The sequence below is a fragment of the Adiantum capillus-veneris genome, chromosome 30 (assembly GCF_014529385.1).
Source record: "Adiantum capillus-veneris isolate H3 chromosome 30, ASM1452938v2, whole genome shotgun sequence".
Lineage (NCBI taxonomy): Eukaryota > Viridiplantae > Streptophyta > Polypodiopsida > Polypodiales > Pteridaceae > Adiantum > Adiantum capillus-veneris.
In genome coordinates, this window is record NC_140960.1 from 99,841,529 (window position 1) to 99,985,707 (window position 144,179).

The 144,179-nt window shown below is 43.6% G+C and overlaps 2 protein-coding genes across 2 annotated transcripts; one reads left to right on the forward strand and one right to left on the reverse strand.

The window, feature by feature from the left end:
- The first annotated feature begins 28,974 nt into the window (after positions 1-28,974).
- On the forward strand, positions 28,975-32,288 carry LOC147418499 (uncharacterized). The gene is made up of 2 exons (XM_086506847.1): positions 28,975-31,446; positions 31,585-32,288. Exon 1 carries the CDS (start codon positions 29,186-29,188, stop codon positions 31,355-31,357), a length of 2,172 nt encoding a protein of 723 aa, XP_086362973.1. The 5' UTR covers positions 28,975-29,185; the 3' UTR covers positions 31,358-31,446; positions 31,585-32,288.
- A 4,303-nt stretch (positions 32,289-36,591) lies between these two features.
- Positions 36,592-96,052, reverse strand: LOC147418500 (glyoxylase I 4-like). Its single transcript, XM_086507306.1, has 5 exons — positions 95,896-96,052; positions 37,392-37,539; positions 37,229-37,312; positions 36,920-37,123; positions 36,592-36,832 (listed from the first exon to the last, which is right to left on the reverse strand). Exons 1-5 carry the CDS (start codon positions 96,010-96,012, stop codon positions 36,720-36,722), a joined length of 666 nt encoding a protein of 221 aa, XP_086363432.1. The 5' UTR covers positions 96,013-96,052; the 3' UTR covers positions 36,592-36,719.
- Between the last annotated feature and the right edge of the window lie 48,127 nt (positions 96,053-144,179).

The window sequence follows — 144,179 nt, forward strand, 5'->3', positions numbered from 1 at the left end:
CTACAGCAACAAAAAAATGTTGCGCCACAACGTGGTAGGGATCTCTCTTCATGATATGGGTGGTCCCTATCGCGTTGTGACGCGACAGCCAAATGTCGCGCAACAATGCAATAGGGAGGCGCATCCACAATATGGGTGGTCCTATCGCATTGTGATGCGACATCCAAATGTTGCACCACAACGCGATAGGAAGGTGCATCCATGATATGGGTGGTTCATATCGCGTTGTGGCGCGACATTTGGAGGCGTGTCCACGATATGGGTGGTCCCTATCGTGTTGTGGAGCAACATCCAAATATCACACCACAACACGATAGGGAGTATCTCCACGATATGGATGGTTCCTATAGCGTTGTTACGTGACATACAAATGTTGCGTCACAACACGATAGGAAGGCATCTCGACAACATGGTTGGTACCTATCGCGTTGTGGCACGCCATCAGAGTGTCACGCCACAACAAGATAAGGACGTCGGGTGGGCTATGGTACACTCCCCCTTCTCGTGTTGTGCTGCGACATTTTTCCTTGTTGCGAAACAACACGAGGAGGGGGTTTGGTTGATCAAGACCCATCCCATATCACGTTGTGCCGCGACAACCACATAGTCAACATGCAGTATGCCACGTGTCCTTCATGCAGTGATGCACTCTTTCCAATGATGATGAGCTACTCAATTAATTGTGGCTACCGCCACATGCATATCCCATGTTTAGTAATGATGATGATATCCTTGGTGCTTATATAACGTTTCTATTTCCATATATCCCACTACTGTTTGACCTCTATCCTCACCTCTTAAGAGTCAGCTTTTGCAACCTAACCTTCTCATTGCTCAATCTTCTTTTTATTATTCCCCACAACCCTTTCCAAGGCAAACACTTGTTTCCATGGCTTGCACGAAGCAGACCGCAAGGAAGGTTTACCTGCAAGACAATTAACCTTCATCCTCAAGAGTTGCAGGCAAAACCCTACCTACTCTTTGGGAAACAATGCGTAGTTAGAGGTACGAGCAGAACCGAAGCTTTCTGCTTGAGCTGCGCAAACTCTAGAGGGAGGCATATCTCTCTAGCTATTCCTAAGTTACCCTTCCAAAGAGTAGTTCGCCAGATTTGTAAGAGCACGAATTTGGATTTTTGGTGGGCCAGAAGTGCGATAGGTTTCCTCCACGAGGTAGCCGAGGACTTTCTGATCGAGCTGTTGGATATCAATTCTCTTAGGATGTTATGCTTCAGGTACGACAAGACACTTGCGCCGGTCCATCTATCTGATAAGAGAATGGACAACATTTTGACAATCCCTCCAGTCACCAAAGTGAACATGTATGATGTGAGCACCACACAACACACGTATGCCACACGTTTGAATGTGGAGCGGACCCAAGAGCTACTTGTGGAAGAGCCTTCAGCCGAGTCAAATGAATGAGAGATGTTAGCAGCAATGGACCAAGCTAACATTGAGACCCTAGGTTTTCTCGGCCCAACTTTTGACGTAGCACTTTTGCTATGGGGCCAAAATTTGTATTTTTGTTTTGGCCTTCACAAGATAGCTATTTTTTGAAATAATGAGAGGGAGCTTACGGATCAAATTATGAATTTTAGTCTCTGGTATGTTATTATTATTTTTGTAGAGGTATTTATTTGATTCTAGCTTATTGGAGATCATCATCAATTATCTTAAAACCAACGAGTACCAATAGGGTAACTACTCTTAATACGCGATTATGTAAACTCGATACGTAGATCTAGATCAAAATTTAGTGTAGCTGTTGACTACAAGACAAGCTAATAATGCCAACACTCTAGCTCATTAATTTATGTGGATCCCTAATTGATACTTGATGTATACTCTCTACGCGACAATGCAACTTTCATAACTTCATGCATTTCATGCTTACCATTGTTTGCTTGATTCTTACATTTCTATATCTTCACTGACTTGCCTTATATTGAACTAACATAGTCTTGTAGTGTTTAACCTCTTGATTGTGAGCACGTCCATGGACCACTACTCTCATCAAGATGTTTAAATGCTACAAGGTCCATGAAGAGTGTATTGATCGAGTTCTTGCTTCCTAGTTGGCACATTCATAAATTTCGAGGACGAAATTTACATCAAGAAGGAGAGCATGTTAACCCATGATGGTGGTTAACTCTTATTTTGAGTATTTTTTAGTCATGGTCTAGGCTTGTCGGTTTTAAATGTACAAGGTAGTTGATTGGGTGATCACCAATGAGAGGTGCACCATAACTTTACCAGATTAGGTTTATATGTTTTGATCGGCCAAGTGGAGATGTTGTGTCTGAAAGGGACAAACCCATAGATAAGCCATTGTAAACCTAAAACTCTCTCATTCTCATATGTGCAATACATAGAGTGCTCTTGCTCCATATCCTTCTCCATCGCATGCTTCTGGCTGTGAGAGAGTGTGTGTGTGTGTGTATGTTGTTGTTTTTAGACCTATACTTATACACAAAAGAACATAACAATTCAAAAGATAGATGGCTTTAGACAAAAGACAATGATTAGCACAAAAGCAACTCAGTCCTTGATTCATTTTGTACATCATAGTGAGAATGAGGTATCATTCTAGTGTTTTGTATAGAAGATAGTCAAGAACAACTTACTTTGAAGTGAAAGAGACCAGGTTCGACAATGATGGATATCAACATAGCCAAAAAGATCCTAGGTAAAGATAGAGTCCTCACTTGCATCCATATAAACAAGATAGCAGATTCGTTAGTCTTGAATACGTATTACAGGTGTTAACGAACCTATTAGTTGTTATCCATGTCCTACTTAAAACCTTTTTAACTTATACCTACCATCCATGTAGTGTTAAATATTAGCAAGTATCCATTCTCAAAACAATAAGCCACACATGAAAGTGACATGTGTGTGTGTGTCCACGCACGCCTGCCTAACCCAGGCACCATACTCAATGAGTCGGCAGTAGGCCCGTTTAGTATAGGCCTACTGTCTCATCAAGTTGATGAGAATAGAATAGTCAAGTCTGAAGCCAAAGAGCTGTATCATATTAGAAAATCCATGAGTCTCTGTTAACAGAGAGGATTATACTCCAGTCAAAGTTTTCAGGCTTTGTTAGCCAATAGAGAATAGTATGGATGCCGTTCATAGTCAATCGTAGAATTTTTCCATGATTTAACCAGTTTCTATAAATAGTCCTCAAACAAACCATCCATCCACCAAGAGTGGTTTTTTTATATGTAAAAGTTCTTGTAATCATAAGAATCAAATTAATCATATAAAGGTAAGAAATTTTGGATTAACCTGTAACTTAAAACTAGCAGAGTCAAAGACTACAATAGCTATGAGCAGGAATCCGATCTATAGACAAGGAAAGACCACCTAGCACCTGTCAACCTAACAAGAGAGTGGGTCCATCAAAGCGTATAGACAAAAATCTCCAAACCAACGTCCTTGTTTCCCAGCTTTCTAGGAGAACCTTGTGTTTAGGACGTGTGTGTTGCTATTTTTTAGACTTATACCTTATACACAAAAGAAGATAACAATTCAAAACATAGCTGGCTTTGGACAAAGGACAATGATTAGCACAAAAACAACTTAGACTTTGTTTCATTTTTGTACATCATAGTGAGAATGAGGTATCATTCTAGTGTTTTGTATATAAGATAGTCAAGAAAAACTTATTTATAAGTGAAAGAGACCAAATTCGACAGTGATGGACAATAACAAAGTCAAAAAGATCATAAGTAAAGATAGAGTCCTCACCTACATCCATATAAACAAGATAACATATTCGTTAGCTTTGAATACATATTATAGGTGTCAATGAACCTATCAGTTGCTATCCATGTACTACTTAAAACCTTTTTAACTTATACCTACCATCCATGTAGTGTTAAATATCAGCAAGTATCCATTCTCAGAACAATAAGCACACATGAAAGTGACATATATGTGTGTGTATGTGTGTGTGTGTGTGTGTGTGTGTGTGTGTGTGTGTGTGTGTGTGTGTGTGTGTGAGAGGGGGGGGGGGGGGGGGGGGGGGGGGAGCATTGCGTGTTGGCACTAGAGACAATGAGGTGGTTGAGCAGCAACAACAAGCTCCCTCTTCAATGCAACATGATACTCCCACTTGGACGGCGACCCAGCCGAGCTCGCCTGCAGCAAGGTTGTGTGTTTGAAGCCTTTCGTGGCTCGCACACGGTGCATAGTAAGGCCCCTGCACTTGACAAATATCATCTAGAGAGAACAAAAAAATTGCATGATGACAAGCTTGGCGTTGTTATTATAAAGATGTGTGTGTGTGTGTGTGTGTGTGTGTGTGTGTGTGTGTATAGTGTTTATCCCATTGCAACGGGTGTGTGTGTATACTGTTTATACCATCGCATAGGTCTGCGTTTATGCTCTTTGAAGGAGATGAAGGATTGTGCATCCATTTTTACCTCGAGTCTGTGATGATGGAGCTACATGAAGTTTAGACTTTGTAGATACTTGTTTTAATAGCTCGTAGACTTCAAGAGGAGCAATTTCTTGTATATAGATGTTGTTCCTATTTTTATTGGGTCCACGTGGACACACTCAAAAGCCAAGAAGCCTAAAATTCTCCTTAGACTTCCCGTCTAATAACCTCTAACTATACTCATTGCCTGAAATTAATATACACCCCATGTGAATAGCGTACATAGTAGAGTTAGAGGTTATTACTTTCTTGAGGATGAGCATAATTACATGTTATTATTATTATGTCATAAAATCTAATATCGAACCAACCCAAATGATTTTCTCATATTAAATTGATCACTTAATGTGGGAGAATAAACGGGAACAAGGGTTAAGATATAGACATGTGCTTTTAGATCTATCTCAACACAATGCCAATGGTATAGGGGCCCGAATGAGAGATGGTCTATCAAAGAGCAAGGCTAAGCAATGGAGCATAAGACCTTAGGGTTAGCTTCATTGAAGACCTCCAATAATGAGTGTAAAAGTCCTTTGACCATAGGTAAGCTAGGGTTGTGCGTGAGGTGGGAGCCCGACCCAAGCTTGAGGTGCTTGTCGTGCTTGATGACTAAGGTGCTTGAGGTGCTTGATGATTGAGATGCTTGAGGTGCTTGTCATGCTTGAGATGCTAGGGCTATACTTGAGGTGAGAAGCCGGCCCAAGCTTGAAGTGCTTAAGGGCCAAGGTTGAGTGGATTGAGGTGTGTAAAAGTCAAATCTAATCCCTACAAGGAGGGGGCGAGCCCTACATGAGGGGGGAGGAGAGAGAACACACACACTCACACAAGGCATGCCTAGTACAAAGAAAACAAAGGGGTCACTTGTCAAGTTCCTCCTCATGGTGTGCCTGAAGCCTATTGGTTGGCCATCCAAGGGGTCCAATGATAATTTAGGAGATTTAATTAATTGTCTTTGCATTTATCAAGTCCTCTCTCTCAAAGAGGAAAGAGGGACACTTGTCCCAAGGTTACCCTTGTTGCTTGTAATGCCTCCTGCTTGTGATTGGCTAGGCCTAGAGGGGTCCAATGAGCTTCAAGCATGAGCTATAAGGGGGGGTCGACCAAAGCAAGCTAGGGGGTTGCTTAGGGTGTAATGGAATTGGCCTATTTAACTTGAGAGTAGCGGAAATTAATGAGAGTACTTTTGAGAAATGACTTTTTGAGCATAACGGGTGAACATAATTGAAGATAGAAACATAATCATAGCAATTAGTTAACTTGGCATGAACAATACTTTTGCAAGAGAGAGAATTTAGAGAACATGACAACAATTGAGGACCGGATTTATGTGGAGCCGGTCCCCCCTCCAATAGGCATTTGTATTATGATTTCTCCCATTAAGAGAGACTTGTTACAATACAATCTTTGTGTTCCTTGTGACCTAAGTGATGCACTGAAGATGGAAAGCTTCATGCATCACAAACATGACATAAACTTTAAGAAAGCTTTAACTATCCCAAGCCTCAGTCCCAAGACCTCAAACACCTTCGAAGGTGGAGAGAGCTAGCAGGGAATGAGGGTAGGGAAGAGGAAGAAGAAACATTTCAGAGGAGAAAGAATTAGTTCCTCACTTATCATAACTCTTGTTGCTAGCATACATAATAGCATAGTAATGAAGAAAAAGGAGATGTCAAGCTTAAGCATTGAAGCATGGCTCTTGGTTGGATTTGCACTCCATAGCCAAGCGTGTTGGTGTAGGCTCTCAACCTCTACTTGCTTAGAGAAGGAGAGGGAGCTTTTGCACTTTGCATAGCACACCATGAGAGTGTTTGTGAGTGTGTGTGTGTGTGTGTAGGTGAGTATACCCCCTAAGCAACCCCCTAGCTTGCTTGGGTCGACCCCCCCTTATAGCTCATGCTTGACGCTCATTGGACCCCTCCAGGCCTAGCCAATCACAAGCAGGAGGCATTACAAGCAGCAAGGGGAGCCTTGAGGCAAGTGTCCCCCTTTCCCCTTTGAGAGAGAGGACTTGATAAATGAAAAATCGATTAATAAAATATCCTAAATTATCATTGGACCCCTTGGGTGGCAAACCAATAGGCTTCAGGCACACCATGATGGCAACATGAGGAGGAACTTGACAAGTGTCCCTTCTGCTTTCTTTGTACCATGCATGCGTTGTTTGAGTGTGTGGGTGTTCTCTCTCATCCCCCCTCATGTAGGGTTCGTCCCCTCCTTGTAGGGATTGAATATTTGACTTTTTGACACCTCAAGCCCCTCATGCATAGGCCCAGTTCCCACCACAAGCTTGGCCCTTAAGCACTTTAAGCTTGGGATGGGTTCTCACCTCAAGTGCAACCCTAGCATCTCAAGCATGTCAAGCACCTCAAGCATCTCAATCATCAAGCACCTCAAGCATCTCAAGCACCTCAATCATCAAGCACCTCAAGCACCTTAGTCATCAAATAGGACAAGCACCTCGAGCTGGGTCGGGTTTCCGCGCCTCAAGGTCAAAGGACTTTTACACACATTAATGGAGGTCTTCAATGAAGCTAACCCTAAGGTCTTATGCTCCATTGGTTAGCCTTGCTCTTTGATACACCATCTCTCATTTGGGCCCCTTTACCATTGGCGCCGTGTTGAGATAGATCTATAAGCACATGTCTATATCTTAACCCTTGTTCCCGTTTATTCTCCCACATTAAGTGATCAGTTTAATATGAGAAAATCATTTGGGTTGGTTAGATATTAGATATTAGATTTTATGACATACCTCTCTCTTGAAATCATAGTCGTCCTCGACTATGAGGTAGAAGAGATAAAGCCTTAGTCATTAGTCAATTTTACTTAGCGGGTAGAGGATCCCTTTTTACCCTATGACATCTTTCCAAGATGGATGACTAATCCATTTGGTGCTTGGGAGACATAGCTGCCCGCAAGCATGTCTTCTCTTTAGTCCATTTCATTCTCCCAAAGTAGAGTGACAAATTCTACTTGGTGTTTGAGAGACGTCGTCATCACAAACATGATTCTAAGCATGCATTTTAGTTAAATTTGTGCACAATTGAAAAGAGGGCTAGTCTTATAAGACAAAAACATCAGTCATTAAAAGAAATTTGTACATTTGCTTACTGTAATGTAGCATTGTAAGCATTTTCACTTCGAGTTGTGGGTGTAAATACTTAAGAGCCGATTTTCAAAGGCTAAGAGGAGTGGCAACTAAGGTTTTGAATTGCCAAAGCATACACTAAGTACATACATAAATTTTGTTAACATGGCTGACAATAATCAAGAGAGTAGAATGAACATTGATAACTTTGATTTTGCACATGAAGGTGCTAATGATGATGCTCCCATGTTTGTGAATTATCTCGTCACTAGGTTGCACCAAGCTATGGGCAACCCTGCTTTGCAAGCCGAAGTTACTCAAAAATTTCGTGCTTATGGAATTTACCTTCCTCTCCAAGAGGAGAAAGAGCTTAGGAGGCCTCTTGAAGAGACCCCCAAAAGAAGACTCTCTCATTTCATCTTTGGATTACCCAAGTCTATCCATGGGAATACGGGAATATGGACAATAGTAGACAGGTTTAGCAAACAAGCACATTTTATTCCTGTCAAAAAGACTATTAAGGCACATCAAATGGCAAATCTCTTCATATCTAAAATTTTCAAGCACCATGGATCACCCACATCCATCGTGTCAGATAGAGATCCTAGAATGACCATTAATTTTTGGAAAGGTCTCTTTGAAAATCTAGGAACAAGATTGAATTTCTCTTCGGCCTATCACCCACAAACGGGTGGCCAAAGTGAGATAGCCAATCTTACGATACTCGATCTACTCAAGACTTATGTCACCAAAGTAGATCAACGATCACAATGGGAAAAGTACTTACCTCTTGCAAAGTATGCCTACAATAATATTGTACATACTTCTACAGGAAAAGAACCTTTTGAGATCATTGAGGGAAGACCTAAAAGTCCCTTGCTACTCAAAGTACATGGGAAGATCTTCGACGTCGATGAGTATAGCCATGATCTACAAGAATCTTCTCAAAAGATTAAGGAGGCTATATCCATCTCTCAACAAACGCAAAAAGTTGTTGCTGATAAGCACAGAAGGGCTTTAATGTTCAAAGAAAATAATTGGGTCTTACTCAAGTTTCCTAAGGCTCGATTAAGGCAAACGACGGGAAAACGTCCTACGGGCCATCAAAAGTATTATGCTAAACTAGCAAAAAGATACTATGGTCCTTTCCAAATCTTGAAGCCCATCAATGAGACGGCTTATCAAATCAAGTTTCCCAACCATTGGCTCATACACAATGCCTTTCATGTAAGCCTACTTAAGCCCTACAAAGGCGAGCCACCAAGTGAACCAATTATTGAAGACCCTCCCGAAGTTGAAGACCAAGAAGAGGTGCTACTACCCGAAGCTGTCCTTCGGCATGAAGACAAGGTACTACGACATGGTAAGATTATCCGACGGTATCTTATTAAGTTCAAAAATTATCCTTTTGAAGATGCTACATGGATGCAAGGAATACAATTTAAGGATAGTATGAACCTTGTCAATGCTACATTACAGTAAGCAAATGTACAAATTTCTTAATGACTCGTGTTTTTGTCTTATAAGACTATCCCACTTTTCAATTGTGCACAAATTTAACTAATATGCATGCTTAGAATCATGTTTGTGATGACGACGTCTCTCAAACACCAATTAGAATTTGTCACTCTACTTTGGGAGAATGAAATGGACTAAGGAGCAGACATGCTTGGGGCAGCTATGTCTCCCAAGCACCGAATGGATTAGTCATCCATCTTGGAAAGATGTCATAGGGTAAGAAGGGATCCTCTACCCGCTAAGTAAAATTGACTAATGACTAAGGCTTTATCTCTTCTACCTCATGGTCGAGGACGACGATGATTTCAAGAGAGAGGTAATGTCATAAAATCTAATATCTAATATCTAACCAACCCAAATGATTTTCTCATATTAAACTGATCACTTAATGTGGGAGAATAAACGGGAACAAGGGTTAAGATATAGACATGTGCTTATAGATCTATCTCAACACGGGGCCAATGGTAAAGGGGCCCAAATAAGAGATGGTCTATCAAAGAGCAAGCCTAACCGATGGAGCATAAGAACTTAGGGTTAGCTTCATTGAAGACCTCCAATAATGTGTGTAAAAGTCCTTTGACCTTAGGTAAGCTAGGGCTGACCTTGAGGCGCGGGAACCCGAACGAGCTCCAGGTGCTTGTCCTGCTTGTCATGTTTGATGACCATGTTTGATGACTAAGGTGCTTGAGGTGCTTGAGATGCTTGAGGTGCTTGACATGCTTGAGATGCTAGGGTTGCACTTGAGGTGAGAACCCAGCCCAAGTTTAAAGTGCTTAAGGGCCAAGCTTGTGGTGGGAACTGGGCCTATACATAAGGGGTTTGAGGTGTCGAAAAGTCAAATATTCAATCCCTACAAGGAGGGGGTGATCCCTACATGAGGGGGGATGAGAAAGAACACCCACACACTCACACGAGGCATGCATGGTACAAAGAAAGCAGAAGGGACACTTGTCAAGTTCCTCCTCATGTTGCCCTCATGGTGTGCCTGAAGCCTATTGGTTTGCCACCCAAGGGGTCCAATGATAATTTAGGATATTTAATTAATTGATTTTGCATTTATCAAGTCCTCTCTCTCAAAGGGGAAAGGGGAACACTTGTCTCAAGGCTACCCTTGCTGCTTGTAATGCCTCCTGCTTGTGATTGGCTAGGCCTGGAGGGGTCCAATGAGATTCAAGCATGAGCTACAAGGGAGGGTCGACCCAAGCAAGCTATGGGGTTGCTTAGGGGGTATACTCACCCACACACACTCACAAACACTCTCATGGTGTGCTATGCAAAGTGCAAGAGCTCCCTCTCCTTCTCCAAGCAAGTAGAGGTTGAGAGCCTACACCAACACTCTTGGCTATGGAGTGCAAATCCAACCAAGAGCCATGCTTCAATGCTTAAGCTTGCCATCTCCTTCTTCTTCATTACTATGCTATTATGTATGCTAGAAACAAGAGTTATGATAAGTGAGGAACTAATCTTTCTCCTATGAAATGTTTCTTCTTCCTCTTCCCTACCCTCATTCCTTGCTAGCTCTCTCCACCTTCGAAGGTGTTTGAGGTCTTGGGACTGAGGCTTGAGATAGTTAAAGCTTTTTTCAAGTTTATGTTATGTTTGTGATGCATGAAGCTTTCCATCTTCATTGCATCACTTAGGCTACAAGGAACAGAAAGATTGTATTGTAACAAGTCTCTCTTAATGGGAGAAATCATAATACAAATGCCTATTGGAGGGGGGACTGGAGGGGGGACCGGCTCCACATAGATCCGGTCCTCAATTGTTGTCATGTCTCTAAATTCTCTCTCTTGCAAAAGTATTGTTCATGCCAAGTTAACTAATTGCTATGATTATGTTGCTATCTTCAATTATGTTCACCCGCTATGCTCACAAAGTCATTTCTCAAAAGTACTCTCATTAATTTCCGCTACTCTCAAGTTAAATAGGCCCATGGTGAATTTGGGATAGGCAATGGCTGGAGTAATCCAGGTTGCTTCCCTCTATCATACTTGGTCTTTTGGCATACTACACATTTTGAAACATACTCTTGTATGTCCACTTTCATGGTAGGGCAATAGAAGTATGTCTCTACTCCTCGAAAAGTAGGTTGATGTTAACCCTCACGGCTCACGGACACCCTATCACCTATGATGGACGTTGTAACCTACGGCGGACATTGTATTATTTATTTGGTAGAGTCAGATACCGGGCTTGTAGGTCCAATAGGAAAAGGGTAAGAGTGATCGCCAATGAGAGGCGCACTCTAACTGGAACATTCAAGGGATTAGTTGGCTAAGCATGGGTGCCCAAGTGTGAATGGGGTGAGCTCATATAAAAGTCAACTAAACCTAAAATTCACTCATTCTCTCATTTGTGCAATTGAAGAGTGCTCTTGCTCCATCTCCATCTTCTTCTTCTTCATCTCCTTGTGTGTGTGTGTGTGTGTGTGTGTGTGTGTGTGTGCATGAGAGAGAGAGAGTGTGCGATCGAGCATTGCTGCGGCACGACGGCGGCGAGGTGGTTGAGCGCGGCGTAGCGGCGTCTCCCTCTTCTTCGCGGCGAATCCTCCACGAAGCAAGCGTAGAGCGGTGAATGACACACCATCGTCATCTTTGAGCTTACTAGTTTAAACTTGTTGTGTGCTTGGAGCCATTTTTGGCTCGCATGCAGTGTATCGGCAAGTTCCTTGCATTGACACGTGCGACATACGCTCACATTTTTGGCGCCGTTGCCGGGGATTTCCATACACTAAGCTTGAATGGCACTCTGTGCTTCTTTTGTGGTGCAATTTCAATTGGAGGAAAGGTAAGGAAGGAGAGTGTGTGTGTGTGTTGAGAAGAGGGATTTGGTGTTATACTGTGTGTTTTTGTTGTTAATGGAGTTTTCAAAGGTACTGTGTTTATTCTCTGTGTATTAAGGTTGTTAGTTTTCTTTGTTAATGGAGTTTTCAAAGGTACTGTGTTTATTCTCTGTGTACTAAGGTTGTTAGTTTTCTGTGTACAGTAAGTAGGAAGTAGATCTGTGAGAGTTAATAGAGTGTGTTAGTGTGTAATAGTAGGTGTATTAGTTAGAAGTAGGTAGATAGAGTGTGTGTGTGTGTGTGCTCTTGCGCAGGCTGCGGCGACCTTATCCTTTATATAAATTTTTTATTTAAAAAAAATTAAAAAAATTTAAAGGTAGGACCGGGATCGGGAATATCTCCCAGACCCAAACCCAAACCCAAGCTCACGCTCAGGCCTAGGCCTCAATTGCCTTTTAAAAAAACTAATTTTAGCTTCACACGTAGCTAAAAATCGATTTTTTGAGGACCAACGGAACTTCAGATGCCCGAAAATTGTGATGTAAAGCACACAGCAACCCTCTAAGTGATACTCTCGTGTCGAGCTATCACACATTTAAAAAAAAAAAAAACAAACAAACATTAAAAACGTAAAAAACACGAGTGAAAACGGGACGCTTAAAAAAGTAAGTGGTTAACCTTCCAGGTTATTCGCCGACGCTTGTAGGGTGCCAAAGGCACATGCATCTGCGCTCTGGTCGTGTGCTAGAGACGGAGCAACTAGAGAGAATTTCGACTTATGCGAGTTCTCAATATCCACCTACTTTAGGTTCCGTGCCCTCGACGGGGACCCAAGGTAGTACAAACCAAGACCCGAACATAGCGGCTAGTGACTCTTCCTCTGACTACGACGTCATAGAGGGTTTCCCAATGCCTAATCCCGATAGCTCAAGCCAAGACATGCATGCCATGGGCCCGCGGTCCGGGCCGAGCGTGCTTAGCCGCCTGAAGGAAACCTTTAGTAGAGCCACTCGCTCCGAACATGGACCTAATGATCTAAATGAGGGGGGTGGGGAAGTAAATTCTCCATTCGTGACCAACGTAGACCCTATACCGTTAGAGAATGTGCACGTGAATACTTCATTCAATGCACCTCCTGACTCTTCAGAGTTTTTTCCCTCCGAGGTCATATTACCCGATGGTAGAAGCCTTGCCGAAGTGCAAGAGGTTGAGCGATATATCCTTGCAGCGAGGGAAAAGGAAATTGAGAGCTTACGCAAGGCAGAGCAACGAAGAGAGTTAAAATCGAAAGGGCCTATGTCAATATCCTTGCTAAGAGAGCAATCGCTAAGGGCCAACCCCTAGAAACTAACATTGCACCTAGCACCTCAATCCTAGATGGAGTGTTCTTAAATGAGAACTGGGAGTACGAACTACAAACGGAAACTCTGACCAACCTATACACAGGTCACACCTATCACGTGGGTTGGTTAGATGTCCTACAATCCACAATGGGTGCTACTAGTGTGGATGATCAACAACAAAGAGTTTGTGAGGTCATCCATAGGGTCATTGCGTTAGAGAGACAGAACAAGGGGATCAACATGCCTTCAACGGGTCTCATGAGATTCTTAGATACAGGAAAGGCTAAACAACCGACCTTATCACAAATGGAGACTCCTTCGGTAAGTCTGATGGATCCTCCATATGTTGTTTCTCCAGGTGTCTCAGTGCAATTTGAGCCCACAAGTGATAGCTTAACCTTTCCAAGTCTATCTCATCTTTCCCTTGATGACACCACGGCTACCATGCCTACCCCAATGATGGGCATGCCGAGAAACACGCCATGGACCTCATTTGTTAGTAAAGCACCACTACATGGTAGCTCAATGCCTGCAACAATACCTACAAGTATGTACCAATCGTATGCACCTATGGGTCATCACACTCATGTAGTCCCTACCCCTCCCATTGTTACAACTACCTATGCTCCACAACCACAATACACAAGTTCTTATTTCCAAGGGACTATATCGGCTAGCATTAGCATGTCACATCCGACGTCTGCTATGCCTAGGGCCACCCATATGAACTATGGACCACCACATGGCACAACATCGTACCCAACGTGGAACCCAAGGGCTTCCTATGCGCCAAGCCCAATGCCAATACCTACTCCACATGTAGTCTCTGGAGCGCCTTCACCCACGGTGCCTGCTCATTTAGGTGACTTGGCAACATTTGCTCAAGCTATCGGTCGATCTATTGCTGAGAATATGCGTTACGCGCCTGATAGAGAGCCTAGAAGTAAGGCAGCACAAATAGCCAAGCTCACACAAAAATTTAGTGGAGACGGGGATGTGAGAAAGCATATCAAAGTGTTTGAACAAATATGCGATTCTCTAGGAGAACACAATGACCTACATAAGAGCAATGCTTTAAGCCTAACCTTAAGTGGAAAGGCTAGGGATTGGTATAGAACCCTAAGGGTGGAAGAAAAAACGATTTACCCTACTCTTAGGAGACTGTTCTTAAAAGAATACATACCAGAGGGAGTGCTTTGGGGTGTAGCCTCTCAGCTCTAGAAGGCCCAATGAGAGGAAGGAGAGTCGGTGAGAGACTTTATAAGTCGCTTGAAGCATTTGAATAAATGTAATCAATGTAACCGAGCAGCCAAACGTTTCTTTGTGGCATAGCCGGTTAGGACATATGTCCAAGAAAGGAATGGAAATCTTGTCTCGTTCTGGTTATTTGCCTGGCTTGTCATTTAATGATTTTGAATTATGTGAACATTGTCTGTATGGTAAGCAAACACAGCAGCCACATAAGCATATAAGCAGTAGAAGAGATACATGGTTGGCACTTGTTCATAGTGATTTGTGTGGACCTATGCCTAACCTATCTCTAGGGGGAGCTTCTTACTTTATGACATTTATAGATGATTACTCGAGGAAAGTATGGGTTTACTTTCTCAAGCACAAGGATGAAGCGTTTAGTGTTTTCAAAACGTTTGTGACACTTGTGGAGAATCAGAGTGGCAAGAAGCTTAAATGCTTACGTACTGACAATGGTGGAGAGTATGTTTCAAAGGCCTTTCAGGACTTTTGTGAGTCAAAAGGTATAAAACGTGAACTTATTGCTCCTTACAATCCTCCTCAAAATGGTGTTGCTGAGAGGATGAATAGGACCATACAAGAGAAGGTCAGAAGTATGTTGTCTAATGCACAACTGCCAAATGGGTTTTGGGCTGAAGCTGTATCAACAACTGTTCATCTTATAAATAGATCTCCTAGCAAGGTTTTGCAGAAGGATTCAGTGCCAGAGATGGTATGGTCAGGCAAAATGCCCTCATACAAGCATCTCAGAGTCTTTGGCTGTGAGGCATATACTCACGTTCCAAAGGAATTTAGGAACAAACTTGAGCCAAAGAGTAGAAAGTGCATCTTTCTAGGCTATGGTAATTCTGGTGAGATGGGGTACAAACTTTGGGATCCCGAATCCAGAAAGGTTATCCGCAGCAATGATGTTCACTTTAATGAATCCAAATATCATTCTAAACCAGAGAGGGTTGAGGAGATTAGAAGAGTTGTCTTCGAAGAAGATGGACCTGCACGTGCAAGACAAAATGTCAGGGCTCAAGAGGAGCAAGGACAGGATAGATTGGAACCACAGGTTGTGGCTGAGCCTGAGCCACCTATTTTGCGTAGATCTGGATGTATCACGCGACCTCCTGATCGGTTTGTTCCATCTATGAACTATTTCATGTTGACTGATTGCAATGAGCCTTCATGTTACAAGGAAGCAGTGCAAATGAAGGACTCCGGGAATTGGCAATTGGCCATGTAGTCAGAGATGACAGCTCTGCATAAAAACCAGACATGGAAGCTAGTTAAATTACCACAGGGCAAAAAGGCTCTACCTTGTAAATGGGTTTACAGGTATAAGATCACCGCTCATGATAGTCAGCCAAAGTACAAAGCAAGGCTTGTTGCCAAGGGTTTTAAGCAAGAACAAGGCATTGACTTTGATGAAGTCTTCTCTCCGGTGGTCAAGATGACTACATTGAGATGCTTTTTTGCATTGGTTGCCATATTAGATTTGGTGTTGCACCAAATGGATGTCAAGACAGCGTTCTTGCATGGTGATTTAGATGTGGAAATTTACATGCAGCAGCCAGAAGGGTTTGTTGAGAAAGGCAAGGAAGATTTGGTATGCCAGTTGTTAAAGAGTCTTTATGGCTTAAAACAATCACTGAGGGCATGGTACCATAAATTCCACAAGTTTATGCTTTCTCAAGGCTACAAACGTAGTGAGTTTGATCACTGTCTATATACAAAGAAGGCTAAGGATGGTAGTTGGCTGATCCTTATTTTGTATGTGGATGACATGTTGATTGCTGGCAAGCACTTGGAAGAAATTTCAGCTTTGAAGTCAAAGATGGAAAAATCGTTTGACATGAAAGACATGGGTGAGGCAAGTCATATACTTGGTATGCGCATTGAGAGAGACAGATCAAAGAAGTTGATTTGGTTATCTCAAACAGAGTATATTGACAAGGTTTTGCAATGTTTCAATATGGAGAAGGGAAAGGCATTGAGTGTTCCATTGCCACCATATGTGAAACTTAGCAAACAAGATTGTCCTGTGTCTGAGGAAGAACAGGCTAAAATGGATAAGATACCATATGCGTCTGCAGTGGGTAGTTTAATGTATGCAATGATTGCTACTCGCCCAGACATTGCATTTGCAGTGGGAGTAGTAAGTCGATACATGTCAAACCCAGGCAAGAAACATCGGGAGGCAGTGAAAGGAATATTGAGATACCTGAAAGCTACAAAGAGTATGCGTATATGCTATGGGAGTCAGGAGCTAAGTCTAAAGGGTTTTACAGACTCAGATTATGCACGTGACTTAGACAACCGAAGGTCTACGTCAGGGTATGTCTTTACATTGGCTGGTGGAGTAGTATCATGGCGTTCTAGATTACAAGATTGTGTTACTCAGTCTACTACAGAGGCTGAATATGTTGCAGCATCAGAGGCATGCAAAGAATCAATTTGGCTTAATCGACTAGTAATAGATTTGGGAATCAAAGAAGAGATGCCTGTGTTATATTGTGATAGTCAAAGTGCTATACAATTAGCTCGCAATCCAGTTTATCACTCAAAGACAAAGCATGTGGATGTGAAGTATCATTTCATCAGGGAAATGCTCGAGGATAAGCAACGTCAGCTTGTCAAAGTTCACACCACAGAAAATCATGCCGATCTACTTACAAAAGGACTTCCCTCAGAGAGCTTTGCGCATTTTTGCAAGCAGTTAGGTGTAGGGTAGTACATCACTTCTCTACATCTCTTGTATATTAGCTTGTATAGTAGCTTCTCTCACACTTAAAGTACCACATTGGACTCTAAGTGGGAGGTTGTTGGGGTATAAAGCCCAATGTGGTCGCCCAAGTAAGTGGGCGGGCCGCCAGGTATGTACACATATTCTTTTGTAAAAACCTAATAAGAACTCACTATGCTCTACACGTTACAGTAGAGCGAGTTCACCATATCGTCATGCTCTTCTTCTCGCACTCTCTCTCGCGTCGCACTTCCGCTCGTACTCCTTCACAGAGGAGATTGAGCGAGTTAAGCAATCAAGGAGTTTGGTAGAAGATACCCAAAGGGATCTAGAACCAGCACCTAGGAAGATCCAGATTACAGACACCGTGTTCCCTACGCAACAACCTCAACCAAGTCCATAGACCCTTAGACATACCTAGTGTCATCCAAGAAGAAAGTGACTTAAGTCATGGGAAATTGGGCGTACTCATTTCTTGATGGAAAGAATGTTTACAGAGGGACTACTTGATCCTATCGAAGAAATGGAGATCCCATCTTCCCCATGTCAAGGGACTCAAGTCCAAAAGGTGCCGTTAAACATTGCCAAATTGATGGATTTCATGTCTTCAGAAGTTAGAACCACCATCATGTCCAAACTATATTGAAAGACCTTGAGCTAGTCTCAGCTCTTCGAGCCTTCCCCAATGGAGAACTAAAGTTTGGGCTACCACAATTTGCCCAGATGGATGGAGTTGGGGAGATGCCAATAGAGGAGGAACACTTAGATCCACAACCCAACCTAGATGAGAACCTTGTTATAGAGATACCTGTTAACAAGTTGGGACAATACTTTGAGGGTGATGAATCCAATGCGACCATACCAATCACTACTAAGGGATTAATTGTGAAGGGAATCCTTGATAGTGGCGCTGGGGTTAGCATTGTGACTAAAAATTGCTGGGAAGCTATGGGAAGACCCCACCTTGCGACCACAACCATACTAGTGAAGATGGCCAATGGGTCTATTGTTAAACCTATTGGGATGCTAGAAGATCTCAAGATCAAGGTCTTTGGACATAAAATAAGGATTACCTTCATTGTTATGGATTTCTCCAAGCACACTATGGCATCGGAGATGATCTTAGGACGTCCTTTCATGAGGGAAGCAAAAATGGTGCATGACTGGTCTAAAAACCATGTCTACTCGCAGTTCCAAGATTTTGTCATTCGAGTGGATCTTGTAACTGGTCGAGCACATTCTCTAGGAAACAGGTTTATAATTGATCATAGATCTGACACCACAGTTCACTCGTCCCCGTTGCAGTATTGTTACACGTGTGAAGCGGACACTGATGTTGGGGAAGATTCTCCTTATATGGATGTACTACCTGGGATGACTGAGTCGGACAATGTGGATTGGGTCCACCTAGCAACAACCATAGACACTTGGGGAAACAGGGGGACGACCTGGGTAACACCTGAGGGGGATAAAATGCCACCGCGCGTACCCTTAAATATTCTAGAAGCAATACATATAGCTTCTGACAAGACTCAGCCTAATATAACAAAGCAAACATACAAGTGGGTCCCTAAAGCTTCTTTAGCGACCATAGCTAGTGCTAAAAAACAGAAGCCTTGTAAGAAACGTCCCACTCGCTCCAAAAAATGTAAGGAAACGTGGCATTGGATTCCTAAAAAACTATTGGAAGCCCAAGGCTACTATCAAAGAAATGATCAAATCTGGGTGCCAAAACGTAGATTGTATTCTTACCTGTCACCTAACCCATGTAAGCCCAATCTTGTAGCTCCAAAACAAATTGACAATCACGGAAAGAAAAAAATTACAGAATGCTATACACCCGCTCCAGAGCTAGTTTGGGTACCGAAGAAAGAACAATTTGTTCCACCTAGCTCAGGAAGGGGGGAGTCCCATGAAGCTTCTAGCTCCTCATGTAATGCATCCATAGAGGTAAAAGCTTCTCCACATCCTCCACCTACAATAGTGGACTATGAAGCTACAAAGGAATCCACACCTCCCAGTGTTCAAGAATCACCTGATGAACCACTTCAAGTTCGATCCTGGGAGAGTACCTTACCACCCTTGCAACTCGATGAGACACCTAAGGTAATAGAAAACTATTGGCAAAAATCCTCACCTATTACCAACTGGAACAATTGGTTTCAAAGGGTGACGAGCACATTTCAAACGGTATGATCTACCCAAGGAAGGGGGGAGTGTTTGCTGACATCCATCATTCACTCACTCCCCTCTCAACCTTCCTCCCTGACCTCTCAATCTCCCAATCTTAGGGAATGTATATATAAAGCCTTATACTCACGAAAAAGAAAAAAAGTAAAGAGCAAGAGCACTTAGCAAACGAATATGCAACAATAAAAGTCATAACATTGATCCAGACCTACACATTCACATCCGGTACACTGAAACAGAAACCTATGTCATCAAACACATTTGATCCTCATCCCTCAAGTGATGGAGGGTAGGTAGGATCAGTACGATAGGAGTGTTTCTGTTTTAGAGTTTAGTGATTAGCAAAGTTCTTATTCCCACTGATGTGCCTCCTAGAGGTATTCTTTGTGTTTCCTTGTGTTTACAGGAGCGTGTTGCTGTGGTTAGGATTTGGACCTTCGTGGAATCTTTCTCTCATCCACTTTTCGAATCAAGCACGATCATCAACACAAACAGGTGTTTCTTGTCCATTAGCATTGTTGCTTATCTTTTTTGCATCCGTGTTTGTCTGCTTTGATTGTGATTGATAGCATAATATTCAGCACATTTACTTAGTACCAAACATTAAATTCAATGTAATTTTTTGTCATAATCACTTGTCTAGATTTAAAAATCAAGCAGTCCGACTAAGCTAGTTTGACCAAGTTAGGTGTTACAGATCTTCTCTTAATACCATGGGGAATGCCTTCCTAATAATCAATGGTTACTTAGGCTCTTAATCCGATTTAGGTAGCAGTGTGTGAAATGTACTAGGGCTTTCTAGTGGGCTTAGTCCCTATTGACCTTTAGCTTAAGTATTATAAAGGGAGTTTACTAGTGTGATGAGCCTGGGGAGGGTAACAGTGTTATATGACCCCCCAAAGTTACAAAATTAAAATGTTAAAAACAAACAAACAAAAAATCAAAGTGCCACAATGTAAAATCTTAAGCTGGAAGAGAAATCTCAGCTTGATTTGGTACTTCACTCACATGTATTGCCTATGGTACTAGAGCCCTAGAGGTTCTTAGTGTGGGCGCTTTTCCTTGAAAAGCAAAAAACCCAAGGCATACAAAATAAGCACACACATTAAAATTGAATCACTGTGAAAAGACTTTGGGGGGTCAAAGAAAAGAAAATAAATTAGGCGATGATTTCATGAGCAATTCCTTTTATCGTAGCTTAACTACAAGGTCTTCTAGGTATAGCCTCTAGTCAGCCCTCGAATATTAAATACTTGGCTCTCGCGATTAAACAACTTAATTGACCAGAGAAAATTAAGAAGCTTACCCATGGTATTAATAGTCGATCTCTAGTGCCTTTCGATCGTTAAATTAGCGACCCCAGACTTGTTTAATTTTTTCCTTTACATCTGTTTATGCATTTGATTATATTGCAATTTAATGTTTATTGCTGACAAATGGTTTAAAATTCTGTTACCAATCACATTGTCTGCCTACAACTGCATATGCTTTTTAATTCTATATGAGAATGCAATTACTGTGCCAATGTTGTTTGATTTTGCAGTGACTGAAGAAGGCTAAGGACATTCATCTCAAATGCTCTTCCACCTCGACGAACGAGCTTCAACTCAATAGCTTCCGAGGACAGAATCTACATCAGGAAGGGGGGCATGTGAACCCTCACGACTCACGAACACCCTATCACCTACGATGGACGTTGTAACCTACGGCGGACATTGTATTATTTATTTAGTAGAGTCAGATATCGAGCTTGTCGGTTCAATAGGAAAAGGGTAAGAGTGATCGCCGATGAGAGGCGCACTCTAACTGGAACATTCAAGGGATTAGTTGACTAAGCATGGGCGCCCAAGTGTGAATGGGGCGAGCTCATATAAAAGTCAACTAAACCTAAAATTCACTCATTCTCTCATTTGTGCAATTGAAGAGTGCTCTTGCTCCATCTCCATCTTCTTCTTCTTCATCTGTGTGTGTGTGTGTGTGTGTATGCGTGTGTGAGAGAGAGAGAGAGAGAAAGAGAGAGAGAGAGAGTGCGATCGAGCATTGCGGCGGCACGACGGCGGCGATGCGGTTGAGCGCGGCATAGTAGCGTCTCCCTCTTCTTTGTGGCGAGGAATCCTCCACGAAGCAAGCGTAGAGTGGTGAGTGACACACCATCGTCATCTTTGAGCTTACTAGTTTAGGCTTGTTGTGTGCTTGGAGCCATTTGTGGCTCGCACGCGGTGTATCGGCAAGTTCCTTGCATTGACACGTGCGACATACGTGCACAATTGAATACTTCTATGCCCCGCATATGGAGGAGCATGAGATTCATACATAAATTTATCATGAAGGGAATGTGTAACACATAGCATATTGTCGTGGAGAAGATAACCATCCTGCAAGGTGAATGGTTCCTCTTTCTTCCCCAAAGCAAGGGCTGACATTATGTCTCTATAGTCAGGGTCAGTAGTATACTCATCTATCATAGAAGATAGATCATTGTGGGTAGCTATAGATACCGCATTAACTTTTGGTCGTCGTGAAAGCGCATCAGCCACTTGATTGTGCTTACCAGCAATGTGAGAAATATGAAAATTAAATTGCGAAAGAAAATTTTCCCACCTCATTTGTTTGTCGGAAAGCTTGGTTTGCGTCATGAAATACTTGAGACTTTGGTGATCGGTTCGTAGAATGAATGGAGTCCCCAATAAGTAGTACTTCCATGTGTCTAGGGCGTGTAGAGCAACTAAAAGCTCTTTCTCATAAATGCCCAAGAGTCGTTCACTTCTTGAAGCAAAACTGCTCAAAGGCAATCACCACAAGCATCACATTGGACCTCAAATGGTTTTGAGAGATCCGGAAGTACGAGGTTGGTTGGGAAGTAAGCTTCTCTTTGAGCTTATCAAAAGCATTTTTCTCCTTAGCAGTCCATACACAGTTAACGTTCTTCTTAGTTAAGTCGTGTAGTGGTCCTGCTACTTGAGAGAATTTTGCTATGAAGCGTCTATAATATGCACAGATACCAATAAAGCTTCTTAGCTCATGTAGATTCCTTGGGTTAAGCCATGCTTTTATTACCTCTAACTTTGATGGATCCATACGGATACCATCTTGAGAGATAATATGACCTAAGTATTGAATCTCTTGAAAGAAAAACTCACTTTTCTTTTGGTTGAGAAAAAGCTTATTCTCCCTCAATGCTTGAAAAATCACTTGGAGATGTTGCTTATGTTCCTCCAAAGACTTGGAGTAGATGATGATATCATCAAAGAACACTCCAGTGAGTTTGTGGTATGGTCTAAAAATTTTCTCCATGAGACGATTAAATGTAGCTACTAAACCAAAAGGCATGACTAGATAGATATTCATAAAGACCAAATGTTGTGCGAAACACGGTCTTTAAATTATCTTCATCCACTATCTTTATTTGATGATAGCCACTTTTAAGGTCAATCCTACTGAAGTAGGTAGAGCCTTGTAGCTTATCAAACAGATCTTCTACCCGAGGCACGGGAAATCTGTTTTTGATAGTGATATGGTTTCAAGTGCTCGATAGTCCACACACATACAATATGTACCATCTTTCTTTCGCACTAAAAGGACTGGAGAACAAAAGGGAGAGGAACTAGGCCTCACCATTCCTTTGTCTACCAATTCCTGTACTTGCCTCATGATCTCCTCTTGTTGAGCTTGTGAGACTCGATAAGGAGGTTTGTTAGGCGGTGAGCTACCTGGAAGGAGCTCAATGAGATGGTCATCATCCCCTCGTGCTGGAGGTAAGTCCATAGGGATATCATCGATGAACACATCTTGAAATCCTTTTAGAAAATTAGACAAGTCTATTCTTGGTTCCTACCATTTACATTTGATGAAACATTAGTATCTTTTAGAGACTCTCTGACAAAAATCATGTACGCAGAAACTGAGCTCTTCATTGACTTATCAAAATCAAGAGGATTTACAAGTGGACTAGTGCGACCATGCTCACTAGCATCTATATACATGTTCTTTTCCCTGTAGGTAAAGTGGATTCTCCTTTCAGGGAACTTCATGTTGGCAGCCATGCGATCAAACCATGGCGCCCCTAGGATAGCATCCTCATGTTGGAGAGGAGATATGAACAAGTTTTCTTTGTCGACATAGCTTTGGACATGAAGCCTTAACTTCCCAATCAAGGGAGTAACAGAGGCTTGCTGTCCCTTGAAAGCTGTGTCAGCCATTACCATATCTCCCATCTCAAAAGCTTGAATGCCCAACTTGGTGGCCAACTCCATTGAGATGAAGTTGTGAGTAGAGCCAGGGTCAAACAAGATGAAGGCATCATGCTCTCTTACCTTTCCCCAAGCATAGGAAAGTGATTATCCTTTGCAATGAGCATCCTCTTTTGGAGCTTCGATGCTGGAAGCCCTAGGAGTCTCATTGCGAGTATTCTTCTTGGGGCAAGAACGATAGCCATGTCCTTGCTCCCCACACTTGAAACACTTATGGTCCTTGCGAAAAGCTTCAAGATCTTCAGGAGAGAGTTTGTTTTTACCTTTGTAAACTCCCTTCTCCTTGGACCGATTGTTGTTTTTGTTGGAAGTAACTTGGGAAGAATTTTGAACCTAGTGACTTTGCATCATTTTTGTCTTTGTTTTCCATGGGCTTGACATTACGTCTAGCCCTTACATCTAGCCCTTTGATGGAAATTGATGTGTGAAGCAACCATGATGTGATGGATTACTTCGCTAATAGTACCAGGCCGTTGAGAGTTGATGTATTCGGCCATCTCTTCAGGTAATCCCGCACAAAATTGCTGCCTTTGCTCAGCAAAGTCTATCTTTTGAAAGACTGTAGCCTTGAGATGTAAATCCCAAAACTTGTCTAAGTACTTGTGGATAGACTCATGAGAGAGAAGCTTCAAGCTGCGCCATTCGGTAAGCACTTTGTCCTTTGCATCGCTTGCAAGGAATTGCTTCATGATGGAAACTCGTAGAGTTTTTCATGTCTTTGGGGCTTCACCATTGCCACGAAGGCTAGCCCACCATTGATGAGATGATTTTTGGAAGTGCATAGCTACATGGTGTAGCTTGGAGGACTCTGTGAAGCCCTCGTCTCCAAAGGCCGCATCAAATTGCTGGACGAAGGCCAACACTTTGTCGGTAGCACCAAAGGTGCCATCATAGGTGAGAAAAGAGATCCTCTTTCCTCCCTCCTTGAACTTCTTTAGCTTTTGTGACCTTCGCCATGCAGGAAATGATTTGTGATGTCCTCCCCTCTTGTATTCTCTAGGAGAATAGCCATAGCTTTCGTCGGAAGAGGAGGAAGGTGAAGAAGAAGGAGAAGAGGGTGACCTCTTCCTAACCCTTTTCTTCCTTTGTTTCCTCTCTTTCCTTTTGGAGTGACGAGGAGAAGGACTATGTATTGATCTTTTTCTCTTGGGAGGAGTGGGCGATTGTCTAGACCGTCGTCTTTGTGGAGCCACATCTTCAGAGGAACTTAAACTTTCATTGTTTTCTTGCTCTTTGGATTCCTCCTCTCTAATGGGAGAGAGTCTTCTTTTGGGGGTCTCTTCAAGAGGCCTCCTAAGCTCTCTCTCCTCTTGGAGAGGAAGGTAAATTCCATAAGCACGAAGTTGTTGAGTAACTTCGGCTTGCAAAGCAGGGTTGCCCATAGCTTGGTGCAACCTAGTGACGAGATAATTCACAAACATGGGAGCATCATCATTAGCACCTTCATTTGCAAAATCAAAGTTATCAATGTTCATTCTACTCTCTTGATTATTGTCGGCCATGTTAACAAAATTTATGTATGTACTTAGTGTATGATTTGGCAATTCAAAACCTTTGTTGCCACTCCTCTTAGCCTTTGAAAATCGGCTCTTAAGTATCTACACCCACGGCTCGAAGTGGTTAATTATAGAGAGTAGTGGAGTAGGTCTAACATAGCAGAGTTGCCGAGGGCTAGCTCCTTTCGGACTTCTTATGGCTCAATAATGGTAAGGCCGTAGGCAAGTCTAAAAAGACTCCATTATTAAGTCCAAAGCTCTCGAGGTGTGCACCATCCCCCACATAGTGGGCTCAATAAAACCGATAATAGATCCCAGTTCCACTCACCCTAATATAATTAACAACATCAACCATTTATAGGCTACTTAAGGACCTCTCTTCTTAAGCAAGAAAAGAGAAACCAAATGCTCTAAAACCAAAGTAATGGAATTGGCCTATTTAACTTGAGAGTAGCGGAAATTAATGAGAGTACTTTTGAGAAATGACTTTGTGAGCATAGCGGGTGCACATAATTGAAGATAGAAACATAATCATAGCAATTAGTTAACTTGGCATGAACAATACTTTTGCAAGAGAGAGAATTTAGAGAACATGACAACACTTGAGGACCGGATTTATGTGGAGCCGGTCCCCCCATCCAATAGGCGTTTGTATTATGATTTCTCCCACTAAGAGAGACTTGTTACAATACAATCTTTGTGTTCCTTGTGACCTAGGTATGCAACAAAGATGGAAAGCTTCATCCATCACAAGCATAACATAAACTTTGAAGAAAGCTTCAACTATCCCAAGCCTCAGTCCCAAGACCTCAAACACCTTCGAAGGTGGAGAGAGCTAGCAGGGAATGAGGGTAGGGAAGAGGAAGAGAAACATTTCATAGAAGAAAGAATTAGTTCCTCACTTATCATAACTCTTGTTGCTAGCATACATAATAGCATAGTAATGAAGAAGAACGAGATGGCAAGCTTAAGCATTGAAGCATGGCTCTTGGTTGGATTTGCACTCCATAGCCAAAAGTGTTGGTGTAGGCTCTCAACCTCTACTTGCTTGGAGAAGGAGAGGGAGCTCTTGCACTTTGCATAGCACACCATGAGAGTGTTTGTGAGTGTCTGTGGGTGAGTATACCCCCTCAGCAACCCCCTAGCTTGCTTGGGTCGACCCCCCCTTGTAGCTCATGCTTGAAGCTCATTGGACCCCTCCAGGCCTAGCCAATCACAAGCAGGAGGCATTACAAGCAGCAAGGGTAGCCTTGAGACAAGTGTCCCCCTTTCCCCTTTGAGAGAGAGGACTTGATAAATGCAAAATCAATTAATTAAATATCCTAAATTATCATTGGACCCCTTTGGTGGCAAACCAATAGGCTTCAGGCACACCATGAGGGCAACATGTGGAGGAACTTGACAAGTGTCCTTTCTGCTTTCTTGTACCATGCATGCCTTGTGTGAGTGTGTGGGTGTTCTCTCTCATTTCCCCTCATGTAGGGCTCGCCCCCTCCTTGTAGGGATTGAATATTTGACTTTTTGACACCTCAAGCCCCTCATGCATAGGCCCAGTTCCCACCACAAGCTTGGCCCTTAAGCACTTTAAACTTGGGCTGGGTTCTCACCTCAAGTGCAATCCTAGCATTTCAAGCATGTCAAGCACCTCAAGCATCTCAATCATCAATCAACTCAAGCATCTCAAGCACCTCAAGCACCTTAGTCATCAAACACGACAAGCACGACAAGCACCTCGAGTTGGGTCGGGTTCCCGCGCCTCAAGGTCAGCCCTAGCTTACCTAAGGTCAAAGGACTTTTACACACATTAATGGAGGTCTTCAATGAAGCTAACTCTAAGGTCTTATGCTCCATTGGTTAGCCTTGCTCTTTGATAGACCATCTCTCATTTGGGCCCCTTTACCATTGGCCCCGTGTTGAGATAGATCTATAAGCACATGTCTATATCTTAACCCTTGTTCCCGTTTATTCTCCCACATTAAGTGATTAGTTTAATATGAGAAAATCATTTGGGTTGGTCAGATATTAGATGTTAGATTTTATGACATAGGAGATATACTCTCCCACACACACTCACACACGCTCTCATTATGCAATGTGCAAAGTGCAAGAGCTCCCTCTCCTTCTCCAAGCAAGTAGAGGTTGAGAGCCTACACCAACACTCTTGGCTATGGAGTGCAAATCCAACCAAGAGCCATGCTTCAACGCTTAAGCTTGCCATCTCCTCTATCTTCATTACTATGCTATTATGTATGCTAGCAAGAACAATTATGATAAGTGAGGAGCTAATTATTTCTCGTATGAAATGTTTCTTCTTCCTCTTCCCTACCCTCATTCCCTGCTAGCTCTCTCCACCTTCGAAGGTGTTTGAGGTCTTGGGACTGAGGCTTGGGATAGTTGAAGCTTTCTTCAAAGTTTATGTTATGCTTGTGATGGATGAAGCTTTCCATCTTTGTTGCATCACCTAGGTCACAAGGAACACAAAGATTGTATTGTAACAAGTCTCTCTTAGTGGGAGAAATCATAATACAAATGCCTATTGGAGGGGGGGACCGGCTCCACATAAATCCGGTCCTCAAGTGTTGTCATGTTCTCTAAATTCTCTCTCTTGCAAAAGTATTGTTCACACCAAGTTAACTAATTGCTATGCCTGTATTGTTATTTTCAATTATGTTCACCCTCTATGCTCACAAAGTAATTTCCAAAGTACTCTCATTAATTTTCGCTACTTTCAAGTTAATAGGCCAATTCGATTACAATTAGGCCTCCAAAACACACATAGAGTTGATAGGTAGAGCTAGAGGTTATTACTTTCTTGACGATGAGCAAAGTCGATGATTAGCGTTAGAGGTTCTTACTTTCTTGACAATGAGGAGAATTAAAGGTTATTATTTGTTAGGTCCCCAAAATACACACACTTTTTTTTGTAAATGCATTTGATTAATTTACAAGTGGGAAACCTCCGAAGGAGGAAAACCCACAGTAAGAAGTCGATACATAAGAGTGAACACCAATGTGTTCAAGTATGAAAAGGCTTTAAAAGAAAACATAAGAAAGCTGATAAAGGTCAGGCGATAAATCCCCAACAACTAGAGCAAAGCACAAGGATTGCCAAAGCGACATCTTGAAGTAGGGGAAATGGTCTATATCAATGCGGTCAAACATGCGGGTGTTGTGTTGACGCCAAATACTCCACAAGGTCCAACATCTGCTCCATGTGAAGAAAGCTGCAAAAGGCTTTAATGGGCAACAAAATATTGTAAACCTGGCAAGCAGAAATGAAGCTGAATTGTTGTAGTCGCCAATCCATGATACAACATCCATCAACTAGAGGTGGAATGGGGAGAAGGTCAACCAACATGAGGTGCAACTGTCGCCAGAGAGGTCGATAATGCATGCCTAAACCAAAAGTGCATGCCATCTCAAAACCCCAACACACACACACACACACCACATAAGCAAAGACATAAGTGTTGAACGAGTTAGAGGGCCTACACATGGTGGGTTTGAAAACTCACCTTCAAACTCATAAAACTATTCCTAAAAGGTACCCTTGATAATAGGCGTACCTTCACACTAAGTAGTTTTCAAAAGATGTGATCGTACAGCAAGTTTTGGGTGGGATGAGTAGGAGAAGGGAACTAAAGTTTTGGGTGGGATGAGTAGGAAAAGGGAACTAAAAATAAGGTGTTTACCTTTTATTACAAAGTACCGAGAGTGAAACTATTCCATGTCGTGCTAAACTTTTGCTATTTTGCAAAAGTTTGTTTAAAGAAACACCTTTCTCTTACATTCGTGGGATTCTTTCTCAGCAAGAAAAAACCTTCCACTTTCCTTTTCCAAACCCACCGTGTGAAAGCCTTCTTATTAGTAAAAACATCTTACAAGCTTTTCACATCCAAACAATTAGCAAAACGCCTGTAGACATAACACTCCTCTGCTCATTCTGTCTCATCTTGCTTGTGAGTTCAGGCTTGTCCAGCTCTCTCTTCAATGGCGAATGAGCTCCTGCCCCGGATCTCTGACACAGTAAGCAAACCCTAAAATCTTTGTTCTTGTATATTCGCACTTCATTAGTTTGTGGATCTTAGACATGTCGTACGTGGACAACGGGGAAGATGAAGTCGATTACGGTGAAGCAGAGGATCAAAATCCTGCCTTTCAAGCAGGTGGGCACGCTTCTACTTATGCAGAGGATGATGATGCGCTGCAAGAAGATGGCTACGAGGACCTCTACGACGATATGAATATAGGGTACTTTGAGCCGTCTGCTGCTGAGATCTCTTCGCAAAAGGACGCTGTTGATAGTGGGGAGAACCTTGGCTTAGGGATTCGAGAAGCTGAGGTCTCCATTGCTCATATGAAGGGACTTTCTGTAGGCTCTGCTCTTTTCTCAAACCAGAAGAATGCACTGCCCGAGATCCAACTTGGGAAAGTCCCAGGAATTCAAGTAAAGGGCTCTTCAGTGGCCCTTATCAAAGAAGAGGGCTCTGTAGCCTCTGGTGAGGAAGCGACCAAACAACTGGGTGTAGCTCGGAGTGGCCTGTCAGTGAGCATGCCTCAACCCCAAGTTACAGTTACACTTGATGCAAAGCCCAAAGTGACCACACCTGCCATTTCCATTTCAATCAACCAAGCCAGGTCAATGGAGGAAAAGGACCTGGGCATGCCTGGTATCCATTTGCAGGCAAGTGCAACTATGAAGGCCAAAGATGAGAGTGATGTTACACGTACCGCCATGGAGTTCAAAGTTGCTCCAGCTGCTACATACCCACCTGTTCCAAGCAAGGGAAATGGTATGATACCTGCAGAGCCTCTTCCAACCCCAAATGAGTATGAAAGAGCTGCTATTGCAGATAAGCCTGCTTCAGGAAAGCCGCCCGATAACCACATGGTAAGGGCCCGAGGGCTAGTCGATATAGTAGAGAGAGGGTATGCAGGAGACGGTAAAGCATCCCAAGCTGTATCAAACAGAGACTCAACGCCAGTTCCCACTATGAATGACTACACAATGAAGCACAATGTGCAGTCACATAATGGTGGTGGAGGCACTATGCTCTTTGTTGGGGAACTACACTGGTGGACTACCGATGTCGAGCTTGAGACTGCATTGTTGGAGTTTGGTGCTCTCAAAAACTTAAAGTTCTTTGAGGAGAGGGCAAGTGGAAAATCTAAAGGATATTGCCAGGTGGAGTTTTACGACCATGCTGCTGCTCTTGCATGTAAAGAGGGTATGAATGGGAGAAAGTTCCATGGACGTTCCTGCTTGGTTGCATTTGCAAATCCGAGAAGCATAATGCAAATGGGAACTGCTCAGGTTGAAAAAGCTCAAGCACAAGTGCGTGCACAGCAGGCACAAGTGCAAGCAAGGAAAGCCATGGCTGATCCTAGTGGCAATAATCGAGGGACTAGCACTTACCAAGGTGGTGACAATAACCGCAGTTATGGACGACCAACGACTGGGGCTGGCAGAGGTAGCCATGGGCAGACTGCAGGAGGAAGAGGACCTGCAAGAGGTAGAACGAACATGAGCAGTAAAGGGCTAAGTGGAAATGGGGGCAATGTGGGAAATGTTACTCCGTATGGACAAGGGCTTGTGGGTCCAATGGGAAGCCATCCCTCTGGAATGATGATGCCACAGGCCATGATGGGACAAGGATATGACCCAGGCTACGGACCTCCGAGAGGCAGTTCTGGTTATGGGGGGTATGTTTTACCGGGGCCACCTTTCACTGGTATGGTGCAACCCTTTCCTACGATGGGACCTGGAACTCTTCCTGGTGTGGCTCCACATGTAAATCCTGCATTTTTTGGCAGGAACTCCACTGCAAATGGAATGGGGATGATGGGAGGGAGTGGAATGGAGGGCTCTCAAAGTGCTATGTGGGGTGACGCAAATATGAGTGGATGGGGTGCAGATGAGCATGATAGAAGGGGAAGGGAAGCCAGTTATGATGATGATGCGGCAGATTCTGATTACACTTACAGCAATGAATTGGCGTATGAAAAGAGTAGAGGGGCTGAAGAGCTGAATAGGGCAGATGCTGAATGGCCAGAAAGGCGACGCCATAGGGACAGAGAGGGTTACAGGGACCAAAGGGAGAGGGAGAGAGAGGGGGAGAAGGATGATTGGGAGAGGGATAAACCATGGAGGGTAAGGAACAAAGGCCGTGCAGTGGCAGATGAAGATGAGAAGGAGGATCTACGCTTGCGCTCGAGAGAGGAAGAGTATGGAAAGAGACGTCGCCTTGGGAATGAAAGGTAGGTTGGTTCATCCAAGGAAGAATCAATGTCAAGAATCTGGAGGCTCTTGCGCTGTTTTGTGCTCTACATCGATCTCTGAGTTTTATTGTGGTAAGTCTTGAAGAAACATCGAACTTCCGTGTCACATGCAAAGATATCCTTTGCATGTTTATTGTTTGTGTGTTTTTAAAGTGGACTGTGGCACGTCTATTGCATTGACATGGGGTGTCAAAATGATGGTGATTTCAGAAAACTCAACTGTTGGAGGGACACGTTAACACAAGTAAAAGCCATGATGTGTAGTTTGTATACATTATGGCTTACTGTTTTCTATGGTGGGAAGTACTTAGCATTGTATATATCTGCCCAAACCTGAAACATCTGGTGATTTTGTGAGAAAGTTTGCTGTTCTTCTTATGGAAAAACAATCCCCTCGTTTGCGCTGCAATGTGCGCAATCTGCTCGTTTCCTTTTAGAGATGATCCCCTTGCACACACAGGGATTTGGGAAGTCTTCAATTTCGAGAGCTTCCCCCTTCCTGACTCGTTGATGCCATTTGTACTTGGCTGCATCTGGCTTTGTCACCAGTATTTGGGGCGCACCGCATGTCTTGCCCCTTAAGATGTGTGCTTAGAAGACCTTATCTTCCTTCTTAAATTTAGCTTCAGTTGTACCTGATGAAATGACCTAGGTTCTTTCCTTTAGAAAACTGAAGCTTTCGACAAGCAGGGAGACAATGCTCCCAATTGCAGCTCCTACTTTTGTACAACAGGTTTCACTGCGAAAGTTCAAAACACAGCTCCTCTGTTTGGGAGAAACACAGTTGGTCTACTTGTCATCCGTGTAGTTGCCCAGCTTGCGTTTGTAAGACTCGGTGGGCTTTGTAATTTTATATGCTGTAATGTGTCTGTAATCGTAGGAGTTTACTCAATTGCTGGATGAAAATTTTCTTCTGTCATTGTGCAAGGGCTATAGCCGCATTTTGAATAGTGTTTTATTGAGACTAGCAAAATTTTGGAAGTGTCAACAGTCACTAAATTTTTATGGAAGGATTGTTTGCTCACAAATTTTTTGTATCTACGTTTTTGTACTGTGTTACCTTGCCATTTCTCCAGGATTTTGCGTAGAAATGACACTTTGTTGATGAATGGCTAACCTTTATAAGTTATATGTAGGAGTACTTCTTGTTCTGGAACGTGAAATCGTATCCCTATCATGAGGGGGACGGCTGGGTGGTGTTTATTTCATGTGTGGAGGGGGGGGGGGGGGGAAGCCTTCTCTGTGGATGAGTCATTATCTCCCCTACATTCATCTTTATGTCTGTGTCTGAAAATGTGGTTTTGGAGAAAGTTGGTGTTAGTGAGGTATGGAAGGTGAAACGCAGTGTGTCAGCTGCTGCCCCTACGGGACTTTTGGAGTATGTTCACAGTATGAGGCACATGAGCTACGGTACTGTGTCATTAAGTAGTAACGACGGCGATTTAGATATGCCAAAGGCCTTATGCCCTCTCATTGTCTGCATTTGCACATCAGTCGAAGGAGGGAGAGGTGCTTGTTGGTTTGTGTGTGTGTGTGTGTGTGTGTGTGGGGGGGGGGGGGGGGGGGGGGGGGGGGTGTTTGATGATTTTAGAGTGGTCTGCTTTCAAGCCTACAAGTAGCCTCCTCTCCCTTATAAGTGGGTCAAGATAGATCTCTTTTGTTGTCCTCGAGTATAGGTACAGGATATATGTATTGCATTCATTCTGTGAACTTACTCCAAAAGCCTTGTAGGGGCAGCAGTTGACACACTGCCTGTCACTCACTTTTTTATCTCACCATGCATACAACTGCCTCCTTCCATCTTCCATACCTCACTAACACCAACTTTCTCTAAAACTACAGTTTTAGACACATGCGTACAGATGAATGTAGGGGAGATAATGACTCATGGACAGAGAAGGTGGACTATAAGCTACGGTACTGTGTCATTAAGCAGTAACTACGGCATTTAGATATGCCAGAGGTCTTCTGCCCTCTCATTGTCTGCATTTGCACATCAGTCGAAGGAGGGAGAGGTGCTTGTTGGTTTGTGTGTGTGTGTTTGAAGAGGGGGGGGGGGGGGGGGGGGGGGGGTCACTGCTTATTTTTCCTGTGATGATTTTAGATTGGTATAGCTGGAATCAGCCGTTGTTTTGTGTAGCGTCCTTGTCAATATTTGGACGTGTTCGCAATTATGTTCAGGTTCATGGAAGCCACATTTTGTATATGCTTCATTGCTGCAGAGAAATATATGATGATTCGTGAAGTGTCTAGTTATCTGAATACATCTCGCAGAAAAGCCTGGTCGAGTCACCGCCAATAATTTTCGAGCTGAAATTGGGGCTTGTGACTTCTTGAAGTTTTGAGTTGCTTTTAATTTGCTGAAATCTGGAACGGTGCATTTGTTTGTGTGTGTGTATGTGCGTGTGCGTGTGTGAAATATGCATCCTTTTCTATACAGAACCCGTCTCTCTTGTCATCATCGATCCTGAGGTCACTATGTAAGCAAATTCATGCTTGGATAATCAAGGTATCGGCTATGTAAAGTAGCTACATTAGAGAAGGCCTAACAAGCCAGAAGAAAGTATGCCTTTTAGTACCAACAGCCATTAACGTATTGAGGTTGGGCAAACCAATAACTGATGTCAATACCAATATAGCAAGGTGCTAAGGTCCCCAAAGTCGTTGAGATCCACCATTGACCTTATTGACTAAGTATTTGTGCTATCATTATTTTTTCCCTCTAACAACCTTGAGATTATGGATTTTTTTGATGGCGCTTATGATTAATATAGTCAACTTGACGCAAGTTACAGCCCAAATGCAAGTGTTGTCTTATGTGCTAGATCTAATACTAACAATGCTTGATTGCACATACAAATGTGTCCAAATGCTACCAAATTTGATCCATAAGATGTATTGATGCTGTGGATGAGGGGTAGTGTGATGAGATGTCTCACTGTGGTCACTGCCCAAAGTGCAATTTGTGCATGTGCCTAAGGTGTGATTTATGCAATGTCAGCAACTATGAGCCAAACCTTGGCATATAGCTTCCACTACACTTGTAGATGTTCTGCAATTTAATACACAACTTGCTTGAATCATCTTGTTTCTGTTATGGCATTATATACTTTTGAATTTTTGAGACAGTTTTGAGCTTCCCTAGTGTTTTACTAAACCCTACTCCTTAAAAGGAACTGCTTTCAAGGGCAAGAGCAAACGAAGCAACCAAAAATCAAGTTTTCGTGCCTTTGTAAATGTTAAAAAGTGTTCTTGGGAGAGCTACACTCACCTACCATTACTTACTAGTCCATGCATTTGCTTATTCAAATTCAAGCTGATTTGTGTTTGTTCAAACAAGATATTCAAGTACATGGAACAAGGAAAATTAATCCTCTTCAAAAGAAACATACTTCTTTGGAAGTTGGGAGTACTTGCAATGGTATTTTACCTTAAAGCAATACATTGGTACTAGTGTGACAGATCTACTCATGTAAGCCTCTAATAACTACTAAATCAAAGTGTGATGCAGCTCTAAGACCAAGGGTTTGAAGCTTTAGTGACGATACTTCTTTTCATGCCGCAAACATAAGGACAAAACTTTTTGAGAGAGCATATCATCAACCTCTTCTATAGAATATGAACAGCCTCCCAAATCTTCAAGTTTGCTCGCAGATCTCAAACCTCTGGAATCAAATCTTTGTGAACCCTTGAAATCTGGCCGGTCGTCCTCTGCTTATTGTCGGCCCCTAACTGCTCAAGGTTGCACACTGAGCTGTTCAGTTGTGTCTGCACACGCTGCCAGGTCTGCTGAGTTGTTGGAAAGTGACCCTGTCAACCAAGCTTAAGCAGGGCAGGGCAGGGTAGCGAGTGGGCTTGAGAGAGATAGGGGCTGAGGCTGAATGATTCTATTACCAAGAAATTTCAATGATGACATTAGGGCCAAGCTATCCAAAAATATATATATACATTGACATTGAATCCAAGATTCACTTTGAAAGGAAAGTTTAAGGTATAGACTCATTGCCGTCATCAATGACATTATAACTTTTAAAAATGCTACACTTAGATTCACCTTTAAAGGAAAGTGCAAGGTATAGACTCATGGTAGTCATCCACAAGACATTGTAACCATCAACACCATCATGCATAGTATTGACAACATTCGGTGTATCATCAGAGTTGATGACTCACAAACCAATCACATGGTTGTCGAACTAACAAATTTGTTTTCTGCGTATGGTAGCCCCCTCGGACATCCCCCATTAACGTTCTTCATTGAAAAGCATGATTATCTTGCTTGTGGTATAAACCTCTTATTTCAATTGTTGAATAGGCAGTTGTGAACGTAGGGACGCTCATCTTAGTTCTCAAGTAATTGAAGCTTACAATATCGAATAGAGTGGCTTGTTCATCGCTCTTACATGTTTTGCACAAAGCCGATAAGGGGTCTTCATCACTCATTCAATAACATGCAAGGACTTTCACGACAAGAATCTTCATGGATTTGATCAATAGGCTTTTAGGTGGGCCAAGGCGAGGCCCATCTATTCCAAAAGCGTTAAATACTTGAATAGAGGTGGTAGCATTTCACTACTTTTCTTTCTTCTTTGAGAAGATTCAGCTCCTTCAGCTTGTGACAAATAAACTCCAAAAATAGATGTATTTTCTCTCATGGAAAGCAAACCATGAAAACCTCCAGTTCAAAGGAGGAACGTGCTTTAAGGGTTGTCTCAAATAAAGGCAAGCCTCAAACCAACTTTTTCTATACAATGGATAAGATGAATTTATCCCCTACATGATCACATGAAGCCAAATAGTTCGACCTCTACAAATTCTTGACACCAGGGAATCAAAAAGAATGCTGTACATAAGCACCAGCACACAGTGCTGGGTGCTGGGAAAAGCATGCTACGGATGACAAGTATGGCACTGAATGGACCAAGCCAAAGCTAGTACGCCAAATACGATGACAGAAAGAGAGAGTCCAGAAAAGAGCTTGGAATGGCAAAGTCGAAAGGTCCAAATGGCACCTTTGCAGCACATCTTCTGGCTATAATCTTGCCACCAGAAAATCAGCTAAGCTAAACCATTCGGCAACAGACTCGTAAGCTTTAAAGCAGAAAGCAGGACCCTAGACTTTCAACCACAATTTCGATCAGATATTTGTTAACCATATAAACAATTTTCATTAGGACACCAAAATAATAACCAAGGAGCTCACCACACTCCAGAACCAAATTCAAAGGATGCTCTGCTATATACATATATTATACATTTAGCTTTACATGAATGTGAATTGCTGTAACATCAATCCAAAGCTTCAAATACACGAAGGAAATCCCAAGACTCCCGACAAGGTCCAATCAACTTCTGGGAGTTTCATGCATGTAAGACGGCTGGCATTCTAGGGCATTACCATCTGGATCCCGAGTGAAAATAACAGGCCTTCCAGATTTGCTCATAGTGTATGGTACTCCTGTTACACCAAAGACAAAGCAATGCCTCTTGACAACAAAGCCTCCTTATACTCTTTACTAGCAACCAAACCACGTGCTTGACATACCTGCATTTTCCAAAACTCCTTTCAGCCGCATTGGATTTTTAACAGAGACGCAAATATGTCGGTCTTCTCCACCATGGGCAGGGCGCCCTGTTATGGGGTCGGGGTTTGGGAGCTCCATGAGGTGAATCATTTGATTGCCAACCCACAGCCATGCCCCCCGATATCGTAGCCTATCATCTGGCCTCAAATTGCATGTTTCCAAACCTGAGCTCAGAAAACACAATTTGCAAGAGTTGTCAACTTGAATGTATTGAGGGTTGATGGCATCCAAATGTGCAATTTATGCAGCTGCAAGGCTCAAGCAGATACCAAGTAAGCCACAATAAAACTCCAGCGAGCGCTCTAGGTTCTCGCATAGTACACCCACATGATGGATTCCGATGAAACCAATGCCTGCAGCACTAACAACCGCAAAGTTTCAAAATCGGAGGTGACACAGAAGATGTCCATGAATAAGTTGTAATTATCTTACTGTCATCTTCAGAATCCGTAGAGGACTCTAGTATCTCCAAGGGACTCGTAGATGCATTAATGGAGCTTCGCCTTTCTTTTGCTCTCAAAGGGACCCAGTTTTTCATGACACTTGAACTCCTCCAAGCGGAAGAGGAATGAGAAGAGAGCTGTTTAAGACCAAATGATATTGAAACCTTACTTAGCCATCAGACAGAAAATAGCCATAATCAGCACATGAATTGGATACACATAATGAATTTCTGGCTTGTGATGAGCTTGCTTAACACTATTTTCCATTCACTTCTTGATTATCTTTTTTTTTTCTTTTGATGAAAAATCGGTTGCTGTAATGCCGACATGCATCCATACAAGTATGATCCACAATGCTGGCTCCTCCTAAGAGATCAGAAGACCCCTAAAAAGCCAAACCACGTTGGTTGAACAGCCCTACCATCATAATCAGCATCTGTGAAATGCATCTTGAAAACTCCATGTTTGAAATGTTTCAAATTTCAACACATGCCACTTTTCAAGATAAATGCCTTGACCTAGAACTTTGAAACTTGAAGAAACCTGAGCATATCGTTTTTTAGACGGTCTAGAAAATTCAGCAAAACACTGTTTGGTTGGACTCCCTTTAAAACACGAAAAGGTTTACGCCAAGTTTGTTGTAGTCTTGGATAAACTTCCAAAAGACTCCTGCAAAACCCAAAAATGCAATCACCTGAAAATGGTGGCTAAAATAGTCCAATCCACGCTACTTGCTATGAGGAGGGGTTTCGAGCAGTCTCTTTTTTGTATTGACTATCTCCCTAAGGGCATGCAAAGCCTTGGCTGCTCTTGCTCATGCTGTTCGATACCATTACTGTCCCCTGTTTCAAGGTGTGCTAATGCTCCTGGTGGCTTGCTACATCTTGCCTACAGATTCCACACCCTGCTATTTTTCTGGTGTTGTTTGGTTTCTCCTGTATTCTGTTTGCATGAGCGACTTCTGGAGTTTGGTTCTTTGTTTTCCATTCTTGTTTGCCCTGTTTCTGTTGTGTTTTGATCAGTGTGTGGTTTCCCCTGTTTGCTGAGAACTCTGGGGAAAGGTAGTGGAGGTTGCTGGGGTGGGGTGTCACAGTTATAGCGTTGACTACATCTTTTACCCTGAAAGATGCAGATCTTTGCCAGGTTGCACTTAACCACACATTGAACAAGCTGGGCTCCAAAGCCTGACTCATTCTTCAACAAAAGGCATGGAAAAAGCAAAGGCCAAGAAAGCCAGTCAAAACAAATAGACACTAACAACAAAAGCCCTCAAAGAGAGTATGTGACCCCAGAAATTTCTGCCCTAACGTTTTTTCATTCATCAGTCTCCCAGCAGCAGATCAGCCCTAGCGACAACATCTTCTGCCTCAAGCATCAGTTTTCAGCAGCGTTTTCAGAATTCAACCCTTTTCCATCGTCATCATCAGCACTCTCGACATCGACCTTAGCAGATGAGCCCATAGCCTCGTCGCAGTCGCAGATCCAAGGTAGATTCCCTAAAGTTTTGCATTTCCGGCCCTTACGCTCTCAGATTCAAGCATCAGTGGCAAAATCCCATCAGCATCTCACCATCTAGGACCATTGTATCAATATTTGTGCAATATAAAGCAAACATCTCTCTAGCAATAGAGAGGGGGGGCCCTTGGAGGAGGGTTTGGGACCCCATCCAATGTTAAGTCTTCTTTCTCTCTCTATCACTCACAAAACCTTCACTCACAGTGTCTCTCTTCTCTCTCTAGTCTATTGCACATCTCTCACAAAGTAAAAGGAACCTTGAGTACGCATTGAGCACTCATCCTGATTTAATCACCATAAATCACTACAGCCACACATTACATTGACTTCAAGCTCTTTGGCAGTGTTTCATTTCATGACGCAAGAAAAGAACCCCTCTCAACGCTCGCTGCTGCTGTCTTTTTCTCCTGCCCCTCTCCCGCTCCCTCCTCTCCCTCCCCCTCCCTGCTTGCCCACCGCGCCCTACTCTCCCGTTCTCTCCTCTGCCTGCCCCCTCCCTTGGCAGCGCGCAGCTCTCGCTTCTCTCCCTTCCACGCTGCCCCCTGCCCGCATCCTTCATTGCCCCCCCCCAAAGGAGACTATGCTGTGATTTTGCTCGACAGTGATGTTCCATTGACATTGCTCGCCGGTGCTCTCTCATAGGGTTTGTCTTCATTCGAATCCTTTCTTCACAGCAATAAACACAAATGGAGGCTCATGCTCCACCCTAGAGTGACTCTCACGAAGCCCCCTCACCCAACCTTGCAGAGCCCACCATCCGAGTTGCTCTCTCACCACCAGAGCAAGCGAGCCTTGGCTGCGCCTCCAAGCAACCTCCGTCATCTGCAAGATCATCAGCACTCGTCCTAGCAGAGGGGAGGTGTGTGATCTCCTCCAGGCCCGCCTTTTAGCAAAGGTGGGAAAGATCATCGACGTTCAGCTTCTCGAATGCGGCTACTGTCAGATTGAGTTTGAGACGTCCGAGATGGCGTTCAAGGTCATTGCGATGAGCCCCTTGGCCATCTGAGCAGTCAGAGCACATTTTCAACAATGGCCATTGCTTTGGCCCAACTACTGATGCTCTTCTCGAGAAGGCAGATCTACCCATCTCAGTTTGCTTCCCTCGCTTAAGAAGAGAGTATCTCCCTTTACTTTCCAGGATAGCTCCGGAGATTGGGACTATCTTGGAAACACCTCACACGGTAGCTTCTATTGCTGCCAAGGCAGCGGGCATACCTACAATACACATTCTGGTTCGAGACACCCACACCCTCCGGAAGGTTGTTTTACTACCTCGGGTGAGCGGTTGTTGGCTCCGTCAGAATGTGGAGTATTTCGGCCTCCCGAATCAATGCTTCATTTGTCGACAGATGGGCTATCTTGCGAAGGCCTGTCCACGGAGGAGGCCTCGACCAGCAGCACAAACGCAGATCCAGCCTCCTAAGGATGGCCAGGCCCAACAAGGAGAGACACAAGGAGCTCAGGCAAGTTCTCCTCCGAGACTGGTGCCCAAGCAGAGGTGGGTTGGCCGCAGGTCCGTGGTCGACGTCGCCGGGGACCACCAAGTCAGTTTGGCGCCCCTGGTGGTTGACCTACACCATGCCATCAGCAGTGGGTTCCCACAGGAAACCGTTTCGACCCCTTACAGCAAGACAAGCCCACGGATACCCCTTTCACCTCATCTTTGCCACCGACAACCCCTCCTCCCCCGCTCCGCCCACCGCCCCTACCCCCCCCCCCGAGCCTCCATCACCTCCACCTTCCCCATTACCGTCCCCTCCCATTCTAGCCACTAGCCCCCTTGCTCCGTCATCCACTCCCTCTCCTGCCTCACAGCCGGCTTAGGGGACAGGACCTTCATTGACAGCTATGTCACATATTGTAGAGTCCTTGCCGCAAGCACAGCAATGGTGTGTCGAGGGAGACTTTAACATGTTGGAGGATCCCTCAGATAGGATTGGAGGTAGCCATGCTACTGTGCACGGGGCTAAGTTGGCAGCTAGGGAGCGTTTATGTATGACCTTGAGGGTTTCAGATGTTTGGTAGCATGCAAGCCTTGTGCGGCCCCCAGACACCTTATCTTTCTTTCGCTCTGTCACAAAACGGGCACCACTTGTCAATAGAAAAGAACAGACCGAACAGACTTTTAGCACTTCAATAACAACTGAACTCAAAGAGAGACGACACGCGACAAGGAGTGGCGGAATTCCACCCCAGAGAATATTGGCTCCAAACCTTGGCGCCCCTTTCGGTATTCTTTATATTGCATCAACACAGTACAAGTTGGTACTCAAGACTCTGCACCTTCTCCAGGAAGCATGCTAGAGAATGAGCCCTAGCCTCATATTTAAAGGCCCTAGGCCCCAAGAGCAGTTTTTCATGAAAAGCCTTTTAACTCAAAAGCTCTTGGTCCAAAAGCAATGCCAAAAAGCTGCCAGTGTAATTTACGAAAATCCGTACAGCCTGCCACATCATCAGCCAGCGCAAAATGCGGAAATCCATACAATTCTGCCACGTCAGCAATCAACGGAATTTTTGAAAATCTGTAAAATCTGCCACGTCAACAATCCGGCGAAAATTTGCCGCTTTCTTCTTCTGTTGCTTCTGCTCCTTCTAGGGTTTACGCCCCTTGGCCGGCATCTACAAGTTGGCTCCATTCTACAGGGCTTTGACACGTCATCAGTGTTTTACATCTCCCCTTCTTGAAAGAGAGTAATCGTCTGTGATTACAACATATCTGCAAAACAACTTAAGTTAGCTCAAGAATTTCCGAGGGTCATTCCGAGGTACAATCAGTTTGCTCTTTTTGTTAAGGAGTTAGCTTCTCCTTTCGTCCATATCGGAACTCTTGATATTCCGGCGTAGTAAAATTAGCCATCACACGCAGACCATACTGATCTAGCCATCACACGCAGACCATACTGATCTTCCACGGGGGTCAATCTCATCCAATTAGGAATATTCAATAATTGGCACATCACAATGCAACAAAAATGCTTACATATGCATGTTACAAGACACAACAAACAGCGCCGCTGAGCACTCCCCCGAGACAAACGGTCTGCGGTATGAAGTTACTCAACGACTACCTCGTCACTCCCCCGGCAAATAACCTAAAAAGGTCCGGGCCATGAGCTCAGAGGACTGTACAACCAAACGCTCCCCGGACCACAGTTTGCGTTGCTTGGAGGTTCAAGCATACAACCAAATGCTCCCCAGGCATCGGCCTACATCGTTCGGAGGTTTTCTAGCATACAACGGAACGCTCCCGAGGCATTGGCCTGCGTCGTCCCGAGGTTCAAACAATACCAAAACAATATTTCTCACTTCTCCACCCGGGAGTCAAACAATTCAAATTGACACCAAGAATGGTTTAAAACAAATAGCATCCATTTCAAACAAATTCCAAACAAGATCACCAAACAAGTTCTCAAACAGATTCTCAGACAAAATTCAAACTTAAAAAGCAATCTCGACATTAACCGAGCTCGAAAAGTTGATTGACTTTCCATCCTGAAACCTACACCAAAAATTAGGGTTAGGTTCCTTCCATGAGGTCGTAGCCGAGCACAGCATGGTCCATCAGCTCTTGGACAGACTGTGTTTCTTTGGCGGCGATGGTAGTCCCAAGAGATAGCAATCACACCGAACCTCCAAGGTCATTTGCTCGTGAAGAGACATCTACTGAGAGATGTCGAGAAATTTCAAGTTATAATCTGCTAGGGTTTCCATGGCAAGCATTTCAAGATACCCCACTTTGCCAGAAGTTGCACTCCAAAGAAAGATGTCAGAAACCATATAACTTCGGGCAAAATTTTTCTTGAAAGCTTGCCAAGTACTTGGAGTATGCTGCTTGGTAGCTATCAACATCTGCATGGTACTGTCTCTGAGAAAAAACAGCAACTCGAAACAAATCTTGGATCCTTCTCTTGCAATGTGATCTTAATGGCTTATGCCCTGAAAGACATGAGCGGTGAAGACGGGAGCGTGCCCAATGCGCGATGTGGTAAGGGTGGGAGTGACTAGTAAGTCCGGGGTCAGAGCACGAAGCCAAACTTTCCAATGCACTTTGTAAGTGCGATCTTGCATTGTCTGCTCTTTGGTAGGACCGGTATGCTTTCAGAAAAGCACACACCTGATGCTCTGATACCACTGTCACAAGACGGGCACCACGTGCCAATAGAAAAGAGCAGACTAAACAGACTTTTAGCACTTCAATAATAACTGAACTCAAAGAGAGAGACGACACGCAACACGGAGTGGCGAAATTCCACCCCAGAGAATATTGGCCCCAAACCTTGACGCCCCTTTCGATATTTCTATATATTGCATCAACACAGTACAAGCCGATACTCCACACTCTGTACCTTCTCCAGGAAGCACGCTAGAGAATGAGCCCTAGCCTCATATTTAAAGGCCCAAAAGCAGTTTTTCATGAAAAGCCTTTTAACTCAAAAGCTCATGGTCCAAAAGCAATGCCAAAAAGCTGCCAACGTAATTTACGAAAATCCGTACAGCCTGCCACGTCATCAGCCAACGCAAAACGCAGAAATCCGTACAGTTCTGCCACGTCACTAATCAGTGGAATTTTTAAAAATCCGTACAATCTGCCACGTCAACAGTCTGGCAGAAATCTGCTGCTTTCTTCTTCTGTTGCTTCTGCTTCTTGTAGGGAAATCTGTACAGTTCTGCCACGTCACCAATCAACGGAATTTTCAAAAATCCGTACAATCTGCCACGTCAACAGTCTGGCAGAAATCTGCTGCTTTCTTCTTCTGTTGCTTCTGCTTCTTGTAGGGAAATCTGTACAGTTCTGCCACGTCACCAATCAACGGAATTTTCAAAAATCCGTATAATCTGCCACGTCAGCAGTTTGGCGAAAATCTGCTGCTTTCTTCTTCTGTTGCTTCTGCTTCTTCTAGGGTTTAGGCCCCTCGGCCAGCATCTGCAAGTTGGCTCCATTCTACAAGGCTTTGACACATCATCAGTTTGTTACACACTCTGACTGCAAAGTAGGAGTAGCGAATCTATTTCGGATAGATCGCTTCTACACCAGTGACCACATCTTTGACATGGAAGGATCTGTTTGCATTCTAGCAAGGACTACATTTTCAGATCATGCACTAGTGATTCTTAACGTGATAGACAAACAAAGGAGTGGGAGTACGATGCTACGTATCCCTGAGAGGCATAGTCACAAGGGACGCGTCTTGAGGATTGGGGACGGGGCTCAAATGGATTTTTAGTGTAAAAAAGAGGGCGGGATGATAAGTGGAGATGGAAAAGAGGGGACAAGAAGCCCAAAAAATGGACGTCCCTTGTGACTATGTTGAGAGGATCTTGCTGGATCTAGAGCTCAAAGAGTAGGTGATGGCACGTTGGACAGAGTGGTTGGGCACTCGGAGCACCCCTGCTAGTAGAGTGACCTCTGTCTGGACTTGCTGAGCTTAGCCACTTCTTCCTCCAAGAGTATGCAGCTCGCTTGGCTGCAACCAAGGAGGAGGAGAAGCGTCTTCGACCGGGCATTGCTTCCTTGTAGCAAACCACCCAGACAGTCTTTAGTTGGAGGAGCAGATGCAGTAGGCTCGACAGGAGCTGACTAGCATTGAGGAGGGGTGTCATGAGTTTGCCTTTCACCGTTAGGCATCTTAGTGGACCCAGGTAGTTATTGGCGAGTTCTTCGAGATTGTGGAGCCTCGCCATGCGCGCACCAATGTAAGCCAGTTGAGGAGACCTCACAGGTCAGTTGCTTCAGAGCCGGAGGATATGCATGCAGTTGCTACTGACTTTTACCATGATTTGCTGTCAGATGAGCCACAGTCAAAGCGCCAGGATGCATGCAGAGAGCAGGTTTGGGCATAGATACCTTGACTAGTTACTGAGGAGACGTCTCAAAGACTAGAGCAGCCTCTCCAACCACAAGAGCTCCATGAGGCCCTCAGGGCACTCCCTCGAGGTAGTTGTCCAGGGGAGGATGGTATGACTTTCAGCTTCTTGGAGTACTGGGACATGCCTGGTTCAAATCTTTGTAGCCCCTACCAGTACATTTTGCACACTAGAGAGATGCCTCACAGCATCAGTGAGGGCTTGATCTACCTTATGAGGGAGGCGCCTTGGATGAGATTCGGTAGTGGCGACCCATCACCGTTCTCACTCAGTCTACAAAATCTTAGCAAAAGGCTTTGAGTTCGAGGATTCAGTAGCTACTTGAGAGCATTATACATGGGACTCAGACAGGTTTTGTCAAGGAGCATAGTATCCTTGACAACATTTTCGCCTTTTGGGAGGCGTCTACCCTCGCGCGTCTTCAAGGAGAGGATCTTGTGATACTCCTTGATTTTGAGAAGGCCTACAATCGAGTTGACTGGGATTTTTTGGAGGGTACTCTACGCAGGATGGGGTTCTCAAATGCTTGGATCAGAGGTGTGTCAACCCTCTACACAGATTTGTCAAGATCCTTTGGATGATAGGTTTGCATGTAGTGACAACAGTTGGTGGGGACATCTAGTTCCTACTCCCGCAGTCAACAACATTTGGATGCTTCATCCATACATCCCTTTGAAGAGCTCCAACCTTGGGGACAGCCCTTCTTTAGGTGTGCAGATTTGGCCACGGTTGGCTAGTATAGCCCTTGCAGTCTTTTGCCCAACTTTCTGACATGTTACAAATCAGGCCAGCGTACTCACCGGAGCCGGTTCCTTTACACTTGAGTATTGGAGACATGTTGTGTATTGGATATTGATTGCATAGTTCAGTGGTGGGTATGTTCTCTTCAACACAAGAACAAAGGACAGTTTTTTGATGAAGATTTTCACGAAGCAAGCTACAATAGTGGGAGTATATGTGCTCTTTCAAGTTTGGCATATTGTATTGGATTGTACGTACAGGTTTGATCTTGGCAGATGCAGAGAAGTGGTGGACATTTGGTTAGATCTCAGAGAGTTTTGCTTGAGTAGCTGCGTCCTTGGACCCCGACGGCTTCTTTGGCAAACATGATCCTCACGTGATGACCTTTTAGGTCTTCCTATTGTTAGCAGTCTGAGTTTACCAATAGTGTGATTATCTTTATGTCTCAAGTTCCATGAGATTCAGGTTTGCTATTCATTTATAGAGGAAGCAATTTTACTCTAGGTTGTCTCAAATTTCTTTCTTGTGGTACTCATTCTCTTTTCCCAATATTGAGCGGGAGGGGGAGTTCCTTCGGGGGAGTTCTCAGCTTCAGCTCTGGAGCTTTCAGTGACAATGTTTGCTCTGTTCCGACGTGGGGTTGAGTCACTTGTTACCTCAGAGCGTACTTTTGAGGATACTTCTATTTCAAAGGGGGATTCCAGGTTATTACCTTCAATTGACTTCCGCTGCTCCATTCAGTGGAGTACCATGCACGGTGTCTTCTAGTCCTTGGTTACCCTTGCCCATTTCTTGTGGCTTTGGATGGTGTGCTTGAGACCACAATGCAATTAGTATCTTGACGGATGTTCTTCTTTAGCCATTTCAGAAGTTGCCTTATCTTTCGGATTTGTGGTGTGATGGTTGCTCTTCCCAGTGCATCCGAGCAGTAGTTCCTACTGCCTTGTCTTCCATATTGATCCCTAGAGACTGTACTATTCAAGACACACCTACTTCCCTTATCCTTAAACTGGCATGTTATCTTTTACAGGTAGATAGTAGTCCTTCCGAACTAGGAACTAGTTACAGTTAGCTAGCATTCTTCATAGTGGGGAGACAGTCTTCTTGGTTCTCCAAGATTTGGTTCCAAGTTTACAATCAATGGTTCTTCTCTTATAGAGCTTGGGAGCAGGACCTCTTGATCTTGCCGTGTAGGTGCAGTCTCAGTATTGATGTGTGTTTTCTTTCTTTTGGATGTTTGTTCCCAATTCACTTTGAGAGTGGGGTGATATTCTCTCGGGTGGTGTTCCAGACAATTGAAGATCAGTTACAGTTTCACTCTCCGTTCTGTTGCAGATACAGTTTCCAGTTCATCATTCTATATGGTGGTTGGTGTAGTTCTTTGGTTCTTCGTCATTGGACATATAGTTCCTAAGTAGCCTCGGTTGTCCCTTTCCTTGGACTTCCCATAGCAGCTTGGAGTTTTTTGGCATGTGGTATATGACCAGAGGTGCAGATTTCTCACTCTTCCCTCGAGGGTGGAGCACTCTAGAGTTGGGAAATGATCCGGATACCAGTCTTCTATGCCTTTACCCTCAGTTTTGATGCATACTCTTGGAGCGGTCAGCAACAGTATCTTCTGCACATGCCGGTTTTGCGACTTGTGAGTTGGTTGGCTTAAGGAGTTTCGTGATAGAGCTGGATTTACTTTCAGCAGACAGCATTATACTTCTCAGACGTCTTTCGGGGTCACAGTTGGATGGTACACTGGCAAGGTACTATTCAACCTCAGAGTCCTGTAGCAGATATCCTCATTCACAAAACCCTCTCTCTCAGTTGCAGATTGCTCACGCTAGCTCCCTGGTCCGACTTCCTTTCTAGGAGCTGACAGGGGGTGTTAGAGTTCATGCATCTCTGCGAATTCGTCCAATCAGTCCCAGTTTCTCCCAAGGATAGGTGCTAGGGAGTGAGGGTTGTTTTGTGGCTGTGCCCGACCAGTGTGAGGTTGTTTTCTCATGTCCGGTTGTCTTTAGCCATGTTTAGCTCGGGTTTTGGCTCAGTTTCATAGCCATATAGGCTCCTTATACCAAGGGGCATTTTTCCTCCTTATAGTTGAGTCACCTCCCAGGGCTCTAGTGGCCAGTAGCCTATTTTTTTCCTTAATTTCCCATTGATGGGATTTATACCAAGTCGTGGGGGGCTGAGAGTTGGGTCAGGCAGTCTTGTATCTCCCTATATAGGGAGTGGGAGGGGTCACCCTTTTGAGCATGCAGATTAGTCCCAGGTTGGGGTGCCCTCCCTTGGGCAGCCGAGGGCAAGAGGGAGGCAGCCCAGCGTTTTTGGGCGCCCCCTCACTTGCGTTTTTTGTGCAGCCAACAGCCCCTTGGGGCTGATAGCCTTGGCGTTTTTGCCTTGTGCAATGGGCAGTAGTCTAGCCGCGCGCTCTCCTCATGTCTGCGTGTCACGGGGATGGGCAACACGTGCCAACAGAAAAGAACAGATTGAACATCTTTAAGCACTCCAAATAACAATTGAATTGAAAGAGATGCACGACACACAAGACAAGTAGTGGCGGAGTTCCACCCCAAGAGAGCACTGACCCCAAACCTTGGCGCCCCTTTCGGTATTTCTTCATATTGCTTGAACTCAGTACAATGCCGGTACTCCAAGCTTTGTACCTCCACACTGAAGCATGCCAAAGAATGAGCCCTTGGTTCATATTTAAAGGCCCTTGGCCTATGAAAAGCAGTTTACATGAAAAGCATCAAACTCTAAAACATCTGGTCCAAAAACTGGCACAAAAAGCTGCCCATCAAAAATCACGAAAATCCGTATAGGTGCCACGTCAACACAGTCAACGTGAATCCGGAAATCCGTAAAGGCTGCCACGTCAGCATGTCAACACCAAATTTGTGTGTCTATACTGGCCTGCCACGTCATCAATTGCTACGTAATAGTGTGTGTGTGGGGTCCTGCTTTATTTAATCCCTTTAGGTCACTTGGGCCCCATCGGACGGGGTCTTGCAAGTTGGTAAAACTTCTTCTGTTCCTTCTAGGCTTTAGGCTCCTCGGCTAGGATCTGTAGGTTGTCACGGTTCTTCAGTGGCTTGACACGCCAGCAGTTTGTGACATCCCCCCTTCTTCACAGAAAGTAATCGTCCGCGATTACCGTATATCTACAAAACAACTCATGTTAGTTCAAAAAAATTTCCGAGGGTCATGCTGAGAGACAATCAATTTTCTCATTCTAAATCATAGCTCTTGATTTCTTGGGTTGTTGGCTTCCCAGAAGAGTCTCATCCAATAAGGAGTTTCATTCCAGATTGGAACTCTTGATATCCTGGGTCGTTAGTTTCCTAGAAAAATCTTATCCAATAAGGAATATTCAGTGGTCACACCTCTTCTAAGAGGCCCTTCACAACGCAGACTGTTGAGTTTGGCTTTCCCCTTATCTTGGATTACCCTACCTACTGACAGGACACCATTTGGTGGTGGTCCGTGCGGTCTCCCGGTGACTGCTGCAGCTTATGGTAGCTTATACAGTGCAAACTGTTTAGTCTGGCTTTCCTTGTTTCGGAGGACGTTTACGACATAGATTGCTACATCTGGCCTTCCTGGAGTTTTACACAGCTTAGCCACCTGGCAACACTGGGTTACAAGTTCATGCATTGACAAGCTTTCGATCATTCTCATGACGGTTCATGGGCTTCCCCATTTTCTCTAGATAGTTTGACTACAGACACCACAGGTCCTATTGGGCAGGACACTTGCAGGTCTATTGGCACTTCTTTTACGACAAGGAGTTGTTTTCGCACTTGGTTCGGAACCTTCACGCAATACCTTCACACTGCATTAGCGGAGTACAACAGTTTACTACACTGCTCATGACGGCACTTTAACATGGAGATCTCTCGGAGGTCGGGACACCCCAGACTGCTGCTACACTCATGGAGTATTGTCCTTTAGTGGACATCGTAATAGACATCTTCATCATTTGACTCACATCTTCGGCTTCATGCGTTTTGTTCAACATCAGGTGCTGAGAGGGGTGTTAGACTTACACCACTCTGCTGCTTCACAGGTCTAGGGCATACATGTACGGCTAGTATGTCTTCGGGTTGGCCACCCATAGTCTAGGTTGTACTTGGTCCGCCGGCCGCCCGAGTTTGGAGCCGGCCAACCACCTTGTCCGAGCGCCCTCATATATTTCCATATATCAATTTTTTGTTGGGTCGTGGGGATTTTTTATCAGGCCTTGCCCTACCTCCCTTGGGCACCTATTTATAGGGCCAGGGGGGTACCCACTTCCATCGTACTGATTATGCAGATGGTCTTTTGCTTATAGTAGTCATAGGGGACTGGTCGCCCCCTCTTCCTACATCTAGCGTTTGTGGTCTCCTTCTCTCTCTCTCTCTCTCTCTCTCTCTCTCTCTCTCTCTCTCTCTCTCAAGCGCACTCTCACAAGAACAACGCATATGTGCGCCGAATGCTCAGACAAACTTCGGCCATAGGTCAGGATGTCATCGAGAAATATAACAACGAAGTTGCTTAGAAAGGGTCTCAGCAAATCATTCATCGTCAGCTGAAATGTAGCTGGAGCGTTGGTCAAGCCAAAAGACATGACCAAAAATTCATAGCGACCATAACGTGTATGAAAACCTGTTTTAGGAACATCTTCCAGTTTGATTCGTATCTGGTGATAGCATGATCGCAAGTCTATCTTCGTAAAATACAACGCTCCATGAAGTTGATCTATCAGATCCTCCATACGCGGGAGCCGATACTTACTCTTGACAGTGAGCTTATTCAACCCCTTGTAATCCACGCAAAAGCGCACAGTGTTATCCTTCATACGAGAAAGTAACACAGATGCTCCCCACTGGGATTTACTTGGCCAAACAAAACCTCTGTCAAAAGTCATATTTTTAGCAAAAGATTAATCAAAATAAATAGACTTTGTAGTCAAAAGTTTCTAGGAAAATTATAGTAAGTGTAAACCAGTGATATAAAGTTGAGGACATGAAATCTTTTTTTTTTTCGACACACCATAGGGCCCACAGGGAGAGGTGCTTATCCCTTCCAAATATTAGCCATGTTACATGGTCGGGCAAGGGCCGCGTACCATCGGGCAAGAGCCACGCGTAGGCATCACCATGGCTACCTAATTGATGCACCACATGCTGGGAATGGCGGAGAGAACTCGTAGCAACCAGCTAGGAACCTCCTCCTCGGGTGACCCACCCCAGGAGGAGGATGCACTCGAGTGTCCAAGGGCAAGAGCCCTAGCAACGTGAACACCAGGTGAGCATAAGTGTCTCTCTAGAGTGTGACCCAACGGGGGATTTGAACCCACAACCCATAGGTTGAGAGGCCAAAGCCTTACCGTTAGACCAACTCTTTGGGGACAAGGACATGAAATCTTTAAGAGAAGATAAATAGAATAAATATTAAGCTCAAAATAAGCAGATTCCAAGCTTAAAATTCGATGGGCAAATTAGAAAAAGATATACAAAATTATAAGAAAATTAGGAGAGCTTAAAAAACCCTTAGGGAAGCTTTGTCGAGATAATCTTTCAGCTGTCGTTGAATCTCATCCTCCTTGGTCTTACTAAACCGATAGGGTTGCTTCGAAAAAGGTTGACTACCAGCCACGAGTTCAACGGTATGATCTACTCCTCTCGAAGGCGGCAAGCCAAGAGGTAGATCATCGAAAAAAACATCTTGAGATCAGTCATGATTTCTCGGATAAGGATGGATTCGTCAGAATCCCGAAGTTCAACAAAAGAACATGAAACATTTTTACAAAATTCAGCGACAGAAGTACTAAGCACTAATGAATCAAACCAAGCACATGGTACACATTGATAAAAGTCAACATCAGAAGACATTTCCAAAGGAGTAACAATTGATATTGCAAAACCATTATTTACAAAAATCTGATTACAATACGAAACAAATACATGAGGCATGTCTTGTTTAACAAAAACAAGAGAGTGATGTAAATAATCTATATGCAATGTATCTTGTTTATCATAAAACCATGGAATTTGTCACGATTGTGACGTATTCTTTGTCTTGGTATTACCTTCTTGCTTGTTTCCTTTGCAGATACGAAGATGCACCAGATCCGAGACCCTTGATTCTCCAAAGGATGCGTCCCTTCGTCCAAGAGTCACACCTGTTCGGCGAATAGCCATGCCTCTTCTTGCACCTTTACGCCGAAGGGTCACGACTCTACAGTAGAAGGACACGACTATTGGCCTAGAGTCATGTCTCTTGACCTATGGTCATGTCTTTCATCCTGTCTCTTCAGTTTCTATATAAGAACGCCCTTGTAACACATTTCAATTAAGCATTCAAGCAATCAAACACAGAGTCTTCCCAGTCTTATCTCTGAGTCAAGTCTAAGTTTCTTAAGTCTTAATCATGAATCTAAGTACTTAATTAAGGATTAGTAACTAGAATCCTTACAGTGGCATCAAAGTAAAAAAAATTCCCAGGACCCGATGGTTGTGAGCCTCTCACCCTCGTCGCTACCCTCTGCCCCCCCTTCTCGGAGTTGCATGGAAGCAGAAGAAAGGTGGTGTACACACGCATACGCGTATAAGGTAACATGAATCCTTCTGTTTCAATTACATAAGTAACAGACAAAGATGCAAATGTGTGTATGCGGCGTGCCAAGTACTCGGTGAATTATTGGAAACCCTCTGCTGGTGACCCTTCGTGTGCCTCTTCATTGGATCGTGCCCTTTTGTGCATGAGTTCACACCCCTTCATGTGAGAGATTACTGACCCAACTGGCAGCCACCCCTTCACGCGAATGGTCAGTAGTTCAACCATGCAAGTACCCTACACAGTGGCGGCACCCCTTCACCACGAGACACGTACATTGATGCCTTTTCCCAGCAATGGCATGAAGGCATCCCTTCACTTTGGTGGCACCCTTTCCCCATGAGTTGCAACATAGAGTGTACCCCTTCCCGCACCCTTTCCACACACCCCTTGGCACTACAATTCTCCACGTTGGCGCTGAATTTGCTTGCGCTGGCTGTTTTGCGCACCCCTTCCCCAAACGCTGCATGCTGGCTGAATCGCTGGACTATCTCTTCGTTGGTCTTTTGTTTTTACGTAAGCAAATAAGCAGCGCAACATTATTAAATTCAGCCAAAGGTTTTCGCCCCAAAGTTCATAAAGTGTGGACACAACACCCTCAAAAACACTGAAGCGCTGGCTGAAACGCTGGAGTGTTTTGACGTCAAAGGGCCAGCAACGCAAGTCACTTAACTTATTAACAAGAAAACCCCACTCTTAATGTTTTAAGTGGCCGGCCACACTTGACTGGCCTGCCCCAAAATAACATAAATAATCACCTTTGCACCTTATGGGTAAATAACCAGCAGCGTTGCAAAAAAAAAAAAAAAAAAACCAGCGATGTCAAAATCTCATGCTGCCCCTCCCCCCTTTTCCTTCAGCGTTGGCTCAACGGGCTCCTTTTGCACGCAAACAACGACAACCAGGTGCCCATTCCTTATTTTCCATACATAGAGGAGATTCCGGATAGTGTTCTCTCGGAAATTTCTACTACACATAAGTCATAATTATTCTGGACACTCCAAAACCCAAAGTTACTAAGATTGCCAATTTGCCAAAGCCGGAACCCGCTCTCAAAGCCATTCCTGCTCTTGTCGTACCCATTCCAAAACCTGTACGAGTTCCCTTTGAGGCGTAACCATGCCGACTTCTCAAGACGGAGGAGGTCAATATGATGATGCCCTTAATCTTATCAAGGAGCAGGTGGCCACACTTTCCGCAAGCCTCGCATCACTTCACACTAGATTGGATCAGATGCAAATGCAAAACATTTCGTCCTACTACTCGGACGACTAATGTTGCTTCTTCGTCACCTTCTGCCGAGGCTCAGTGGCCGACCAAGAAAAACCGCTTAAACCAGAGGTTTTCTAGCCCAAATTTTCTCACCCAAAGTAGGGTTTCTCAGAGACAACTAGACACAAAGTATCTTCGTGCGAGTAGCAAAAGTCTCAGCATTAATATTCTTGGAAATGTTACAGTTCTCAACAACCAACTTCTTATTCGAATCGTCAGCAACAGAAGTAGCAACATGAAGCTTCCAAAGGATCAACGATATCAAGATGGGCTTACTTAGTGGCACATATATCCGACCCTAGTCGAGTACTCGGTCGTGAACGCTACGATGCCGGACAAGTTGCCCCTCGCGAGCCATGCCCTACATTTAAATCTTTCTTGTCTGATGGTGGTACAGTTGAAGATTTATTGATCCTTTCCTTGTGCAAGAGGATTCTTCAAAGGTCTAAGAGGCGACAACTCCCTCAACCTCCTCCTTCTCAATTGGAAGCCTTAATACCCGCTGAAACAGCTGAAGATTCAGAAGATTCTCGTTCTTGTGTGACAACCAAGAGGCACAAAAGTCTTTCTTCGGCTGTGATCCAAGCAAAAAAATTTGCCTCGTCATCACCCTTGCAAAATAACTTTTTTGTCTCTAAACAGATACCGGATGCTATAGTGAATGATAATCCTTCAAACTTGAAGATACCAGTCCTTACCTTCAGCCCTTACCTTCAGCGATGCAAAGGATAAAACAGATGCAAACTCTTGCAGCATGACTTTAGTCGTTCCAATTGAATCTTTGGACACAACTTGTTTTATACATAAACCTTTACAGATGGATATACCTCCAAACACTACTCTGTTTCAATCTACGACATCCCTTCAGGAGGATTTTATTGTTCCAGACAAACCAACAGAATACCTTACAGATTTCCAACCAATGGTCTTCACTCAACAGAAAACTAAAGTCAGTTTACCAATAGTTTCACTCAAAGCAGATAAAGATTTTTGGACAAAGCTTGAAGTTACAAATGACTTTGACAAAGGCACTAATCAAGTCGCAGATATCATCAGTTTCAATTTGGCAACATCGTTATGGTCAATAATAGTGCCATGACATGGGACTTAACATTTAGAGCTTTGGATGCCGAAGCAAGTAGAAATACATTTTCCTTCTCGCGCAATTTCTACAACTACCTTGGGTTTTATTTTAAATGGGAGGGAATGTCACGATTGTGACATATTCTTTGTCTTGGTATTACCTTCGTTCTTCTTACTTGATTCTTTTGCAGATATGAAGACGCACCAGATCCAAGAACCCTGATTCTCCAAAGGATGCGTCCCTTCGTCCAAGAGTCACATCTGTTTGGCGAATAGCCATACCTCTTTAGCGAATGGCTCCACCTTTAAGCCAAAGGGTCACGACTCTACAGCAGAAGGACACGACTATTCGCCTGTGAGATCTACGAGGTTTGGGACTGTACTTGCAGAGTCTAAGTACTAGAAGCTGGAAACGCTGATGCAATAGCTGATCTGACGCCAAGAAACTGCAAAACGCTAGGGGCAATCTACAGTTGCAAAAATCCTAGGAGTACTGTACTAAAAACGCTAGGCCTGATGTGGTACTGTTGACTGAAAACCGTTGGTCACTTTGTAGCAAAACGCCAAGGCTGATCTGCAACAGAAAACGCTGGTTGTTCTTGATGGCTGAAAACGTTGGGAAGTTCCGTCGGTCTTGCTGAGAAGGTGCATTGCCAGATACGGGATATATGTTGCCTCTTCAGCCACAAAATGCTAGCGCTAGTTTTCTTATATATTAACTTAGCCAATTTGCCTTACCCAGTTTCCCAACAAAGTCACTTATTAATAATAAGTAAAAAATGGCTAAAATAGAGAAGATGGGTTTTGTGCACTGTAAAATGCTCATGATGGCTATTGACTGTCATGCTGATGATCATGTTGTGTGCAACCAGAGGATATGTAACTACTCTAAGTGTCAGGACGTGCATGGCCTGAGCACAGGCTCACAAAGGTACCAGAACACTTCCTAAGCTGACCTGAATCCTGGACCTGAACTAGCTTGTCCACATGCACATAGGGTTTGATGTGCACGTAACATCCTCTCCTTTTTAAAGTAAGGTACGGGTACTTATCTGCATCTTGTAGGAAGCCAACAATTCGGGATAATCTTTAAAAAACACTTCATCGACCCACACTGCCTCCTAAGTTCCTCGATCCTTGAACTTCAAAAAGTACTGTCTGACTTGCTTCTTTGAACCATGGCGAAACCGATGCAACAATACTTGCTCCGGCTCCATGACTTCAGCTTCATCGATGATCTCCCGTTCTTCTTTGAAAATGTTCTTCGCAGGTGTTCCCTTAAACACTTTCAACCAAGAAACATAGAAAACGTTGTGCATTGACCATGAGGTAGGCAATTGCAATTTCATTGAAACCTCATTTATCTTTTTAATGACACGAAATGGATCATACATTCTGAAAGACAACTTAAGACATTTCTTTTCAACTTGCTTAAGACGTTGCTTCATGATTCTTAAATAAACCCAATCCCCTTCCTTGATCGAAACATCCTGACGATGCTTGTTAGCCTGTCGTGAGTAAGACTCCAGAGCCTTGCTTAGCCGAAGCTTCACACTCTCAAAAATCTCATCCAACGACTGACTTTCAACATTGGCATCAGGCATTTGACTGATCGAGCGAGTCAAAAGTGACTAGAACGGACGGCCAAAAGCTACCTCAACGGAGTTCGACCAATGGCAGAGGAAAACGAGTCATTCAAAATAGCCTGAACCAATGGGAGATAGAGCTCCCAATGAGACTGCTAATCGTGCATATATGACTTTAAAACATCAAAAGCCAACTGATTGTAAATCTCTGTCTGACCATCCGACTATGGATGAAAAGCCAATGAAAACTTCAACTTAGTGCCAAAATTTTCAAAGAGTGCGCACCAAAAATTAGACGTGAACTTAACATCCCTATCAGAAACAATCGACTTTGGCAAATCACAAAGGGGATACCAATGCTTTATGAACAACCGTGCTACATCTTGTGCGGTGATTGTGGCCTTACAAGGAATCAACATGCAAAACTTGCTGAAACGATCAACAATTGTCAAACATTGAGTGTTCCTTGAATGCAAACTAGGTGGAAGGTTAGCCACAAAATCCATGGAAATATCTTGAAAGGTCCATCGGGAATAAGCAGGGGAAGCAAGAGGCCTTGCTGCTTACCCCGAGGAGCTTTTATCTTTTGACAAATAGTGCACTATGTGACATAACGAAACATATCCTTTCCCATTTTAGGCCAATAAAAGAATCTTTCTATTTTTTCCAGAGTGATGTTCATTCCCTTGTGCCCACCTGTGAGTCATATGCATCGTGTAATACGGTTGTCCTGAGAGAGTGCAACACACATAGACGATGACGAAAATACAACAAACCATCACGAATGAGATAGTTGCTAGGCCCTTGGGAAGCAAGAGCTTGCAACCATTGCTTACCAAACTCGGAATCTGCGTACTGGTTCTTCATGCTGTCGAAAGACACACCCTGAAGAGAAACTGTGGATCTTGACTCAAGAGCAAAGATCTATCCTTTGCGACTTAACGCATCTGCAACACGATTAGCTTTTCTAGGCACATACTCAATCAAACCTCCAAATTGCTCAAAAAATTGTGACCACCGTACTTGGCGATCACTCCAATGTGCACTAGGCATAGACTAGAGCCACTTGAGGGCTTGGTGATCTGTGCGAACTGTGAACTCTCTACCATACAGAAAATGCTTCCAATGCTTAACAGAGTGAATGACAGTGCAACTTGACGCATCTGCAACAGTGTTAGCTTTTCCAGGCACATACTCAATCAAACCTCCAAATTGCTCAAAAAATTGTGACCACCGTACTTGGCGATCACTCCAATGTGCACTAGGCATAGACTGGAGCCACTTGAGGCCTTGGTGATCTGCGCGAACTGTGAACTCTCTACCATATAGAAAATGCTTCCAATGCTTAACAGAGTGAATGACAAACAAAAGCTCTTTATTATAAACTGAATAGTTCTTTTTTGCACTATTGAGTTTCTGACTAAGAAATTCGACTAAAGAATGCAACTGGACGGCCATGCTTCTGAAGCACAGCGCCTATGGCGACATTGCTCGCATACATCCATACCTCAAAGGGGTCATCCCAAGAGGCAAGGATAAGACACGGCGCTTCTGTCACCGCAACCTTTAGAGCTGCGAAAGCCTCAATGACTGCCTTGGGCAAATCCACGCGCTGTCGGCGAGTCTTGACTCTTTACCTCTTTCAAAACATCTGTCATGGGTACGGCAATGCGTGCAAAATTCTCTATGTGCGAACTATATACTTGACATAAACCAAGAAAAGAACGCACATCATATACAATTTTAAGCAAATCCCAATTACATACCTCTTCCACCTTCGCGGGGTCTAGCTTGACGCCTTCTGCAGAAATGATATAACCCAGATAAGTAACTTCACTGAGAAAAAACTCAGATATCTTAGCTGTAATGTACAATTGACACTCATCCAAACGGGTTAGTACCCTTTCTACATCCTTTTCATGTTGTTCCCACGATGCAGAAAAAATGAGAATATCATCAAGAAAGATGAACACACATACACCAACCATCTCGCCCAAACGGCCTACCATGAGACGGTTAAATGTACCCACGGCACCTGTCGATCCAAAAGGCATAACCACATACTCCCATTGCTCTCGCTCTTTGCGAAAAGCAGTCCTGTAGATGTCGCTTTTGAATACCCTTACGTGATGGTATCCACTTTTGAGATCGACCTTACTCAAAACCTTTGCCCCATTGAGCCTATCGAGGATATACTCAATGCGAGGCATCGGAAACTTGTTCTTGACGGTCATCTTGTTCAATGCCCTGTAATTAACACACAAACGAGACGAACCATCCTTCTTGCGGACAAACAAAATAGGAGCAGCAAAAGGACTTACACTAGGACGTATGAATTCTTTGGCCACCAACTCCGTGAGTTGCCTCTCTAACCCTTTTCTTGAGTCTTGTTCAAACGATAGGGAGTCTTATTGACAGGCTGTGCCTCCTCCGTGAGTTCGATGTGATGGTCTTCCGGCCACTCGGGTGGGAGACGGGATGGAAGATCATCCTGCAAAAAGAGATGCTTAAACTTGGTAAACAAAGCTGAATATATACCTAGATGAATCCAGGATTAGCCCAAATTTACCCTTGAAGGAAAGTGCAAGGTATAGACCCATGATAGTCACCCACAAGACAATATAACCATCAGCTCCATCATGCATAGTATTGACTAAATACTACAACATCCCCACTAACGCCGTCAGTGCCCAATAGTGGGTGTAGAATTAGGTAGTAACATATGCTACCCAACACAACACACAACACACGCACACACATGAGCATACATCAACACAAAGTTCAGCGTACTTAGTTTCTGTCATGACTCCGGAGATCAAGGGCAGACTTAGCCATAATGAAGCCTAGCACTAAAAGAAGCATTAAATCGAAAAAATTAGCACAAAAATGAGACAGTTGATAGGGCATGCGCACCACAACAGATAGAAAGTATTAGCACAATATCAACTCGTCGTAACTCGGACGAAAACTTCACATGTGAAGTATGCATGTCCGCTATACGACTAAAAAATATACCTAGATGAATCCAGGATAAGCCCAAATTCACCCTTGAAGGAAAGTGCAAGGTATAGACCCATGGTAGTCACCCACAAGACAATATAACCATCAGCTCCATCATGCATAGTATTGACTAAATACCACGACATCCCCACTAACGTCATCAGTGCCCAATAGTGGGTGTAGAATTAGGTAGTAACATATGCTCCCCAACACAACACACGCACACACATGTGAGCATACATCAACACAAAGTTCAGCATACTGAGTTTCTGTCATGACTCCGAAGATCAAGGGCAGAAGCATTAAATCGGAAAAATTAGCACAAAAATGAGATAGTTGATAGGTCATGCGCACCACAACAGATAGAAAGTATTAGCTGAATACCTGTCTGGAGCCTGGAAACTCTGGGTAACTGGAGAGGCATAGATAAATGCCGCTTGTGCTCCTCTTCGTAATTCACGCTTCGCCTGCACATGAGGAATGAGAGGCAAAGAATGCATACCCTCCTCACCACGAATGGTCATGGGAGAGTCACTTTTGGCATTTAGTGTAACAAACTTGGACACTCCAAGTCAAGAATCAACCGCGACAGCACCAAATAACCACTTCAAAACAATTCACAGATCACAATAGATTTGCACTGGCCCGGCGGAGTTCCGTGCCTAGAGATATTGGCCCCAAAGACTGGCGCCCCTTTCGGTATTTCTTTTTGTATTAATCAATCATCAAAGTACAAGAGAGCGGTTAGGGTTTCACTCTCAGACTTTGCGTCCAGATGCTCTGAGAAGTGAGGCCCTCACCACTAATTTAAAGGTTACAAGGGATGCCCAAAAGCTTTTAAAATCAAAAGCATCAGTTCTCTCTCTCTCTTAGAGAGTCTTTTCTTTTTTTTTATTAAAAAAAAGCAAAAGCAAAATTCGCATCGCTCATCATTTTCCAAAAAAATAAAAAATAAAAAAAAATTTAAATAATCCGCCTCCGCGATTTCTGAAATTTAGGGTTTTTGGCAAAAATTAGGGTTTGCAGGAATTTTAGGGTTTCTGGCAGAAATTAGGGTTTTTGTTGTCCGCCACGTCATCACTTTGTGACATACCCCCCTCTTGAAAGCATTGTAATCGACCGCGATTACGCCTGCAAAACCGATAAAAGCCATAAACCGTCTTAGCAGACACTAACTGTTAGTACCTACGTACTAGGAACGCACATCTAGCACATGTACAAAATCGACAGTCACATCACCAGACATCACAGGACATCACATGACATTCAACATTCATTCGGATCTTAGACCATGATTTATCGGCAATGTAGCTAGCAATCACATCTAGGTCCAATCGGGACCTCATCGATGTCCGATTGACTAACCCCTATTGCAACCATGTCTATTCGAGATCAATCAGACCAAAATGCTGCAGTCATTTCGGCTATCAGTTCCTGCACTCACAAGAAGTCAAGAACAAATCAGTATCACAATCAGGAATTCCATTTCATAAAGTCATCCAGCAGAATACTGTCAGCTCTCAGTATCCCTGAAGCTCAAAGAGACATCAGTGACTTTAGTATCAAAATCGAGGCATCTGTTGACAAAGGAGTGGAGTGACTCCCCTCTTGTGCATCCCACTGCACCAGATCTTCGGCCAAGCTGAGTTCTGGGTTCCGTTTGGAGTAGACTATGCTAAACCAAAACATCGAGGTAAAGTTTCACAATCCGAGGAGTATTTGCTAGGTCCTCCTCCTCCATCCACTTCGCATCAAATGCAAGAAAGTTCTTGAACTTAACCAAGAACCGCCTTCGGACTTTACCCTTATTCTTCGTATCATTATGTGCCAAAATCTGTTCAGGAACAAGGATCTCCTCGTTTTCTTCCACTTTGGGTTGCTCATCAGGCTCCCCATCATCAGGCACATCACCCTTAACAGGGTTCAAGAGACTCACATACAATGCATTGTGAATCCTCCAAGTATCTGGCAGTTCCAATCGGAAGGAGACATCATTTATCTTGTCAGTGATCTGGAAAGGTCCGTAGTATCACATACTAAGCTTTGGAAAAAGCCTCTCCTTTCCCTTTTTCTTTCTTAGGCGTGCCTTCTCAAAAGTAAGAGCACCCAATCATCCTCCTTCAGTTTCCAGTCGCGACGATGGTGATCCGCTGCCTTTTTCTGTCGTTCTTGAGACTTCTGTAAAGTCTCGCGAACCTTGGCAAAAGCCGTATCCAAATCTCGCGAATATTCATCCGCTTCAAATTTCTAATCTTTCGTGCTCAGGAAGGATGGAACCTTCGTAGCAATTTCAACAATCTCTCATGGCGTCTTCCCCGTCGAAGAGTGTATCGTGTTATTGTAGGAAAATTCCACCAAAGGTAAGTTCTTTTCCCATTGAGTCTTCTGATGCGAGATACAAGACTTCAATAAATCTAAAATCACTGAATTGGCAATCTCAGATTGCCCGTCAGTCTGCAAGTGGAACGATGACGAGAACTGCAACCGCGTGCCAATGTTCTCCCAAATTGCCTTCCAAAACAAACTCATAAATCTGGGGTCTCTGTCGGAGACAATCGTCTCAAGCGTGCCATGTAATCGGAAAATCATCGTGATCATTCTGTATTCTCGGGAGATCAAAAAAAATGAAATCCATTTCAATACTTTCCCAGGGGCGGGTGGGTATGGGTAAAGGCTGTAACAATCCCTGTGCTTTATGCCTGTCAAACTTGACCTTCTGGCATACCAAGCAACTGCGCACAAACTCTTCCACATCCTTCTTCAGTCTCCGCCAAAAGAAATCTCTCTCTACCCCTTTCATGGTGGTAGCAATGCCGCGGTGACCCGTAAAAGGTGGACAGTGGCAATCAGTCATAACCTTTTCCCTCAACGGCTGTGTAACGCACAACATAGTCTTTTTCATCAAGTAGCCTTCCCGAAGGGTGTATCCAGCTACTGTCTCCCCATCCCGTATCCGTGTGAAAATATCTGCAAAACCTGTATCTGTGGCATACAGATCGACCATATCCTCGAAGCTCCTATGATGTATCGCGGAAATAGCCAGAACCAACGGTTTCCGAGACAAAGCATCTGCCACCACATTCTTCTGTCCCTGCACATGGACAATCTGGAAGTGGAACTGTGACAAGATGTTCACCCACCGCATCTGCTTTTCCGAAAGCTGCTTCTGTGACAAGAAGTAGCGCAAACTCTGATGGTTTGTAAAGACAGTAAAATCCGCTCCGAGTAGGTAATGCCGCCACTGAGTAAGAGCATGGATAACCGCCAAAAGCTCTTTCCCATAGATCTGTGCTGTCATCTCCGGCCTAGAGAACAAACGGCTCTCGTAAGCTATGACATGGCCTTCTTGCATCAAGACCGCACCCAGACTACGACCACAAGCATAACAATATACTTCAAATGACTTCTGCAAGTCCGACAAAGTCAAATCTGGTCCCGTAGTCAATTTCTCTTTCAATGTCCGAAAGGCAGTCACCTCTGTGGGTCCCCACGGAAAAGGTACTCCTTTCTGTGTCAAGGTATGCAAAGGGGAAGCAACCTCTGCAAACTTTCGTATGAACCGCCTGTAGTACGAACACAGTCCCAAGAAGCTTCTAACTTCATGGACATTCCTCAAATCGGGCCAATCACGGATAGTCTCTATCTTGGCCGGGTCCATTCGCACTCTTGCTGCTGACACAATGTGTCCCAAAAAGTGTATCTCTAGTAGGAAAAATTCACTTTTCTTAGCATTAATCACTAACGTGTGATCTCGTAATTGCCTGAAAGACTTGCAGCAGATGATCTCTGTGTTCTGCCTCATTCTTGGAGAAAACAATGATGTCGTCAAAGAAAGTGCCAACAAATAGTCTGTACTCTCGAAAAATCCTGTCCATCATCCGGTTAAATGTCGCAGGAGCATTGGTTAAGCCAAAAGGCATCACCAAAAACTCAAATAACCCAAAAGTCGTCCGAAAAGCTGTCTTGTAGACATCTCCTGGTGCTATCCTGATCTGATGATATCCACTCTTCAAGTCAATCCTGCTAAAGCACGAGGATCCCTGTAACCTGTCGAGTATATCATCGATCCTAGGAATCGGAAATCTGTTCTTGATGGTGATTTCGTTGAGAGTGCTATAATCGATACACATTCTCCAAGATCCGTCTTTCTTCAAGACCAACAACACTGGAGAGCAATACGGTGAAGTACTAGGCTGGACAAGACCCTTTTCCAAGAGGTCTTTCACTGAGTTCATAATCTTTTCATTCTGTACTCGGCTCACACGATAAGGTGGCCGATTCGGTGGCGTGCTTCCAGATATCAGATCAATGGTATGATCTTCAGGCCCTCTCAAAAGCAATCGGCATGAGCGTGGAGAAAAAAATCTTGGCGTTCTTTTCTTCAGGTCAAAACATATTCAACTTTTATCCATCGTTCAGTTCTCCCAAAAGAATGAGTAAGAAAACTGAAGTTCATCAAGTACAATCTCTAAGCCCTTCATTTATCAAAGTCACTTTCTCGGCCCGGTAGTCAACCACGGTGTAGTTCTTGTGGTACCAAGGGATCCCGAGTAGAACGTCACTCACGTGCCCTGAACACCCCTGTCATTGCAAACGAAGTTTGCCAATGCTCGGTGTAATGGCAACATCCCATCCGGGTGCCAGTCGAACTACCTTCGCCTGTGGCGTCAGTCTGTCGGGCGTAGTTCCAAATCGAGCCGCCAATTCCAAGTGAAAAGAAGTTGGCCTTGGCTCCTTCAAAAGAGCTTCCTGATCCTTCGCTTTGCCCCGAAAGCGGCAAAGTTTGTACTTTCATTCATTAGATTCGGTGCAGGTCCCACGCCATGTGGTACCAGTTCTGCTTTTCTATCTGTCTTTTCTGCCACATTCCTCAGCTGCTCCCGAACTCTCAGACCTGTCGTCGTCTTTATCATTCTGTTCTTTCTGTGCCTTATCAGGGCACTTTGCGGAAATATGTCCATGTTCCCCGCATCCAAAGCACTTCCCCTCTCTGATGAAGCGAGCTGTCTCCTCAGGAGTAAGCTTGGGTCGTGCATCCTTTTTTTTTCTCTGGGTTGCTCTTTTTCATTCTACTTTCATTCCCAGAAGTCTGTTCGGCTCGTTGTGTCATGGCCTCATCTGTGGGGTAGGTCAGACTGCCAGAGTGAATGGCAAAGCCCCGCTTCGCATGACTCATCAACTCCTGAATAGAAGCCTACTTCTGTTCCAAGCAGTGATCTCGGATCTCTGTAGGTAGACCCAAGGTAAACCGCTCAATCTGTTCTCTGAACGAGATCTTCTTGAATGAAGAGGCGGGTAGAAAAGAGCTCCAGAATCTTTCACAATAAGAATTCACTGTATCGCTCTTGGTCATCCGGAGATGGTTCCAAGCAGCTCGTATATCTCGCTCAAACTCTTGAGTCAACCAAGAAGAAATAAAAAGCCTCTTGAATTTCAGCCATGTAACTGGCACAGTCTTGCTTAATAGAAGCGTGGACCACCAAGTACGAGCATTCCCCTCAGAGTAAGAGGCAGCTCTCCGAATCTTGGAGTGCTCTGAATAGCGTCCTCCCGCGAAAGCGATGTCAAACTGCTGTATAAAAGACAAAGCCTTCGAAGCATCTGAGTATCCTGAAAAGTATCAAACTTGATCGAGTGGCCACCTTCCTTAAACTCTCGGACTTTCTTGCTGTTATCTTCGAAAAAGTCATACTGGTTGGCTTTGTAAAAATTCTTCTTGTTCGCATAAAACTTTCCGTCATCGGAATCTGAGCTGTCTGTAGACGAGTCCTCAGTAGAACTGTCAATCTCTGGGCGAGATGTAGCCTTCTTTGCCTTTTTCTTGCCCGTTCCGAAGCTTTGTGTCTTGCTTCGCTTTTTGCTTTTTTCTGTCTTCTTCGCTCTAATCCGAGGAGCTAGAAGAACTGTCAGAAGAAGAAGAAGAAGAACTGGGTACTCCTTCAAATCGAACACGCTTCTTCCGTTTCTTTGCTTTGTCGAATGTCGACTGACGACCCAAATATCCCGGGAAGTCAGTACCTTTGTTCTGCTTTTTGCCGTGCTTTTTGCCTTTCTTTTGCACGTCGAAAAGCTGAGCAATCCGTGCATCAACCACGTTCTCCAGTTCCTTCTCCGTATATTTCTTGGAGGCAGAAGGTTTCTTGAGAGCGGGTTTCGGGAGTGGTGTTGTGGTTCTCTGCCACTCCATCTGTACCTCTTTCAAAGAGGTCTGGTTCATATATTTTACCATCTTCGGGTCCTTGGCAAAATTGAGCATCATCTTTGTTGCATCGCCAATCAATTGACGACGCTCCATCTCTGTTTGCTCCGCCTGAGTAGGCCGAGGCGGGCCATACTCTCTGTCTGAATCTTCGTTGTGATCCCAGCCCGCATCTCCAGATGCAGAGGGAGTCGACTGATCATTGCCTGAAGCCATAGGTGCCACGGAAAAAAAATTCGGGGATCGGATTTCCCGTAGAAGAGAAATCGGCCGTGCTCTGATACCACTGTAGCAAACTTGGACACTCCAAGTCAAGAATCAACCGCGACAGCACCAAATAACCACTTCAAAACAATTCACAGATCACAATAGATTTGCACTGGCCCGGCGGAGTTCCGTGCCTAGAGATATTGGCCCCAAAGACTGGCGCCCCTTTCGGTATTTCTTTTTGTATTAATCAATCATCAAAGTACAAGAGAGCGGTTAGGGTTTCACTCTCAGACTCTGCGTCCAGATGCTCTGAGAAGTGAGGCCCTCACCACTAATTTAAAGGTTACAAGGGATGCCCAAAAGCAGAGCCCCAAAAGCTTTTAAAATCAAAAGCATCAGTTCTCTCTCTCTCTTAGAGAGTCTTTTCTTTTTTTTTATAAAAAAAAAGCAAAAGCAAAATTCGCGTCGCTCATCATTTTCCCAAAAAAAAAACAAAAAAAAAATTAATAATCCGCCTCCGCGATTTCCGGAATTTAGGGTTTTTGGCAAAAATTAGGGTTTGCAGGAATTTTAGGGTTTCTGGCAGAAATTAGGGTTTCTACTGTCCGCCACGTCATCACTTTGTGACATTTAGAGTGAGAGTATTGTCTGTCCAATCAATGAGAGGGTTATGCTCATGAAACCATCTAATGCCCAAAAGCATATCACATCCTGAGAGAGGAGACACGACAAATTTCCTACGGAAGGCAACTTGTTGAACTGTAAATAACACGTAAAGACACTCTTGCATAATGAGAGAGTCCATACCGGGAGCAAAGCACCCGACACCTCGAGAGGAGATGTTTGACTAACCTCTAGGCGGGCTCTCTTGTTTTACGAACACTCTTCCAGATGAATTACCTCCTAAGAGATCGGAAGATCATCGTATTGATCTAATTCCACGCAGTTCACCCCCCCAAATCAGCCACCTTACCACGTTAGTCTCTTACAACAAGAAGAAATTCTTAAACAAGTAAATGAACTTCTCGAGAAGGGTCTTCTTCGACCTAGCATTTCTCCTTACTGTTCACCAGTCTTGCTTATTCAGAAGGAAGACGGCACATTTCGAATGTGGATTGATTACGATTAAGAATAGATTTCCAATTCCCCGATCGATGATATCTTAGACAAGCTACAAGGGGCACGAATTTTCAGCCCCATAGATCTCAAGAGCGGCTACCACCAGATTCGTATTGCTCCTGAAGACATACATAAGGCTACATTCCCAACAACATTCGGATTGTACGAGTTTCTAGTAATGCCTTTCGGCCTTACTAACGCTCCAGCAACTTTCAATCGAATGATGGACCAAATTTTTCGTCCTCATCAACATTCACAAGAATCTTCTTAATGCTAAGAAGAGTGATTTTTTCTTGATAGAGATTCACTATCTAGGACACATTGTCTCCCATAATCAAGTACGCATGGACCCAGCAAAGGTTCAAGCTACTTCAAACTGGCCATAGCCTGCTTCAGTTCATGATGTCCAAAGTTTCCTTGGTCACTGTTCCTACTATAGACGCTTTATACGCCATTTTGCTCATGTAGCCGTTCCTCTCCATGATCTCACAAAGAAAAAGATATCTTTTGTATGGGGGCCTAAACAGAAGGAAGCTTTTGAAAAGCTCAAGTACCTTCTCACCCATGGACCCATCCTCATTGTACCTAATCTCCAGAAACCATTTGAAGTACATTGTGATGCTTTAGGCGATTGCATTGGCTCAATTCTCAATCAAGAAGACTACGCAATAGCTTATGAAAGTAGATGACTTCGTGATGCGTAGTTTCCTGCTTCCATCTATGAGAAGGAACTCGTGGCAGTCATCCATGCTCTCTCAGTATGGAAACACTACCTTCTGGAAGCAGATTTTATGATCAAGACAAATCATCAAAGTCTTCGATACTTTCTCTCTCAACGTAAGTTGTCTGAGAAACAGATGCGATGGGCCAATTTTCTTTCAATGTTTCACTTCCAAATTCTGTACACTTCTGGAAGTAAGAATATGGTTGCAGATTCTCTTTATCGATGGTCCCAAGTCAATGCCATAACTAGTATACATCACCAAGAATTGGAATCTTTGCCCGAGATGTACCTTGACGACCCCAATTTCGGTGAAATATGACAACAGCTACAAACTCGTACTCAAATTTTTCCCTATTCCATTAAAGATGGTAACCTTTATTTCCATCAAGCTCTTTGTGTGGCGCCTCCGCTTAGAACAAAGGTAATGGATGAAGCACATGTTTCTCCTTACGCAAGACACAGAGGCATTATGTCCACAACTCAAGCCTTAGAAAGATATTTTTATTGGCCAACATTAAGCATAAGCAAGCAACAGATAAACATCGTCGTAATCTCAAGCTCACTTAAGGACAATTTGTTCTTCTCAAGTTTGATAAAGCACGACTTAAGAAACGGACCAATCAGAAAGAGAAAGTTGTAAAACTTTCCAACAGATATTATGGCCCGTTTAAGATTACAGAACAGATAAATGACGTAGCATTTAGATTTCTACGATCTTTTGTTGGCCAATCTCCGAACCATTTACAAAAGATCCCCCTGAAATAGATGAAACTGAAGAAATACATCTTCCAGAACAAATTATACACGAGTCTACGACCTTTTGTTGGCCAATCTCCGAACCATTTACAAAAGATCCCCCTGAAATAGATGAAACTGAAGAAATACATCTTCCGGAACAAATTATACACCATCAGGAGCGCCAACTAAAGTCTAGAAGAACTAATCGTAAGTACTTAGTAAAATTACTCCCTTTAGATGCTCAGTGGATGACCGAATCAGAATTGCAAGATTTCTTAAACATCCTGCATAAGTATCATGAAGCCTTACAGTGAGGACAATTGTTTAGAAGCCAGAGGGAAGTAATATTTTTAGCTACGCTATAATTAAACAAAAACAATTTTTGTGCACACACAACAAATATATGAATTTACGAATTTACTCGTACCTAGTATGAACGGGTAAATTTTTCCGGTGCAATGCGCCATCTGGAAATTTATTCATGTTCGGATAGTATGATAAGTAGAATAATAGCCGGACGCAGTACATAATAGTTCCTAATAAGCACATGAATAAGATGTAAGAGTGCGCGTGTGCGGAAGCGTGAGAGAGAAGAGAGAGAGAGACAATAGACCACAAAACGTTGGTGTAGGGAAGAGAGGGCGATCAGCCCCCCATGACTACCATCAACAACCAACCTGCAATGTACAATGTGTATAGAGGAGACCCCCTAGGCATGCTTAAATAAGATGCCAGGGCTGGGTCGGTCACACCTCCAAAAAACCCACGACCAAATAATATGGGAAATATATAAGTGAGTGGACCAAATACTGATAGTATGGACGCCCAGACAAAACTGGGCCCGGACAGTGGTGCAACCTAGATGCATATGCAATGGGTGGCCAGCCCGGGTGACACACTAGCCATACAAGTATATCCTAGACCTGTGAAGCAACAGAGTGGTGTAAGTTTAACATAAGATGGTGTTTCCAATCGCTCAAAAAAGCTATCATTTAATAGTTTTTGCGGTGGCCGCCCACGGCTAGACACAATGGAAATACGACCCGGCGGGACACTCGACAGACTGAGTCAGAAGAGATATGAAATCAGTCGGGTAAATAATGCCTCGGATTGGCTAGAAAATTGGGATTCAATACCCTTTTGGTATCATAATCATGCAATTCCTGTGTTTCATGCTTTCGAGAAGACGAGACCGAGAGAGTCTCCTTCTCCTGAATCCGTTCAATCTTCGTCTGCACATTATAAATGAGAGAGGAAGAATGAACAACGTTCTTGCGATCCAATTCTGTTTTTCTTTGCGTACTTGCCATCAAATTCTTTGGCCTCCAAGTGTAATTGCTCGCGCTCACGCTCCATGGCTGCCATTCTTGCTTCGTGCCATGTTGTCATCATGTCCATCATCGTCTTGACCAAAGCCTCCATAGGATTCGGTACAATCCGTGGCGTAGATGGCGAAAGGGGAGGGTCCGGAAAACTTCTTCTTCGCCTCTCTCATGCTCATCACCTCCAAGCAAAGTAAGTGATGACCATCCACTTAAGTCGTGGGTTCTTAAGTTCACGAGGAACTTGGGTTCTTGTGGGTCTGGGTTTCTTGGCTCTTGAGGGTCTTGAGGTTCTTAGGGTTCTTGAGGGTCTTGAGGTTCTTGAGGTTCTTCTTTCGCTTGCAATCTGTGTTAGAGAAGGATCTTCTCTTCACCCGGGTTCTGCTCTTTTCCGCGGGCTTGCGCTCACACCAAGGTTGCTTTTTCCAACCTCACGTCGATTGGCCGGCCGCTAAGTGCATGGTGCGCTCTCAATGAGGGAAAAGAGGCACAAGGGGAGGCTGGACAAGCCCTTCTTTCTTGGGTTTCCCGTCACTCTTCAAAAACACGATTAGGAATCGACACGCCTAAGAGGTCCTAGGTTACAGGTCCTAGGTTACGTGCGACCACAACAAGCAAAAAAAAAAAAACGGTTCTTGCGGTTCTTTCCTTGAGTGATACAGAACACTGTCAAAGCTCTGATACCAATGTAAGGTGCAACGTAAGTAAAAGGAACCTTTGAGCACAGTTCGGAGCACTCATCTTGAGCAAAGTTCAACATTCACTTCCGCTGCACCTTACATGCCTTCCGTTCCTCTAGTGAGAGAGTGCAATGGACACAAACAAAGTGAACATTGTGAAAGAAGGTACATGAAACTGAGAGAGAGAGAGAGAGAGAGAGAGAGAAGAATACGACACCAGAATGTTGTCAAAACCCTCCTCCGAAGGCCCCACTCTCTATAGCGAGAGTGGTCTACTTATAATTGCACAAATCTCTACAATGCTTGGACTTGCCCACAATGAGGACGACGACGAGACGGGCTGAAATCTGAAAACGCTAATGGCTGAAATCTGCAAATCTTTATCTGCTAAATTCTGACTCTATGTCAATGACGATGTCGGTGGCGACGGTACGACGACGACGTGCTGAAAACGCAGATGCTGAAATCTGTGTTTTCCAGGCTGAAACTGCAAACTTCGTAGGATCTGACCGTGCGGCGAGGATCTGCTGCGGGAAGGTGAGAGCTACGAGGTTCGGGACTGCTACTGCGGGTGCTAACTGCTGAAAACTGAAAACGCTCGTCTTCTTATATATATATACCTAGATGAATCCAGGATAAGCCCATATTCACCCTTGAAGGAAAGTGCAAGGTATAGACCCATGGTAGTCACCCACAAGACAATATAACCATCAGCTCCATCATGCATAGTATTAACTAAATACCACGACATCCCCACTAACGTCTTCAGTGCCCAATAGTGGGTGTAGAAGTACGTACTAACATATGCTCCCCAACACGACACACATGAGCATACATCAACACAAAGTTCAGCGTACTGAGTTTCTGTCATGACTCCGGAGATCAAGGGCAGACTCAGCCATAATGAAGCCTAGCACTAAAAGAAGCATTAAATCGAAAAAATTAGCACAAAAATGAGGTAGTTGATAGGGCATACGCACCACAAAAGATAGAAAGAATAAGCACAATATCAACTGGTCGTAACTCGGACGAAAACTTCACAATGTGAAGTCTGCATGTCCGCTATACGACTAAAAAATATACCTAGATAAATCCAGGATAAGCCCATATTCACCCTTGAAGGAAAGTGCAAGATATAGACCTTGCACTGTCGCGCCGGAACTGCAAAAACGCTGAGGTCCAGGCTGATCCAAAAACGCTAGGACTGGTTTCTGTCTTCTGCTGCTGCCGGTTGTCTTGCAATGCAAAACGCTAAGCCGATCTTCTGTGGTTCTGTCGCTAAGAATCTGCAAGTGCAAAAACGCTAGCTGATCTGAGTTCTTGTCCAAAAAACGCTAGCCTATCTGTTGTGGAGCAAAAACGCTACGTATCTTGGGGTCCAGCTGAGAAGTTGCCTGTGAACACACTGGTTTCTGCTGCCTCTTCTGCCAGAAAGTGCTAGCGCTAGGTTTCTATGTATACAAACTTAGTAAATTTTCCCTATCTAGTTTCCAAGAAAAGTCACTTAAAAATAATAAGTAAAAAATGTCAAAAATAGGGAAAATAGGTCTATGCATTGTAAAAATGCTCTTGATGGATTCTGATGGAAATCTGATGATCATGCTGTGTGCAACCACAGGATATGCATCTAATATAAGTGTCTGGACATGCACGGTCTACAAATAGACTCACAAAAGTGCCAGATCACTTCCTATTCTAGACTGACTTGACTGAACTGAACCCTGGTCATGCTGTAGCATGTCCACGGACACATAGGGTTGGATGTGTCACGTGACATCCCTCCTTTTCAAAGTGAGGTATTGGTACCGAACTGTATGGCATCGAGGGAGATGGTCAATAACATCCAGAATCCTTCGCCGACCCACTCTAATGCGTGGGTCATGCGATACTTGAACTTCATAAAGGTCTGTAACGCTTGCTTCTTTGGGCCGCGCCGAAAGCGACACAAAGGCTTACATGGCTCCTTCAATGCTTCAACTTTGTCGATGGACATAGATCCACCTTCTTCAAGAATCTCCAAGGCTGAAAATTCCTGAAACCACTTCCAGCACAAAAACATGAACATACCTATTCCATGTAAAGTAACTGGAAAAAGTCTCGTCTTCTTAAAAGACTGTGCGTGCAATGTAGATGAACAAATAGACGGAGTGCCAAACCATTCACCACACACACGCAAACAATGAGATCGAATCTTGTCTTGCTGATCTAAATCAATCAACTGTGACAATTCACAATGGAAATGCCCATGCTTGGTGCTCATACTTTCATGTGCTCTTTCTACAACTATGTCGTGCCAAGAAGAGACATGGAATGTGACTTCCTTAAATGCATACTTTTCAGCTTTTCATTAATAATCCGCATACATTTGTGCTCATTCATGAGTGAAACGTGCTCAACGTACAATATGTCATACCTATGAAAAGGGATCACATAAAGACGCTGACTAAAATACAGAAAGCATCACATATGATACGCTCGAACAATGTGTGCTGAATAATCATGAGAACACATAATACTTCCTGTAAGGGTTCTTTGGACCTAGGCTCGAGAGCCAAGATCGGTTCGTCATGTTTGATCGAATCTGCTTGGGGGGGGGGGGGGGACCTCGACTCGAAAGCCAAGATCGATTCTTCGTGATTGATCGAATCTGCAACGAGGTTAGCTTCGCTAGAAAAGGCATCAACTAAACCATCATCCTTGTAAACAATCACGTCATCGTCATACAAATCATCATGCTCGTGAGAAATCACATCTTGATCATCATGCAAATCATCATGCTTGTCATTGTCATGCAATTCCTCATGTTTATCATCATGCAAATCCTGTGTGTTTTGCGTTGGAGAAGAAGAGACTGAGAGTCCCCTTTTCCCGAATCTCTTGCATCTGTGCCTGCACTTGAGAAAAGAGTCGCAACATCTCTTTCATGTGTCGGTCATTCATTTCTTTTCTTGCTTTGTTCTCGCGATCAAATTCTGCTTCTCTTGCTTTGGCTTCCAAGAGTGCTTGCTCGTGCTCACGCTCTATGGCTGCCATTCTTTCTTTGTATTCACGATCTATGGCTGTCCTTCTTTCTACGGATTCACGATCTATGGCTGTTGTTGATCTATGGCTGTTGTTAAAAACGCTGGCTGAGGCTGTGATTTGCCGATGCAAACAATGCTACTGGAAGCACCAATTGCAGGGCTAGAATCTCCTGTGGAAACGCTTGCTGGAGTCACCAAGGGCAGGGCTGAAAATGCTGAAGTAGGCTTGGGACAAAAGCCAGCCTAATGGAGGGAAGTCTTGCTTGAGAAGGTTCTCCAGAGGCCTGCTGCACTGAGTGCCTGTTGCTCTCCTTCTTCTTCTGCCAAAAAGTGCTAACTCTGGTTTGCTTTTATATTATCTTAGCAAAATTGCCCTACCTAGTTCCCAACAAAAGTCACTTAATAAATAAGTGAAAAATGTCAAAAATAGGAAAAATAGATTTGAATGCACTGGAAAATTCCCTTGATAAATTATGATGGATTCTGATGGGAATGCTGATGATCATGCTGTGTGCAACCGAAGGATACGCATCTAATCTAAGTGTCTGGACATGCACGGTCTGCGAACAGACTCACAAAAGTGCCAGATCACTTCCTATTCTAAACTGACTGAACCCAGGTCATGTTGTAGCTTGTCCACAGACACATAGGGTTGGATGTGTCACATGACATCCCCTCCTTTTCAAAGTGAGGTACTGGTACTGAACTGTATGGAGTCGAGGGAGATCGCCAACAATATCCGGAATCCTGGAAAGGACTCTTCGACGGCCCACTCTGATGTGTGGGTCGTGCGATACTTGAACTTCATAAAGGTCTGCAACGTTTGCTTCTTTGGGCCGCACCGACAACGACACAAAATCTTATGTAGCTCCTTCAATGCTTCTATGGACATAGGTCTACCTTCTTCAAGAATCTCCAAGGCTGAAAATTCCTAAAACCACTTTCAACACAAGAACTGACCAGACACGTAGAGTAGATGCATATCCTCCGGTTGCACACAGCATGATCATCAACATTCCCATCAGAATCCATCAAGGAAATTTTCTAGTGCATTAAACCTATTTTTCCTATTTTTGACATTTTTCATTTATTTATTAAGTGACTTTTGTTGGGAACTAGGTAGGGCAATTTTGCTAAGATAATATATAAGCAAACCGAAGAGGCAGCAAGAACCAATGTGTTCACAGGCAACTTCTCAGCAGGACCCCAAGCAGATGGGCTAGCGTTTTTTGGACAAGAACTCAGATCAGCCAGCGTTTTTGCTTTTGCATCTACCTGGAGACAGAACCACAGTAGATCAGCCCCAGCGTTAGCAGATTCCCACCGCAGGAGGATTTTCAGCCCTAGCGTTTTTGCGTCGGCAAAGCACCTCAGCGTTTTTGCAATTCCGGCACGACGAGGCAACAAGAAGACCAGCGTTTTCAGTTTTCAGCATAGATACACTGCAGTAGAAGTCCCGAATCCCGAATCTTGCAGATCTCACCATCCCACAGCAAATTCCTCGCCGCACGGTGATATCCATCAAGGTTTCCGTTTCAGCCCGGAAAACGCAGATTTCAGCATCTGCATTTTCAGCGCGTCGTCGTTGCCTCGTCGCCATCGACATCGTCTCTGACATAGAGTCAGAATTCAGCAGATAAAGATTTGCAGATTTCAGCCCTTAGCATTTTCAGATTTCAGCCGTCTCGTCGTCGTCCTCATCGTCGGCAAGTCCAAGCATTGTAGAGATTTGTGCAATCAATAGTAGACCGCTCTCGCCATAGAGAGTGGGGCCTTCCGAGGAGTGTTTGACAACTTCCAGGTGTCGTATTCTCTTCTCTCTCTATCTCTCAGTCTCATGCACCTTCATTCATAGTGTCATTCACTTTGTTTGTATCCATTGCACTCTCTCACTAAAGGAACGGAAGGCTCTCCCTTCCATAAGTAAAAGGAACCCTCGAGCACAATTCGGAGCACTCATCTTGAGCAAAGTTCAACATTCACTTCCACTGCACCTATCATTGGTATCAGAGCTCTGGCAGTGTTCTGTATCACTCAAGGAAAGAACCACAAGAACCACATAATTTATTTATTTTTGCTTGTTGCGGTCGCACATAACCCAAGTCCTCTTGGGCGTGTCGATTCCTAATCGTATTTTTGAAGAGTGACAGGAATCCCAAGAAAGAAGGGCTTGTCAAGCCTCCCCTTGTGCCTCTTTTCACTCACTGAGAGCGGACCGTGCACTTAGCGGCCGGCCAATCGATGTGAGGTGGAAAAAAGCAACCTTGGTGTGAGCGCAAGGCCGCCACTGGGTGCCCGCGGAAAAGAGCAAAAGTCGGGTGAAGAGAAGATCCTTCTCTAACACAGATTGCAAGCAAAAGAAGAACCTCAAGACCCTCAAGAACTCAAGAACCTCAAGAACCCAAGAACCAAGATCCACAAGAACCCAAGTTCCTCGTGAACTTAAGAACCCAAGACCACAAGAACTCACAAGAACCCAAGACTTCAGTGGATGGTCATCACTCGAAGCGGAATGGATACTTCGCTTCGAGGTGGTGAGCATGGGAGTGGCGAAGAAGAGTTTTCCTCACCAGGAGGTTTTTCAGACCCTTCACCATCTACACCAAAGATTGCACTAGATCCTATGGCAGCTTTTGACAAGATAATGATGGACAGGAAGTTAGAATGCGAAGAAAGAAAACCAAAAAGACAAGCAGAAAGAAAGGCCTACGAAGAAAGGAGGGCAGCCATAGATCGCGAATACGAAGAAAGAGTGGCAGCCATAGAGCGTGAGCACGAGCAAGCACGCTTGGAAGCCGAAGAAAGACAAGCAGAATTTGATCGCGAGAACAAAGCACGAAAAGACAAGAATGACCAACACATGAAAGAGTTCATGCGACTTTTTTCAATTGTGCAGGCACCATTTGAACAGAATCAAGAGAAGGAGACCCTCTCCGTCTCTTCTTTTCCAAAGCATGACACACAGGATTTCCATGATGATAAGCATGATGAATTGCATGATAATGATAAGCATGATGATTTGAATGATAATGATGAGCGTGATGAATTGGATGCCAATGACAAGCATGATGATTTGCCTAATCAAGATGTGATTTCTCACAAGCATCATGTTTTGCACAATACAGATGACGTGATTGTTCACAAGGATGACGGTTTAGTTGATGCTTTTTCTAGAGAAGCTAATCCCGTTGCAGATTCGATCAATCACGAAGAATCGATCTTGGCTTTCAAGTCGAGGTCCACAGCACCCCCCCCCGGCAGATTCGATCAAACACAACGAACCGATCTTGGCTCTCGAGCCTAGGTCCCAAGAACCCTCTCAGGAAGTATTATGTGTTCGCATGATTAATCAGCACGCACTGATCGAGTGTTTTATTCGTAATCGTTTCCTGTATTTTAGTCAGCGTCTTTATGTGATCCCTTTTCCTAGGCATGACATATTGTACGTTGAGATTCACTCATGAATGAGCACGGATGTATGCGGATTATTCATGAAAAGCTGAAAAGTATGCAGTCAAGGAAGTCACATTCCATGTCTCTTCCTTGGCACGACCCAGTTGTAGACGAAGCGCAAGAAAGTATGAGCATCAAGCATCAGTATTTCCATTGTGATTTGCCATAGTTGATTGATTTAGATCAGAAACACAAGATTCGATCTCATTGTTTGCGTGTGTGTGGTGAACGGGTTGGCACTCCGTCTATTTGTTCATCTACATTGCATGCAGTCTTTAGAGAAGACGAGATTTTTTCCAGTCACTTTACATGGAATGGGTATGTTCATGTTTTTGTGTTGAAAGTGGTTTCAAGAATTTTCAGCCACAGAGATTCTTCAAGAAGGTGGACGCGTGACTATCGACGAAGTTGAAGCATTGAAGGAGCTACAGAAGACTTTGTCGCTTTCGGCACGGCCCAAAGAAGCAAGCGTTGCAGACCTTTATGAAGTTCAAGTATCACACGTCAGAGTGGGCTGGCGAAGAGTCCTTTCGAGGATTCCGGATGTTGTTGGCGATCTCTCTCGCCGCAGTACAGTTCGGTATCAGTAACTCACTTTGAAGAGGAGGGGATGTCACGTAACACATCCAACCCTATGTGTCCGTGGACAAGCTACAGCACGACCAAGGTTCAGTTCAATCAAGTCAGTCTAGAATAGGAAGTGATCTGGCACTTTTGTGAGTCTGTTCGCAGACCGTGCATGACCAGACACGTAGAGTAGATGCATATCCTCCAGTTGCACACACCATGATCATCAGCATTCCCATCAGAATCCATCAGGGGAATTTTCCAGTGCATTAAACCTATTTTCCCTATTTTTGACATTTTTCACTTATTTATTAAGTGACTTTTGTTGGAAACTAGGTAGGGCAATTTTGCTAAGATAATATATAAGCAAACCAAAGCTAGCACTTTCTGGCAGAAGAGGCAGCAGGAACCAGTGTGTTCACAGGCAACTTCTCAGCAGGACCCTACCGTTTTTTGCTCCACAGTAGATGGGCTAGCGTTTTTTAGACAAGAACTCAAATCAGCCAGCGTTTTTGCTTTTGCATCAACCTGGCGACAGAACCACAGCAGATCAGCCCCAGCGTTAGCAAATTCCCACCGCAGGAGGATTTTCAACCCTAGCGTTTTTGCATCAGCAAAGCACCTCAGCGTTTTTGCAATTCCGGCGCGACAAGGCAACAAGAAGACCAGCGTTTTCAGTTTTCAGCGTAGATACACCGCAGTAGAAGTCCCGAATCCGGAATCTCGCAGATCTCACCATCCCACAACAGATCCTCGCCGCACAGTGATATCCATCAAGGTTTGCAGTTTCAGCCCAGAAAACGCAGATTTCAGCATCTGCGTTTTCGGCGCGTCATTGTTGCATCGTCGCCATCGACATCGTCTCTGACAAAGAGTCAGAATTCAGCAGATAAAGATTTGCTGATTTCAGCCCTTAGCATTTTCAGATTTCAGCCGTCTCGTCATCGTCCTCATTGTCGTCGACATCGTCGGCAAGTCCAAGCATTGTAGAGATTTGTGCAATCAATAGTAGACCGCTCTCGCCATAGAGAGTGGGGCCTTCGGAGGAGGGTTTGACAACTTCCCGGTGTCGTATTCTCTTCTCTCTCTATCTCTCAGTCTCATGCACCTTCATTCACAGTGTCATTCACTTTGTTTGTATCCATTGCACTCTCTCACGAAAGGAACGGAAGGCTCTCCCTTTCGTAAGTAAAAGGAACACTTGAGCACAGTTCGGAGCACTCATCTTGAGCAAAGTTCAACATTCACTTCCGCTGCACCTAACAGTCTAACATAGGATGGTGTCTCCAATCGCTCAAAAAATCTATCATTTAATAGTTTTTGCGATGGCCGCCCACGAAGTGGCCGGCTAGACACAATGGAAACACGACCCGACGGGACCACCCGACAGACTGAGTCGAAAGAGATATGAAATCAGTTGGGTAAATAATGCCCCGGATTGGCTAGAAAATTGGGATTTGATACCCTTTTTAAGAAAAACCTTATAAACTCAGTGGCCGGTTAGTTTCAATGCGACCACATTTAATAAACTTAAAAAAAAACAAACCTAGCGTGAGGAAACTCTAGAAATTAGTGTTTTCCATTTTGCAAACCCTCTCTCTCTCTCTCTCTCTCTCTCTCTCTCTCTCTCTCTCTCTCTCTCTCTCTCTCTCTCTCTCTCGCATGAAGCGCCAAATGGCTAGAGGAATCACACACAAGGCATAAAAGCAAGTAGTGCTATCTTCTGTGGACACTCTGTAGCAGCTCCCACCCACGCAAAGACTCTCCTCTTTCCACTCTCAATTCAGCCCGTTCTCTCTCTCTCAAAATTTCCTTGAGTTTGGAGTCCTTGTCTACCGTGCAGAGACTGTGAAGCCTATGGCGGAGGCAGAGTGCAACCATAGGAGCTTGTGTGCGATGTGCATCCCTGCGGAGAAAAGTCGCACTTAGACTAGCGTAGCACCGGCTGCCCATGAAAATTTCAGCACTCTAACATGTTCAACAAGTAGAATTTAGCCAAGGAGAACTCGTGTGGGCATCCCCAAAGCAAGCTGATATCAGAAGAAGCCACTCCCGCGCAGAAATTCTCAATACGAAACAAACTTAGTCGTTCACGACTACAGGTATGAAAAATTTCAGCCAATGGGCTCATGAATTTCATGCATTCTTATGCATCAGAATAGTATTTGGGAAACCAATAGCGTATACTCGCATTATGTGCTTGTAATTGTTTAGAAGTAATAAGAAAAACTCCTTCAAGGGGGGGGACTAGTCCATCTTCTAGTCCCTAGGGCTGTGTCCGTCTTCTGCGTCATATTTTATTTTTTTGTGGAATCTCATAAGAAAGGTTATAAGTTCACCCTTCCGTTTCTATGACAGTCGGGGTTTTATCTTCGATCACGGCCCAACAGTAGTTCTTATGCAAACCAAGTAGGTACATGTGCACAGCATGCGTAAAATCCACCTTGCAGAAGGTGAGCACTTCTTTGAAAGCTGTTGTATATTTATCAAAAAACAAAGTTTTCATCGGAAGACTCAACAATTTTGCGTAAGCTTTCAAAGGATCCATCTTTGCGAAATCCTTCTTAAATTTCACACAGAAGTCGGTCCACGTCATAGGCTTCTCTGTCATGTCGTGCCACCAGGTAAGCGCCTTACTGCACAGCTAGAGAGAAATCGTCTGAATCCTCCGTTCATCATGCTCCCCATGGAGATCAAAATACGTGGTCCACTGATGAAGCCAATTATTTACAGCCAGTTCCGTACACTCCTTCTCTTCCCCAGAGAAATTGGTGGTTTTGTACGGAATCGTGGCAGTAGGATCACCCTGTGAGCGCCCAAAAGCAGCGATCTGCGTCAGCAATTGCTGGAGATGGGTATCGTTCTCGAAAATACCCACAGTCGTCGACCAAGACATATTTTCGAGAGCAGCAAGACGGGCGTTAAACCCTTGCATGGCCCCTTCGAGAGAGGACAAGCAAATGTTCGTCTAAACATTCGCGTTTTCCAAAGCAGATATGCGTTGGTCGAGGCTCTGAAAAGTACACGTGATCCATGTGTACAGAGCATGTGTGAACGGAATTTGAATGTTACCTTGTGCTTCTTCATGTTGTGCATCCGTGTTGGAGGAATCCAGGCGAAATCCGGTGGAGAACTAGAAATTTTGCATAAAAACGGGCCTTTTTTGCACTTTTCGCGAAAATTCAAACTCTAGGAAGCACGGCGTGTCGGCGTGAGCGTCCAGAGGCAAGCAGGCGATGGCGGGAGCGCGAGCAGATGAGAGAAAGGAGCGTCGGGAGAGAAGCAAGGAGCTTAGAAAGCGTGTCTCTGTAAACTCTTTCACTTTCTCAAAGCGAGTCTCTCGTTTAATTTGCAGGTTTCATATCTTGGTTTAAAAAGGTCCTTGACCACCTTAAAATAAGGGGTAACCTCTTTAAAAATTTCAACGCAAGAAGAGAGGGGCGTATAAAAAATCGAGCGCAAGGGAACTCATTTGTAGACGCATGGAGAAAGGAAAAAAAAGATGCCCGGACGTGTGCCCGCTCGCACCTAGCACACGAGGATACTCCACGTTGGCGATCTGCAATCTCTCTCTCTCTCTCTCTCTCTCTCTCTCTCTCTCTCTCTCTCTCTCTCTCTCTCTCTCTCTGTGTGTGTGTGTGTGTGCGCGCGTGCGCGCACGCGCGCGAAGCACACGAAGAGAGATTTTAAAAAGCATTGTATGCTGAAATAATTAACTTAGTTCTCTGATTTTCATTGAAAATCAGTAAAATTCAGCATTCGCACATGTTAAATCTTTGCTTTTTATCAAAAATCAGTGAAAAGAACATGAATTTTCACTTGCACATGCTCATGAGAAGAAAAACAGACAAGTATAGCAATTAATCACTAAAAATTACACGAAATTGAGGTTACGTGAAATTGAGGTTATCTGACTCGAACCGATCCATAACGCGTGCACGTGGTCATTCCTGCAGCCAAGCCGGCTCTGATACCATGAAACGAACGCTCGGAGAGGATCTCCCGGCCACATGGACCGCCTATAGACATGCGTTTGACGAACCACACGACCATAGCCACCATTCGTTAGCACCCCCGTGTTGGGGCGATACCATGAAACGAACGCTCGAAGAGAATCTCCCGGCCACATGGACCGCCTAAAGACACGCATTTGACAAACCACCCGACCATAGCCACCATTCGGTAGCACCCCCGTGTTGGGGCAAGCGTCGGAGGACGTAGGCGTGCACCTGTAAAACCGAGCATCCCATACCAACCGCCCTCACCTCCTCGAGGTGACCTCGCACACTCCTAGCCTCACGGGCTAACCACTAGCACTCTGCCAGTGGGGGTTGATAACTACAAATGAGGCCTTTGTCTCCCTTTCATAATAGTGGCCACCCACACTGGCCGGGTTCGCACTACCTTTGTACGGACACCGGATGCCCATCCCGACAGTGTCTTTGACTAAATCCCCTATCTTGTAAGCGGGACATAACACTGAGTGCAGAAAAGCAAAAATTGTACTCCAAAGAAGAGTTTGATGACGCTCTTGGGCTGATCAGTCGGTTGATGAAAATCACAAAGCACTTTCAGAAGAAAAGCAAATCAAAGGATTACCCCGGTTATCTGGGCTGGAAAATGAATTTCGAGGTGGCAAGTAGTTTCAAAAAGCTTGTTCGTCTCGAGTATGACCCTAATGATTCTTTGTCTTCAGTGATGACATCACTTTTTATAAGGGTCGTTTCTTCCTCCAAGGTACAAAAGGTGGTGCCTTTTCTGAAAGGTAATGCACAGACATGGTAGTCAATCCTGCTTTTGCACAAGAAAGCACCAAAGGCGTGGGTAAAATTCAAGACTCTTCACTTTGGCATGGTTGGCGGAGGGATATGAAGAGGATGTCATCACGGCTTGAAGCCATCTCAGGATGACGAAAGACAATACTTGGGCAACGTATTTTCAACGATTTTGGAATGCCTTTTTGCCAATTGCTTCTTTTTGACAGACTCCTTTTTTGAAACAGATAGAGCGGTTTTGCTACCGCTTACCAAAAGAGATTCGACAATACTGTTGAAGCAAAAATTCAAGAGCATTCAAAAGCTCACGAAACATGCAAAGGATGGATTTTCCATGCATTCAGACTCCTTAACTTATCCGACGGACAAGCCAATGTCCAAGTCAACAAGAAAAAAGTCTTCCAAAGAGAAGAAGAAGGGTAAGAAGCAAAAGAAGAAATCCACAAGGCCCAAATTGACAGAAGAGCAATGTGCTGAGTGCTTCAAAGAGAGGAGCAACCAAGGGAACCAGCTCATAGCTCATCAGAGAGTTTCGAAGATTCAGAATGATGTGCCAGTGGACAAGGAGCCACAACAGCAACCAACAGATTCTAGGGCACAAGAAAAAGAAGAGAAGGGTAAGCTAGGTTCACCAATAATTTATTCAAGGACAGAAACTTTCTGGCTCTCGATGCAAAGTGGATGGGGGAGGAGGATTGAACTTTTAGGCTTTTGGATTTTTAGCAGTGTCTATTCCTTAAGTGTGCATGTCGAATCTTCAAGTTGAATCTGGTACGATGCATGCTACACAAGAGGGGAGCCACTCCACTCCTTTGTCACAGGTTACCTAGATTGAATAAAGTCACTAATTTCTTCATGAGATTTTAGGGGTATTGATAGGCTAACAATGCTCTGCGGAATGACCATGAAAAGATGTACATTGAATTGGAAATTTCCTAGATTGAGCTTGTTTACATGTACTCTTTCATGTGTGTATTGTTAGAGAAAGATGAAATGTATGTAGCATTTTGTCTGATGAATTTAGTGCATCTAGACATCTGCTAGAGGACGGTGAGATCTAGATGTGATGGCTAAATGAGTCAAGAATGTGATTCTAGTGTATCGAGACTTCTATCTAGATGAGATGACTGAATGCTGATCTTAGTGCATCAAAAGGATGAGATAGCTACATAGTTATCTATGTGCATCAAGAATTCTGGACTAGATGAGATGACTAGACTGATTGTTTGCACCCGAGTGTTCGGTGTGAACTAAGTGATTTGTGGAATGCATGCTTTGTGTGGTATTGTCTTGTGGGGATGGTCATTGGCATGTCTGCATGAAATGTGAGAAAGATTGTGAATCTGATAGTGACAAGATTTAGGAGACCAAGACATCCATGAACTGATCAACCCATTCTGGATGTGATTGCTAAATAAGTTACAATGATCATGATTTGTATCTGAGATTGATGTGAATGTGACGTGGTTTTCCAATGATGATGTCTTTGTGCAAGTGCTAGATGTGTGCAATCTGGTGCATGGGAACATAGAGTCAGTGTCTACTGAGCTAATTTTTGTCCTTGGTCTATTTTACAGTATAATCGAGGGCGATTACTTTTCTTTCAAGAGAGGGGCATTCACAAATGTGATGACATGGCATTCCAGTGAAAGAGAACCTCTTTAAAGCTCCCGAATGAGGCCGAAACGAAGTCAGACACGTTAGTAACCTCAAAGTATGATGACGTGGCATTTATACGGACATCTCGGAATTCGCAACGAAGGTTTAGGGAAATCCCTAAATTTTAGGAAACTAGTTTTTTAGTACCAGTTTTATTATATATGGTGTTGTTTAGCCTTTGGCCTTTAAATATGAGCCTTGGGGGCCCTCTCTAGTACTCTACATGTGCAAACTAAAGAGGCGGTGCTCCCCGAATGTTGCACTTTGCGAATCATCAATAAAGAAAGAAATACCAAAAGGGACGCCAGTCTTTGACACCCTTGCATCTGGAAGCAAAACTCCACAGTTTTGTGTCGACTCTCTCTCTCTCTCTCTCTCTCTCTCTCTCTCTCTCTCTCTCTCTCTCTCTCTCTCTTACCCAAGTGCGGTAGATTGGTTATGCCATTTCCCTCTTGAATAAGAGGTCTTGAGTTTAACTCTCCTCGTCGGATAGATTTTTAAGGTCTCTTGGGATAGTTTCCTACAACGTTAAAATTCTCTTCTTCTTCTTCTTCTTCTCTCTCTCTCTCTCTCTCTCTCTCTCTCTCTCTCTCTCTCTCTCTCTCTCAAAGTTCACATTGTTGCAGTTTCCGATCGTGTGTTGCTATTGATTTCTCGCCAAGCCTATTACATGATATACTTGTCACATGACACATCCAACCCTATGTGTCCGTGGACAAGCTACACCATAGCAGGGTTCCCGTCAGTCCAATCGGTTTAGATTAGAAGTGATCTGGCACTTTTGTGAGTCTATTCGTAGACCGTGCATGCCCAGTCACTCAGTGTAGATGCATATCCTCTGGTTGCACACTGCATAAGCATAAGCATTTCCATCAGATTCCATCAGAGTTAGTTTGGGAATTTTTCAAGTGACTTTATCCTATTTTTCCCTATTTTTGACATTTTTCACTTATTTATTAAGTGACTTTTGTTGGGAACTAAGTAGGGCAAATTGGGAGTTAATATATAAGCAAACCCAAGTTGACACAATTAGGCAGATGAGCAAGGAGCACATAGGCCCTCAGGCAGCAGGTACTCCCTCTCTCTCAACAGGAAACCCTCAAGCACCCTCCCATCAGCATAGCGTTTTTCCATCGCCAGGAACTCCCCTTCCTCAGCGTTTTTTTCAGCCCTTGCTTGATCGCAATAACCCCTTGCATCTAGCGTTAGCAGATCAGTCTCCCATGCCACAGGAACCTCAGCGTTTCCAACAGTAAAACGCAGCCTTGACACATCATTTTGGCAGCGTTTTTCAGCCATTTATTTGCAGCCTTAATCCAGCGTTTGGTAGCGTTTTTCAGCCATGGACTTGCAGGAGTGAAACGCAGCCAGAGTCTTCCTCTTCTCAGTGTTTTTATGAGCCCTAATAACCGCGACAAAACAGGAAATTTCAGCCACAGAAACAGCTACCAAAACAGCGTTTTCAACATCCTATGTTGGTCCCAGATTCTCAGCCATTATCCCTTTGTGGACAGCAGATAGCAGAGAACCAAATTCAGCCCTAAAGTCATCATCGTCGTCATCGGCATAGTCCCCGTTTGCATCAGTCCATGCATCATCATTGTACATCTTTGTGCAATAAAAAGTAGACCACTCTCGCCGACGAGAGTGGGGCCTGGAGGGTTTTACAACCTCTCGGGTGTCGTATCTCTTTTCTCTCCTCCTCTCAGTCTCATACACTTGCACGCACAATATCCACTCACTTTGTTCGTGATCATAGCACTCTCCATAAAGACGGAAGGCTCTCTCCTTCCCTAAGAACTAAAAGCAACCTTGAGCAAATATAGATCACTAATCTTGAGAAAATACAACATTCATTCCGCTGCACCTAACATTGGTATCAGAGCTTTGGCAGTGTTCTATATTACTCAAGGAAAGAACCACAAGAATTTTTTTGCTTGTTGCGGTCGCACGAACCCAAGTTTACTTGGGCGTGTCGATTCCTAATCGTGTTTTGTTGAAGCGTGACAGGAATCCCAAGAAAGAAGGGCTTGTCCAACCTTCCCTTGTGTCTCTTTTCACTCACTGAGAGCGGACCGTGCACTTAGCGGCCGGCCAATCGACGTAAGGTGGGAAAAAGCAACCTTGGTGTGAGCGCAAGGCCGCCAAGGGGTGCGCTATAACCGGCTCGTACAACGTAGAGGGCGGTACTATTTCAATTACATGTTAACTTTACACAAAGCACTGAGGAGGGAAGAGAACACAGTTGCGTCCAACGACTAGAATGTCACTGCGCACACGAGACCGACACCCTGTAGGCCCCAAAGACTGGCGCCCCTTTCGGTATTTCTTTATTCAAATTAAGGTAGACGATCCGACCACTTAGCACAAGCTTTCACAAAGCTGTCCAAACCTGGCGAGGGCTGGAAACGCAGGTTTTCGACCGGATTTCGACAGAATAACAGCGCAAAAACCCCTATAGGTCAAAAACACCTGTCTAGGACGAATTCCCTCGATATCTGGAAGCTTTCTGGTGAGCTGTCACAGAAATTCAGCGGGCTGTAATTCTCTGTTTTTCACTGTCGGGAGCCCAAAAGCCTGTACACGCATCCCAAGGCTGTCATGAGGCTCCCCCGATGTTCCCTTGCAGTTTAGGTGCGAAACCCTAAACCTGCAGAAAAACACAGCAGGCTGTAATTCCCTATTTCGGATCGTTTTTAGCGGAGCGAACACGCCTACGCGTGTCCCAAGGGCTCCCGCACGCAATGGGACAGTTCCCCTGTGAATTGGACGAGTTTTCACGCGAGAAAACTCTCCAAACTCGCAATCTTTCGTGATGGAACTGTGCGTACCTGTGGGGGATTAGCAATTAGCTAATCCGGTTCTTGTTCAGAAGGCTCTTGCCTTGGCAAACGCGCATAAACCCCCAGAACTGTACATAGGTCAAATGAGAAGCCCACTAGTGGGGCATAACATACTGTACGTAGGGGAGAAAGAGAGCAGTATGTAGCGTGCGGGGCATCACTCCCGTGACCATAATGTGCATAGAGGGCAAGGTAAGCATTCCATAGCTTCTGTACCTGCTACAATCCACCCGAGGCTGAAAATGGCGCCCCCTTTGTTGATATGCAGCTCGTTTTTGCCTCCCAGAGTGGCAGAATCGCTCACAGGCTGACACGTCGCTCAGTTTCCGAGTTTGGGCTTTCCCTGCTAAAAATATCTCAACTGGTGCGTCAGTTGACTTGGCAGCAGAGCAATAAAATGTTCCCCTTGTCATTCCAGAGCTAATGACGCGAACACATTTTCCGGTCAAAAATAGCAGTTCCCTAAATTTTAGGAGATGCTTCCATGGCGTCCCTATCGATCTCCTGACCATCATTGAAGACTACCATTTGACCAACATCTACAATGTGGGTTAATTTACTAGCCCCTTTCAACTTATAAAGTTGCAGTGACTTGACGAGTGGCCCAAACTCCAGTTTGGCGCACACGAGCTTCCATACTCATCAGAATTCAGTGCTAACTAGCCCGGGCAGTCCCTGTCTGACCGACCTAAATCCCCGATATGAGAAACCCATTTGGCTGCAGCCGTTTCACACTGGCCATGCAATGTCCACTTGCACCTTTTCAAGGGTTTTGGGACAAACAAGTAAAAATAAAATAAATATATCTAATACTTATTTACGGAAGGCAACAGGAAAAATACACCTCCTGGTGACACACCCCACCCTTGAAATACTGCAAGCGACCTCGCTTGCATGCCAATAATACATGCAGATATCTCCTAATATCACATATATTCTATGATGGGAATCCAAGATATACATGCTTCCGGAAATGTAGCGTTGGACGATTAAACAATCCCACCAACCTGGCTACGACACATATATCAAGCATAGAAGTCTTCTAGTGTACTCTTGAGCACAAACTTCTCTAGCTAAATTCTGTATGGAAAGAGTAGATACAATTGCTTAACTACTCTCTTGAGCATCATGAACCATACTCTTGCCTTGCTCCAAAAAGGTTGCATCAAGTCACTGTGGGTTCCATTTGAAAGGCTTCAAGATACAATTGCAATAGCTGAGGTGAATCAAGCAATTCAGACTCTTCCATCCATTTGGCATCTAATGATGGATAGTTCTTGAACTTCACCAAATAGCGTCTTGCAACTTTTCCTCTAACCTTTCTTTCTTTATATGCCAATATCTGTTCACGAACAAGGATTTCATCCAATTCTTCCACTTCGGGTTGTTCCTCATCAAGTATATTCTCTAGCACATCACCAACAAAGGGCCTTGGAAGGCTGACATGAAAAGCATTATGTATTTCCCAGCCTTCTGGTAGCTTTAACCTATAAGCTACATCGCTGATCTTTTCTGAAATCTGAAAAGGACCATAATATCGCATACTGAGCTTAGGAAACAAGCGTTCCTTGCCTTTCCTTTTCCTTAACCTGGCCTTTTCAAAGCGCAAAAGTACCCAATCACCAAGTGAAAATACAAGTTCACGACGGTGACGATCAGCAGCTTTCTTTTGCTTAGCCTGAGTCTTCTCAAGAGCAATCTTTATCTTCCTGTATGTTTCATCCATATCTTGCACATACTTGTCTGCCTCAAATATCTTGTCCTTAGTCTGCAAAATGGGTGGGACTTTCTTTCCTCCTTCCACTATCTCAAATGGTGCCTTACCTGTTGATGTATGCACAGTGTTATTGTAAGCATATTCAACCAATGGGAGATGGTGTTCCCAAGTTGCCTTGTGCTCTGAGACATAACATTTGAGTAGGTCCAAGACAGTAGAATTTGCCTCTTCTGATTGTCCATCAGTTTGCGGATGAAACGAAGAAGAGAACTTGAGCGTAGTGCCCATGTTCTCAAACAATGCCTTCCAGAAAAGACTCGTCATACGTGGATCCCTGTCACTAACAATTGACTGAGGCATCCCATGATATTTAAAGATATTGCTCATGAATATCTTCACCATGTGTTCTGGCTTTATCTTCTTCCTAACAGGAATGAAATGGGCCTGCTTACTGAACCTACAAATGATAGTCCAAATCCCATCATTTCCTGTTTGCGTCCTTGGAAGATCAAAGATAAAGTCCATTGCTATACTTTCCCATGGCCTATCAGGGATCGGCAATGGCTATAACAATCCCGGTTGCTTTTGTCTATCAAATTTGACTTTTTGGCATACTAAGCATGATCTTACAAATGTGTCAACATCTTGACGCAAAGCTGGCCAAGAGAAGAATGCCTCAACCCCTTTCACTGTCGCATCAATTCCACGATGCCCAGCATAAGGTGGAGCATGACTTTCCATCAAAATCTTTGGCCATAACTGTTTAGTAACGCATAACTTTCCATGCATCATGAGAAAGTCATTCTTAAGCATATAGTGCTCATGATGTTGCCCATCAACAAGCTGGTCATAGATCCTTGCAAAATCTGAATCTTCAGCATATTGTGTCTTCATTTCGTCTAGTTCACAATGGTACGGAATTGACACTGCTAAAATTTGGGGCTTTCGTGACAACGCATCAGCCACCACGTTCTTTTTCCCTTGCACATGCACAATCTGAAAATGGAACATTGACAAGATGTTTGCCCATCGCATGTGCTACTCAGACAACTTCGTCTGTGTAAGAAAATATCGCAAGGTTTGATGATCCGTTTGGACAACAAACTCAGCCCCTAGCAAATGGTGTTTCCAACTAGTGAGAGCATGAATTACTGCCAGCAATTCTTTCTCATAGACTTGCAAGTTCCTTTCAGTCTTCAAAAGAATTCTGCTCTCATATGCGACTACTCTGCCATTCTGCATTAAAACTGCACCAAGACTATGACCACACGCATCACATTGAACCACAAAAGGTTTAGAAAGATCTGGCAAAATAATTACCGAATCTGAAGTCAGCTTCTCTTTCAAGTGTTTGAACACTAAAATTTCCTTGGCTGTCCACTTGAAAGTAACTCCTTTTCCTTGCAGTGCATGGAGTGGAGAAGCAATCTCAGCAAAATTTCAGATGAACCTCCTGTAATAGGAACATAAGCCTAGAAAGCTTCGAATGTCATGTACGGACTTCAAGTCTGGCCATGACCTAATTGCTTCCACTTTAGCGAGATCCATGCGTACCCCATCCTTTGAAACAATGTGCCCAAGGAAGTGAATCTCTTGCAAAAAGAATTCACTCTTCTTCGCATTAATGAGTAGCCTGTTCTTACGTAACTCATTGAAAACTGCAGTCAAGTGATCCCTATGCTCCTCTTCAGACTTTGAGTAGACAATCATGTCATCAAAGAAGGTACCCACGAAGTTTCTATGTGGTCTAAAAATTCTGTCCATCATTCTATTAAATGTGGCAGGAGCATTTGTGAGACCAAATGGCATGACAAGAAACTGATAAAGACCAAATGTTGTCCTGAACGCAGTCTTATGGACATCTTCTGGTCTAATGCGTATCTGATGATACCCGCTCTTTAGGTCTATTCTTGTAAACAATGACGCTCCCTCAAGCCGATCAAGAATGTCATCTATCCTCGGTATGGGGAACCTGTTCTTGATGGTATTCTTATTCAAGGCGCGATAGTCAATGCACATGCGCCATGAACCATCCTTCTTCTGCACTAAGAGTACAGGCGAACAAAAAGGGGATGAACTGGGCTGAATCAGCCCCTTCTCTAAAAGCTCGTTGACCTGTCCCATAATCTCTTTCTGTTGGGCTGCACTAACCCTGTATGGTGGTCTATTCGGTGGACTAGAACCTGGCACAAGATCTATAGTATGATCCTCAGGTCTCTCAGGAGGTAACTCCCCTGGCAAAGAGTCCGAAAAACAATCACTGAAACCACTCAAAAAAGTTGACCTGTCTTTATCTAAGGTAGACAAATTAGATACAACTTGAGGTATTTCTTTTGCAAAGATCAAGTACGCAGAAAGATGATTCTTTATTATAGATGAAATAGCAAAAGCAGAAACAACTGGAACAGACTCGCCTTTAAGCTTTACATCAAGGACATGAGTCTTTCCTCTATGTACAAGGGTAATCTTTTTGTTGTAAGTATCCACCATAGCATGCAACCTGTAACACCATGGGATACCCAATAACACATCACAGCCCTCAAGCGGCATAATATGAAATTCTTCCGCATCCACATAGCTCTGAATGTGCAGACGAAGCTTTCCCAGAATGGGAGTAACAGGCTCTGAATGTCCTGGGCATGCCAAACCTGCTTCCCCTGTCATACCCATCTCCTCTGCACGAATGCCCAACTTTGATGCCAATTCTGGTGATATGAAATTTGCACGGGCTCCTGGATCAAAGAAAACCAACACTGTCTGGTCTCTAACTTTGCCCCAAGCTCTGCACAGCTCTGTGGCATCTGTGTTTGGCTGATCTCCAACCAAATCTGGAACAAGTCCTGCACTCGGCTTTGGCTTCTTCCCTTTATGGTCTGACTTGTCATCCTTATCCTGTGACTTCTTCTGTGGGCACTCATTTGCAAAGTGTCCTTCCTGTTCACAAATGTAGCATTTCTTGGCCTCCCTAAGAGCTTTCCTTTCTTGAAAAGTTTTGCCAGAAAAATGCCTTTTTTGTCCTTGTCCTCGTTCCGAAGAAGATTTAGACTACTTCTTGGACGTATCAGCTTCTTCAGTGGAGGGCTTCTTTGTGGGAGGCTCAGAAGGCTTTGCTGCAACATTGCCCTTGGCTGAAAACTGTTTGCCCTGGGACCCTTTCTTGTGGCTATTAAATCCATCGGAATCTCCCTTCGACAGATTGCTGGCCACTCTTGCATTCTCTATCAACTGAAACATATTCATGATAGTAGTCTTTGTGCAATAGTCCTTGATTTTCTTGGGCAATCCGCAACAGTATCAGGTGGATTTCCCCAAGGACTGCAATTCGGTACTTGGGTTGTCAGGTTGGTTTGGACTTGTCTCCCGAGCAGCAGAGTGCTCCTCTTCTCCTGTCCATCAGGAGAAAGTTGTTACATTGGAGCTCAGCACGACTTTCACTGGCTAGTAGAGTAGTAGTTGCCAACCAGGTGCTGTTGGCGACTATGTGGTACATCACTTCCTGTTGGATCTTCTCGAGTTCTTGTATCAGCCAAGCAGAGAGGCTGATCAGGAACTTCCTTTCGTCAGGACGTGACACTCAAATAGCCCGAGCCAAGGTGGCTTGGTCGGTCATCACGCTTCCTTGTTCTTAGGGAGGGCTTGGGATCATTGATCCAGCACAGCAGAGCAGAGCCCTTCTTGGGAAGTTCATAGTCAGAGGACTTCTTCCAGGTGAGGAGCCCTGGAAGGAGTTCTTGTTGCAGAGGCTTCGTGCCAGGGTGCCTCAGTCAGGAGGCCCTTGGCAACCTTCAACCAGATGGATCTTTACAAAGATGCGTCGAGTTGGTTTCAGCAGGAGATTGGAGGACCGCTTCGCTGTGAGTTTGCTTCGATCTTGGGAGCTCTTACGGCGTGGCCTGGAGCAGAGACAGCCGATGTGCACGGAGGAGCGCCTACGGCAGCCCCTCGTCTGGAACCCCATGGTTAGCACTCAGAGAGGCCACTTGGTTGGTAGTCGGCCTCATGTTTCCTGGGGTCCCATGGCAGCAGGTCCAGCGCGCTCTCTAGGTGACTGGCTAGAGTCCACAGGTTTGTCAGAGGAGGTGCAGGGTTTCCAGCTACAGGGCATGAGAGGGGTGCAGAGCATGTGTTAGGACATCTCAGAGTCAGTTCCCGTTGAGTGGCTCACGCCTCTCGAGCCAGTAGCACCCCAGTGGATGGGAGCCTTCACACGACTGGAGGTTCTCGTTTCAGTCAGGGCCAGCTCAGAGACTGTCCCAGCCCTGTTCTTCGAGCTTCAAGGTGGGGGACGATTACAACGAGTTGCAGTAGAGGCCCCGCAAGTAGCAGAGTGTTGTTTCTAGAGGATCCAAGTTGTGGGCATCTGTGGGAGGACTTGCGTCATAGACCCTAACCCAACAGCTCTTGAGACTGGACACTGGAGGCTATGGGCTTGGGAGTGTTTTCCACTGGCACGAGTACACTGGGATCCTGGTGAGTGGCTATGGAGGGACCCCTTCTCTTCTGCAGACCACCCAGGAGTCCCCTTCTTTCAGTACATTGTTCGGCTTGGACGTCATATACTTGCAGCACAGAGAGAGGCCCACCCAGCTGCAGCACGTCATTGGCAAGAGGAGGGCCTCACAGTCGAGTTCTTGGCAACCTTTTGGCAGAGGCTGTGGGACTCCAAACAGCCAAGGCGCGTCACTTTGTTTCAGTGGCTGGTTGCACACAGAGCTACAGCAGTAGGGAGCTGGCTTGTGAATAGTGGTCTCTCGGCCACATGTGCAGCCTGTGACCAGTTGGTGGAGAGTCAGCGTCATTGTCTTTGGGACTGTCCCTCGGCCCAGCAGGTGTGGCTACGAGTTCTTAGGCTAATGCCTACTCTCTCCACGGCTAGACAGTACACTTGGGGGGTAGCGGCTTGGTCCACTCTCACGGGCCCGGCACTTCAGTTTGAGCTATCTTCCACCAACAGGATGATAGTGATACAGGGGGGGCGACCTACACTCCAACCTTCTACAAAGCTTACTCCACAGGAGTGGTGCAGTGAGAGAGAGGAGTGTTGGGAGCTCATCAGTGACCTGACACTTTGGTTCATCTGGCGCGCCCGTTGTTTCCGCATTTTTGAGGCTCGTTCTGTGCCACCAGCAGAGACTGTTCGTGACTTTTGGCTAGAGCTGATCCATACTCTCAGAGGACAGCTAGAGGGACTACAGGGTGGCTCCGACCGCATGCGGGAGCGCCGCGAGGCTTTCCTTCGACTCTGGAGCCATGGGCCTTTCTTCACCAGTGTCCAGGGTGTGCTCAGATGGCACTACCGACCACTTGTGTGGCTCTTCCCTCCTCCCATCTCTTGATTTAGCCTCATTGTATATATGTTGTTCTTTCATTGGGAGAGTCTCCCCATCATGTTTGTTGTAGCCCTCTCTTGCAGAGGTGGTTGTAGCCCTACGGGCAGTTTTCATTAACTAATAGAAGAATCTTTTTCTCGGAAAAAAAAAAAAGAGGTGATTCACGCGGTAAAATGCCTGCATGATGAAATGATTGTTCTTGTGCAAGAGAGGGTATGCAAGTATGACTGGCCTGGACATGCACATCCTACTAGAGGCTCACAAAGGTACCAAGCTCAGTCCTAAGCTAAGACTCATGCTAGACTATGGCAGAAGCATGTCCACGTGGCGCAAGTGAAGTGCGCACATGACATTGATATGATGATAGCCACTTTTGAAATCAATTTTGCTAAAGCCTAAAACAAGTAGATTCTTGTAATCTGTCAAGTATATCATCGATCCTCAGTATTGAAAACCTATTCTTGATGGTGATCTTATTAAGAGCCCAATAGTCGATGCACATTCTCCAAGAACCATCTTTCTTTAACACTAGTATCTCTCGAGAACAAAAAGCTAAAGAACTAGGTTGGATCAAACCTTTCTCCCAAAAAAAAAATTCACTTGGTTCGTAATTTCTTGAATATGGACTTTGCTCACTCTATAAGGTGGCCAGTTTGGTGAAGATCATATCAATAGTATGATCTTCTAGCCTTTTAGGAGGTAACTTGCCACACAACCCTCTAAGAAACAATCGGATTGATTCTAAAGAAAATGGTATCGCTCTAACACTAATAAATTTGAGTTCTTATTTTCTTCGAAGTTGTTCAAAAAGATCGAGTAAACAAAAAGACTTGATTTCATGAATTAGAAACACCCACAATCGATAGATGACTCATCTTTTAATTTTCCATCCAAGATCACATCTCCACCCTTGCTATTCTTTGACTGAATTTTCCTAGCCGTATAGTCCACAACAGTACTGTTCTTGTGGTGCCATGACATCCGCAAGAGTACATCACCCCCTTCCAGACACATGATGTGGAGGTCCTCGTGCCCTAGGCAACCCTAACAATGCAACCAAAGTTTGCCAAAGACAGGAGTTGCAACGCTTCATGCCTTGGCGCCGCTAACACTCCATCTATTTTGGTCCCATTCCCTCGGGCTTAATTCCTGAGCGAACCATCGTCTCTTGTGAAATAAAGTTGGCCTTTGCTCCACTATCAAAGAAAATTAGGGCTTCCTGATCTCGTATTTTGCCCCACGCTTTGAAGAGCTCCATACTCTCATCCTCATCATCTACAGGCGACCCCATGAAATCAGGTACAAGTCCTGCTTTTGTCTAGCCTTTCTTTGCTATGCCCTCAGCCACCTTCGAAGTTTTTGCCCTTTGCTTGGCAAACAACTAAGAGGTCGTGGATTTCTTCTTATGAACAATCTTTTTAGCCTTCTTCTTTCGGTAAGAAAGTATCCCAAAACCTCTGATTGTAAGTAGACATATTGTCGTCTTCCTTCATGCGAAGGTGGTTCCACACCACCAGAACAACGGCTTGTTCTTTTTTATCTTAAAAACTTATAAGAGAAATTTTATATTGTATTGTGTGTTGTATCGTACGATCAGACAGCATAGTTGTTAAATACGCCCTAATTCCACGATATGGGCATTCATACACCATACGGGAACTTTCATGAATGTAGGAGAATGTAAACAGGCTGAAAAGCCATTGTGAGACATTGCACTCCAGAAGGTCTCGACAAGAACCCTCCTTTGTATACGCCTCATGCCCTCAGCCATCTGCAAGAGCAAATCCCACAAGCTGGACAGTCTCTAAAACACTAAGTGTATATGCATATATTATAAAACATGCATACATAACTTGACATATATAGATACGTACATACAGGAAAGTTCCTACTTCACCATTAGAAAGTCACTTTTCAGTCATGAAGGTGTCAAATAAGCAGGCAGGCACCATGACTAGCACAATCTTTCAACCTCTTGCACTTCAAGAAATCCATTCCAACTTCTGCTTTGCATAACACATACAAAAGAAGATCGTATCATAGACTTAGCAAAAAGGAAAGTTGGCCGATGCAACAGCAAGGGGAAGCTGTAGCTGGCAGGCCGAAGGTCTGAGTGAGAAGCTTGAGCACCAAGAGAGTCAGCCTGAGGGAGGTGCTAAGAGGATGATGCCAGCTGTAGAGGGCTCTTCTTCCTGCACGCAGGAGATCCAACAATAATAAATTCATCCTTCGGCTGACCTACCATGGAGGCAGACAATGGAGGGCTAGACTATTTTCAGCCAGCGGCCAACCAAAAGATGCTTCCACCTCCAGACTCAGCATGTCTCTCATAGGCATTCGAGCTTCGATGTGCTGATTACAAGAGACACAAAGACAAGCACAGTCCTATGCACGCATGCAGCTTGCAGCCCAGTTTCCTTTTTGCAGTTAACCATTCTCTCTCTCTCTCTCTCTCTCTCTCTCTCTCTCTCAAAGCTGTACCAAGTTCACGTCACAATGCCGAGGACGAACGGCAGGTGAATGCAGACATGACGGCGAGATAGCAGAAATTGAGGCCATTGCTGTCCGGCACCAGGAAATCCGAGTCTCGCATGCCATTAGTTCTTGAGAGTTATTAATACTCCATTGGTTGCACGCTCTTTTTAAAAACATTTTTGGTCTATAAGGAGTAGGCCTCGCCAATTTTGGTTTTGGGTGTCTTAAAGGGAATCACATGCAGATACCCCACTTTTGATCAAAGCGAAAATCGATGGCATCGTGGGAGGTGTATATTCTTGTGAAAATTACCAAAGTATCCCGCTAATTTATGGAAATTCCCAAAATACCCCTCAAATTTCAAAAAATCCCAAAATACCCTATGGATGGCACCGTGGCAGGTGTATACCAACGATTTTTGAAAATAAAAAGAAGAGGAGAATCAAGAGAGTTTTTCCTGAGTCTGCATGGGTCAAAGAGATTCCCTTCACTATTACATCCGTGGCCTCTAGAGTTTGCATGGCTCAAACCGTTGTCTCAAACAAGCTTTCCTTTTCTCTCTCTACGTAGAGCAGGTAGGCGGGGATATCGCCACTCAGGGCTTGTTGTAAAGACGAGGACGGGGCATCAACTCTCTCTCTCTCTCTCTCTCTCTCTCTCTCTCTCTCTCTCTCTCTCTCTCTCTCTCTCTCTCTCTCTCTCTCTCTCTCTCTCTCTCTCTGCGTCAGATTTGCAGGGGCAAGGGAAGGCATGCTATGCGTCTGTGTTGGCCATGAACTCATAGAGAGAAAAGAAGGAAGTAGGGATTGGTGGAGGTTGGTACAGAGGGACGAGGAGATGGGCGTAGAGGAGCTGGATGGGGAGGATTAGGGTGGGGGGACCATGGGAATGTGGAGGAAGATTCTATGGAATCTTCCAACAAATGAATTTCTTTTGGGACTTACCAATATGGATCAGTAAGGAGTAGGGGGGTGAATTCAATAAACCAGGGGAACTCTCAATTGCTGGAAAAAAATCAAAAATTAAGCCATTAATGAAAAGAGCATCGTGAAAGAAAAAGGGAAGGGTTGAAGAAAGGGGTGAGCCACGTGGAGTCACGTTGTGTCTGTCACAGTTGGAGTCGGCCATGTGCCTTCTTTCTGTAAGTAGGAGTCCACCTCTCTCTCTCTCTCTCTCTCTCTCTCTCTCTCTCTCTCTCTCTCTCTCTCTCTCTCTCTCTCTCTCTGCCCTTCCTCCGCTCCTACAATTGTAAGGGCGAAGGCCAATGGCTCTCTCTCTCCTGTCAACAGAGAGCTCTCACTCTCACAACCTTGCATCACCCCCTCGTCTGAGCAGCAAACCGACCCACATGAGCCCCTGCTGACGATTAGATTTCTGAAGGCCTTCGCACAGTAGTTGTCTAGCACAACGAGAGAGAGAGAGAGAGAGAGAGAGAGAGAGAGAGAGAAAGAGAGAGAGACGGTGTCATAATAACTAATATCTAATTCTCTTAAATGATTTTCTCATGTTAAACTGACCATTTAATATGGGGAAGTACTCTTAAGTATGGAGCGTGATTTAACCCTTGTAATATTTTGTGGTAAAAACGCACATTTGTAAGGCCCCCATATAAGGAGAAGCCATCGTGCATGAAGAAAAATCACTCGCCAGAAACCAAAATTTTCACGCCCAATCTCGAGCCTAAGCTCGAGATTGGCTTTGCCAGAATATTCTTTTTTACCCTAATATTATGGCCGGATGGTGGTCGGAAAACGGTTGGCCGGTTGTCCGGTGGCCAGTGGTTGAAAATGGCCGGTGGTCGGTGGCCGAATTCAATGGCCGTGGCTAATTTCAAAGAAGGACTTGTCTTCTCAAGGGCGGCCACACATGGGCGGATTGGAGGGTCCGATTTGGACTTATCTACACAATGGCTGCTACACATGCCTGCCTCTCTCATGAGAGGGTAGCCCTTTTGGCCTATAAAAGGAGACCATTTCTACACACATTTCATAGTGTGAAGTTGATGCAACAAAGTGGGTGTGAGGTGGTTAGAGTGAAGCAAGGCGGGAGCTCCAAAAGGGTATAATCCCTTTGTAATCTACTTCTTGTTTTGAAGTATTAAAGCCATTGAGTGGTTGCTTTCCCGTGGACGTAGCCCACATTGGGTAAACCACGTATATCATGTGTACTCTCTCTCTCTCTACTCTATAATCTCTTGCGTGTGTAAATTATCTCTCTCCATTAAGTAATTTACTCAATTATCTACTTAGCTACGTCATATTTCCTAACAACTGGTATCAGAGCAAGGTTTTCTTGTAGCTAAATTATCTCAAGGAAAGGATTCCTTGAATTGAGTGGGAGTAATGGCGGAGGAAGGGAAGCTCAAGATTGAGAAGTTCACTAGCAAAAACTACCAACATTGGAAGATGCAGATTGAAGACTATCTCTACCAGAAGAACCTCTATTTGCCACTAGGCGGTCTTGCAAAGAAGCCCGCAATGATGGCAGATGAAGCATGGATTGTCCTTGATCGAAAGGCACTGGGAACAATCCGGTTAAGCTTGGCGTCAACGGTGGCCTTCAACGTTTCGGAGATGAAGACCACAGAGGACTTGATGAAGTCACTTGACGACTTCTATGAGAAACCATCGGCATCCAATAAGGTATTTCTCATGAAGCGCTTATTCGATCTAAAGATGATAGAGAATGGTTCAGTTGCAGAACACCTAAATGACTTCAACACAAACATAAGTCAACTTCAATCTGTGAAAATAGATTTCGATGATGAAGTGCGAGCTCTCCTTATACTATCATCTCTACAGGATAGTTGGCATAGCTTTGTTATGGTTGTAAGTAATTCTATCTCTGGCACAAATACTTTTAAGTTTGATGATGTTGTAGGTGTTCTCCTAAGCGAGGAAATGCGAAGGAGAAGCACAGGAGAATCATCAAGTGTTGCACTATCGGTGGAAACAAGAGGAAGGCATAAGGAGAGGTTCAAAAACCAAAAGGGTCATGATCGCTCAAGACGGAGCAAGTCACACCCAAAGTCAATTCTTGAATGTTGGAACTGCGGCAAGAAGGGCCACGTGAAGAAGGATTGCTGGTCCAAGAAGAAGAAGGAGTCGGAGTCTCAAGACAAAAAGTCAACATCAGAGGCCAATGTGGCAGGTAAAGTAGAGCAAGATGCTCTAATTCTCTCATTAGACAATGTGTCTAATTCCTGGATAGTAGATTCCAGGGCTTCATTCTATGCGACACCACACAAGCAACATTTCCAAGATTACACCAAAGGTAATTTTGGGTATGTAATACTTGGGAGATGATGAAGCTTGTTGGCAAAGGTACAGTTTGTGTCAAAACTGCTAACGAAAATGAATGGAAGCTTAAAAATGTTAGGCATGTTCCTTCTCTTTGCAAAAATTTGATCTCTACAGGACAATTGGACGATGAAGGTCACAACATTGCATCCGGAAGCAAACGGTGGAAGATCTCAAAGGGATGTTTGGTGGTTGCCAAGGGAGAAAAGGTTGGTACACTTTACTTGTGTATTGTTAGCACGCAACCTTCAGCTTGTGCAACAACTACAGAAGTTGACAGTGCGGTGTAGCACTACCGCCTTGGGCATATGAGTGCCAAAGGAATGCAAATCCTTCAAACAAAGAAGCTTCTACCAGGTTTGAAAGAAGTGGACTTAGAGTTCTGTGAAGATTGTGTTTATGGTAAACAAAAGAGGGTAAAATTTCAAAAATCTGGAAATGAAAGAAAAAATAAAAAACTTGAGTTGGTTCATTCTGACGTTTGGGGTCCTGCAAGTACACCATCACTTGGTGGCTCATTGTACTATGTAGCATTCATAGACAATGCGACTAGGAAAACAAGGGTTTATGTAATGAAGAATAAATCCGATGTGTTTTCCATATTTCAAAGGTGGAAAGCCTTTGTGGAGAATGAAACAGGTACTAAGGTTAAATGCCTTAAATCCGACAATGGAGGCAAATATTGTAGCCAAACTTTTGAAAGCTTTTGTGCTAGCAATGGTATTCGGAGGCAAAGAACAACCGCAAGGACACTTCAACAAAATGGCATTTCGGAAAGGATGAACAGAACAATCATGGAGCGAGCACGAAGCATGTGGCTACATGCAGGCCTACCGCTTGAGCTTTGGGCGAAAGCTGTAAGTACGTATGTGTACTTAATCAACCGATCACCCTTAACGGCATTGGATGGGGGAGTTCAAGAAGAAGCATGGACAAGTAAACCGGTGAATTATGCATTTCTCAAAGTGTTTGGGTGTGAGGCTTTCATACACATAGATAGAAGCCTAAGATCAAAGCTAGATGTAAAGTCCAAAAAGTGTTTCTTCATTGGTTATGGAGAAGGTGAGTTTGGGTATTGCCTATGGAATCCTGAAGATGGTAAAATCTTTAGGAGTAGGGATGTAATTTTTAACGAACAAAGTATGTACAAAGATTACTTGGAAAGAAAACAAACATAAGAAACAGGTGATGAGTACATGGAGCTTGAGGACGGTGAAGACTCAAGGACTGCAAACGGTGATAACGTGCAATAACGTCAACCAAATGAGGAGCCTCAACCTATTCCCCGAAGATCCACAAGAGCAAGTAGACCTCCAGAAAGGTTTATTCCTTCCTCCAACCATCTCTTGATCTCAGATTCTGGAGAGCCAGAATCATACGAAGAAGCTATGCATCACGAATCCAAAAAAGAATGGATGAAGAGCATGCAAGTGGAGATGGACTCACTACATCACAACCAAACATGGGAATCGGTTGAGTTCCCTAAAGGTAAGCGGGCACTTCAAAACAAATGGGTGTACAAGCTGAAGGAAAAAGAAGGTGGGAAGAAAAGGTACAAGTCTAGGCTTGTGGTAAAAGGGTTTTCTCAAAAAAAGGTATTGACATCAATGAAATATTTTCTCATGTTGTAAAAATGAACTCAATTAGGCTTGTCTTAAGCCTTATGGCTGCTATTGATCTAAATCTTGAGCAAATGGATGTAAATACGGCATTCCCTCACGGTGACTTGGAGGAGGAAATTTACATGCTTCAACCAAAGGGGTATCATGAAGTAAAAGGTAAGGAGAAAATGGTTTGCAGATTAAAGAAGAGCTTGTATGGTTTAAAGCAAGCATCAAGACAATGGTACTTGAAGTTCGATCAATGGATGTTGGATCATGGATTCACAAGATGCAACTCAGATCACTGCGTCTATACGAAGAATTTGGGAGATGGGAAGTTCATCATCCTAATGTTGTATGTTGATGACATGTTGATTGCAAGTGCTAACATGCAGGACATCAAAGACCTAAAAGAGGAGCTGTCTAAATCTTTTTCATGAAAGATTTAGGTGCTGCAAAGAGGATACTTGGTATGAAGATATCAAGGGAAAGGACGAAGAAGACAATAAAGCTATCTCAAAAGGATTACATCAAGAAGGTACTAGAAAGGTTTGCAATGCAAAATGCAAAAACGGTTTCTACACCTTTGGCTGGTCACTTTAAACTAACCAAGGATATATGTCCAAAAACACAAGAGGAGATAGCCTATATGTCTAAAGTTCTATATGCTGCAGCGGTAGGTTCTCTTATGTATGCTATGGTCTAGACAAGGCCATACATTGCACATGCAGTGGGAGTTGTAAGTAGTTCATGGACAACCTAGGTAAAGAGCATTGGCAAGCTGTGAAGTGGATACTTAGGTATCTAAAAGGGACAACAACAAATGCTTTGTATTTTGAAGGAGCTGGTATTTTTCTAGAAGGGTATGCTGATGCAGATATGGCAGGTGACAAAAATACTCGAAGGAGCACTACTGGCTATGTCTTCACGGTTGGAGGCACAATAGTAAGCTGGGCTTCAAAGCTGCAGAAAGTGGTCTCACTTTCTACCACGGAAGCAGAGTATGTAGCAATGACGGAGGCAAGAAAAGAAATTATGTGGCTTCACAGATTTTTAGAAGAGCTTGGATTCAAACAAGACAATTGTGTCTTGTACAGTAATAGCCAAAGCGCTATCCATCTTGCAAAGAACTCGGCCTTTCATTCAAGGACAAAGTACATTGAGGTGAGATATCACTTCATATGCACTCTTTTGGAAGAGGGACAGCTAAAGCTAGGAAAGGTGCATACAAGTGAAAATCTTGCAGACATGTTTACAAAGGTGGTCAACAAGGAGAAGTTGAGCTTTTGCTTATCTTCAATCGGCATTCAAGGATAAGAAGCTAGGATGGAAACCGGGGGGATTTACTCTATATACAAAATGGGATGCCACATGGCGAGCGGACAACTTTGATAAAATCCCTATATACGACTCATTTTAGGGAATATGACCCCCCTTTCTACGCTTATACAAAAGTCAATGCAAAAAACTATCATACCCCTATCTTACATATAAAATTTAGATCTCACATGATCTAGCTGAGTAAAACTAGTCAAAGAGCGTGTAGCATAGTGACTAACAATGTACTAAGGAACCACTTTTGTTCATAACTAGATGTACGCTCAATGTGTCTTAGTTTGACTTTCAAGCTATGTGCACGTTCAACCTGCACTCTAGCTACTCATCCAATTCTGACCCATCTAAATTAATCAAAAAATATGGTTATAAAGTTGTGTTAGGTTCTCCATGTAAATTTGCATCTGTACAAACTCTTTATAGACTTCATCACTCAACAAATGACCTATAATAACAAAACAAGCAATTGATACAAAGGAGTGTTGGTTCTTGCATATATTTTGGTAGATATTAACTCACAAATTTGAAGGAAGACTCTTTTGGGAAGCCATGATTTTCAAACACAAAAAAATTCCTTTCATTTTTCACTTTCCCCCTGCCCCCCTAAATATGATACCCCCTCCTTATTTTTAAGCTTAGGAGATAAATTATTTGGGGCCTACCCCTAGCTTATACGCTTATGTAACTTGTTAAAAAAAACCCCTCTCTTGCACTTACGTGGTGCATAAGTTTTCCATGGTTAATCCCCCGGGGATGGAAAGCAGTCACAAGTTTGGTTTGGAGATTAGTCTCCAAGTGGGAGATTGTTAAGTATGGAGCCAGATTTAATCCTTGTAATTTTCTGTGGTAAAAACGCACATTTGTAAGGCCCTCATTATGAGGAGAAGCCACCGTGCGTGAAGAAAAATCACTCCTCGAAAACTAAAATTTTCACACCCAGTTTCGAGCCTAAGCTCGAGACTGGCTTCGCTGGAATATTCCTTTTTATCGGAATATTATGGCGGTCGAAAAGTGGTCGAAAAACGATCGGTCGGTTGGCCGGTGGTCGAAAGTCAATGGCCGGTGGCTGATTTCAAAGAAGGACTTGTCTTCTCAAGGGCGGCCACACATGGGCGGATCGGAGGGTCCGATTTGGACTTATCTACACAAGGGCGGCTACACATGGCTGCTTCTCATGAGAGAGGGCAACCCTTTTGGCTTATAAAAGGAGACCATTTCTACACACATTTCATAGTGTGAAGTTGATGCAACAAGGTGGGTGTGAAGTGGTGAGAGTGAAGCAAGGCGGGAGCTTCAAAAGGGTATAATCCCTTTGTAATCTACTTCTTGTTTTGAAGTACTAAAGCCATTGAGTGGCTGCTTTCTCGTGGACGTAGCCCACATTGGGTGAAGCACATATATCGTGTGTACTCTCTCTCTCTCTCTCTACCCTATAATCTCTTGTGTGTGTAAATTATCTCTCTCCATTGAGTAATCTACTCAATTATCTACTTAGCTACATCATATTTCCTAACAAGTACCAGGGGAGAAAAAGCTAGAATATTGGTTAAGCTGGCAGACCGGCCATAGGAGGGAAAATAGGGATCCAAAGGGGTGTCATCTGCAAAAGAGCAATGTGCAACAATGGGTTCCAAAGACCTTAGGGTTCAGCCCATTAAGACTTCCAAAATGCTAAGGTTCCAAAATTCGAAGGTAAGTCCAAATGGTCAAGCTTAGTGGAATTGGATGCTTTGTGAGTGTACAAAAAGTCTTCAGTGGTCCTAGATTGATGGGGGTGAGCCTTTTTAGTAGGGGATGAGAGAGAAACACACACACGCACTCATGCAAGCCCCTTTACACAAAGGAAATCAGGGACTCATGTCAGCTCCCCAGCCCAGTTGCCCCCAAGGTGCACTCAAATCCTATTGGATGGTCATAGAGGTGGACCAACGAGAATTAGGCTAGGGTACTTATAGTTCAATTCATTTAAAAACACTTGAAAAAAGAACCAATAAGAATAATCTCTCTAGAAGACTATTGGATAATCTCCCAAGGGGTCTAATGAGCATTCAACAGTCCAATGGCTTGCCTGCTTCCTATTGGCCAGAAGACAAAGAGGTCCAATGCGAGTTTAGTTGCATTATTTAATTACCTAAAGCTCTCACAAAAGGGAAAAGGGGGACACCTGTCACAAGGCTATCACTTATGCCTCTTAATTCCTATTGGTTAAGCTTGGAATGGTCTAATGGGAAGCCGACAGGTGGAATTAGCAGGAGGGGTCGACCAAGATGAGAGAGGGGGCTGATTTGTGGAGGCATTATCACTTGCATACTCCCACAAGCTCATGTGTGAAGCAAGAAGACTCTCTCTATCCTTCTCAAGCTTTAATGGAAAGCTCATCATCTACTCCAAGCTTGTGAGAAGGGAGGCCTACACCAACAACTCTTAGCTTCGTGATGCAAATCCAACCAAGAGCCAAGCTTCAATGCATGCTTATCTTCTCTACCATGCTAATTACTAATCTATGCTAAGATTTTATGAGTGATTACGTGAGGAGATATACATCTTTCTCGTAAGACTACTCCTTCTTCCTCTCAATCTACTCTCATACCCCACTAGCTCTCACCATCTTCAAAGGTGTGTGAGGTCTTGGGTCTGAGACCATGAGGGAATTGATGTTGTGTTTTATAAGTGTTTTGCTTAGTGATTGAAGCTTCCATCTTCAAGGAACACAAAGGATTGTATTGTGAAATGTCTCTCTTGATGGGGAAAACCTATAATACAAAGCAAGAATCAAGATTGCAATTCCCTTGATCTGACCTACGTGCTAGCTGCTGCTTGCACCCCCACCCCTGCGCCATCATTGCCCCCCCCCCTCTCTCGCGCTCCCCCCCTGCTTGTCCTCTCACACACGGCAACCTAGCCCGCCCCCTGTTGCGCTCAGCCTTGCCCGCCTTACCCGCTGCCCTCTCGCGCTGCCACCCCCCGCCCGCTGCCCTCACCCGCTGCCTTTTCCAGCCCTCCCCCCCCTCTCTCCGGTCTTCGCAAGCCCCCCCCCCCCCCGGCCGTTCTCTTCGCTCTTCGCCTCTTTCCCAAAGATTCCCTGCAATTGGTTATGGCAGTGCTGTTCTTTGGACAATGCTCGACGCGTTTTGTTGCAAAGTATTTTCTCCTTCCGCTTCTCCGCCACAACAATACACAGATGGAGGCTCCAGCTCCACCACAGAGGGACTCGTCCGAAGCCCCCTCGCGCGACCCCGCTGAGCCCACCATTCGACTTGCTCTTTCACCGACAGAGCAAGCGAGCCTAGCCGCAGAGGTAGAGCGCTTGCAGGTGACTTTTGTCATCTACAAGATTCTCGGCACCCGACTAGAGGAGAGCTGCGTGACCTTCTCTAGGCCCGCCTTCTCGCAGAGGTGGGCAAGATCTTGGACGTACAGATACTCGGACGAGGTTACTATCAAATCGAGTTTGAGACCTCTGAGATGGCGTCCAAGATCATCGCCATGAGTCCATTGACCATCCGAGCAGCTTGAGCCCACTTTCGACAGTGGCGACATGGTTTCGACCCTACTTCGGAGGTTCTGGTAGAGGAGGCAGACATCCCCATCTCCGTCTGCTTTCCGGGTTTACGGAGGGAGTACTTACCACTTTTGTCCAAGATAGACTCAACCATTGGGATTGTCCTAGAGACACCTCACACGGCAGCCTCAGTAGCTGTCAAGGTGGCTGGCATTCCCTTAGTTCGCGTTTTGGTTAGGGACACTCACACACTCCTGAAGGTCATTCTTCTGCATCGGGTGAGTGGGGGTTGGTTTAGACAGAATGTGGAGTATTTGGGCCTCCCGAACCAGTGCTTCATTTGTCGACAGATGGGCCATCTTGCGAAGGCCTGTCCACGGAGGAGGCCTTAACCTACAGCACATACTCGGCCCCAGCCTGCAAGGGCTGGCCAACAGCCACCACAGACAGAGACACAACGCACACATGCAGATCCACCCTCTGAGCCTGGGGCTCCAGCGGAGGAGGGATGGCAGCAGGTCCATGGTCGATGACGACAGGGGCCACAACGATAGCCTGGCACTCAGAGTGGTCCTCATGTGCCTACCCAATAGCAGTGGTTCCCACGGGGAACCGGTTTGGTCCTCTTGAGCAGGATGAGGTCCCTACTCCAGTCCCCACCCCAGCTTCACCCTCGATAGCCCCTCCCCCCCCAGAGTTCCCCCCCTCCTCATCATCCTCCCCCCCGCCTCCTGCTCTCGCCGCCTCTTCCTCCCGCCCCTCTTCTCCACCTCTTCCCCCTCCTCCTACTCCCCCCCCTCCCGCTCCAATTCCACAGTCGACCGAGGGGGCAGGGCCTTCTCCGACTGCTAGGAGATCTCTTGGCAGCGCCTTTGCCATGAGTCGCTTGGCGAGAGAGGGACAACCTTTCTTGCGACCCCCTCTATAGGTACAGACATCTCCCCTTACAACTATCCCTCGTGGTCTGACGAGCATCGACATTCGGCGCCGATGGGACTTCTTCGACTATGACTTTACTCGTTTTCTTAGTGACCCCTCAGCAGACCATGAGGTAGCCTGCTTCATGGTCCATGTTCTGTTCCTTGCAGCTAGGGGGACAGAGGCCTTGGACTCAGCGGTTGGCTTCTCCTTTCCTCTTTCAGACTGAGTGGACTCTCGACTCAGTGTTGGGACGGTTGCACACACAGTCCTAGAGTTCTCTCACCACATGGGAGAACTAGGAGTTACAGACATGCTTCAGACTTTGTGGCCATTGGCTAAGTTTGCGGTGACACCTCCAGATACAACAGGATACAGCAGGATGTAGACACATTGTGGTTTACTTCTTTGCTAATACAAAGTGCTTGCCATGCTATGTACACATTCATGAGGACTCCTGGATAGAGGAGGTTGCTTTACGTACAGCTTGCTCTGCTTGGGCTTGGGCCAGGCACTCATTACAGTCGCGCCTATCTAGAGGACACTCGGATGCGGATTACTCCCCATCCAAGCCAGCCTCGAAGATAGCCCGTTTAGCTGCTGCGGCAGCATCTGTTCTCTCTCGCTCCCCATGAGGATCGTCTCATGGAACGTGCAGGGACTTGGTGGGCCCCAGTTTTAGCGTCAGCGGGCTCGACTGCGTCAGGAGCTTCAACGTTGCCTTGTGGGAGGAGAGATTGATCTCCTTATGCTTTAGGAGCACCATCTGTGTGAGAGCCACATTAGACGTTGTGGTCAGCTCTTGCGTGGACGATATAATACTTTTTGGTCAGCTGCTTTTGGACCTGGAGGCATCCAGGGTGGGGTATGTATGACAATTGTTGATTCTTTGCAGCAGGCCATTGTGGGCAGAGGGATTATTGTGCCAGGCAGGGCTCAGTGGATTACTATGCAGGTTCAGGGTTGCCTTGTGGGCTTCCTGAACATCTATGCGCCCAATGTGGCAAGTGCTAGAGGAGAGTTTTGGTCACAGATAGTTGAGTCTCTGTAGCCGCAGGTAGAACACTGGTGCATGGGGGGGACTTCAACATGTCGGAGGACCCTTCTGACAGGATTGGTGGTAGCCATGCTACTGTGCATGGAGTTGAGCTGGCAGCTTGGGAGAGGTTTTGTATGACTCTGAGGGTCTCGGATGTTTGGCAGCACTCTAGTTTTGTGAGGCCCCCAGGGGACAGCCTTGCCTTCTCTCGTTCGGATCGCAGAGTGGGAGGAGTGAATCTATCGCGGATAGATCGCTTCTACACTAATGACCATTTCAGTGACTTGGGAGGGACAGTTGGCATTCTGGCAAGGACTTCCTTCTCGGACCATGCACCAGTGATCCTCACAGTGGCAGACAGGCAGAGGAGAGGGAGCACGATGCTTCGCATCACAAAGAGGGTCTTGCTGGACTCTGCACTCAGAGAGCGAGTAGAGGCTCTCTGGATAGAGAGCTTGGACATGCAGGATTCTCTGCTGACAGAGTGGCCTCATGACTAGCTCAGATTAGTCGTTTCTTTCTCCAGGAGTCTTTGGCTCGTCGGGCTGCAGCAAGAGAGGAGGAGCAGCATCTCAGACGGGGCATTGCTTCGTTGCAGAGGATGCAGGAGCAGCATCCAGACAGTCCTTGGTTGGAGGAGCAGCTACAGCAGGCTCGCCAGGAGCTTGTTAGCAGAGAGGAGCAGCGACATGAGTTTGCTTTCCATCGACAGGCATCTCAGTGGACACAGGTGGGAGACAGAGTGATTGGTGCTTTCTTTGAGGTAGTGAGACCTCGACATTTGCATGCCAAGGTCAGTCAGTTGAGGAGTCCCGATGGGTCAGTTGCTTCTGAGCTCGAGGATATGCGTGCAATTGCTACTCACTTTTACCGTGAGTTACTGTTTGCAGAGCCTCAGTCAGAGCGTCAGGATGCATGGAGGGAGCAGGTGTGGGCATAGATGCCTTGCCTTGTGACTGAGGAGATGCATCAGAGGCTTGAGCTGCCACTTCAGCTTGAGGAGCTGCACATGGCTCTTAGGGCCCTCCCCCGTGGTAGTTGTCCAGGTGAGGATGGGTTGACTCCCAGTTTTTTCTTGGAGTACTGGGACTTGCTTGGCCCAGATCTCTATAGTGTTTTGAAGTACATTTTGCACAAAGGAGTGATGCGTGATAGCATGAGTGAGGGCTTGATCTACCTCATTCCCAAGGAGGGTGGCTCCTTGGATGAGATTTGACAGTGGGGCCCCATAATCATCCTCAACTCAGCCTACAAAATTCTTGCCAAGGCTCTCAGTTTGAGGATCCAACCACTTCTAGAGAGCCTTATACATGGGACTCAGACAGGGTTTGTCAAGGAACGCAGTATCCTTGACAACATCTTTAATTTTTGGGAGGCTTCTGTCCTAGCGCGGCTCCATGGTGAGGACCTGGTGATTCTTCTTCTCGATTTTGAGAAGGCATACGACAGAGATGACTGGGACTTTCTAGAGGGCACTCTACGCAGGATGGGCTTCTCAGATGCTTGGATTAGAGGGGTGTCAGCTTTATACAGACAGGCTCACAGTCAGGTACTTTTGGCAGGAGGTAGGGGTGATCACTTCATGCTCACACATTCAGTCAGACACGGCTGTCCTCTTGCCCCCTTGCTCTTTCTGTTCTATGCGAAGGCGATGAGCAGGTTTTTGGTGTCGCAGCAGGTTGGTCTAAGGGGCTTAGCACTCCCTATTCGGGGAGATGAGCTACTGGACGTTGAGTTTGCCGACGACTCAGCCTTGTACTTAGATGGCCAGGAGGTCAACCTTCACAGGTGTGAGCAGGCTCTAGAGACCTATTGTTGTGCATTGGGCGCACTGATCAACTGGAGAAAGACAGTGGCTTTCTCGGTTGGTAGTGCTCCTATGCCCGATTGGATGCCAGGAGAGGGTTTTGGATGGATTTTCCCAGGGACTGCAGTTCGGTACTTGGGATGTCAGGTTGGTTTGGACTTGTCTCCCTAGCGGCAGATCCTCCTCCTGTCTATCAGGAGGAAGTTGTTACACTGGAGCTAAGCACGACTTTCTTTGTCTGGCAGAGTAGTAGTGGCCAACCAGGTGTTATTGGTGACTATGTGGTACATCACTTCTTGCTGGATCTTCTCGAGTTCTTGTATCAGCCAGGTAGAGAGGCTGATCAGGAACTTCCTTTGGTTAGGATGTGACACTTAGATAGCCCGAGCCAAAGTGGCTTGGCATGTCATCACTCTTCCTTGTTCACAGCGAGGGCTTGGGATCATTGACCCAGCACAGCAGAGCAGGGCCCTTCTTGGGAAGTTCATAGTCAGAGGACTTCTTCCAGGTGAGGAGCACTGGAAGGAGTTCTTGCTACAGCGGCTTCGTGCCTCAGGCTGGAGGCCCCTGGCGACCTTTGACCAAATGGATCTTCACAGAGATGCGTAGCGTTGGTTTGAGTAGGAGACTTGAGGACGCTTCACTATGAGTTTGCATCGATATTGGGAGCTCTTGGGGCAAGGCCTGGAGCAGCGATAGCCTACTTGCACGGAGGAGCGCCTACGGCAACCCCTTGTTTGGAACCCCATGGTTAGCACTTAGAGAGGCCACTTGGTTGGTAGTTGGCCTCATGTTTCTTGGGGTCCCATGGAAGCGGGTCCAGCGTGCTCTTTAGGTGACTGGTTAGAGTTTTCAGGCTTGTCAGAGGAGGTGCAGGGTTTCTAGCTACTACAGGCCATGAGAGGGGTGCATAGCATGTGCTAGGACATCTTAGAGGCAGTTCCAGCTGAGTGGCTCACACCTCTCGAGCCAGTAGCACCCAGGTGGATGGGAGACTTCACACGACTAGAGGTTCTCATCTCAGTCCGGGCCTGCTCAGAGACTGTTCCATCCCTTTTCTTTGAGCTACATGATGAGGGACGCTTACAACGAGTTGCAGTAGAGGCCCCACAGGTGGCAGAGTGCTGTTTTTAGAGGATCCGAGTGGTGGGCATCTATGGGAGGACTTGTGTCATCGATCCTGACCCAGCAGCTCTTGAGATTGGACACTGGAGGCTATGGGCTTGGGAGTGCTGTCCACTAGCACAAGTACACTGGGATCCTGGTGAGTGGCTTTGGAGGGACCCTTTCTCTTCTGCAGACCACCTAGGTGTCCCGTTCTTTTAGTACACTGTTCGACTAGGACGTCATATACTAGCAGCACAGAGAGAGGCCCGCCCCGCTGCAACACGTCATTGGAAGGAGGAGGGTCTCACATCTGAGTTCTTGGCAGCCTTCTGGGAGAGGTTGTGGGACTCCAGACAGCCAAGGTGAGTCACCTTGTTTCAGTGGCTAGTCACACACAGAGCTACAGCAATTGGGAGTTGGCTAGTGCATAGTGGTCTCTCGACCACATTTGCAGCTTGTGACCATCTTGTGGAGAGTCAACGTCATTGTCTTTGGGACTGTCCTTTGGCACAACAGGTGTGGCTTTGATTTCTTCGGCTGATGCCTGCTCTTTCCACGACTCGATAGTACACTTGGGGAGCAGCGGCTTGGTCCACCCTCATGGGCCCTGCACTTCAATTTGAGCTATCGTCCACCAGCAGGATGATAGTGATGCAGGAGGGGCGACCTACACTTCAACCTGCCACCACAAAGCTTACTCCATAGGAGTGGTGCAGTGAAAGAGAGGAGTGTTGGGAGCTCATCAGTGGCCTGACACTCTGGTTCATCTGGCAAGCCCGTTGTTTTCGCATCTTTGAGGCTCGCCCTGTTCCACCAGCAGAGACTATTCGCAATCTTTGGCTAGAGCTGATCCACACTCTCAAAGGACAGCTCGAGAGACTATAGGGCAGCTTCGACCGCATGCGGGAGCGCAGAGAGGCTTTCCTTCGACTATGGCGTCCTGGGCCTTTCTACAACATGGTCCAGAGTGTACTCCGATGGCACTACCAACCACCTGTGTGGATTTTCCCTCCCCCCATTTCTTGATTTAGCCCCATTGTACATATGTTGGTTTTTTCATTGGGAGAGTCTCCCCATCATGGTTGTTGTAGCCCTCTCTTGAAGAGGTGGTTGTAGCCCTATGGGCAGTTTCATTAACTAATAGAAGGAGATTTTTCTCGGAAAAAAAAAAACCTATAATACAAAGCCTTTTGGAGGGGGGACTGGCTCCATGTAAATCCGGTCCTCAACTGTTGTCAATAGCTTAATTTCTCTCTCTTTTGAAGTATTGTTCATGCTTATCTAACTAGGTGTGTTGCTCTCTCCACCCAAGAACTCTTGTTACGCTCATTAGGAATCTATTCTAATGAAATGCTCACTATGTTCATGCCATTTTCCGCCACACACAAGTTATTAGGCCATTAAATGTTGCATTGGTATCTAAGCACAAGGTTTCTCTTTTCTTGCTCAAGAAGGGAGGTTCTCAAGCTAGCTATAAATGGTTGGTATTATTAATTGCAATTGAGTAAGTAGAATAGGGATTTTTTAGCCTTGCAGTGTGCCTGCCTTCGTGCAGATAACAGGGCATCACTGTCGAGAGCTATGGTCTTAATAGTGGAGTCCTACGGGGTTTGCCTATGGCTTAACCACTATTGAGCTATTAGAAGCTTGACAGGAGCCGGCGCTGTTTTGGTGTTGAAAGGCCCTCTCTTCTATTTCTTGCAATTAATGGTATTCGAGCCACGGGTACAGTAGCTTGAGTGATTTTCTAAAGGGGTAAAGAGGAGTAGCAACTAGGGCTTGAAGTGCCACAGTACACCTTAAAAAATTCACACCTAAAATTTGTTTGAATGGCTGACAATATTAAAGAGAGTGAAATTAATGTTGATAGCCTTGATTTTGCTAATGAGCAGGCTACTAATGATGCCCCTATGCTTGTTAACTACCTTGTTTCTAGGCTTCAACATGCCATGGGCAATCCATCCCTCCAAAGTGAAGTGCAACGGCAGGTACGTGCTCATGGGATTCTCCAAGCTCCCCACCATGAAGAGAGAGTACCTAGGAAGCCTCCTTGTGAGCCTTCCAAACGAGGCCTCTCTCTGATTCGGGAAGAAGAAGAGGATCCATACGAAGGGCTCAAAAATTTGCTTCTTGATAACGCATCTCCTTCCTAAAGGAGAACTCAAGAGCCCCCACCGAAGGAACGAGAAAGAAGTGAGTCTCCTGCCACCTCGACGGAGATGGCTCCATGAAGATGGCGGGCTAAACGCTCTCCGTCATCTCCTAAACGGAGAAGACCATCGCACACTTCTCCACACCATAATTCAAAGAGGGATGACAAAAAGCAAGAGAAGAAAAAGGCGAGAAAGAGGACACCCTCTTCTCCATCTTCTTCATCCTCTTCCTCTTATGAAGAAAGTGATAATGCGGACAAAGAGAATCAAAGCAAGAAAAAAGCGAGAAAGAGGTCACCCACTTCTCCATCTTCCGCAATTTCTTCATCTTCTGAAGAAATCGATGGTGCAACTTTTGAACCATCAACAAGAAGAGGCCATAGGAAATCCTATGCCGCGTGGAAGAGGTCATCCAAGCTCAAGAAGTTCAAAGAGGGAGGAAAAAGCATCTCTTTCCTTACCTACGATGGCAGCTTTGGTGCTACGGACAAAGTCTTGGCCTTTATCCAACAATTCGATGCGGCGTTTGGAGATGAGGGCCTCACAGAGTCCTCTAAGCTATGCCATGTAGCTATGCACTTTCAAAAGTCCACCAGGCAATGGTGGTCTAGCCTATGGGCAAATGTTGAAGCTCCATGAACATGGAAAGCTTTAAGAGCTTCCATCATGAAGCAGTTTTTGGTCACCGATGCCAAAGACAAAGTACTCACCGAATGGTGAAGCTTGAAGCTCTCTCCTTACGAATCCATTCACAAATATGTAGACAAGTTTTGGGATTTACATCTCAAAGCCACTGTCTTCAAAAAGATGGATTTTGGAGAGCAAAAGCAACAATTTGCGCAGGCTTAATTGAAGAAATGGCGGAGTATGTCAAATCCCAAAGGCCACGCACCATATCCGCAGTTATACACCATACTATGGTGGCTTCTCGAATCGATTTTCGAACAAGGGCTAAGAGAAATTCCAAGCCCACAAAAAGCAAGGGTTCCAATGAGCCTAAAGGGAAGGACAATGTCCAAAAGTCTCCTAAGGGCAATTCCAATAACAACAAAGCTAAGGAGAAGGGAGTTTACAAAGGCAAAAACAAACTCTCACCTGAAGAGATTGAGCATTATCACAAGGATAACCGTTGTTTCAAGTGCGGCGAGCAAGGGCATGCGTACCACACTTGTCCCCAAAAGAACACCCGCCATGAGCCTCCTAGAGCTACCTTGGTCGAAATCCAAGAAGAGGAAGCTCACCACAAAGAATATCCTCTATGCCATGCTTGGGGAAAGGTAAGAGAACATGGTGCTTTTATTCTCTTTGACCCTGGTTCTACTCACAATTTCATATTCACAAAGTTGACCACCAAGCTAGGCATCCATGCCTATGAGATGGGAGATGTCCTACCCACAGATGGTGCTTTCAAGGGGCAAGAAGCTTCAGTTACTCCCTTAATTGGGAAATTGAGACTCCATGTCCAAAGCTATGTGGACAAAGAGGACTTCTTTATCTCTCCTCTCAAGCATGAGGATGTAATCCTAGGGGCACCATGGTTTGATCGCATGGCTGCCAATGTTAAATTCCCTAAAAAGAGAATCTACTTTAAAAGATATGTATATAGACGCTAAGGATATGGGTAACACCATACCCATTGTACATACGCAAGCTTTCAATAAGTCAATAAAGAGCTCTATTTCCGTGTACATGATTTTTGTTAAAGATTCTCAAAATGAACCTAATGCTTTAGCAAAAAAAAAAATAAAAATCATAAGGAATTAGAGTTATCTAATTTTCTCAAGGGGTTTCATGATGTCTTTATTGACGACATCCCTTGTGAACTACCTCCTAAACGAGGCAATGATGACCATGCAATTGAACTTCTTCCAGGAAGTTCACCGCCTCTAATAAACCTCCTTATAGAGTTTCTCCAGCTCAACAAGAGGAGATTATGCAACAAGTGCATGAGTTAGTTGAGAAGGGCATGGTTAGGCCTAGCTCATCTCCATTTTGCTCACATGTGTTATTAGTGTAAAAGAAAGATGGCACATATCGTATGTGTGTCGACTATAGAGCACTAAATAGGATCACTATCAAGAATAGGTTTCCCGTTCCACGGGTAGAAGACCTATTTGATAAGCTACAAGGATCGACCTACTTCAGTAGGATTGACCTAAAAAGTGGCTACCATCAAATAAGGATAGTTGATCAAGACATTGTAAAGACCGCATTTCGCACTAAGTTTGGTCTTTACGCATACATTGTCATGCCTTTTGGCTTGACTAATGCACCAACCACATTCAACCGCTTGATGGAGAAGCTATTTAGGCCTCACCAAACCTTTACTGGGGTGTTCTTTGATGATATTATCATCTACTCTAATTCACTAGACGAACACAAGCAACACCTCCAGGTAATATTTCAAGTTTTAAGAAAGAATAAACTTTATGTTAATCGAAAGAAAAGTGAGTTTTTCTTACAAGAGATTCAGTATTTAGGTCACATTATCTCTCAAGATGGCATCCAAATGGATCCATCAAAGTTAGAGGTAATAAAAGGATGGCCTAAACCAAGGAATCTTCATGAACTAAGAAGCTTTATAGGTATGTGTGCATACTATAAACGCTTTATAGAAAAGTTCTCACAAATCATGGGACCATTACATGACCTAACAAAGAAAAACGTTAGGTATACATGGTCTACCAAGGATAATAATGATTTCAAAAAGCTTATTTCTCAACTCGTGCTTACACTACCGGATTTCTCAAAGCCATTTGAGGTCCAATGTGACGCTTGTGGTGATTGCCTTGGAGCTGTTTTGCTCCAAGAAGGGCACGCCATAGCCTATAAAAGTCGAAGGCTCGACCCTGTTGAGCAAGCTCTAGGCGTATATGAAAAGGAACTCCTCACACTTCTATATGCCTTAGACTCATGGAAGCACTATTTATTGGGGACTCCTTTCATTCTGCAGACGGATCACCAAAGTCTTGAGTACTTCATGACGTAGACCAAGCTCTCCGATAAAAAAATGAGGTGGGTAAATTTTCTTTCGCAATTTCATTTTCATATTGCTCACATTGCTGGACAGCATAATCAAGTAGCCGATGCACTCTCAAGATGGCCGAGAGTGAATGTGGTTTCCATAGCAACTCACAATGATGTATCTTCTATGGTAGATGAGTATGCTATTGATCCCGATTTTAGAGATGTGATTTCAGTCCTTGCACCAGCGAAGAAAGAGGAACCATTTACTTTACAAGATGGTTATCTTCTCTATGGCAATAGACTATGCGTTACTAACTCACTACGTGAGTAATTAATGTATGAATCTCATGCTCCTCCTTATGCGGGACATAGAGGGATTCAGTCTACCCTAAGAGGGATTGAAACATATTTCTATTGGCCTACCATGAAAGCAAACATACAAGAGTATGTTTCTAAATGTGTGGTATGCCAAAAGACGAAGTTTGATAGAGGGAAGCAACTTGGATTTCTTCAACCTTTGCCAATCCCTAATTCACCATGGGAGAGCACATCCATGGATTTTATCTTTGGATTGCCTAAGTCTATCCATGGGAAAACGGGAATCTGGACGATAATAGACTGGTTTAATAAACAAGCTCATTTTATACCTGTTAAAAAGACTATCAAAGCCTATTAAATGGCAACCCTCTTCATTTCACAAATCTTCAAGTACCATGGCTTGCCAATGTCCATAGTGTCGGATAGAGATCTTAGAATGACCAGTAATTTTTGGAAGGGTCTCTTTGAGAATTTAGGGACAAGGCTAAACTTCTCTTCGGTCTATCACCCGCAAAAGGATGGCCAAAGTGAAATAGCTAACCTAACAATTCTTGATCTACTAAAAGCCTACGTAACGGAAGAAGATCAAAGGTCCCAATGGGAGAAGTACTTATCCTCGGTGGAGTATGCCTACAATAATAATGTACATACCTCCACGGGAAAAGCACCTTTTGAGGTAATTGAGGGAAGATAAAAAAGTCCCCTGCTACTTAAGGTACACGGGAAGATCTTTGTTGCAGATGAGTATAGCCGAGACCTACAAGAATCTTTCCAAAAGATTAAGGATGCTATCTCTATCTCACAGCAAAGAATCCTACGGGACCCCAAAAGTACTATGCTAAGTTAGCAAAAAGGTACTATGGTCCCTTCCAGATTCTTAGACCAATCAATGAGATGGCCTATCAACTCAAGTTGCCCAACCATTGGCTCATACACAATGCTTTTCATGTGAGCCTACTAACACCTTACAAAGGAGAGTCACCTCAAGAACCAACTATTGAAGACCCATCGAAGATCGAGGACCAAGAAGAGGTGTTGCAGCCCGAGTCCATTCTCCGACATGAAGACAAGGTATTAAGAGGCGGTAAGACTATCCGACGATATCTTATTAAGTTTAAGACTTATCCTTTTGAAGATGCTAGATGGATGCAAGGCATACAATTGAAGGATAACCTAAACCTTGTCAATGCTTACAATGCTTCCCTAGAGTAAGCAAATGTACAAATGTTTAAAATGAACAAAGTTTTGTCTTGTAAGACTCTCTTTTTCTTTATTATGCACAAATGTAAAGTAGTATGCATGCTTAGAATCAAGTTTGCGGAGATGATGTCTCCCAAACACCAAGTAGAGCTTGTCACTCTACTATGGAAGATTGATAGGACTAATGTGCATACATGCTTGCGGCAGCTTAGCCTCTCAAGCACCAAATGGACTAGTCATCCATTCTGGAACGATGTCGTAGGGTAAGATAGGGATTCTCTACCCGCTAGAAAAAGGACTAATGAATAGGCTTTGTCCAAATGGTCAAGCTTAGTGGAATTGGATGCTTTGTGAGTGTACAAAAAGCCTTCAAGTGGTGCTAGATTGATGGGGTCGAGCCCTTTTAGTAGGGGATGAGAGAGAAACACACACACACACACACACACACACACACTCATGCAAGCCCCTTTACACAAAGGAATAAGGGACACATGTCAGCTCCCTAGCCCAGTTGCCCCCAAGGTGCACTCAAATCCTATTGGATGGCCATAGAGGTGGACCAATGAGAATTAGGCTAGAGTACTTATAGTTTATTTCATTTAAAAACACTTGAAAAAAGAATGAATAAGAATTAAGCTCTCTAGAAGGCTATTGGACAGTCTCCCAAGGGGTCCAATGAGCATTCAGTAGCCCAATGGCTTGCCTGCTTCCTATTGGCCAAAAGACAAAGAGGTCCAATGAGAATTTAGTTGCATTATTTAATTACCTAAATCTCTCAACAAAAGAGGAAAGGGGGACACATGTCACAAGGCTATCACTTATGCCTCTTAATTCCTATTGGTTAAGCTTGGAAAGGTCCAGTGGGAAGCTAGCAGGTGGAATTAGCAGGAGGGGTCGACCAAGATGAGATAGGGGGCTGATTTGTGGAGGCATTATCACTTGCATACTCACACAAGCTCATGTGTGAAGCAAGAAGACTCTCTCTATCCTTCTCAAACTTTAATGGAAAGCTCATCATCTACTCCAAGCTTGTGAGAAGGGAGGACTTCACCAACAACTCTTGGATTTGTGATGCAAATCCAACCAAGAGCCAAGATTCAATGCATGCTTATCTCCTCTACCATGCTAATTACTAAGCTATGCCAAGCTTTTATGAGTGATTATGTGAGGAGATATACATCTTTCTCGTAAGACTACTCCTTCCTCTCAATCTACTCTCATACCCCCCTAGCTCTCACCATCTTCGAAGGTGTGTAAGGTCTTGGGTCTGAGACCGTGAGGGAATTGATGTTGTGTTTCATAAGTGATTTGCTTAGTGCTTGAAGCTTCCATCTTCAAGGAACACAAAGAATTGTATTGTAAAATGTCTCTCTTGATGGGGGAAACCTATAATACAAAGCCTTTTGGAGGGGGGACTGGCTCCATTTAAATCTAGTCCTCAACTGTTGTCAATAGCTTAATTTCTCTCTCTTTTGAAGTATTGTTCATGCTTATCTAACTAGGTGTGTTGCTCTCTCCACCCAAGCACTCTTGTTACGCTTATTAGGAATCTATTCTAATGAAATGCTCACTATGTTCATGCTATTTTCCGCTACACACAAGTTATTAGGCCATTAAATGTTACAAACGTCTACCTCTCACATGAGGGGCGAGGAAGAGGGTAGGCTTGTGGCAAGGAACAAGAAGAAGAATGGAAGGGGAGGTTCAGTGAGAAAGGGGGGAGGGAGAATCTGGTAAATGATTGAATTTATTTTACTTTAATAAGAGCTTTATAATAAAAGTCAGTAGCTAAAAGATGCCCATGAATCTTGCAATTGCATGTAAAAGCAAGGCAAGCTCTGTGCAAGGATGCACTCACAACACTATCACAAACCACCATGAGCGACCACAATCATTCGTGCATGAGAAAGACAAAGCGAGAGCAATGCCTTGGCCCCTCTGTTTCGCCCAACGCAGCTGAAAGAGATCCTTACTTACACTCTTGCGATGAGAGAGAGAGAGAGAGAGAGAGAGAGAGAGAGAGAGAGAGAGAGAGAGAGAGAGAGAGAGAGAGAGAGAGAGAGAGAGAGAGAGAGAGAGAGAGAGAGAGAGAGAGAGCACTGTTGCGCATGAGAGAAAGAGAGGCATGTCCTGCCCTCATCCTCGCCTCGAGCTGGGTGAGATAGAGCTGCGCACAATGTTGAGAGAAAGAAAGAGAGAAGGACCACCCAGGTAGGTGGCTGCCCCGCAATTAAAAGAGAGAGAAAGAAGGGACATCTTTACTCCCCCGCCTCCCCGGTTCTAGAGGATCTGTCCAAGATGCTCTTCATTTTATGAGAATAAAATGCAACTGGTACCCCCTACTGAAATTAAATGAAAACCAATTATTTACTGACTTTGCTCCCACATAGTGGCACAACTATAAAAAGACTACATAACAATTGTGATCCCCCCCCCCCCCCCCCAAGACCCTCCCCCCCTCCCAAAAAAAAAAAGTCCATGTCAGCATGGGCCCTGTCTTGCAGGTCTACTCCCCTCCCTCACCCACCTCGGCCTTTGACTGTGTCCCCCCCCCCCCCCCCCCCCCCTCCCCCTCCCCGACCTGACCTCCTTCCTCCCTCCCTCCCTCTCTCAACCCTCGCGTACGCCAAATATTCCAGACGGTTGCTCTGGAAGAAATGCCTTGCTCGGCTTGTAAGACTTCTGGGCGGCAGCCATCGTAGACATCACGTGAGCACCCTCTGCTTGGGCCAGACACACACACACACACACACACACACACACACACACACACACACACACACACACAGAGCACACCGCCCAACTCTCTTGGGGCACGTGCCTCTTCTCTCTTGCCTCCCTTGTTGCCACCTCCATTTCAATCATCATCTGCAGATTCTGCCCTCTTGACGACTTTTGTACATTTGACCCTACATACTTTGCTCCTAATTAATTTATTAGTCGTCGAGATACCTTTTCATTAGCTTGCAAAACCATACCCTCCACTTTTCCCATGTTCCCGCGGAGATACAAAGCCTCCTCCCTGCCCCAACTCTGGATCCCTCAACAAATGCGCCTCACCAAAGCTCCCTCCTTAGTTCCCTCACGATGGCAATAACCATTGGATTGTCACACTCCTATGTGCTTCCCTACACAGAAACAAGCAGTGTCATGCAAGCGGGCCGTGCCTTGCACACGAGAGAGAGAGAGAGAGAGAGAGAGAGAGAGAGAGAGAGAGAGAGAGAGAGAGAGAGAGAGAGAGAGAGAGAGAGAGAGAGAGAGAGAGAGAGAGAGAGAGAGAGAGAGAGCCAGGGCACCGTGCCTGCCTCCTGCCCTACAAAGAAACTAGAGAGAGAGAGAGAGAGAGAGAGAGAGAGAGAGAGAGAGAGATCTGATGCGTCACTCGCCCCTCCTACGATCGGCCTAAACGAACGGAGATGGAGAGAGAGAGCCAGTGCGCCTGTGCAACTGCAAACGGCTCTCCACGTACGTATAAGAAGAGAGAGAGGAGGTATCGATGCCACCTCTATGAAAACTTCCAGGACCCCCCCCCCCCCCCCCCCCCCCCCTCCCCTCTTGTTGATAAAGCACACGGGGTGCACTCGAGGGATCAATGGCCCGAGTGCATCCCACCGTTGGATCAAATCTGGCTGGGAAAAAAAATTCGCGCTGCCTGTCCCACTCCCGCCTCGAGCTCGCGACCCCTTCCCACCCACTCGCAGACCTCAACCGTCTCGCCTAACGCGCCTCCATGCAACCAATGCGCCTTTAACAATATAAAAACCTGCCCCCTCTAGGTGCGTCGATCCAACGGCCTAAAGCCCCTCGCCCTGTCGATCGTGCTCCCCGCGGTCGATCCCTCGAGTGACACCCCGTGTCACTTATAAACGAGCCCCCCCCCCCCCCCCCCCCCCCCCCCCCCCCCCCCCCACCCAATCTTTTCCCGCCTCGTCGTCCCTCTGGTAACGTGTAATGCATCTGCCAAACATTCTCCTTAAGACGAATCAATCCAAAATTGTGAAACACCTGGCAGCTCCTTGTCCCTCTTCTACCATGACCGCTTCTTTGCAACCCATTCCTCTTTCCGTTTCGATATAAAGAGGGTATCTTGAAAGATACCCTCTAATGAACCCCAAAAACAAATTGGTAATACTTACCGGTAGAGTTTCTAGACAACTAGAAACTTATTTTGAATATGGTTGGCTTAGAATAACTGAAAATGGCTAAAAAGATCAAGAAAATATTCTTTCCTCATTAATTGATCTCTCATCAGACGACGTTATATTTCTATTGCCTATTGATATGTAATCATGAAAAACTCCAATGAAACACTCGAGGCTTTTTTGGAGCTCTACCACAACGTCAATTTCTCTCTCTAAATTTAGAGAATTCACTATTTTTGCTTATTGTTATGAAAAGTGAAAATGAACATCATTTTTAGAGCCATGCTATTTTTCAACACCTGTTTTTGAAGCCTCTTCCAAAACTTATGGCGTCTTCTTAGCAAGACACTGTGTTTCTCAAGTTTCTCATGTGCCGAGGCTCTCATCAATTTGTATATATTTTATTGAAGTTTAGGAGACAAGCTCCGTGAATCTAGTAGTTTTGCAGTTAGTCATTGAAATTCGCTGGCACTCAAATGGAGAAGAAAATTTTGGAAGATTAAAGTGATTGCCTTGCCTAATATCCTTCAGGTCAACCCTAGCAATCATCATATCTTTCTTTTTGGTGGTGAGATGGTCCCACAATAAACTACTCACATTCTTGAATATATGCATGGGATCGAGCAAGTGATTGATTCTCAATCTTGTCATATAGGGTACCTCATACCAAATTGAAAATCTCTTCATCCTTGGTGGAAGACACCCTTTTTACATCTCCTTTTTCTCTACCATTTATGAGTGAGCACCCTTACTAGATCCCTTCCCATGAAACCCTCTTGCATCTCATGGTTCTTTGGAAGATACGCTCGACGATCTTCATGAATTTGTTTCTTTAATGTTGTCAAATGATGTGCAACAATCCTTGGACCACACATAACACATGCATTGTAACCACTATATTTAAGTCCTGTACACAACACAAATTACTTCACACACCATAAACTAACATGAGGAAACCCTAATGCATGGTTATCCGATGTGTTTCATACTTATCTAAGCAATCTTCAATACCAAGATAGTCATGCATCATCAACATTAGAATTCCTCTAATGAATGCATTGAGTCAACCTGCATTTGGACTCATTTCCACTACTGTTATGCTCGTCCATGTTTGTTGTAACTCTTCAAGTATGGGACAAAGATATACGTCCATATTTTTCACTTTGTACCAACCTGACACAATGAAGCTTAAGAATAAATTTCCTTTCTTAGTTGCTAGCCACGGTGGAACATTATAGTTGTGACAATGATAAGTACCCATATGCTATAAGATGTATGCTGTTGCTACCTGTAACATTTAATTGCCTAGTAACTTGTGTGTAGCGAAAAATAGCATAAACATAGTGAGCATTTCATTAGAATAGATTCATAATGAGCATAGCAAGAGTGCTTAGATGGAGAGAGCAACAAAAAGCATAACACCTAGTTAGATAGGCATGAACAATACTTCAAAAGAGAGAGAAATTAAGCTATTGACAACAGTTGAGGACCGGATTTTCACGGAGCAAGCCCCCCCTCTAAAAGGCTTTGTATTATAGGTTTCCCCCATCAAAGGAAACATTTTAGAATACAATACATTGTGTTCCTTCAACAACTTTCTGGTGCAATGAAGATGGAAGCTTAAAGCACCATGCACACACTTATAAAACATAACATCAATTCCCTCGTGGTCTCAGACCGAAGACCTCACACACCTTCGAAGATGGTGAGAGCTAGTGGGGTATGAGAGTAGATTGAGAGGAAGAAGGAGTAGTTTTACGAGAAAGAAGTATATCTCCTCACATAATCACTCATAGAAGCTTAGCATAGGTTAGTAATTAGCATGGTAGAGGAGATGAGCATGCATTGAAGCTTGGGTCTTGGTTGGATTTGCATCACAAAGCCAAGAATTGTTGGTGTAGGCCTCCCTTCTCACAAGCTTGGAGTAGATGATGAGCTTTCCATTAAAGCTTGAGAAGGAGAGAGAGTCTTCTTTGCTTCACACATGAAATTGTGTGAGTGTGTGTGTGTGTGATAATGCCTTGCCAAAATCAGCCCCCTCTCTCTTTTGGTCGACCCCTCTTGGATTTTACTCATGCGGGCACCCCATTGGACCCTGCAAAGCTTAGCCAATGACATTTGAGAAGCATAAGTGATAGAATTTTGACAGGTGTCCCTCTTTACCCTTTTGTGAGAGCTTTAGGTATTTAATTAATGCAATAAACTCTCATTGGATCCCTTTGTCTTCTTGCCAATAGGAATCAGACAAGCCATTGGGCTATTGAACGCTCATTGGACCCCTTGGGAGACTGTCCAATAGTCTTCTAGAGAGCTTAATTCCTATTGGTTCTTTTAAAATGAATTAAACTAAATGTACTCTAGCCTAATTCTCATTGGTCCACCTCTATGGCCATACAATAGGATTTGAATGCACCTTGGGGGCAACTGGGCTAGGGAGCTGACATGTGTCCCCTATTCCCTTTGTGTAAAGGGAGCCTGAGTGTGTGTGTGTGTGTGTGTGTGTGTTTCTCTCTCATCCCCTACTAAAAGGGCTCACCCCCTCCCATCTAGGGATTTGCAAAGACTTTTAGGTCTTCCAAAGGCATCCAATTTTCCTAAGGTTTGACCATTGGACTTTTTATTGAATTTTGGAACCTTAGCATTTTGGAAGTCTTAATGGGCTGAACCTTAGGGTCTTTGAAGCCCATTGATGCACATTGATCTTTTGCAGATGGTCCCCCCTTTGGATCCCTATTTTTCCTCCTTTGGATCCCTACTGTGGCCGGTCTGCCAGCTTAACCAATATTCTAGCTTTTTCTTCCCTGGTACTTCCCCATGTTAAATGATCAGTTTAACATGAGAAAATCATTTAGGAGAATTAGATATTAGTTATTATGACATTACCTCTCTCTTGAAATCATAGTCGTCCTTGACTATGGGGTAGAGAAGATAAAGCCTATTCATTAGTCCTTTTTCTAGCGGGTAGAGGATCCCTATCTTACCCTACGACATCGTTCTAAAATGGATGACTAATCCATTTGGTGATTGAGAGCCTAAGCTGCTGCAAGCATGTCTGTGCATTAGTCCTATCAATCTTCCATAGTAGAGTGACAAGCTCTACTTGGTGTTTGGGCGATGTTGTCTCCGCAAACTTAATCCTAAGCATGCATACTACTTAACATTTGTGCACAATAAAGAAAAAAAGAGAGTCTTATAAGACAAAAACTTTGTTCATTTCAAACATTTGTACATTTGCTTACTCTAGGGAAGCATTGACAAGGTTTAGGTTATCCTTTAATTGTATGCCTTGCATCCATCTAGCATCTTCAAAAGTATAGTTCTTAAACTTAATAAGATACCGTCGGATAATCTTACCGCCTCTTAATACCTTGTCTTCATATCGGAGAATGGACTCGAGCTGCAACACCTCTTCTTGGTCCTCAACCTTCGGTGGGTCTTCACTAGTTGGTTCTTGAGGTGGATCTCCTTTGTAAGGATTTAGTAGGCTCACATGGAAAGCATTGTGTATGAGCCAATGACTGGGCAACTTAAGTTGATAGGCCATCTCATTGATTGGTCTAAGAATCTGGAAGGGACCATAGTACCTTTTTGCTAACTTAGCATAGTACTTTTGGTGTCCAGTAGGATTCTTGCCCGTCGTGTGCCTTAATTGAGCCTTGGGGAATTTAAGCAAGACCCAATCATTTTCTTTAAAGGCTTGGGCTCTTATGTGCTTATCAGTAGCAGCCTTTTGCCTTTGCTGTGAGATGGAGATAGCATCCTTAATCTTTTGAAAAGATTCTTGTAGGTCTTGGCTATACTCATCTGCGAAGATCTTCCCGTGTACCTTAAGTAGCAGGAGACTTTTTGATCTTCCCTCAATTACCTCAAAAGGTGCTATTCCTGTGGAGGTATGTACATTATTATTGTAGGCATACTCCACCGAGGATAAGTACTTCTCCCATTGGGACCTTTGATCTTCTTCCGTTACGTAGGCTTTTAGTAGATCAAGAATTGTTAGGTTAGCTATTTCACTTTGGCCTTCCTTTTGTGGGTGATAGACCGAAGAGAAGTTTAGCCTTGTCCCTAAATTCTCAAAGAGACCCTTCCAAAAATTACTGGTCATTCTAAGATCTCTATCCGACACTATGGACATCGGCAAGCCATGGTACTTGAAGATTTGTGATATGAAGAGGGTTGCCATTTGATGGGCTTTGATAGTCTTTTTGACATGTATAAAATGAGCTTATTGCTAAACCTGTCTACTATCGTCCATATTCCCGTATTCCCATGGATAGACTTAGGCAATCCAAAGATAAAATCCATGGATATGCTCTCCCATGGTGAATTAGGGATTGGCAAAGGTTGAAGCAATCCGGGTTGCTTCCCTCTATCAAACTTTGTCTTTTGGCATACCACACATTTAGAAACATACTCTTGTATGTTTGCTTTCATGGCAGGCCAATAGAAATATGTTTCAATCCCTTTTAGGGTAGACTGAATCCCTCTATGCCCCGCATAAGGAGGAGCATGAGATTCATACATTACTTTCTCACGTAGTGAGCTAGTAATGCATAGTCTATTACCATAGAGAAAATAACCATCTTGTAGGGTAAATGTTTCTTCTTTCTTCCCTAGTGCAAGGGCTGAAATCACATCTCTAAAATCGAGATCAATAGTGTACTCATCTATCATAGAAGATAGATCATTGTGAGTTTCTATGGAAACCGCATTCACTCTCGACTGTCTTGAGAGTGCATCAGCTACTTGATTATGCTTGCCAGCAATGTGAGCAATATGAAAATGAAATTGCGAAAAGAAATTTGTCCACCTCATTTGTTTGTCGGAGAGCTTGGTCTGCGTCATGGAGTACTTAAGGCTATGGTGATCTGTCCGCAAAATGAAAGGAGTCCCCAATAAATAGTGCTTCCACAAGTCTAAGGCATGTAGAACTATGAGGAAATCCTTTTCATATATGCCTAGAGCTTGCTCAACAGGGTCGAGCCTTCGACTTTCATAGGCTATGGCATGCGCTTCTTGGAGCAAAACAGCTCCAAGGCAATCACCACAAGCGTCACATTGGACCTCAAATGGCTTTGAGAGATCCGATAGTGTAAGCATAGGTTGAGAGATAAGCTTTTCTTTAAGCTTTTTGAAAGCATTGTTTTCCTTGGTAGACGATGTATCTCTAATGTTTTTCTTGGTTAGGTCATGTAATGGTCCCGCGATTTGTGAGAACTTTTCTATGAAGCATCTATAGTATGCGCACATACCTGCAAAGCTTCTTAGTTCATGAAGATTCCTTGGATTAGGCCATCCTTTTATTACCTCTAGCTTTGATGGACCCATTTGGATGCCATCTTGAGAGATAATGTGACCTAAATATTGAATCTCTTGTAAGAAAAACTCACTTTTCTTTCAGTTAATATAAAGTTTATTCTCTCGTAAGACTTGAAATATTGCCTGGAGGTGTTGCTTGTGTTCGTCTAATGAATTAGAGTAGATGATAATATCATCAAAGAACACTCCAATAAAGGTTCGATGAGGCATGAATAGCTTCTCCATCAAGCGGTTAAATGTAGCTGGTGCATTGGTCAAGCCAAAATGCATGACAATGTATTCGTAAAGACCAAACGTAGTGAGAAATGCGGTCTTTACAATGTCTTGATCAACTATCCTTATTTGATGGTAGCCACTTTTTAGGTCAATTCTACTGAAGTAGGTCGATCCTTGTAGCTTATCAAATAGGTCTTCTACCTGTGGAATGGGAAACCTATTCTTGATAGTGATCCTATTTAGTGCTCTATAGTCGACACACATACGATATGTGCCGTTTTTCTTTTGCACTAATAATACGGGTGAGCAAAATGGAGATGAGCTAGGCCTAACCATGCCCTTCTCAACTAACTCATGCACTTGCCACATAATCTCCTCTTGTTGAGCTTGAGAAACTCTATAAGGAGGTTTATTAGGCGGTGAACTTCCTGGAAGAAGTTCAATTGCATGGTCATCATTGCTTCGTTTAGGAGGTAGTTCACAAGGGATGTCGTCAATAAAAACATCTTGAAATCCCTTGAAAAAATTGGATAACTCTAATTCCTTGTGATTATTTATATTTTCTTTTGCTAAAGCATTAGGTTTATTTTGAGAATGTTTAACAAAAATCATGTACACGGAAATAGAGCTCTTTATTGACTTATTGAAAGCTTGTGTATGTACAATGGGTATGGTGTTACCCAACTCTTTGGCATCTATGTACATATCTTTTTCCCTGAACCTAAAGTAGACTTTCCTTTCAAGGAATTTAACATTGGCAGGGAAATCATGGTGCCCCTAGGATTACATCTTTGTGCTTGAGAGGAGAGATAAAGAAGTCCTCTTTGTCCACATAGCTTTGGACATGGAGCCTCAATTTCCCAATTAAGGGAGTTACTGAAGCTTCTTGCCCCTTGAAAGCACCATCGGTGGGTAGGACATCTTCCATCTCATAGGCTTGGATGCCTACCTGGTGGCCAACTCTGTGGATATGAAATTGTGAGTAGAACCAAGGTCAAAGAGAATAAAAGCATCATGTTCTCTTACCTTTTCCCAAGCATGGCATAGAGGAGATCCTTTGTGGTGAGCTTCCTCTTCTTGGATTTCAACCAAGGTAGCTCTAGAAGGCTCATTTCTTGTATTCTTGTGGGTGCAAGCATGATAGGCATGCCCTTGCTCCCCGCACTTGAAACAATGGTTATCTTTGTGATAATGCTCAAGCTCTTCAGGAGAGAGTTTATTTTGGACTTTATAAACTCCCTTCTCCTTAGCTTTGTTGTTGTTGGCGTTGCCTTTAGGAGACTTTTGGACATTGTCCTTCCCCTTAGGCTCATTGTTACGGTCCTTGTTCTCCATGGGCTTAAGATTTCTCTTAGCCCCTGTTTGGAAATTGATTTATGAAGCCACCATGGTATGGTGTATGACCACAGATATGGTGCGTGGCCTTTGAGAGTTGACATACTCTGCCATATCTTCTTCAGTTAGACCCGCACAAAATTGTTGTTTTTTCTCTCCAAAATCCATCTTTTTGAAGACAGTGACTTTGAGATGTAAGTCCCAAAACTTGTCTACATATTTGTGAATAGATTCATAAGGAGAGAGCTTCAAGCTTCACCATTCGGTGAGTACTTTGCCTTTGGCATCGGTAGCCAAAAACTGCTTCATGATGGAAGCTCTTAAAGCTTTCCATGTTTGTGGAGCTTCACCGTTTGCCCGTAGGCTAGACCACCATTGCCTGGCGGACTTTTCAAAATGCATAGCTACATGCCATAGCTTAGAGGACTCCGTGAAGCCCGCATCTCCAAATGCTACATCAAATTGTTGGTTGAAGGCCAAGACTTTGTCCGTAGCACCAAAGGTGCCATTGTAGGTAAGGAACGAGATGTTCTTTCCTCCCTCTTTGAACTTCTTGAGCTTGGACGACCTCTTCCACGCCGCATAGGATTTCCTATGGCCTCTTCTTTTTGGTGGTTCAAAAGTTGCACCATCACTTCTTTAGAAGATGAAGAATTTGAGGAAGATGGAGAAGAGGGTGACCTCTTTCTCGCCTTTTCTTGCCTTGGTCTTCCTTGTCTGCACCATCACTTTCTTCATAAGAGGAAGAAGATGAAGAAGATGGAGAAGAGGGTGACCTCTTTCTCGCCTTTTTCTTCTCTTGTTTTCTATCATCCCTCTTTGAATTATGGTGTGGAGAAGTGTGAGATGGTCTTCTCTGTTTAGGAGGGGATGGAGAGTGTTTTGCCCGCCATCTTGGTGGAGCCATCTCCGCCGAGGTGACAGGAGACTCACTTCTTTCTCGTTATTTTGGTGGGGGCTCTTGAGTTCTCCTTTGGGAAGGAGATGCATCATCAAGAAGTAAATTTTAGAGCCCTTCATATGGATCCTTTTCTGCTTCCTGAATCGGAGAGAGGCCTCTTTTGGAAGTCTCACAACGAGGCTTCCTAGGTACTCTCTCTTCATGGTGGGGAGTTTGGAGAATCCCATGAGCACGAAGCTGCCGTTGCAATTCACTTTGGAGGGATGGATTGCCATGGCTTGTTGAAGCCTAGAAACATGGTAATTAACAAGCAAAGGGGCATCATTAGTAGCCTTCTCATTAGCAAAATCAAATCTATCAACATTAATTTCACTCTCTTTACTATTGTCATCAAATCTATCAACATTAATTTCACTCTCTTTACTTTGCTACTTCTCTTTACTCCTTTAGAAAAGCGCTCAAGCTCCTATACCTGTGGCTTGAATATCATTAATTGCAAGGAATAGAAGAGAGGGTCTTTCAAGGCCAAAACAGTACCGGCTCTTGTAAAGATTCTAATAGCTCAATAGTGGTTAAGCCGTAGGCAAGCCCCATAGGACTCCACTATTAAGACCATAGCTCTCGACGGTGATGCCCCATTATCTGCACGAAGCAGGCACACTGCAAGGCTAAAAAATCCCTATTCTACTAACTCAATTGCAATTAATAATACCAACCATTTATAGCTAGCTTGAGGACCTCCCTTCTTGAGCAAGAAAGGAGAAACCTTGTGCTCTAATACCAATGTAGCATTTAATGGCCTAGTAACTTGTGTGTAGCGAAAAATAGCATAAACATAGTGAACATTTCATTAGAATAGATTCCTAACGAGCATAGCAAGAGTGCTTGGATGGAGAGAGCAACAAAAAGCATAACACCTAGTTAGATAGGCATGAACAATACTTAAAAAGAGAGAGAAATTAAGCTATTGACAACAGTTGAGGACTCGATTTTCATGGAGCCGATCCCCCCTCCAAAAGGCTTTGTATTATAGGTTTCCCCCATCAAAGGAGACATTTTACAATACAATACTTTGTGTTGCTTCAATAACTTGCTGGTGCAATGAAGATGGAAGCTTCAAGCACCATGCACACACTTATAAAACACAACATCAATTCCCTCACAATCTCACACCCAAGACCTCACACACCTTCTAAGGTTGTGAGAGCTAGCGGGGTATGAGAGGAGAAGGAGTAGTCTTACGAGAAAGAAATATATCTCCTCACATAATCACTCATAAAAGCTTAGCATAGCTTAGTAATTAGCATGGGAGAGGAGGTGAGCATGCATTGAAGCTTGGGTCTTGGTTGGATTTGCATCACAAAGCCAAGAGTTGTTGGTGTAGGCCTCCCTTCTCACAAGCTTGGAGTAGATGATGAGCTTTCCATTAAAGCTTGAGAAGGAGAGAGGGTCTTCTTTGCTTCACACATGAAATTGTGTGAGTGTGTGTGTGATAATGCCTTGCCAAAATCAGCCCCCTCTCTCTCTTGGTCTACCCCTTTTGGATTTTACTCATGCTGGCACCCCATTGGACCCTGCAAAGCTTAGCCAATGACAATTGAGAAGCATAAGTGATAGCATTTTGACATGTGTCCCCCTTCCCCCTTTTGTAAGAGCTTTAGGTATTTCATTAATGTAATTAAACTCTCATTGGATCCGTTTGTCTTCTGGCCAATAGGAATCAGGCAAGCCATTGGGCTACTGAATGCTCATTGGACCCCTTGGGAGACTATCCACCAATAGTCTTCTAGAGAGCTTAATTCCTATTGGTTCTTTTATCAAGTGTATTAAAATGAATTAAACTAAATGTACTCTAGCCTAATTCTCATTGGTCCACCCCTATGGCCATCCAATAGGATTGAATGCACCTTGGGTGCAACTAGGCTAGGGAGAAGACATGTGTCCCATATTCCCTTTGTGTAAAGGGAGCCTTAGTGTGTGTGTGTGTGTGTGTGTGTGTGTGTGTGTGTTTCTCTCTCATCCCCTACTAAAAGGGCTCGCCCCCTCCCATCTAGGGATTTGCAAAGACTTTTAGGTCTTCCAAAGTCATCCAATTTCCCTAAGGTTTGACCATTGGACTTTTTATTGAATTTTGGAACCTTGGCATTTTGGAAGTCTTAAAGGGCTGAACCTTTCAGAAAGATCTTACCCACTAGCCATTTTTACTTGTCACTTTGCATATAGCTTGCCCAAATCATCAATAGACAAGTGAACAAGTTGTGTGCAAAGTGGCAAGCACAAATGACAAGTGCATAGACATGATAAACACGCAAATGGACTTCAAATATTGCCTGCCGCCTAGTCATTTTTAAGCACGCAAACAACCTTTAGAAATGGATTGCACACTTGTTATTTTGAAGAACGCAAACAAATTAAAAAATGGCCTAAGTATTTGTCCTTTTTGATTGCCACTTTGCATATGGATTTACCTTGTACCTATTGATATTTTGGAAAAGCCGTATGTAAAGCGACAAGTACAAATGGCAAGTGCTGCGCCAAACTGTGTACGAAGCAACAAGGACAAATGGCAAGTGGACAAGCTGATTTTGGAGTCCTTAAAATGCAAGGAGACTTCAAAATGGCTTGCCCACTTTTCATTTGTGCTTGTCGCTTTATACACAACTTGTCCTTGTGCCTATTGATGGTTACCACAAGCCATGTGTGAAGAAGCGGCAAGTACAAACGACAAGAGGGCAAACTGTTTCTAAAGTCTGTTTTGCATTTTTTACCTTAAAAATGTGAATGAACTTTAGAAAGGCTTGCCCACTTGCCTTTTGTGCTTGTTGCTTTGCGTACGGCTTGCCCAAACCATCAATAGGAAAATGCGTACGACATATGCAAAGTGGAAAGCACAAATTGCGAGTGGACAAGCTGTTCTGAAGTTTGTTTGTATTTTTAGGATCAAAAAACACAAACGGACTTCAAAAAGGGCTTGCCCTCTTGCTATTTGTGCTTGTCGCTTTCTATATGGTTTTCTTAAACCATTAATAGGCACAAGGACAATCTGTATGCCAAACAACAAGCACATATATGGTTTTCTTAAACCATTAATAGGCACAAGGACAATCTGTATGCCAAACAACAAGCACATATATAAACCTGAACCCTAAACTTCAAATTGAAACTTTAACTCAATTTAAATTGTAACTCTAAACTAAATTTAAACTATAAACCTAAATTAAACTTTAAAGTAAAATTTTAATCGTAAACTTTAAAATAAACCTAAATTGTAAATTTTAAACTTAAAATTCAAATTTAAACCTACCCTAAATTTAAACTTAAATTCTAAGTTCTAAACTTAAATTTTAAACTTTAAACCTAAACATAACTTTAAACCATAACCCTAAACTCAATAAAAAATATAAAGTTAAACCTTAAACTCTAAACCCAACATTAAACTTAGACCTTATCATAATTCTACACCTAACACTAAACTCTAAACTTAACCTTAAATTTTAAACATGGATTCTAGACCTAAAGTTTAAACCTAAATCTAAATTTAGCTCTAAACTTAAATTAACTATAAGCCTAAATTTTAAACTTAAACATAACACTAAACCTAAACCTAAAGTTTAAACTTAAACTTATAATTTAAACCTAACTTTAAATATAAACATATAATTAGAATTTCTATTTAAATAGGATTTAAAAACAGAAAATTTAAAATTAAATCCACCTTCTTGATTATCAAGCAATAACTAACTAGTAGGTGGCAACGATGTCCTTGACAGATTATCTTGCATTGTAGTAGGAAATGTGTAAAAACTACTTGTATGGAATTAAGTGCATTGTATAGGCACACCTTGCATGAAAATCAAAATAAATAGATTGATAAGCCCATGGCTAGAGTGATGGCGTCAATGATTTTAGCTAATATCTTTCAGTGCCTTGCACTATCCAAAACTGAAGTTGATACATTCAAATACGATTCAACCTTATCATATGTAAAATGTGAGCTTGTATCTCAAGTATTCCAATTCCCAAGCCCTTGGTTCCTTGTCGTAGATCCAAACACAACGAGCAAGGCATTAGCATAGGGTAGAAACCTTGGTTCTTGCTATGGCCTTCAAGGCACTTTGCTTTGCATGTTATGATTCATTTCAAATTAAAGGTTTAAAACACATAAAAAGTAGTAAAAGCTTGAAATGTCCCAACTTTGTTGCCCGTGTTGTGCCAGTTGCCACAAAATCCAAAACCTTGAAATGGAAATGGGCCTTCAAATCCTTGCTAAAGCCCCCTTGTTTAAGTTTTTGAGTTTTGATCAGGTTCTTACCCGTGGCTCCTGATATACCTAGAACGTGTCCTAGGTACCTTGTAGATCCCTTGGCTTGGTTCATGTTGTCACTCATTGGATGGCCATGCACATGCACTTGCAAAGCCCCCAAGTCCATATGTTGATAGCATATCACAAAATTTGGAAGCGTGCAATCCATATCTAGAAAATTGAAGCTTTTCTTTAGATAATGACATCTCCGTAATGAAAACACGTTGAGCTTTTGTTCTCAAAGCATTTTGAGTTGTCACATGCCATGCATGATAAAACTCTCAAGAGCCAAGGCATGAGAGCCATATTGAAAGCACACTATTGTAATCTCAGAATTGCAAAGAGAATGCAAAAATTGCAATGTACCTTGTACTCGAGATAATAGAAACCTGGTCTTCTAATTATGCTCTATTGTTGATCCGTGCTCGGCTATCAAAAGATCATCTTGGAGTCTAATTGAGCCTTGCTTTACCTAACAATGGACAATTGCATAATTTGAATAAATAAAAGATAAAATTGCAAAATTTATGCATAACATGTTTGCGACATTGTGTGGATACCGCCTTGTTGATTTCAACTAAAAATCATCACTAAAAACTCATAACTAGAAACCTCAGACTTATGCACAATTGTGCATACTTGGCAGAGTGAAAATTAAATTGAACTTGTCAATCATCCAAATAATTAACCTTGTCGAGTTGCACGGTAGTGGTTGCATAAAGAGTACTTGCAATTAATGCATGTCATAATTGCACTGATAAAATGTAGCTTAGATTGCCCAATGTTGAGAGCAGATATCCCAGTATACTTAGCTATCATACTTTGTTGGATACAAATTATAAGCTAGGTTCAGTGCTCCAAAACTGATTTACGAGAGGAGTGAAGTCCCGATATGGAAACCTTTAGCATGTTGCCAAATTCAAACAGTGCGCCAAGAGCTCAATATGAGCAATAAAGAGTTTTCAAAGGCGATGAACAACTTAGAGCCTTTCATAAAGCTGACTACAAAAGCTTGAAAAATTTACTACCCAAAAAATCACGAGCACTTGCCTTACTAAAAACTTTTTGCAGAAAAATATTATGGTCAAAATATTATGGAAGCTTGCTTGAGAGCATGGACGCCGACAATGAAAACTAGCCTTGTATCTGCACAAGATGAGGCAAAAGTTGGGAGGCCTTATAGACTTACGTCCATAAAAGGAAAAAATAGGGTTAATATGTGTGAAGCAAAGGCTTCAATAATCCTTGCATGGCATATTGAAGCATAGACGCAAGGGTGAACATAGCTGGAGAGCTTGTAGAAAATGCTACACAGCATGAGCGTAGCCTGCCTAGTGTCAAAAATGGCATAGTAGCCCAAGGCATTCACGCCGAGCCCTTAAGAGCCATGATATATGCAGGTCAAGCTTGTCCTTTCAAGCTTACAAGTGGACAGTTCCCATGCTACGGCTCATCAACCTTGGAGAATAGAACAAGCCATGCAAGGGGCTCTACCCACACTGTTGTGGCCATTGACCATAGAGAAGGTAACCAAGCCCTCCATGTAAAAAAAAAACTTCCATGCCTCATGCAGCCCCTTTGTCCTCAAGCAATGGCCGTTCACCCTCATCTCTTTCCTAATTCAGAGAGAGAGAGAGAGAGAGAGAGAGAGAGAGAGAGAGAGAGAGAGAGAGAGAGAGAGAGAGAGAGAGAGAGAGAGAACTCTGAGCTGTGATACTAGTGAAAGGCCACTTGTAACTATGCATGCTCACCACGACCCATCCATAAGCCATTATAGGAGATCCCTTCACAATGCATGCTTAGCCTAGTTCTTTGCACCTAGTCCTACCATTGCTTTGGCATGTGATGTGAAGGCAGAGTGGCCAACGGGCAAAAGCCCTGGAGTAGATGGCGACTATGTAATAGGTGTGGGAGCACCAAAAGAGGGGAGAGGTATGGGCACTCAACGGCTATGAGGCAATGTGTAAGTATTAGTGGTGCTAGAAATAGAGCATTTGCCTCCTCTACCATTGGAGTGTCTTGCCTGTGATGATTCACATGAGTGCCTCATGGAGATGGAGAACTCAGAGTGCTTTGATCTCTCTAAAGATGTAGAGTGTGAAGGATATTGTCGATGTGAAGTGCCAATGCCATATGATGGTGTTTGGGATGGGCTAGCGGCTTGAGGTTGGGCCAGAGTGAATGTCCTTATACCATCTCCTTTGTTTGGGTGATAGAGATGATGAAAATTCCTTCATGCCCCCCCTAACCATAGCTTCCATGTGTGAACAATGAAAATTGTGCAAAAAGAGGAAGAAACCAAAGAAAAAAGTGCAAGAATGATGGCTAGCATGCATAATAAACAAGTAAACACAAAGTTAAAAATAATTTTGCTTCAAACTCTGAAAAACTATCATAGCTTTCAATTGTATCAATATTTTAAACTTATTAATGAAACTTAAACTTAAATTCACACTTTAAGCAACCTCTCTCTCATCTTGGAATAATTTAGCATAAATCTCTATATCTATGAAGAGTTTCCCCCTAAAGACACGTCCTCTAGCTCATTCAATGCATTTTTGTCTTCATTTTCCTGTGCATCCTCCTCTGCATTTTCAAGTGCTAGAAGATTATAGTCCTCGTAGACTTGTGCATTTTTCTTTGCGTTTTCTTCTTTGTTTTCCTTTGCATCCTCTAGATCATTTTTATCTTCATTTTCCTCTACATTCTCCTCTACGTTTTCAGGTTCTAGAAGATTATAGCCCTTATGTACTTGTGCACTTCGCGGGGCTACTTCAATGACATACCATTAGCTTGGTTGCAAAGCCTTGGGATAGAAAATCACTTGAAAAAGAGGAACCATATTACATGAGTAATTGACTAAAAATATGTCGTAAGAGGCTGCAAAAAGATACAACATACTTGTTCGCAATGCTTAGGTAGTATGAATGTCTTTCAAAGATTGATCCATCTTTTTATTGAGTCCACCTCAAGAAAACCCTACTCTCCTCTACACACGTTAGTAGCAAGCCCCTCCATGTTTACCTTGAATCATTGCACTTCAAACAATTCCACTTTGAAGTTTTTGTAATCCACACTCAATTTTTTTTGCAACATTTTAAAATACATGATTTTTCGACAAGCAACAGATATGCATCAGAGGATCATCATAAGCTAGATTTCTTGAATTTTTCTATGATGCCACAATCAAATGTGCATCATTTTGTGTCAACTTGCTCCACCCTAAAATGATGACCTTTACACCATGCTATTGTGTATGACTTTTAATATAACAAAATGTAGAAATAAGCATCAACGTCAAAAAACACCACATCACATGCCGGAGACTAGAGATTTACCTTGGGGCTACAACCCTTACAAATACTTACACTCCTTTTTTGTCACATGTTCACCTTGTTGTGTGGCCCTTTTCGTGGCATTTTTCATCCATTTTAGACTCGTAAATGATGGCAATCTCTCAAGATATTCAAGATAATTCATTGTGTTCCCCCCTTCTAAAGGCATGTCGTGAAGTGAGTCGCTCTTGTTTTGCATCATCATATCAAGCAAGTCACTTCTACATTGCTAGATTGTGGAGCATGCAAAATTGATTGATCTTTGTTTCCAAGTCCATTATCATTTTCTTCTCCATGCCTTGGTCCACTATGACAATCCCAATTAGGCACTCATCCTCAATTGTCCGCCAAAGCATGTCATCTTCACGGTCCATGCTAGAGAGTCACTTGCAATGCCCACTAATGACTCTAAAACTAGCCACCCCTTTGCCATGCTCTCCTCTGGGGCACCCTTTGATGCACATATCCCTTAAGCGCTTTCATGATGCACTCTAAGAAGAACATCCATCTAGAATGCATGGTGCCTGCTATTTCCACCTCATTACTTATGTATAAACTACAAAAAAAGTTCAATGTCTTACAATTGTGAAGCATGTACTTCATTGTGGTTTAGGGTCATTAATTTGAAGCATATTTGATACATTCTATGCCAATCATGTGACTTCAGACCGTTGAGCTTTCCTTCCTTTGTGACTGTCGTCCTCAATGAATACATTACTCTTGTGGACATTCACACTATTTGTATGATCTCTTTCACCTTGCATTCTTGTTTCACTATCAAAATCCAAGTTTTGGTTACTTTCTTGATCCGTGATTTGTAGTTTATAACCATTACTGCTCCATGTGGCCAATATCCCTCATATCAACCCTAGCGATAAGTTTATCTTTCTTTTTGGTGAGATAGTCTCACAATAAACAACCCACATTCTTGAATATGTGCATGGGAAGAGCAAGTAATTGATTATCAATCTTTTCCAATAGGGAAACTTACACCATATTGAGAATCTCTTCATCCCTAGTGGAAGGTACCATTCATACATCTCCTTTTGCTCTAACCATTCTCAAGCGGACATCCTTATTGGCTCCCTTCTCAAGAAACACTATTGCATATCATGGTTCTATGGAAGATGTGCTTGATGAACGTTATAAATTTGTTTCTTCAATGCTATCAAACAATGTGCGGCAAGCCTTGGACCACACTTGACACATGCATTGTAACCGCTATATTTAAGTCATGTACATAACACAAACTACTTAAAACAATGTATTGATAGTTTGGGCAAGCCACATGTAAAGTGACAAGCAAAAATGGCAAGTGCCTGCAAGCTGTGTACGAAGCAGCAAGGAAAAATGGCAAGTGGACAAGCAAATTTTGGAGTCCTTAAAATGCAAGCAACCTTCAAAATGGCTTGCCCACTTTCCATTTGTGCTTGTCGATTTACACAAAATTTTCCATTGTTCCTATTGATGGTTACAACAAGCCCTATGTGGAGAAACGGCAAACACAAATGACAAGAGGGAAAACCGTTTCTAAAGTCTGTTTTGCATTTTTTAACCTTAAAAATGCAAACGAACTTTAGAACAGCTTGCCTACTTGCCATTTGCGCCTGTCGCTTTGCATACACCTTGCCCAAACCATCAATAAGCAAATGTATAAGACATATGCAAAGTGAAAAGCACAAATGGCGAGTGGACAAGTCGTCCTGAAGTTCGTTTATATTTGTAGGATCAAAAAATGTAGACGGACTTCAGAAAGAGCTTGCCCTCTTGCTATTTGTGCTTGCCACTTTGTATACGGTTTGCTAAAACTTAAACCGTACAAACTTTGAAATAAACATAAATTGTATACTCTAAACTTAAAATACAAATTTAAACCTAACCCTAAATTTAAACTTTAATTCTAAGTTCTAAACTTAAACTTTAAACTCAAAACCTAAACATAACTTTATACCATAACCCTATACTAAATCTAAAATGTAAAGTTAAACCTTAAACTCTAAACCTAACATTAAACTTAAATTTAAACTCTAAACCTAATCGTAATTCTAAACCTAACACTAAACTTTAAACTTAACACTAGAACGGTAACAGGACACTTTTATGTCCTTGGACACTTTTGTGTCCTGTTAAGTGAACATTTTGCTTGAATTATTTGAAGAGTATGAAAATGAATTTCTAGGTGCTATATATCCACAAAGTTGGCTTATGAGCTGAAAAAAACTTAGAATTTTTTTTGGAGTATCAATCTCACCATTAACCTTACTCGTGCACAACATTTTTGAACCTAAACTGTGTGAAAAAACGGGTCCTGTTTTTGGCTTTTTTTCAATTTTTGGCAACTATACCACTCTAAACTTCATGTTTGTGAGGTTTAGATGGCTAGAGGTTAGGCCTTCATAGTTCTCAGCATGTTTTGATGCTTGTAGGGAGAGCTAAGTGTTAAAATTGAAAGTTATGACCAATTTAAAAGAATTGCATAATCCTGTTTTTTGGCCAAAATTAGCACTTTTATGATTTTTTTGGTGGCTTTCTTGATATCCAAATTCAATTTTGATTGTGTAAGTGTAATGTATAACATAAAGCTAATCTTCCTTGAGTTTTGGGGGACCTAATATGCTATATAGCATAGTATATGATGATGGTTGAGTTTTTTGATTGCTGAAGAATACGATACATTTTAGAGTAGCAAGTATAACTTTCTCAATATTGCCAATTATAACTTTCTCAATATTGCTGAAGAATACGATACATTTTAGAGTAGCAAGTATAAGTTTCTTAGGCCAATTGTGTGTATTTTGTAGGTAGTAACCATACTAATCATAGACTACAAACTTGGCTAGATATTAAGTAGTTTCTATGGGTTTCTAGAGGTCATAATGCTAAACCCAATTTTTTCATGTTTGCTGTATTTAGCACTTTATCATTGCCCCCACGGTTCCAATTGTAAGAGATCCATTATCCTTTTGATATGCTCCATGGCTCCTTTTGAATCCAAAGGCCCAAAGGGAACTAAGAAAACATGTATATAGTATCTATATTGAGTGTGACTATAGAAACTTTGATGATAGGTCCGTACAATGGCAAAAATGTAACTTTTTTGTACCTATTTTTTTTGCCCAAAAAAAAATTAGTGAGGTAAAAGCAACCATATGTTTTGGTCACCAACCAATTGAAGTTAACGGGGCATTTTATCTCATGTCCTACAAAAATCCCCACTCTTATTTATATGCAATCAACCGTAAGAAATTGTTGTTATGGGCAAAATGCACTGGTCCATCAACTTTGGAGGCTTGTAGTGAACAAGGAATGAAAAAAATTATAAGTTTCTCATTTTTTCCATATGTAGTAGTTATTGAACTATAAGCTCATGAAAGGATTTTTCAAAATGAATGGATCTACTATGGTTTTGGAATTTTTTCCCAAAACCCTGAAAAGACACTTTTATGTCCTGTTAGATTACCATTCTATACTCTAAACTTAAAATGCAAATTTAAACCTAACCCTAAATTTAAACTTTAATTCTAAGTTATAAACTTAAACTTTAAACTCAAAACCTAAACATAACTTTATACCATAACCCTTTACTAAATCTAAAATGTAAAGTTAAACCTTAAACTCTAAACCTAACATTAAACTTAAATTTAAACTCTAAACCTAATCGTAATTCTAAACCTAACACTAAACTTTAAACTTAACCTTAAATTTTAAACATGAACTTAAACTCTAAACCTAAGTGTAAACGTAAATCTAGATTTAACTTTAAACTTAAACTTACTTCAAACCTAAATTTTAAACTTAAACATAACACTAAACCTAAACCTAAATTTTAAACTTAAACTTAAAATTTAAACCTAACTTTAAATTATAAACATAAATTCAAAATTTCTATTTAAATAAGATTGAAAAATATAAATTTAAAATTGAACACTTACCTTAAATTTAAGATTAAAACATAAACTTTAAATTCAAAAAATCAATCGTTAAGCTAAAATTGAAAAACACATATTGAGTTCATAAATTAAAATTTTAAATTTTAAATTTTAAATTTAAAATTTTAAATATAAAAACAATCTTAAGTCTAAAATTTATAGTATAAATTTAAATCAAAATTTGAATCCTATTTTTTATTTAAAATAAATCTTACAACTTTGATTAATTAACACACATATATTTTCATTAATTTCAATAATCTATTAACTAATTGACATATTTTTTTAATGTGGATTTGTGTGCGTACAATTTGTATTCTATTATATATGTAGATTTATACTATGTATGTATATATATGCAGTGTGTGCGTGTGTGCGTGTGTGTGTGTGTGTGTGTCTTTTTTTATGCACAATCGCAACACACACACACACACACACACACACAAAAAGAGACTACCTCCCTATTTATAGGCCCTTGGCCTTGTAGAATTACGTGCCCTTTAGCAATCACATCTCCATGACCCCCAAGGTTGCCCTTGGCATGACATTACTCCCGCCTTGAAGAAATGTTTTCGTCCTAAAAAACAAAGTGGGAAATTTCTTCTTAAGAAAACTAATGTTTTTTCAAGTGGCACTTTCTTTAGGTCGATCTTTCCACTTTACTAAAGCCTATCGACATACATGATAACGTGTACGTAAATCATGATAGTCTAAGATTTGCTCACGTTCATGCGGTTGGGTAAGAGGTCCAAGAAAATCAACCAGAATCTATTGGTCAATGACATTGTCATCCCCATGCAATCATTTATGTAAATGACTTACATGAAACACTCGATGAATATGAGAGTGTGCCGGATAGTGAGAGTTTGTAGGCTCAAGTATCTTGAAAGGACAACAATTTCATCACAAAAAATGAGATCATGTACAATACATCTGTCATTTACAAACTTGACTACAAGTCCAAGTCTAGCAAGTGCAGATACATACAAAAGATTCTTCTTGATCCTAGGTACATAAAGTGCATCAACAAGTGTGAAAGAGCTGCCATTTGCAACAATAAGCACAATCTTTCCGACTCCCTGAACCGGATAAGAGGCATTGTTGGCACAAGTAACTAAATTCCCTTGAGGACAGACTCAAGAGAGGTGAGCAAATCACAATGTGAGGTAATGTGCTTTGTAGCACCACTATCAAAATACCACACATGTGAATCTACAGCAACAACTGACGTGCATGCATCATGGACAACAGTATTATAGGTACACTCTACACTAAAAGCCCATTCTACATCAACATCAGCATCACAGTCTCCTTTCACAGAAGACTCAATAATAGCTTCATTTGTAGTGGAACCAGCATTTGCAGTAGAACCACCCTCTTTCTTCTTAGCCTCTTTGGCCTTCAACTTAGGACACTGCTTGATCAAGTGATCCTTAGCTTTACAATAATGGCAACACATCTTCTTTTTGCCCTTATCACCTGAATTTCCAAATGAATTGTTGTGAGCAGAAGCATTAGGAACATGTGATTTTCCACTTGCAGAAGAACCATAAGAAGTGACTGCATTGCTATTACCACCCTTTCTTTGAGCAGCAATAAAAGCCTGTTCAATTGTACGCTGTCTAGTTCTATTTTTTCTAGAAAGTGACTCTTGCAACATCAATGTGCACAATGCATCAAACTTGACAACTTCAGGATTTCCTTGGGTCATGAGTCTCCAAGTACTAGCAAAAGTCTGATAAGAGTCTGGCAAGGCATCAAGAATAGTCTGCACATGGGAACTGCCTGAAATGACATCACTTGTAGAAATAAGTTGCTCATTGATATCCTTGACACCAACAAGGAAAGTGTCTATATCATCTTCCTCATGCACAATATTTGACTCCAGCTCTTTACGCAGCAATGCAATTTTTGCCTTATTATGGCTTGCATAAAGACTAGCCAGAATATCTTAAGCCTGTTTTGTAGATTTTGCTGAACGAATGTGAGGAGTAATGGTGCACTTCATAGACAAAACAATCAACGTATGAGCCTATGCATCCTTTACATCCCAACAAGCTTGTTCTGTCGTAGTCAAAACAACTCTAACAACAGCAATCCCTGCAGGAAGACCTGCAACATCCTCAACATCGCCTACATCCTCAGAACCAGGACGTACATCAATGTCGTACACAATATTCTAGATGCCCTTTGACACAAAAACATGTTGCATCATGTAAGCCCACCTAGGGTAAGTGTCCCCATCCAATCTTTCCTCAACAGGTTGAACACATCTGTGTTGTTGTCAGCTATGGTAAATGCTGCATCTTATGTGAAAACTGCCTGAAAAGAGGAGAAACGAAGCGAGAACAACACCTGCTATATAGCACAAACCGTAGAAGACTGTAAGAAAACTGTTATGCAAAAAACAACCCTAATAGAAATTTTGCACAAAATGACAAAATGGCATTTGCAGTATTGTCTGTAGTGGAAACGGAGGCCAAAATGAGCCCAAATAAAAAATCTGAGCAGACTAAGCTCTACGTGTTTATCCTAAATTTTTGTCGACCTACAAACGCTCTCCAAAGCTCACAAAAATTGAAGAAAGTGAGCAGATGTGTGCTGGAGCTGCTGGCGACTAAGCCCGGGAGGATGCAACCTGCTATGATACCAATTTTTGGAATTAGGGTTGCAGGAAAACTCACACAGCTTGGAGAAGATGAAGGAAGCTCAAGGCACACAACAGAGAGTGTATTACTTAGTGTGCAATGGAACACTAGATAGCGCTAGAATGATGGGCATATATACAATGCACGGGGAAAAAAACCTCCTAGTGAGGAAAAAATTGCCCCAGTGGTCCTAAGTGTGTTCACACACATCACTACCACATGTATATGGTAACAATATGGAAAACACATTGGATTTATTCTTCATGACATGAACCCATGTTTTTCTAGTTGCATCATCTATGAATGTTATATAGTACAATGAGCCACCAAGGGATAGTGTACTTGCAGGACCCCAAACATCAGAATGAACCAATTCAAGTTTTTTTTTTTCATTTTCTCCTTTTAGTAATTTTACCCTCTTTTGTTTACCATAAACACAATATTCATAAAACTCTAACTCCACTTCTTTAATCAAACCTGGTAGAAGCTTCTTTGATTGAAGGATTTGCATTCCTTTGGCACTCATATGCCCAAGCCGATAGTGCCACACCGCACTGTCGACTTCTGTAGCTATTGCACAAGTTGAAGATTGCATGCTGACAATACACAAGAAAAGTGTACCGACCTATTCTCCCTTGGGATCTTTGGCAACCACCAAAGATCCCTTTGAGCTCTTCCACCATTTATTTTCAAATGCAATGTTGTGACCTTCATTGTCCAATTGTTCTGTAGAGATCAATTTTTTGCGAAGAGAAGGAACACGCCTAACATCTTTAAGCTTCCATTAATTTCCATTAGCAATTTTGACACAAAATGTACCTTTGCAGATAATTTCACAAGCTTCATCATCTCCTAAGTATACATACCCAAAATTACCTTTGGTGTAATCTTGGAAATGTTGCTTGCATGGTGTCGC

Coding starts and splice junctions, on each gene's coding strand:
- LOC147418499 (XM_086506847.1), top strand. CDS start 29,186: ATGTCGTACGTGGACAACGGGGAAGATGAAGTCGATTACGGTGAAGCA.
- LOC147418500 (XM_086507306.1), bottom strand. CDS start 96,012: ATGGCATGCGAGACTCGGATTTCCTGGTGCCGGACAGCAATGGCCTCA. Junction 37,124..37,228: donor GTTTTATTGTGGCTTACTTG/GTATCTGCTTGA, acceptor TTCTGAGCTCAG/GTTTGGAAACATGCAATTTG. Junction 36,833..36,919: donor AGGAGTTTTGGAAAATGCAG/GTATGTCAAGCA, acceptor TTGGTGTAACAG/GAGTACCATACACTATGAGC.